Source organism: Ochotona princeps, chromosome 12 (assembly GCF_030435755.1).
Source record: "Ochotona princeps isolate mOchPri1 chromosome 12, mOchPri1.hap1, whole genome shotgun sequence".
Classification (NCBI taxonomy): Eukaryota; Metazoa; Chordata; class Mammalia; order Lagomorpha; family Ochotonidae; genus Ochotona; species Ochotona princeps.
The window spans coordinates 60,189,316-60,333,494 of NC_080843.1; the positions used below are offsets into that span (position 1 = coordinate 60,189,316).

At 44.0% G+C, this 144,179-nt stretch overlaps 1 protein-coding gene, 1 long non-coding RNA gene and 1 other non-coding gene across 7 annotated transcripts; 2 read left to right on the forward strand and 1 right to left on the reverse strand.

Moving 5' to 3' along the window:
- Positions 1-18,430: 18,430 nt before the first annotated feature.
- TRNAN-GUU (transfer RNA asparagine (anticodon GUU)) lies at positions 18,431-18,504 on the forward strand. The gene has a single exon. It is a non-coding gene; the product is annotated as a tRNA-Asn (tRNA).
- Positions 18,505-30,933: 12,429 nt separating this feature from the next.
- Positions 30,934-71,574, reverse strand: USPL1 (ubiquitin specific peptidase like 1). Of its 5 annotated transcripts, none has more exons than XM_058670908.1 (10): positions 71,345-71,482; positions 68,635-68,800; positions 68,011-68,139; positions 61,325-61,955; positions 54,247-54,360; positions 49,586-49,715; positions 42,686-42,811; positions 37,526-37,683; positions 32,115-33,353; positions 30,934-32,030 (listed from the first exon to the last, which is right to left on the reverse strand). In XM_058670908.1, exons 2-10 carry the CDS (start codon positions 68,731-68,733, stop codon positions 31,105-31,107), a joined length of 3,552 nt encoding a protein of 1,183 aa, XP_058526891.1. In that variant the 5' UTR covers positions 68,734-68,800; positions 71,345-71,482; the 3' UTR covers positions 30,934-31,104. The 5 variants fall into 5 exon arrangements, with proteins under 5 accessions (XP_058526891.1, XP_058526890.1, XP_058526888.1 ...); XM_058670907.1 differs by having other exon boundaries at positions 30,934-32,084; XM_058670905.1 differs by having other exon boundaries at positions 30,934-33,353.
- Positions 71,575-71,840: 266 nt separating this feature from the next.
- LOC131481587 (uncharacterized) lies at positions 71,841-105,229 on the forward strand. Its single transcript, XR_009246427.1, has 2 exons — positions 71,841-72,131; positions 105,087-105,229. It is a non-coding gene; the product is annotated as an uncharacterized LOC131481587 (long non-coding RNA).
- Positions 105,230-144,179: the final 38,950 nt, after the last annotated feature.

Consider the following 144,179-nt stretch of genomic DNA (forward strand, 5'->3'; position numbering starts at 1 on the left):
ACTCCACTAGTGGCACATCCAGGGCCATTTTGTACAGTGGGGCAAAGGCTCTAAGACTGAAGAGCTGCTGATTTGCTGAGCTGGGAGCTCACTAAACTCACTACATTGCACTGTCTCACATTGTAAATAATACTGACTTTGACATCTTACAACTCAAAATAGGTCTATGTGGCCTTCAGACCTAATGGCCAGCAGCTTCCAGCAAGATCAGCATCAACAACAACCTAGCTAGTTAGGATACCTGGTGTCTCCCTAATCCTAGGAACTGCTTGAACTGGAAGTGAGAGAAAGGCTGTATAGACAACGGTGTAGCCTCAGCACAGTATCACAGGAGGTGGAGAGTGGTGAGCCAGGAACTGGAGCTATGGAGACCATGGTAGAAGTTTAACATATGGGCCCAGATCTGAAACTCACTGGAGGGAGTGGCACAAATGACTTGAAAAGAAAGAACCATGTACCAACTGCAACTGCAACTGGGTGACACAGCCACAAAGAATATTACTAAAGACTTCCCTACAAAGGGGCAAAACCCTTTGCCAACCTCAGAGTTAACTGAGAAATACATCAAGAAAACGGGCAATACAGAATTCAGAAAACTCATTATAAAGCTTCTTATCAACAATGAGAAGTACATACAGGAGTTCAAGAAATTTTTTTTCTTTAATATTCATTTATTCATTAATTACATTGCATTACATGACACGATTTCATAGGTACTGGGATTCCCCCCCCTTCACCCCAAACCCTTCCCCCATCATGAATTCCTTCACCTTGATGCATAACCACAGCTCAAGTTCCGTTGAGATTCCCTAATTAAAAGTTTACACCATACAGAGTCCAGCATCCCACTTGTCCAGTTCAAGTTCAACGGCCTCTTAGGGAGGCCCTCTCAGGTTTGTAGGCAGAACCAGCAGAGCGTCACCTCGATCAATTAGAAGCTCCAACATATCATCAGCAACAGTCCAGGTATGATGAGGCTGGTGCAGAGTCCACTGATTGACATAGTCCGTCTTAGGGTTTCCCCTTGTCCAGTTTTTCGCTGCAAGCATAAAGCTGAGGTGATTGATTCATCTACTCCATTTTCCATCTTTTTTTGATTAATGCTTTGATTCCTCCATTTTGTTCAGGGGAATCCCCCTAAAAAAAACTTTGAGGCATTCCCAGTCCAGGCTCCTACATGTACTACTAGTAAGCACAGTGCCCGCCACCGTCCATCACTCCGATCAGCTGATGGTTTTAACCCCTGGATTGGTTCTCTTCTGAGCCCCGACCTCTATTGGAACCAATGAGTATCGCATCTCTCACCGGCTCTGCCCATCACACTCTCGTCCATCACCTAAACCAGTGGGAGGAGTGCTGGTCGGGTGTTGCATTCCCTACTAGCACAGGCCATTTCACCTTGGCATTTTGTGTTTTGTACTGTTTTTTTTTTTTTTTTATCGCAACCAAACCCGGCCAGGCCCCCACACAGTTTCAGCACTTGGGCTTGCCAGTGGATGACGTGAACCGACTCAGCCTGGTCTGCCCCAACCCGAGCCAAGTGTATTCCAGTGGGTCACATTCCAAAGCCTCTTCTGGGTTATTTACCTCCATGCTTCTTGCGTTTATTTGTAGAGTCAGTGTCCTGACAGAGGAACTGTTCAGGTTCCTCCCTCCGACTCCTTCATGGTGTCGGGCTTCACGCATTCCAGCAGGTCCTTCGGCCAGCTCCGCTCTTCAATCCATTCTGGTTCCTGCTGTTGAGAGTTTCAGCCCAGCCACGGCTCGTCCATACCCACGCGTATCTCATATATGGCTCAGATGGGGTTGAGGCCTAGCCGAGCCCGTCCAACGTCTATCCTGGTCCTCCGGAGCACCAAACTGTGCTGTGGTCTAATCCGGCATGGTGCGTCAAAGCCAAATTGATATTTGTGCCAAGGGATTACAACTGTGACCCGACCAGAACTCAGCCTCCCTCCAGTTCCTGTGCCCCTTAGTGGTAGGCTCCACGCAGCCAAGGCCTCCACCACGCTCTCCAACCAGGCCTGTTGCCAGCCACTGTTAACTATGCCAGAGGTTGCTCTGGTCAGCCCAGAGCATCCTATAGACTGTCATGCCTCCTGCATAGACTCCACCGGCCCTTCTAAACCGTCCAATAGGGTCAGAGTGTCAGGGGATTGGTCCACGCATGCCTCACACATTCTAGCCCCGAGTATAGTTCTTGAATGCCAGTCAGTGTCATAGTAATGCCTTCTGTGACCCCTCGGCTGATTCCTCATCCTATCAGGTAATGGGGCATCCTGCTGGACAAGCCCGGAATTTTGCCTTTTAAGTGAGCTGATGTTGGCGATCGGCACTATAAAGTGACTACAGGTTCTTCAGAGGAAGATTAAATGCCTTTGAAAAGCTTAAGGACTAATACATATTCTCACAGTACTGTGGGTTCAGCACGGAGCGTCTCATGCAGCATATCAGAGAAAGCAAATTCCAGAACTTCCTGGCCGGGCGGCCAGCAGGCGAAGCCTGGCGCCATATGGCGCACTGGACGCCCGAGAGCCTTGCACCCCATGTACCTGTGCAGGTGGTGGAAAGCTTGGCTGTGTTAGGCTGGAATCGTGGCAGGGACCCTCGCACCCGGGCCGCATGGCGGCCCGGGGCCAAGCTGCTTGGGCCCCCGCCTGGATCGTGCTAGCTCCTCCCCCACTCCAGCCCCTGGCATGGCGGCTCAGAGGCGTTCCCAATCCGCTTCTCAGGGTCCTAGGACAACCTTCCCGCCCCAAACGGAGGCCATCAGACCAGGACCCCGGCAAATCGGAAAGCTGCCCGAGAGCCTTGCACCCCATGTACCTGCGCAGGTGGTGGAAAGCTTGGCTGTGTTAGGCTGGAATCGTGGCAGGGACCCTCGCACCCGGGCCGCATGGCGGCCCGGAGGAGTTCAAGAAATTTAAGGAATATGTCACACAGGAAATAGCAACACTGAAATAAAATCAAGCTGAATTATTGGAAATAAAGGATGTAATAGAGCAAATCAAAAATTCAGTGGAAAGTCTCCATAATAGAATGAAGAAGGCAGAAGAAAGAATCTCAGAATTGAAAGATGTTTCTTGTCACCAGGGGGAAACTAAAAAGCGGGAAGCAGAGCTAGGTCAAGCTAAAAAAAAAAAGTATTCGAGAATTAAGAGACACAATTAGAACGCCACATATGAGAGTTATGTGAGTCCTAGAAAGTACAGAAAGAGAAGCTGGGTTTTAAAATGTATGTAATGAAATAATAAAAGAAATTCTCCCTAATCTGGAGAAAGAATTGGGAAACAACATCCAAGAGGGGCACAGAACTCCCAACAAGGTTGACCAAAAGCGATCTTCACCATGACACATAATAATCAATAGAACATAAGGAAAAGATCCTTCAATATGCATGTGAAAAAATTCAATTGACATATAGAGAAATGGCAATTAAATTCACAGGAGGCCTTTCAGAGGAAACTCTACGGTCAGAAGGGAATGGACCCACATATTCCAGATTCTAAAAGCAAAAAATTGTCAGCCCAGAATAATATACCAGCAAAGCTTTTTTTTGTCTTTAAAAATGAAATAAAATTCTTCCACAGTAAAGAAAAGTTAAAAGAATATACCTCAAAAAAAAAAAAAAAAAGAATATACCTCTTCCATACCTGCCATACAAATGATACTTAAAGATGTTCTCTTGACAGAGAGCAGGAATAGCACCCACCAAAATCAAACGCAAATGTGAGTAACATCCCAGTAAAATAACAACAGAAGACTAAATCAATTAACAAGCCATTGCTAAAGTGACAGGACCAAATTGTCACCTATTTATATTAACCTTGAATGTAAATAGATTAAACTCATCACTCAAACGTCATAGATTAGTAAACTGGATTAAAAAACAAAACCCATCTATTTGTTGCCTACAGGAGACACATCTCACCAACAGAGGTCAGCAGAAACTATATCTCATGGATTTTGATGTTTTGGGGTTTTTTTTTTCTTCATTTTTGACAATCTTTACATGGTTAATTAGGGCACAAAGATTCAAGGGCTATAGGAAAGTGGGTAAGACTATTATTTCCACATTCTCTCTTTTTCTGTATCTGGGGTAGAGGGGAAGATAAAGGGAGAAGCCCTGCCCAGCCTCCCACCCATCCCTGGTGCCTGATGTGGGGCATGCTCTGAGGGTCTTGCTCAAATGGTTTTGATAGTTCAACAGTAATAAATTGCTGCCAATCTTGCCATTCCAAGAACGATGAAGTCAATGCAGAATCCACTGGTTGACACAGTCCATCTTAGAGTCTCCATTTGCCCAGTTTTTCACTGCCAACATATGGCTAGGGTAGTTGATTGATTTGTTCTGTCCTCTGTTTTTTTTCCTCATTAAATTCTTCACTGACTCATAGGTCATACAGCAGCATCATTTTCTTCAAAAAGGTTCTTGATTTTCTTTTTCATTTATTCAGTGACACATTAGTCATTCAACATCATGTTATTTAATTTCATGTGTGGTATATTTCTATTTTTCTTCTTGTTGTTGGTTTTGTTTTGTGGCTTTTCAGTTCAGGGATGTATAGTAACTGTGTAACTGAGACTATCATGTCCAGATGTGAGGATACAATTCAGTATGCATCTCTACTTCCAGATCAAAGATGGACTCCCAATGAAACTGCTAAAATCTATCTTGAAAATAGAATGCTGGACTCTGCCATTGTTCATGCCTGCAATGATGGACTTACAACTGTTCATGAAAAGCTATACTATTGTAATAATATAGGAGAACTCAGTGGGAAGGAAGGGCTTGGGGAGGAAGTAAGGGACATCCCAGGATCTACGGAACTGTATCATAAAACGATGACAATAATAATGATAATAATAGTAATAATAATTTTTTTAAAAAAGTCACACCACATCCAACTACACGTGGGTACTGGGCTTGTTCCATCTGTGCAGGAGTCTAGGCCAGTCCATCCTTTAGCCCTGACTCACAAAAAAAAAAAAAGAGGGTGGGGATAAGTGAGAAAACTGGGAGGGAAGGGAGCAGATGACTCATTTTTCTTTTCAAATGTAGTTTTGGGTTTTCTTAAAAGCTAATTTCATGTTTTGAGTGGTACATAGTATTTGTGCATATTTAAAAGACACAATGGGATGTTTTAAGTCACATATATGATCAAATATATGTATATGTATATCAATATAAATATATGCATATATATTTACAATATATATACAATATATACAATACAATATAAATATATGTATATGTATATCAAATATATGTATATGATCAAATATATGATCAAAGTCACAAATAATGATCAAATCAGGGTAACTAGCACAGCCATCACCTTAACCTGTCATTGTTTCTCAACACTGAGTACATACGGAATCCCCTCTTCCATTAACACACGAATGTCAATCATAGTGCCAAGGAAGGCACAACTTATTCCTTCTACCTGATTGTGACATTGTGCCTATTGGCCAACCTTCCCCATCCCCTTTGCCCCACTACTCTGTCCAGCCTCTGGTGACTACTCTTCCACTCCTAAGTGCTACTAGACTAACCTTTTGAACTTCCATGTACGAGCTCATATAGCATTTGTCTTTCTCTGCTTGGCTTATTTCACTCAACCTAATGTCTTCCAGGTTCACTTACGCTGTAGTAAATGACACACAAGATTTTGTTCTTTTTATGGCTGAATAGTATTCCAATAGTACTCCATTGTGTATGCATGCCACAATTTCTGTATCCAGTGAAGGACAACTGAGTTGATTTCCAGAAAGCCAAGGTTCCTTTAAGAATCCACATGTAAGAGCCAGCATGCGGTGTAGTGAAATATGCTGCTGCTTTCAACACTGGCATCAAATGTCAGACAGCCAATTCTAGTCCCGGCTGCTCTGCTTCCAATCCAGCACCTGCCTAATGTGCCTGGGGAAGCAGTGGGAGACGGCTGGCGAACTTGAGCCACCCACAGCAGCCTGGCCCAGCCCTGGGAAAAGCAGCAGCAGATGGATGAGAGCACTCTTTCTCTCCCACTCTCCAAATCAATACATTAAAAAGTCTTTTAAAAAAAAAAGGTTTTCTTAAACTTCTCTTAGGAAAACCACTTCCTGCCTGGGCCATAACATGAGCCTGTTGGTCCTGCCAGGCTGATTCTGTTCTGTTCCCTTCCTCTGCCTTCAGCACTCCCTTCTCTGGTTCTCTTCCAACCTGACAGGACCTCCCCCAGTTCCTGGAGAGTATTTGACCTTGGCTTGCTCTTGCTCTCTCCTTGTTCCCCTGCTTTTTACTCCTTCTTTTCCAAGACTCTGCCTTATGTCTCCTCTGCCTGGCCTGGCTTCCCAGAGAAGCAGCCAGACAGGACTGACCACGGAAAGAGCAGTGACTTGGGGTAGACTCCTGATGTTTTGCCCTTCCCCTGAGTGGCTCTGGGCAGAAGCTCTCCCCTTGTGGAGAGAGGAAGTAGGGCTTCCTCATCACCTGCTTAGCTCTGCTAAAGACGGATCTCAGAACTCTCCATGGCAGTGGCAAGGACTAATCCACCCCATTCTGACTTGGGAATCTTGGGTAGCTGGCAGAACCTGAGTTATGAAATTGCCTCATGGTTTCCTTAAGTCACTGCTGAAGACTCCAAGGAGATGGGTGCTAAGCCTGTTGCAGGACAGATATGAACAACTTAGGCCAGCACTGGGAAGAGGCAATAGACAATGAAAGCTGCTCCTACAATGTACACTCTTTCAAAACCGTGGCCCTGGAGACAGATGCGAGGCAGATGTGTTCTCTGTGGGAAGAGGAAAACACTGCTGAGTGTGCAACGGGTCTCCCTTTGCATGTTTGCGGTGCTAGTTTCCCTCCTGCCTTCTTTCTCCTAAACTAGCTCCTGACTGAGCCCAGCTCAGGCACACCTGCTCCTCTCAGGCTCTCATCTTTCTCCTGAACAGAAACTGTCCATCAAACTCCCTTGTCCCACCCCAAAAGGCACTGCCTATTCCGCTCCAGGTGGTGTTTCTTTTTTGTTGCTGTTGTTGTTAAATTTCTTTCTTTTTATTGGAAAGGCAGATTTACAGAGAGAAGTTGAGACAAAGATCTTCCACCTACTTATTCATTCCCCAAATGGCTGCAACAACAGAATCTGAGCCAATCTGAAGCCAGGAGCTTTGGTACTCATATAGGAAACCAGGCTGGGATGTGGAAGATCAAGCAATTGAGCCAATGTGCTGGCCCCAGGGTGGTGTTTTCAGTGGATGTAATGCATTCATCTGTTCTCATGCTCTGTGTTAGTCTTGATCCATCCCTGCAGGAAACTCCTTCAGCCCCAGAGTCCTGTAGGAGTAGATGTTGCCATTAACCTTTATCTGGAGGCTGTATGGTTTCCCCTCATCAATCTACACATTGCTTCAGAAGGCACTGTGCACTGTGTCTGTGGCCCTGGCACCTAGGCCACAGACAATTTGTAGTCAAGGATTCCTTTTTCTGTGTTTTATTTGGGTTGATTACACAGGTGGAAGTGTTCACAGTGGGATTATATGTTTATTGGAAGAATAAATCAACAGGGAGACAAATGCACAGCCTCCAAAAGCTATTAGACAAATGCAGATTTGTGTAGGTGGAAGACATACTTTTATGTGTATGAAATCAAGGCACATCAATAAAGATGATAAGATTCTATGCAGGGATGATCATATGAAACAGATATGCCTGTGGCCTGTGCTGGAAGAGGGATGGGCATGCCGTCATCTGCTCTGAGACTTATAGAACACCACTTGGCAACATACAAAAGAAAGGAAGGATGCATATGATCCTTAACCTGGAGGCCACCCTGACCACAGCACCTCTGTCCTCTGCCGCCATGACTTAGTCCTTTCTCTTGCCAGCGTCAGCTCTCACAGCCTCCATGTGCTGTGAGATTCCATCTGCTTATGTCTGTACCCAACCTCACTGCCAGCCCCCATTCTATTCTGGTGGGAAGACTTGGATGACTGCTCTCTGTCTCAACTTCAGTGTCAGCTCATACCCATTCTAGTTCAGGCCCATGTTTTCCTGTCAAGGTCTCATAGGGGAAATATTAGCAACATAAAAGCACCCAGCCCCACAACCACCATCTTTCTCTTGCCAGGAGCAGGTGGAACAAAACCTAAGTCTAGAGATGAGGGATTCCCAATGGGGTCCCCACAGGCTGAGGCCAGTGGTAGCTGTGTGGACTATGTGCCCCTGTGCTGGGCAGTGGGTATCAGGAAGAGCATGAGTTTGGTAGGTAGGAGGATTCAGATCCATTCTTTGTTTTATGTTTGTTTGTTTAAAAAGAGGTTTTCCTATCCCCTGAGTCTCTGCCCCAGTGCCCACACTGTTGGGGTGGAGCGGGGTTATGTTGAAGCAGGAACTTGGAATCCAATCCAGCTTTTTCAAGTGGGTAATAGAAACCCAAGTCCTAGAGCCGTTACCTGTGGCCTCCATGGTGCACATTAGCAGGAAGTAAGATCAAAAGCGGAGCAAACACTTGGACCTAGGCACTCTGCTAAGTGATGCAGGCACACCAAATGGGGTCTTACCACTGAACAAAACTACTAGGTAGGGCAGAGCAGAAGTGACTCCAGCACCCTGTGGTAGTTAAGCCGATACTACCATCCAGGAATGTTTGGGATGATGAATCACCCTGATCTTGTCTCTGTGCAAAAGGTCAGCACCCACCATGATGAGTTCCCCATACTATATGTCACATGAATTCCCAAACTGAGAAGCTGTTGCCTTCTCCCATCCCCTACATTTAAGATACATAAAAGCCCAGTGATGTATACCCTGGGTGGCCATTTCCCTCCACAGGGTCACCTTGCCATGTGGAAATGGTTCCAGGCTGTCTCCCACCAGGGAGCGGTCAGTCAGACTCTCTCCTAACAAAATCCTTAGCCTGAACTAAAAGCCTCTCTCTCATACTCTCACTCACCTCCAAACCTAATAAATACATCCACACATACCTTTTATTGTTTCCTTTTCTAATAACAAATACATATGTGTTTGTATTAATATTAAAAAGTAGATATAAGCAATAAACACCTGTAATCATATCCCTCATTAATTAGTTGATATCAACTTGATGTGGAATCTTTAAGACGACTTCTATGCATGTTTATGAGTGTAAAGGATATGTGTGTGTGTACACATATAGTGCCTGGTCATGATGACAGTATGACTCACTTGGGTACAAGCTCTCCACTGCATCCTATTTGGTTTTGCCAGAGCTCTTTTCCCAAGTTATGAAGCAAAATATGAGCATAGTCTGTAACTTTTTGGTGGCTTTTAAATATTAACATGGACCAGGATTGTGGTGCAGCAGGTAAGCATTGCTGGAATGCTGCTGAAGTCCCTACACTGCTCTACTTCCCATCCAGCTATCTGCTAATGCACCTGAGAAAGCAGCAAAATATAGTCCAAGTGCCTGGGCCCCTCACCCACATGAGAGACTATCATGGAGTTCTGGAAGGAAAGAAGGAAGAGAAGAGAAGAGAAGAGAAGAGAAGAGAAGAGAAGAGAAGAGAAGAGAAGAGAAGAGAAGAGAAGAGAAGAGAAGAGAAGAGAAGAGAAGAGAAGAGAAGGAAAGAAACAGAGATGGTCTCCTTGGGCCCACCTGAGCTGTGGGTGCCATGTCTGTGAGCCCCTGGGGCAGGGGATCATGTGGGGCCTGGATCGCCTGGCCCAGGTCCTTGAACCTGCCTGTGTGTTCGGTGCTGGGGTCTTAATCCCCTGGGGCTGGGGGGCTGGTGGGGTCTAGGTCACTAGGCTTGGGTCCTTGGGCTCACCTATGAGAACTGGTCCTCCTCAGTGGAAAAGAAGGAGTATGGCTAGCCCAGATTCACATAGAGCATATGGCAGCCCATTTGGGAACTCCAGAAGATATCTGTTAGTATAGCAGAGGAAGGAGAACAGAACAGATTGGACAACGACCCCAGCCCAAATATGACAGCAAATATCTGAGCGACTGGAAGCTCTAAGGCAGACTATGCCAGCCAATGGACATTGAAAGTATTCCCTCATCTTTGGATCAGTGAGATCAACAACATTTCAGAACTATCACAACTACCAGGACAGGACCCTCAGAGCAAACACCACATCAAGAGCTTGGGTTGATACTGGGTGGCTGTTCCCCATCCCCAGGTACTGGGCCAGTTGAGAGGCTGGGTGTGGCTTCTCCTCTGGAAAACTTGGAAACAGTTATCACATCCACCTTTCCCTGATTTTCAATCCTTCCCAAACAGACACTTTGATCAATTATGTAAGTATCATTTAAAATAAAAATTGAAAAGACAACCACAGAGATGGATAACCTTTTCTATAATGATATTGGCAAATTCACCCACTCCACTGACATCAATCATTGCTTATAAGACCCAACAGCAGTGGTCAGGCACTAGGACACGTTGACGCTTGATCAGAAACTAGACCTAAGATGCTATGGGACAGGTGCACCTGAAGGAACTATGATGATGAGAGCAGCCCCTCACTGATGCTCAGTGGATGTCATGCTTCCTTTTAGGAGTTGTATTGGCTTTTAACAACTCTCAGACCAGGGTGATGACATTATCATTCCCATTTCACTAGTGATGAAAGGAAGACAGAGAAGCAAGGGCACATGTCCATGTGCACAAGGTTAGAAAGTGAGGTGACAGACTTTGCATATAACCAGGCTCCTGCAGTGCTACCATCCTACCTACTGTGCAAGGCTGCCGGTAAGCTGGTATACATCTTAGACATCACCTTAAAAAAAAAAAGACTAAGCCATAGCCACAGTGAGTGATGAGTTCCTACACTCTGTAATCACAGTCAGATTCACAGACTTGGCACTGCCCTTTGTTCTCCCTTGCTCTCAGCACATGCCACCTACAATGGGTGAATCCCAGTGACTTAGGCTACTTGGTGCTTGCATGAAGTATCATGATCACACTGAAAGCAATGTGTCTGTGGGGATCAACATTGGCCTGGGGATTCCTCAAGTGACACCACCTTGAGCAGGTGTCCTGCTTCTTGAGCCTTGGTTTCCTTACTCATGAAGGAAAAGAAGAGTGCACTGCCTTTGTCGGGCTATTACATGGTTGTCATAGGAATCTATGCAAAAGCACCAGTACTCCGTGAATGGTTCATTGTACAGTGAACAGTGCTACAATGCTCTTGCCAGCTTCAATGCCATAACTGGAGACCTCCACTGGTTCGCTCCCCATATCCCAAACAAAGTCCCAGCTCTGCTGTGACACAGGGTTCTCCACTCTGCTGTTCCATTCAGTCTCTTTTTTGATCTTAGAAAGCCTCACCTTCATTGCTGCTCCATCCCACCCAAATCAAACTCTCATCCCCAATCTTCTCACAATAAATAATGAATTCTTCACAGTTCTGGGGGGTGGGAAGTCCTAGATCAAGGTGTTTTGGGCCTAACTTAATTTCTAGGTTCTAGCTCCTTACCTAAACAGCATTTTAAGCCCATGTACTAACATAGCTTTCAAAGGGATGAAGTATATTCAAAAGGTGAGGAATCCACAGACACATGTGGGCCACATTCAGGGACAGAGTGAGCCAGGCAGGGAAAAGTGACACAGAGCAGTCTCTACCTTCCATCCTCTGAGTCCACATAAAGAGAGAGAGAGCTCATCCATGAGGGATGAGCTCATCCATGGCATGAGCTCTTATGGGATTTGAAATGGGTGTGGTTACACTATATAGTCCAAGGTCCTGAGTTGGGTAAGTACTTCCTTGGGAAGGGGTCATTTGATTGGCAGGTAGGCAGACAGGATTACACAGTGTGGGGGCTGGAGAGTGAGACAGCTACATACCTATCCCAAAGCAAAGGCACCTGCAAATACAGTGTCTGGTGGGTGGGTGCTCACGGCTGCTTCCAGGAGAGTGCCTCTTCCTGAGTGCTCACATGGCACAGGGGATGGAGGGGGAGGTAAGGCTTGCTGGACTCCTTGAGCCCTTCTATAAGAGCACTCATTCTGTCTAAAGGCTCAGAGCTTTCACCACCTAATCACCTCCGAGGGGCCCTGCCTCTCAGCACCATTAGCTCGGGGGATAAAGTTGCAGCATGGATTTTAAAAGCAGAAACCCATTCAGATCCTTCCCATCCTATTGGGCTCTTGCTGGCGTTGGAACCTTGAGCAGTACGTTCCATCATGCTGTGATCCACAGGGAGTAGATGCAAGCTCTGTCCCTGTGGTCCTCAACCCTGAAGCTGCCCCTCTGGGATAGCAGGACTCATATTTTTACCTCAGAACCTTTGACTCTCTTAAAGTACTGAGATTCTCCCTTCCCCTAAAGCTCTTTATGTGGGATACACTCATCAATGCTCACCATGTCAGAAATCAAAACGGAGGATTGAAAAATATACATATACCTCATTTTTAAATTACCATCATAAGCCTAACACCATTGACATAAATTGTGTACATCTATAACACTTAGAAAAAGCATAGTGAGAGGGGCCGGCACCAAGACATAGCAGCCTAACTCCTCTGCCTGAGATTCCAGCATCATATTTGGGCACCAGCTTGAGTCCCATCTGCTCAACTTAGGATCCAACTGCCCCCTCGCAGGCTGGGAAAGCAAAAGAGGATATCTCAAGTCCTTGAACCTCTGCATTGGCTCCTGGCTTTGGATTGGCTCAGCTCTGGCCTTTATAGACATTTGGGGACTGAACCAGTAGATGGAAGATCTCTCTTTCCGCATAACTCTGCCCTTCAAAAAAAAAAATTAAGATGCCTTTCTCAGAACACAAGAGCATTTCAATAAAGAAAAAAATAGTTAGGAAAATAATATTGCTTTACCTTTATGCCAACTGGTTTCACTGGGGAAAAAAAAAAAAGGATTTGGGCCCAGCACAATGGCTCTGTGGCTAAATCCTCACCTTGCATGTAGCTTATTCCATATGGACACCGGTTCATGTCCCAACTGTTCCACTTCCCATCCAGCTCCCTGCTTGTAGCCTAGGAAGGCAGCAGACGATGACCCAGGGCTTTAAGACCCTGCATATGCATGGGAGACCCAGAGGAGGCTCCTGGTTCCTGCCTTCGGATTGGCTCAGCTCTGGCCACTGCAGCCACTTGGTGAATGAACCAGCAGATGCAAGATCTTTCTGTCTCTCTTTCTCTCTGTATGTTTGCCTTTCCAATAAAAATAAAATAAATCTTAGGGAAAAAAACTGATTTTCCTTCCTGCTTTTGCATTTAGTCAGTTTCATTGTCACACCCTCTATCTACAGCCTGAAGAGAAGGCAAATGATGTCTTAGTATTATCACAGCCACTTTAGCCTAGAAGGTTCCCTGAAAGCTCTCAAAGAGGTTCCTGGGGCACAGGTCCACATCTGGAGAACAGTTGTTCTGAAGTCTCTGGAAACACATGGTCCTTTCCAGCTGGTCCAGGGACTTACAGGGATGGGTGGCTGGATGGCAGAATGTCCCTTATAGCCCCAAATGATGATACACAAGGAAGACTGGCCCAGCCCACAGCAGCCAGGTGCCCCATCAAAGGTCAGGAGACTGAGTTAGTTCCTACAAAAGATAACCTGGACTCATGTGCCTTCACCATGGCAGAACTCGGTTAGAAACTTAAAAACCATGTCACATGCATTCAATGTGGATGGTAAAGACAAGTTGCTGACCAAAACAGTGCATCTAAATCTGACTGTGGTTTCACTGGGTTAGCCTTTTAACTACCATGGGCTGTACAGTGGAAATCATGGCACATCCCAGACATTGTCTCCGAAAACAGTGCAGCATTTGTTGAGCCCACAGTGTCCTTCACTTGCTATTTTCAACTTTCCTGGATCCATGGCAGGCTCTCTGTGTGGGACAGCAAGTCTTCTGGGTCCCCATTTCTCTGCAGAAGCAGGAGTGAGGTCCTAGGAGCTTCTCGACCCAAACAGCAAACAGATGGGACTCTGCATATGTGGGTGGAAATGACCAAGGTAATCTCTGTTAAAACAGTTTCCTTGCAGTGTTTTCTGTTTTTTGAACCTCTTCCAGGTCTCCCACATGGGTGCAGGGTCCCAAGGCTTTGGGCCGTCCTTGACTGCTTTCCCAGACCACAACAAGCAGGGAGCTGGATGGGAAGCGGGGCCGCTGGAATTACAACCGGTGCCCATATGGGATCCAGGTGCATGCAAGGCAAGGACTTTAGCCACTAGGCTACCACGCCAGACCCTTATTTGGCCTCTCTTTTCACCCTAATTAATGTTCCCCAGTCCCTCTGCCCCCACCCCTGGCTATAAAAATCTTTCCCTAGTCCTCACTGTGAAGTCTCTCCTGGATTCAGCATTCAGGGCATTTTCTCTACACATTAAATAAATACACCATAGTTATCTATACATTGTCCCTTTAAAAAAAAAACAATTATTTATTTAAAAGGAGAATTACAGAGAGTGAGAATCAGAGCAGAAGAGAGAAAAGCTTCCATCCAATGGTTCACTCCCCAAATGGCAACAGCCAGAACCAGACCAGAATTTCATCCTGGTCTCCCATATTGGTGACAGAGACTCAAGCACTTGAGTCATTTTTTTTCTTCTTCTTTTTCTGTCTGCCCTCCTAGGTACATTAATAGGGAGCTGGACCGGAAGCAGTGTAACCACGACTCAAATCAGCACTCTGATACAGAATGCTTGTGTTGTAACAGGCAGCTCACCTGGTGTTCCACAAAGCCAACCCTTTGATGAATATGTAAATCAAGTAACACTTCTGATGATTATGAATACTGTTTAGTATGCAAAATTTCCAACCTGGGATTCAAAGGCCTGCCTTCTGTGTCACCCATTAGTTTTGTTCAGATTTCACGATACTCCTGAAAACCCTATGTCACCCTCCTTCCCATCACCATTAGGGTGTCCTCGCAAGGGTCTCACTGGACCTATGCCCTTCCAGAGATCTGAACCAGTGGCCCAAAAATGGCTCCCACCTCAGATTGCAAAAGCACTTACCATTGGTCCACAGAGTTGCCACTCACTGCCTTGGCACACTTGGCTGGATTCTCTGCTTCCCTGGTGGAGTAAAGCCACCTGTGGACCAGGAGTGTGTTTTGGAGACCTTTTTTTTTCATAGAGATCGTGAGTGGAAGGGAGCTCCTTAAATTTTACATCTAGCCCAGCTCCTCATTGAATTCTAATCAATGTCTACGGATGTCGATTAAATACTGGATAGTATTTTTTTTTAGTTTTTAAAAAACAAAAACTAAGACTATCCTATTCAAATGAAAGCATTTCATTATAAAAAAAAAAAAAGAAAAGCAGAGTAAAGAGGGTTTTTTTTTAAATTTAATTATTTTTCTTGGAAAGGCAGATCAAACTTATAGAGAGGAGAGACAAGGGTTGTCCATCCGCTGCTTCACTCCCCAAATAAGCTGCAGGAGCTGAGCCAATCTGAAGCCAGGAGCTTCTTCTGGGTCTCCTACAAGGGTGCAGGGTCTCAAAGCTTTGAGCCGTCCTCAACTGCTTTCCCAGGCCACAAGCAGGGAGCTGGCTGGGAAGTAGAGCATCCAGGACATGAACCAGTGCCCTTATAGGATCCTGGTGTTTGCAGGGTGAGGATTAGCTAGTTGACCCATCACACCAGGCCCAGAGTACAGAGGTATATTAAAAACTGTAGATTGTCGGCACTTGGTCTAGCGATTGCCACCCACCTTGGACACCCATGTCCTACATGTCAGTGCTTGTGTTGAATATGTGGCACCTGATGAAGGCTCCAACTTGCTTACTAATATTTGTATTTAACTTCGAAGGAGACTTGGTCCTTTCCAGGTGAGCCCATCCTCTTCACTGCAGAGACACATGACCCAGTTCCTCACAGGAAGGGCTTACCGTCCACAGACGCAAATACACTTTGCTCAGGGGGTGAAAGAGCTGGAGGTGACAGACCAGCACAACAGGGAGGCTCTACATAGCAAACAGCCCTGGGAACTCTCACTAGGAGCATCCTCACCAAGGTCATGCCCCCGACACTGATGCCCAATCCCCAATTCAGGGCTGATGGGACAGAGAACAACCCCCTGGGAGCCTCTGTCTGTAATTCAGGGACACTGACACTACCTTTCCTTCCTGGCCCCACTGAGAGGCTGCTTGATACAAACATTTCAGAAAACAGCGGAAAAGGGTAAAGAACAAATGAAAAACCAATACCCAGAAATAACCACTAACAGTATAAATACACACCACCATGGCGACTCATGGTGTGTATGTAGAAAGCAGGTGTAACTGGGACTCACATACATATTGGCAACCTTCTGTGTGTGGTCAAGGACAAGTGGGGTATCCGGAGTCTAAGCTGTCTCTATCACCCACTGGCTCCATGACTTTGAATACTTGCTCTCACTGCACATGTTCACGCACCTGAAAAACTGTAATAGTATCTGCCACGTAGAGATGTTCTGAGTTTCACTGAGGGGATGTGTCTAACGTATTCTTAATATCACTCAGCTTAAAGATAGAATTATAGGGCCTGCGCTGTGGCACTGAGGGTAAAGCCATTGTCTTCAATGCCAGCATCCCATACAGGCCCAGTTTGTATCCTAGCTGCTCCACTTCCGATCCAGCTCCCTGCTCATGGCCCCCAGAACCCAGGGTGCAGGTAAGTAACCTCTCTAGCGCCCTTACACTTGGAAGCGACACCAGGAAAGGGTACCAGAGGCTCTTGAATTGAAGGTGTGTTTCAGTAGGAAAAGGATGAACCAAGGAAGCAAAAAATATAATGAGATTATAGAGCAAAACTAAAGTTCCATTTCCCATACAATGAAAAGATCTCACTGTGTATTTAAAAGGGAATTATTCCCTCCCCCCAAAAGGGGAGGAGTCATTACTTAAATATTTACCTAGAAAATTCACATAATTCTGAAAAAAAAAAACTGAAAATACATCCAAAATCCCAACACATAAGCATAATTCTAAGTTAAATTATAAAAACAAAGTTGGGAAACATGCTGCATATTTCCAAGGTGGAGGCCACAAATTCCTTCACCACGGCTGGCCCTGTGTCACAGGTGCCACAGCTATAACATTCCCTCAAGATAGCAAACACAAAGGCTCTAGAAGATTCTCAGCACGCATGAGCAGAAGGCCTCTACATCCTAGTGGGAGGACGCCTCCTCCCGGGCCTCCTGCATGTACAGGCCCAACTGTGCAAGTCCTCTCAGCCCCTTCCCTCTTTTCATAGAGGCTGCACAGGCTGCCCTCCTGGGCGGCCAGCTTCTCGCCCTTGGAAGGGTATCTAGTAGTAAAAGAGTTGCTGAAGGGCCCGGGGAAGCTTCTCCATCCTTCCACCTGTGAGGTACCTGGGGCATCTCAAATACCAGCATAGAAAGTAGAACGAGGGACCCAGCGCGATGGCTCAATGACTGAAGGGCCTGGGAAAGCAGAGCAGAAAATGGCCCAAAGCCTTGGGACCCTGCACCCACGCAGACCTGGAAGAAGCTCCTGGCTTCAGATCTGCTCAGCTCCTGTTTTACGGCCACATGAGCAGTGAACCAGTGGATAAAGATCTTCCTCTCTATGTCTCCTCTATGTGAATCTGCCTTTCCAATAAAATAAATACGTCTTTAGAAAGGAAGGAAGGAAGAGGGAGAGAAAAAAAAGAAAAAAGAGAGAAAGCAAGGAATGGTGGCGGTTGGTGACACAGTTTCCAGAGTACGGGGTTTGCAGAGAAGGTTCTGGAAACGTGTGGTCGGCCAGCGTCCTGACTGAACTGGAATTCGTTGAAATATTCTGAAAAGGACAGGGATAGGGGAACCAGCTGAGGAGCAAAAGTAGGGAACGGCGAAGGCCAGTGTGTCGGCGGAGCGGGGTGCCTCAGCAGGCCAGAGCGAGGCGCCCCCCGAGTGCGGTGGACGGGGAACCGCGGGCTGCGGGCCGACTGCCCGGAAGCGCCAGAGCGCCTGCAAGAGCTGTTCCCTCCCTTCTCGGATTCGCGCTTCAGTCCGTACCTTCCTCCTCCTCCGCAGAAGGCGGGCGAGGGGAGGCTCCCTGTCCGGGGGCCTCGGTGAGGTGCCTCCCTTCCCACCCCGCAGGATGGATCATCAGGGGGCCGCAGCCACCTTCCAGCGGTGTCCCTGTGTCCCGACCAGCCAGGAACAACCCAGAAAAACCCCAAAACAAAAGCGCCGCCCGGTGGCTCGCGGCCTCCGCGGGAGCGCGCACGCGGCGCCAGGGCGGGTCACGCCGGGACACCGTGATGTCCGCGGCCCGCAGCAGCTCGGCCCCGAAGGCGGACACCATCGGCCGACCGCCTCCTGCCCAACCCTCGCGTCCCGGTTCCGCCCAAGCCCGGGAAAGGCCCGCCCCCGGCCGGGCGCGTCCAGAGGCTCGGCCGCTTCCGCCGCCTCCTCCGCCCGCGCCAGGGTGGCGACGCCCGGAGTGGCGAGAGGCGCCGCTGCCGGCGCGGCGGAAATGTGTGCACTGTTCAGCAGACCCTGAGCGACGAGGTCTCTGTGGCGCAATCGGTTAGCGCGTTCGGCTGTTAACCGAAAGGTTGGTGGTTCGAGCCCACCCAGGGACGACGATACTTTTCATTTCAAAAAGGTGCGGCGGCCAGCTATGAGATTTTCTTTTCTTTCTTTCTTTTTTTTTTTTTTTTTATGGAAAAGGAATACGACAGGGCCACGGTTCTAGCAGAGAAGGGCACAGCTCTCTGTGCCATTCTCCAGTCCCCAGTATATAGTCATGATGCGGGTTGTCTAGTGATCGCCCATGCGGCTCTGGTGGGCGTTAGCCCTCAGAAACCCGTCCTTTTGCGGGATATGGGCGGCGTTCCTACACGTGCATTTAGGGCCCGCGGGAGAATGACAGACGCCATCCTAATGGCAACTCACAACCCAAATTCCCACTGGCTGATGCACGAATAAACACGTGTGAGAATAAATGAAAAAATGAAAAGCAAATGGAATGATTCATATTGCCTGTCTCAACTCCAGAAGGATGGAGAGCCTTCCAGAGAGCAAAGTGTGCCAAGAGGGCTCATCTGAAAGCATACGAACCTGGAGCATGAAAAGAAACTCTTGATAGCAACTTTTGACTGTGAACTTCAAGCATGGGAGGACACCAATAGCAGCGCTGAGCGGAAGAATTTCCCCTGAAAGTGAAACTCGAGCAGAAATATCTTTTAGAAATAAATGATGCCCAGCTAGGTTCTTGCACCAACTGGTCTGCGTGAGCCACAGATGCTGAACCACAGTGTCTAAAGCCAGGGATCGCTACAGGTGATGGGCTGTGCCAAGCTGAGTCAGAGCAACCACTGGCAGGCTGAACACTGGCTAGGAACAGGCCCAGTTGGGGAGCTAAGGGGAAACCCTAGCTGGGTGGAGGTTCCCACTAAGGGACACACAAGCTGGAATGGGGCTGCGTTCTAGTCAGGATACAGTTGTAGTCTCCCTTGGCACAAGTGTGGACTGGGACAAGACGCACCAGGCCGGGCCAGACTGCAACACCTTCTGGTGTTCTGGAGGACCAGGGTAGATGTGGGATGGACTAGGCTAGGTCTCAACCCCTACTGAGCCATGTATGAGCTATATGTGTGTATGGACGAGCCGTGGCTGGGCTGAAACATCCAACAGCAAGAACCAGAATGGGTTGAAGGTGAGTTAAGAAAAGCCACTGTTCCTGCTAGGACAGGAGGTAAACTGAGTAGGGCTGGCTCATGGACCCACTGGTATGCGCGAAATCTGGCACTCGGAGGGGTTCTGATGGAGGAGCCTGGGCAACTCTTCTGACAGGACACACACCCTGCAAGTAAGCGCAAGAAGCATGACAGGAAACAGCCCAGAAGAGGTCATGGAAAGTGTCCCACTGGCATACATTTGGCATGGGTTGGGGACAGACCAGGCTGAATCAGTTCATGTCATCCACTAGCAAATCCGAACACCGGAACAGAGTGTGGGTCGAGCCAGTACGGTCACGACAAAAGCAGTACACAACACAGAAAGCCAAGGTGAGGTTGCCTGTGAGAGTGGCAGTGATTCATAACTGTTGAGCTATCAAAACCGCTTGAGCAAGACCCTCGGAGCATGCCCCACATCCAGGACCTGGGGTGGGTGGGAGACTGGGTGGGGCTTCTCCCTTAAAATCCCCTTTTACATCAGATATATTAAGGAAACAATACAGAACTAATTGTTTTGCCCATCTTCCTGTAGTGCTTGAACCTTTTTACCCTAATTATGTCAAGATTGTCAATAAATAAATAAATAAATAAATAAATAATTTTTTTTTAAATGTCTGACAGTCTGACTGTTGTGGGGCAGGTGTTGTGTCACAAACCACTGCTGGCAACCCGAGCATTCCCTGTGGGCACCAATTTGAGTCCCAGGTGTTGCATTTGCATTTTTAAAATCCAGCTCCCTGCCAATGGCCTGGGAAAGCAGTGGAAGGTGGCCCCTGCACCTGTCTGTGTGACCTGCATGAACTCCTGCCTTCTGGCTTCAGCCTGGCCCAGCACTGGCCATTGTGGCTATCTGGAGTGATCCAGCACGAAGATGTGTGTGTGTGTGTGTGTGTCTCCCCCGTCTCTGTCTCCCTCCATGTACTCTGCCTTCCAAATAAATAAATTGGAAGGGAGGGAGGGAGGGAAGAAGGAAGGAAGGAAGGGAGGAAAGAAGGAAGGAAGGAAATGAAAAAGAAATAAAATGAAAAGAAGGAAAGAGCAATGTCTACAGTGGCTGAAGCCAGAAGCCAAAACCACCTCTTTGTTAAAACTTGAACATTAAGAGAAAATGGCAGAATTAAAAGTGGAAACAAGAAAACAAACAAAACCAAGAAGCCAAAACCCTCATGTGGGTGGGTGGCAGGGGCACAAGTTCAGGGGCTGCTTTCTGCTGCCTTCCCACGTGTGTTAGCAGGCTGCTGGGTGGGCAGCAGCTGGGACTCCAACCACGTACTGATATGGGGTATTGGTATTTCAGGCCTCACTGTGCCATAATGCAGCTCTAGGCAAAATGCTTTGTATGGGTCTCTGTTAAGAAGTCTCCAATGGCCCTGGTTTGACAGAAGACATGAATGTCTCTGAGGTCATTTCTATGACAGATTCTATACAGAATCAAAGATAATGTCATAGCATCACATTCATTTCTGGCAGGACTGAGTCACGGTGTAGGCTGCTTTGTCTCTGGGATGGATTTAAAGACCTAGAAGAAGGCATAAGGAAGTGGATCATTGGAATGTGTCTTAGGTGCTTTGACAGATGCTGGTGGATTAGTTATCAATTGTCCATTAATACAAAATCCCTTCTGTCGTTTAGGTAGGAGCCCTAGAGGAGGAGACAGAACATGTCACTTGGAATAGTCTTCACTGGGGTCCTGATGACCATCAGAGTGCCAGATTTCCATCAGTGCTACTGGGTAACAGGGACAAACAAGAAAATGAAGGGGGATTAGATCATACAATTGTTCAAGCTCAGTCCAACATTCAAGACGAAGGCCAGAGGATTTGCTCTGAGTGCTTCCTTCCACTAGGAAACTGAGCATGGCTACCTGAGGTGACAGCCTTCTGGGGCGCAGACCCCCTTTCCGTTGTTAATGATGACATTCGTGGTCTAGGCAGTTCCTTCAGGTTCTTAGGATTAGCAACACAAGGGTCTATAGGGTCCACCACTCTGGCTCCAACCTATGTGTTTCTTCATGCATCCCATACCCTTCCACATACCCATCCCACTCCTCCCTCCCCGACCCCCAATGTTATCCCACCCCTGCTGCTTCTGCCTCAGTCTGGTTGAGATGCCCTTCCTCCCTGCAGCCACCACGCACCACTCTGAAGCAGTGAATTGCTGGTCATCTGCAATGGTCTGTGGACTCTTCATCTGTTTTTTGTTGCAGTGACAAAGCACCTGAGGCTGAACCATTTATAAAGGAGAGACTTCTGATGCAAGAATATGCTGCCAGCATCTGCTTGCCTTCTGGGGGGGACCTTGTGACAGAAAGGCGAGCAGGTGCACGGTGAGAGCACAGAAGAAGCAAGAGCACATAGTGACAGGCCATGTCTGGCCCGGTGGCTAAGGTGCTGCTGCGAGTGCCCTCGTTGCACATCTGTAGAGTGCCTGGTTGAGGCCTGGCTCCGCTTCCAATCCAACTTCCTGCTCATGCTGACCCTGGGAGGCAGCATGTACTTGAGTCCCTACTAACCACATGGGAGGCCACATGGGAGACCTGGACGGAGTTCCTGGCTCCTGGCTTCAGCTTGACCCAGCCCTGGCTGGTGCAGGTGTTTAAGTAGTAAACCCGTGTATCTTTGCCTTTCAAATAAAATGAAAATAAGTGAATACTGTAAACCTTCAAAAAAGAGAACAAGTTGAATCACCTTTAGAACTATCCCCACTTTCTTGGGAACAGTGTTCATCTTTTCATGAAAGTAGAGCCCTCATGACCCAAAACACCTGTTGAGGGTTTGGCTACTCCTCCACACTGTTAAGAGTTGGGAACAAGTGTCAGCATGAGTTTGGGTGGGAACAAACTACAGCATACCCCTCGAGAGTGGGGCCAGGGTCTCCACTTCACCTCACCTGCTCACCTCCGACAGGCTGCCACCTAGTTCCTTCCCATACAGAAGCAACCCTTGACATCTAGAGGGCAGTTCCCAGAGGTGGGAATCAGACCAAACACAGAGCATGCAGAAGAGAGTCAGCATGACAACTGTGGGAAAAATGGTCCTCAGCAGCAAAGGAGGCAGCCAGATCAGTCAGGAGATTTTGAAACAACCCTGAAGGATCTAGAGAAGCCCAAAGTGGGGAAAAGGCATTTAAGATCGGGGGGAAAGGAGCATCACCAGGATGCAGGACAAGTGAGCTTAAAGGCAGTGCCCTGGAAACGGCCTGCGCTTGTTGGAAGGGTCTGAAGACACAGGGCCAAGATGAACCTTCACCCTGCAAAGCAAGAGAGTATCTATTAGAGGCGTCTGCCTCTGGACAGAATGGATTCTAATGAAGGTAGTAGGTATAGGAACAAAGGAAATGAAACTTTGAGTTAGGAGGCCATCTGTTCTAAAGCAGAGGTAGTGAGGTTCCCGGCCATAGTGGGTATAGAGAAGGCGGTGTGGGTACGGTTAAAGGGAAGATTGAACAAGACCTGGGATCTAAAACAGGAGAGTCCAGCATAGTACTTATACGCAGAGCCCCGGTGACCCTGATTATTTCATACTGGAAATGTAGAGGGTTCTTCAGAAACCTGGAAATCAGAAAAAAAAAAAAATGATTCAATGTCCCTATGCTCAGCTTACCTTATTTGTGGCCGATTTCCACCATGCAGCTCGTGAACCTAGAACCTAATCCCAGACACAATCTTCATTTTTTAAAGTTAAATTGTAAGTTAAGCTTCAATGCTTTTTTTTTTTTTTTTACATTAGGGACTCCTGGAATGCTGTGGAAATCTGAATGGGAAACTAAAGACTCTCTCATCAAATATGTTTATCAGGAAGTTGTTTGTGATGTCCGAGTCACAGGTGTGGTTGGGATTGGTTTGTCTCTCCCCCGCCCGCCACCCCACAATATCCCTGTGTTGGAAACTTGGTCCCAGTATGGCAATACTAAGAGGTGACAAAGTCTCTAAGAGGGCTTAGCACCAACTAGTTAGGTCCTCAGTGATGCAGCCCTAAAAGGGACTCTCCGTCCCACAAACATTTCCCCTGTAGTGTCATCTGCCATGTTATGATGCCACCAGAGGCCATGCACAGGCTTGGGCTTGCAGCCTCCACAACTTTGACCTAATTTTTTTTTTTTTTTTGCCACAGCAAACAGACCAAGACTTTCAGAAGCATAGTTCTTGGCCCCCAGATTTTGAAACCCCAGACCCAATACAAATTATTAAATGTATATTTTTCTTTGTAAAGGCCATAAAGTATGCTGACATACTTTGTACTAACATACACTCCAAAGTGTTTAGGAAAAAATGACTAAACTGAAGATTCTAGGGTCACACATACACATGAAGCCTGAATTGTCTAATACCACTGACACAAAGAGATACTAGTTTGATTTTTCTTAAGGGATGAGGGGGGTGATACTGGGTAATTAAGTAGGTAGGGAAAATTAGTAATGAAGAATCTGAAACCGACAATAAAGCTGCCTGGAGGTTTTAGCGCTCCATGCTTTATTGTTCCAATCTGGAATGACTGGCTAGGAAGAGCTGTAAAATATGGTTCCTTTCAGGATCACCCTGTAGGAATTTACAGCATCAGCAGATACCAATGTGTTTCTTGTGAATTGCTTTAATGACATCCAGAAAATGGCCATATTTTAAGCTATCCCTCATAGGAATGGAGCCATTTTTCACTTTTTTTATTTTTAGTAAAAACAACAAAAATGATTGTCAACAGTGACTCTACTTATTCCCAAACAAGTAAATCAAACACACACTTCTGAATTAGGGGACTCTCAGCTCCCGTGGTAGTAAACAGACACACGATCTGTGTATGAGAACAATGCTGGTTTACTTTCCTTAACTGGGGACGGGTGTTCAGCCAAGGTGATGCTCACTGGGATGCCGGGATCCCACTTTAGAGTCTGCGGGTTTGAGCCCCAGCTCTGGTTCCTGAGCCACCTTGCTGGCAATTCTGAGTCTGAGATTTAAATGTGGAATTTCTCAATTAATTTAAGTGCAGGGATTCTTTAACACACAAGTTCCATGGCCAAGGGGGCATCAGTTTACAGCCATGAACATTCAGCAGGCCTGATTTACACTGCCTTCCGGCTGAGGGGGCCATTAAAACACCAGGTGACTTTGTGGAGACCCTTGAACCTCCTCAGCAGTTTGGATCATTTCCACTTCACAGCCCCATGGGAAGGAGGGAATAAAGCAAGCTGGTGAAGAGACAACTTTGCCAAGCGATGAGATACCTGCAGTAACTAAACAAAATGCCTTGTTCTTTTAAGATCTCGAGCATTGCACAGGCTTCCTTTTCCTTGTGGCTGCTGCTTCTCTGGGGTGGGCTACCAGTGACTGTGAGTCAGCACCACCCCTCCTGGAAGGAAGGGTGCCCAAGGGGAACTCCTAGGGACTCGGCAGAGGGTTTGGCCTTTTTATAAGCATTACTTGCCCCAGAGCGCAGAAACAGGGGTCACAAAGGAGTTGGTTTCAAAGTCATGTCTTTTACAATGAGTATAAAGCAGATGAGCCTTTTTAACCACACAGGCTCAGGCTCCCTGATTCCATTCTAATCGATCAGGCCTGTGGAAGCCCACAAGCAGGGGGTGACTGTTCTGTGACAGTGGTGCCTACTTAAGTTGCTTCTAGAAACCACTCAGAATCAACTTATTAATTCCACCTTTCTCCAAACCACCAAATTGGCCCTACAGAGAGGGACAGGGAGAACAATCTTCCGTCTGCTGGCTCACTACTCAAGTGATGGATGACGGCCAAGACCGAGTGAGGCTGAAGCCAGAGCTAGGATCTTTATCCAAGTCTCCCATGTGGGCACAGAACCTATGCCATCTGCTGCAGCTTTCCCAAGCATGGTAGCAGAGAGCTAGATGAGAAATGGAGCAGCCAGGGCTCATCTGGGATGCAGGCAGCTAAACCCTCTACACCACGGACTCCTATTTACACTTAAAAAAAGTATTTATTTATTTATTTATTGAAAGAGTTACAGAGAGAAACAAGAAACAGAGAACTCTATTTGCTGGTTCATACTCCAAATGATCATAACATCCAGAAGTGGGCCAGGCTGATGTGAGAAGCTTCATCTAGGTCTCCAATATCAGTGCAGGAGCCATCTTCCAAGCTGCTTTCCCAGTCACATCAGGGAATCAGAAGTGGAGCAGCCAGACACAAACCAGAGCACATATGGGATGCAGCTCTCCCAAGCAGCAGTTTAACCCACTACACCACAACATTGTCCACCCCCACCATTTATGCTTCCTAATTAGTATTCAAAATTAGATCAATAAAAATCTTTCTGACAACCTCACCATACAACAGAAATTGAGTAAGAAATGTGAATGATAGGGCCCGGCGGCGTGGTCTAGCGGCTAAAGTCCTCGCCTTGAAAGCCCCGGGATCCCATATGGGCGCCGGTTCTAATCCCGGCAGCTCCACTTCCCATCCAGCTCCCTGCTTGTGGCCTGGGAAAGCAGTCGAGGACGGCCCAATGCATTGGGACCCTGCATCCGCGTGGGAGACCCGGAAGAGGTTCCAGGTTCCCGGCATCGGATCGGCGCGCATCGGCCCGTTGCGGCTCACTTGGGGAGTGAATCATCGGACGGAAGATCTTCCTCTCTGTCTCTCCTCCTCTCTGTATATCTGGCTGTAATAAAATGAATAAATCTTTAAAAAAAAAAAAAGAAAGAAATGTGAATGATACATTCTGAATGATTAAAGAGTAGTAAGGGTTAGTTAATAAATGGTGTTCACAGTTAAGTTTACTCTGGGGATAAGCAGAAACAACCAAACACTTGTAATCTTAGATATCCGAATACATACTAACTCACTGGGGGAAGTGTCTGCATCCTATATTGGGGTACATGGGTTCAATTCCTGGCTCCAGCTCCCAACTCTAACTTCCTGCTGATGCAGACCAAGAGGCAGCAGCACTGGCTCTAGCAGTTGAGTTCCTGGCACCCACATGGGAGAGTTATGATCCGGACTCCCAGCCATTGCCTGGAAAGCTGCTGTGGGTATTTTGGGAAATAAACAGATAAGTGCTCTGTCTGCCTCTCAAATATTTAAAAATATGTTCCAAATATTAAAGATTCATACACACACAGACACACACACAAAAGGAAAAAAACCCAGAACCTGGTTTCACTAGAAAACATAAATATTTACATATATGTTTTGGCTTGAAACACCCTAGTTAAAACACAGTAACAAAAGGAAGACTAAAATAACATAAAAATTCTATACATCCAAACATTTAAAGTGGTCAATTGGGAACCAATATTGCCAAGTGAGAGAATTTACTATGTTTATGCTTTGAGTGGATGTAAGACCGCAGTTCAACTACTGCAGGCTTGAGGGGAAGGCCCCTTGCTCCCATCTCTGCTTCAAGACACCCAGGCCATAATCTCATCCAACTGGCCGCACCTGTCTGGCCCCCTACGCCTTGCACAGTGCCTTTGGAAACGTTTGAACTGGTTGGACAGGACATTCTGTAGCCTCAGTTTCTTCAACCATCTCTCCCCTGCTTGGTACTAAGTGAAACCTGAGTATCCCGAAGAATGTCCGGTGGCGACCACTTCACTCCCGTCATTCCCTCAGCTGTACTGTTGAACCTTGTTGCTATCTCAACCCCCTGTTCGCTTTTTCTCCTCAGGACTCTGCTAGCTTTGAAGAACTGACCCACCCAATCTGCCTCTTTTGTTGTCATCTCCCAGTAACTGCAGGGATTAATATCAAGACCCTATATGGAGATCTGTGGAACTTCACGTCTCTGCATAAAACGGCACAGTACTTGCATAGTGCACACATGCGCCCACTCAATCATGCCTAGGTTATGTGCAATACCTAAAACAATGTAAATGCTCTGGAAAGAGTTGCTGTCCTGTACTGCTTAGGAAATAGTTCCATGTTCAGTCCTGCAGTTTTCATCCTGAACACTCGCCATCCTTGGTTGGTTCAATCTGAAGGCATGGAGCCCGCAGACAGAAAGGGTTTGGGAGATGTTTCCTGGCTTGCTGCCATCAGGGTATCTGTGCCTTTCACAAAAACTGTGCCTCTTCTCACCCTTCATGGGCTGCATCTCCAAGCTGGGAACACTAGAACAAACACCAGAACAAGGTCTTTTCTTTACAGGGAACCACACTCTCTGGTTTTCCTAATGCCCTCTTTATTCCCCAAAACGTCTATACATTGGCATTAAAGACTCATGCATTTCCAATTCCCAATCATCTCTGTTGTCCTGAGCCCCAGTGTTGAACAACTTACTGGTAAATTATCTCTACTTGAAAATCTAGTAGGATTCCCTCAATTAACATACCCTAAATTGAAATAATCTACCCCCTTCAGATTCTTTCTTTCTAGGTCTGACCCATAGAACAGCACTCACTGGCTCAGACACCACCTGGGAATAATTTTTCACTCCCACTTCTATCCTACATTAACACATTCAGTTAGCTCCATCTTTGAAACGTCAACAGTAACCCAATTACTCCACAAGTAGTGCCCTAGACTGAACCTCTATGGAAACCGTAGACTAGAGCTTCTACTCTGGACATCTGTAGTTACTCTGTGCACTTCAGGGATCCTGTTTAAAGCCCAGACCACAACTGTGTTATCCTTTTGGTTGAACCCTTCCAGTGGTTCCCTGTGTTCAATGTAGACAGACAGCCTTCACAATGATTCACAAAGCCATGTAAGATCTGGTATCTGGCATTTCCGTATTATGGTTTTGTCTTTCAGTATCAAGCTTTTTGCATTTTTGTGATTTCTGTTTAAGTGGCTACAGCCCTGAAAGTGTTTAACACTATCTTTTTTTAAAAAAATCCATTTTTACTTGAGTCAAAGAGACACAAAGATAATCTTCCATTTTTTCCATCTGCTGGTTTACTCCCCTAATAGCTGCAACAACTGAAGCAGGGTTACTTCGAAGCCAGGAGCTTCCTGCAGAGCCTCAAGGACTTGGGTCATTCTCTGCTGCCTTCCCAGGCCATTCAGCACGGAGCTGAATCCAAAGTGGAGCGGCTGGGACATGAAGCAGCGCCTGTGTGTATGCTGGCGCTGCAGGCAGAGACTTTCACACCATGGCCCCGCTCTCTAGCATTCTTAAGCACAAAGCAGTGGTGAGTCCTTTACAGTGTCCCAGCCATTTAATAATGTTATCATTAACAGAACCTCACAAAGGCAGTGTTATTCACAGACCAGCTGACTGTATAGCTAGATGCTTGCAGGAGCCTCACACTGCATTTCCCCTAGGAGCGATGGTTTATAGTTTAGTACTTGCTTAGTGTTCACTGGTGACTTTGTGAAAACTACCAAAAATTACAGGAATTAACTATAATTTCCTCCAAATACTACCTAGCATTCCATACAACAGTACTTTAAAATGTTCATTGTAAATGAAAAAAAAAAAGTTTGTTTTGAAATGAAAGGCTACTGAAATCTTTCCATTCGAGTATTTATCTTGTTTAGGAGGCAAACTCCTACGGGGTATTTCCTTTCAGTTTACTGCCTCGTCTAGGTTCACTGCATTGCTGTGCGCTTAATGTTGTTATATAATATATTACATATATAACAATAAATACTTGTATCATGGAAAACCATTAAGCAAAAGATGGACAGCAATTCCTCAAAGAAACTCAACTGGTCAGCAGTTACCTTGTTAGCAATGATGGAAACCAAAAGCAGCCACGATATTCTTTCCTGGCTTCAATTCTACTGCCTATGCTTGGGAGAGTTCAGGGAAGCCAACCACGCAATCCTGAAAGATGATAATTGTGTATCCTGTGGACCAGCATGGTCATTCCTCTGAACATGTGGGCATGTGCCATAATTTCAGTGAGGATTTCAGCACAATTAATGGTAGCCGTTGCGAAATAGTGCAATTCACCTCAAAATCTAGAAAGATTAGTGGAACAATGGCGATCCATATAATGTTCCATTATGCAATTTTTCTACAGTTCTCAAAAACTGAGATGGAAGAACAAACAATATGTAAAAACAAATCATACACATATGGTCCAATAAGCTCTCATTTTCACTTAAGACTTATATGCATACAATATTTGCAGTAGCTATAATTATCAAGATGAATGTTTAAAATTCTAGTTTTCCTGTATTCTTTCTATTCTTCATACAATAAATATAGATTACTTTTGTAATTTCAAGAAGAGAGGTGTGGGAGTAAACCTGACAGATTATTAAGTACTGGGCTTCTGGGCAAAGTAATGAAAACCTTAAACCTCAGTAAATGTTGCTGCTAACGGCAGTCACTTTAGCAGTGGTGCTGTCTGGAGACCCAACAGGATACGTATGAATCCTGAGATGGAACAGAAACTGGCAGCTCTCTGTGTGACAACGACTCTACTCAATCCCAGCTCTACAATCTCTCCACTGTGTTCAGGGGCTCTTTATCCATGAGATGTGAGGAAAGTTGCTCACACATACAAATACTAGGATTTATTTTTATTGGAAGGCCAGATATAGAGAGAGGAGGAGAGAAAGAGAGGAAGATCTTCCATCCAATGATTCACTCCCCAAGTGAGTGCAATGGCTGGTGCTGTGCCGATCTAAAGCCAGGAGCCAGGAGCCTCTTCCAGGTCTCCTATACAGACGCAGGAATCCAAGGCTTTGGGCCATCCTTGACTGCTTTCCCAGGCCACAAGCAGGGAGCTGGATGGGAGTGGAGCTGCCAGGATTAGAACAAGCACCCAAATGGGATCCCGGCACGTTCAAGGCAAGGTCTTTAGCCACTAGGCCACTGCACCAGGCCCAAATACTGGGATTTAAATCAATCCACATTTCTTTTTTTCTTTTTTTAACATTTCATAAGTAACAGAACCCAACAGACTCATACAGTAAGCCTGGTAAGCTTTGCTTATTTTCCTAAATAGAACTGGTACATGATTTCCCAATTTGTGTGCACAAAAAGAATAAATGTCTTAGGGAAAAAAATTCAGGTTAATACATTATTTTTTGGTGGATCAATACAAACACACTTCATATTGTTAAAGCTCATTTACTGATCACATAACACTCCCCAACATTCTAGCCCTAAGGTTTTCTGGCATCCTGAGGACAGAAAAAGCAGTACCATCTTTACAGCACTCTATCAACAAACAGGCTTAGGCTCTAAGATCACAGAATCAGCAGACAAAACTGTCACACATTCTTACATTGCATTCAACAACTTACATCTGCATAGTGTTTTTCCTGACCCAACATAGCCACAATTTAAAATCTGAAAATATAGTGCACTCAACTGTACAGGTTACCAGAAAACCAAAACACACTTTCCATGTTTAGCATTTTGAGATCCATATCTTTCTGTAAGTAGAAAATGAAACTAACAACGAAAACATATTCCTGATAATTTTAATTTGTAGAAAAAAAAGTTTCCATGCTTCACAGGCAGAACCAAAAGGAAGTCTACATTTTGTTCATGGTTATTATATAAGGCCAGTGTATAGCACACTACCTGAAAGGCTTTTTTGTTAATTGTAAGAATAAATATTAAAAGAATCAAGCATTCAAAAATTCTCAAACAGGCATTCATCAAAATGAGGTAAGTCTAATGTGTCACTGGCTAATGAATTTAATGTTGATGTGGAAAAAAACTCATCCAAAATGTCAGTCTTCACTGGACTCTCAAAGCTTAATGTTTTACTGCAGGCATCACTTGTTGCTAAGTCTGGTTGAGTTTCACACTCATTCTTCCTGTTGGGGCTGCAATAAACATGGTCCTGTTGGAGAAGTGTGTTTTGGGAAGTATCGTTTAAGTCACTAGGTACTGGTGCCGGCATACAGTCATCTCCCAGTTCCAAATATCTGAAGTCAACATCCCCATTGTCCGACAGCTCCGTTGAAACAGTGTTTGTAGGAGATAATATTTCTGCCAAAATTTCTTCCTGAGTTTGACCATTGTAGGATAAAACAGGAGAGTACCCCAATTTATTATCTGCAATATCAATGTTATATTGTAGCTCTTTTAACAAATCATCTAATGTTTCACAGCAATTTGGAGACTCACACTGGGAAATGTGTTCTGAACTTCCTCCTGGAAGTGTTCCATTTTGGGGGGAAGATTTAAGTGCAGCTAATTTCCTCTTTTTGGCCTTCAGTTTTTTAAGAAGTTTTAGTCGAAGTTTATGAATCTGACCTTCAACTGAATCTCCATATTTTGCTGAAGAAAAAGTTTCATTTCCATGAGGACTATGGCTGAACTGAGCTCCATATGAGGTGCTGTCACACTTCTTCAAACCTATGGAGGCAGCACTCAAGCCCCCAGGTGGAGCAGCTACCCTAGCAGGTAAAGGGGCTGTGGTAGGTGGCAGAGAAGCTGGAGCAGCAGCCATGCTGGGTGGAGGACCTGGAGGAGCAGCAGCCATGCTGGGTGGTGAAACCGCTGTGCTAAGGCGTAGAGAATCTGGAGGAGCAGCCTTGGTGGGTGGAGGACCTGGAGGAGCAGCCATGCTGGGTGGTAAAACCGCTGTGCTAAGGGGTAGAGAAGCTTGAGGAGCACCCTTGGCGGATGGAGGACCTGGAGGAGCAGCCATGCTGGGTGGAGGACCTGGAGAAGCAGCCATTCTGGGTGGTGAAACCGCTGTGCTAAGGGGTAGAGAAGCTGGAGGAACGGCCCTGGTGGGTGGTAGAAGAGCAGCTGTGCTGGCTGCAGGAGCCGCTGTGCTAGGTGGAGCAGCAGTAGGCAGCAGACTGGGGACCAGAGGTGGCTTGCCTGCATGCTTCCGGGTTTTCCTGGATCCCTGCTTAGCCTTTTGTTTTCTACCTTTCGCTTTAAAGTTGTCCACACTGTTTGCCCTTGCCACCTCAGGAGGCTGCAAATCAGTGTCTCTATTGTAAGCAGAAACACAGAGTGGCATAAAAGAAACCCCCCTGCTTAACAAGCCTTTAACCCAACTTCCCACAAATGGTTTCTTCTGATTCTCTTTTACAGACTGATTCTGTAATGGCTTCACTATTACAGTTTTGGAATCTGTTGCAGTTTCTTTCGTGTTCAGATTAGATTGACGCTCTGGTTTTGACTGATCAGATTTGGGAGGAAGGAACTGTTTTAACTGAGCATTCTCCACTTCTACTGATTTCTCTGCCTGTGTAAGCGCAGCAGAGTGACTGCCATCCACAGCCTTCGCACCAACAGTGTCTCTTGTACTCAGCTGCACCAATGGCACATTTGTATTTACAACTTGAGATGGACAGCCTGAATCTACAAACTGGTCTTGGACTTGGTTTTCTTTACACGGTTCTGGTACTAAAGAAGTCATTAGTGAGTCTTGTGACTGTAAAGTATTTGTTTTGACAATCCCCGTTTTATCTGCTATAGGCTTATTTTCCAATAGGACAGTTTGAGACTTAACTTGAAAATCAGTGACAGTTTTCTGGTCAGCTTCTTCCGATGTTGAAGGTAAAACCTTGCTGGCAGCCACACTTTTTGGTCCTGGAAGGAAATGATCCCCAGGAGCCACAGCTTCATCTGGTGGACCAGTGTGAGGAGCAACTGATCCACCCGTAGGGTGTGTGACTGGGGCTGTTCCTGCTGGGAAGGCTGCCTGCCTAGGACCCGGTGCTGGAGATGATCGATTGGCACCAAAAGCATTCTCGTCATTAGGCTTCCTAAGGGGAAGGCGGGCAGCTTCTTGATCTGCCAGCTGGGATGTTTTTCTTTCCCAAATAACAATATGTATCTCTGAAGCAGGAACTTCAAATTCCTCGTGTCTCTCGCAACAGAGGCCTTTTAAGTCGTCACATTCCAGCCAACTTCCTGGGGGTTGGGGAAGAGTCAAAGAGGTTACTCTTTCAAACATCACCACCCTAGTTAAGTTTCTTCTATTTTAAATGTTGTCTTGTCCTGATCATCACCCTTCTCATGCTACAGTCCTAATTTGAATGGCAAGAATTAGGGATTAATATATTCAGAAATCTTAAAAATGGAGGCAGCTTTTTGGATAACTGACACTCTCACAAAATAGACACAAAAATCAAGACAGCACTGTGAGCATGATTAACTTCCAGTACTTAGAGTACAGTAACAATCAATTTATCCAACATCATCAAAGAGGTTACGTTGTTTTTTTTTTTTTTTTTAAAGATTTCTTCATTTTATTACAGCCAGATATACAGAGAGGAGGAGAGACAGAGAGGAAGATCTTCCGTCCGATGATTCACTCCCCAAGTGAGCCGCAACGGGCCGGTGCGCGCTGATCCAAAGCCAGGAACCAGGAACCTCTTCCGGGTCTCCCACGCGGGTGCAGTGTCCCAAAGCTTTGGGCCGTCCTCAACTGCTTTCCCAGGCCACAAGCAGGGAGCTGGATGGGAAGTGGAGCTGCCGGGATTAGAACCGGCGCCCATATGGGATCCCGGGGCGTTCAAGGAGAGGACTTTAGCCGCTAGGCCACGCCGCCGGGCCCCAAAGAGGTTACGTTGTTCTGTATTACCCAGATAAATGAAAATTACTACTTTAGTTGCCAACATTTTTTAGTTCTTGGATTACTTCTGAGTGTCTGCTTTCTCATTTGTCAAGTGAGAAAAAAGATGGTGGACGCCAAGGGACACATCCGAAGACCAGGACTAGGTGTGTGAAGAATCCACTATTCCCAGCAGTGCACTCACTACCGGCAGTTATTTTTGACAGATTTCAGTGGAGTGGTAGGAACAGGGGTCATTAAGCATTGGTGAAATGTGAGTGGAGAGTACAAGATGTGACTTCATGTAAACCATTCCTTACAAAAAGAGAAAGCAAAGACACCATGAGGATGGCTACTGTCAAGCAGCACCATCACAAAGCACAATAGTAAGTGTGGTGGGGACAGGCACAAAGTGGAACCTTGTGGTTTGCTGGGGGAATGGAAAACTGAACGCTGCTGTGCAACAGTCTGGTAGTTCCTCCCACAGTTAAACTGAGAACTACCCTGAGACGTGGCCCACCCACTGCAGGTACACACACAGAACTGAAAGCAGGGATTCAGTAACTTGTCCCCTAACATTCAGAGCAGCATTACTCAGCTAGCAGGTGGGACAAACCACATGTTCACCAATGGATGAGTGGGTAATAAGACAAGGAAATCTTTCCAGGCCTTTAAGGAAAAAGAAAACCTGACAAACATTATAACATGGATTCATCTTGAAAATATGTTAACTGAAATAATCCAGGCATAAAATGACAAATATTGTATAGTTTTGTTTTGCATGAAGTACCTAGTGCTGTCAAATTCAAACAGACAAGTAGAATGAATGGTGGTTACCAGGGGGTATGGGTAGAGGGAAGGGGAATTTAAGGAGAATTTGTTCAGATGATGGAAAGCTCTAGAGATCAATGGTGCTAACTACGCAGCATCATGAATGTATCCAATTCTAATAACTGCACACCTAAAAACCTGAATGAATAAGTTTCTCAATAACATCTATGTTTTTATTACTGACTTTACAAAACAACTCATATTTCCCCTTTACATATCAATATCTATAACTCTCTGAAATGTAAGTAGTTAGAAAAAGTAAATTGCCATGGGAATTGCAGCAAACATGTAGCTCTATTCCTAAGAAACACAACATGATTTAAAAGTCATATTAACATCATCCTACTCACTATCGGGCATTTTCTACTCTGAAGTGCATAACGGGCATCTAACCCACTGTATTACTTTGAGGATGAAAAGAGTGTTAGAAGCTTCAGCATAAGTATTAAAAGTGCATTAAATTTCCCTTCCCCTTTTCTTTTACATACACTTTTAACCTTTACCAAAAAAAAAAAGAAAATTTCTAAAAGCTTATATAGAAAACTGCCAGCTCATATACATATAACACATCTGTCCTTCATCTTTTACTGGCCAGAAACATCTTAAGAGTAGAGGAACAAAGAATTCAAGCACAGGCTTCAATGGTCTCCGAGAAGGAACTCACTGTGAGGAAGAGCGAAGTTGAAGACAGGAGAAAAGGATCTACTCGAGAAGCTTCAGGCCAATTTAGTTAGTAAGAGACTGATCGATTTCTGAAGTATCAGCAGTGACTAAGTGTGAACAACCCAACAAGGAAAAATCCCAATAGGGAAAATTTAGAACAAGATGAGGATGCTTATTAAAATACAGATATGATATAAACAGTACATAAATCACACAACAGAAATAAGAACTGTCCAACAGTCAAATAATGAAAAAAAATTGAATAGACTTCTGCTAACCCTCCCACATACACAAACACAAAACCACTAAGTATGTGGTGTATGCAGATGCACACTCACAAATATCCGAAGCCAGAATCTTTATTCTGTACTCAATAAAACTTTGAAGCTTTGGTTGGTCTACATCAGTGGTTCTCTATCACACGTGTACCTGGTAAGCTTTTGAATTATTTGAGGCCAAGCTCCAAAACGGATTGATTTGTTGAGGTTAAAGCCTGAACATTTTTAAACTAACCAATGCTGTTAGGGTTGGGAACCAGGCTGTACCTGAAGCAGACTTTCATTCCCTCTAATGTTAACAGGAAGCTGATTTTGTTTTATGTTATACAGAAATACCTGTGATGCAGGATGATACCTTAAGGTAATAATCATATTCACAATGTAAGTTTCAGTCTACAAAGTTCTCTTGTAGTACAGTATTTTTAGTTATGACTTCAAAGATATTTGAAAGGCCTGCCCCTAATAATACAGTTTTGTACCACCCATTCAAATCATTCCCAGGAGTGCCCAAACAACAGAATGATTAAAGTGAGTCCTCACAGAGCTGTCAAGGGTTGGAGGTGTTTCTGCCCAAGGCAAAGTAAACACTCAAATTTTCCAAAATTCATGGACAATACTTATTACTGAGAATCTTATGTAAGAAAAGGCTTTACTTTCACCGTAGCTATTAGCAAACCAAGCATTTCAGATATTCTGTTTCACAGTGACAAAGGACTATGCTGTCTAATCATCTTAGAAACAAATGTTTGATGTTTTGTTTATGCTAACAACTGCAGAGAAAAATGATGAACTTTCTCTTTAAAATATCTGTGAAATATCTAAAAAATTCTGAAAACTCCAGGTCTGCATTGTGGCTTAGTGGGTTAAGTCGCTATCTCAGATGCAGGACTCCGACGTGGACATCAGTTTGTGTCCTGGTCACTTTCATTCCAGCTCTCTTCTAAAGCCTTGGGAAGGCAACGGAAGACAGCCGGGATGTTTGGATGAAGTTCCTGGCTCCAGCATGGCCCAGCCCTAGCAACTGCAGGTGAACCAATGACAGATCTCGCCCTCTTTAACTCCACCTTTCACATCAAACAGAAAGATCTTTCTTAAAAAATTAGGTAAACGGGCCCGGCAGCGTGGCCTAGCGGCTAAAGTCCTCTCCTTGAACGCCCCGGGATCCCATATGGGCGCCGGTTCTAATCCTGGCAGCTCCACTTCCCATCCAGCTCCCTGCTTGTGGCCTGGGAAAGCAGTTGAGGACGGCCCAATGCATTGGGACACTGTACCCACGTGGGAGACCCGGAAGAGGTTCCAGATTCCCGGCATCGGATTGGCGCGCACCGGCCTGTTGCGGCTCACTTGGGGAGTGAATCATCGGACGGAAGATCTTCCTCTCTGTCTCTCCTCCTCTCTGTATATCTGGCTGTAATGAAATGAATAAATCTTTTAAAAAAAAATTAGGTAAACTTATAATATGCAATTGAAAAATAAAAGTAGGGCACGGCAGCGTGGCCTAGCGGCTAAAGTCCTCGCCTTGAACGCACCAGGATCCCATATGGGCGCCGGTTCTAATCCCGGCAGCTCCACTTCCCATCCAGCTAATTAGATCCCATCCAGATCTAATCGAAAAAAAAGAGAATAAAGGTACTTCAAAAAGTTCATGAGAATTAAGTTTATTTTGCTGTAAAGGCAAGAAAATAGAGCAAAAGGAATTAAAAAAAAAGGCTTAGGTCCATGCCTACTGTTACAAAAGAAAACATTGAAACACTCACCATCAGCATCTAAAATCCATGTAATAAAATGATTATTTGCTTGGTACTGGATTACAGACTTTATTTGATAAAGACATCCTTCCAAATGAAATACATAGCGCTGCAAGTCATTCTGTGGTAAGCCTTCCACGAAGTGCACCATAAATATGGCAGACGCTCTGTGTGGGGGAGAAAGAGAAGCCAAATTCAACACCATGTTCACATACAGGCGGGCTAAAGCAAACTAGTCACACATAACACTTTGAAGGCTAACTGCACTAATTTTTCTTGAGCACCTCCAGATGTGTGCCTTAATTGGAAATGGAGCACTGACTCTAAGAAATGTGTAACACTACACCCGTTCCGAATGCTGTCGGTAACAGCTGGAAGCCATCAGGCAGGAAAGACTCTAGCACAGACCATCCAACAAAAATTGCTCAAGGAGCAATGCTGTTTCAGCTTACAGAAGATTTCTTAACAGCTACTTGGTAGAATCAAAGGAAAAAGCCTGGACCTTTGAATTTTCTATGGTACCAAGCAGCCAAATTAAATTAATTGCTTTTGTTGGGTAGCATATGTAATGCATAAAACAAAGGAAGAATCTGTTATATTCAAATACATATTAATTTGCTTTACTCCTCTTGGCTACTTCGGTAAGTTGGAAAGTCTACCAAACCAAACTTTTCACTGAGAAAGTTTCTAAACAGAGTAGAAAATATAGCATCTTGGCTGATATACTATAAACCTTAAGACATCTATTATTCCAACAAAACGCCTGTTACTATTGCAGTAACGTGCCAAACCAGAAAACAGAACCCAGACAGGCCTCAAAAACCAAATTTAACAAAGCTCTTAGGATTTAAGAAAAATGTTGAATATCCCCTTTTCCAATATTTGAACAGCTGTCAAAACTTACTTATCTTATTAAAATATATTCTGCTGAAATGAACTGGAATCAATGTCCAAAATGAAGATTATTTAGGCTGACAAGAGATAATTTGTAAATTACTCCTTGTCAATCATTCTGACAGAGAATAATCAAGTCCTCAATTTTAAATGCCTATAAAGAGAGAGGTCTGCAGACTGTCTATAGTGCCAGTTTCCATTATTTCCACCATACCTAATTCATCGAATCTGACACGTCACTGTAAAACACACCACCATAAGAAAAACTCAAACCACATGATGTCATTAAATTTGGGATACATTCCCACTGCAGGCTTGTTAAGATGTGAAGTCTATGTCCTTGTGTCAACGACCACAGTTAAGTTAGAGATGTGCCCTCACAGTTCACTTTGTGCCTGAAAGCTAACAAAGTTATTATAAAATCAAATATTTATAATATCCAGTTCTGTTGGCCTCCTATAAAATCTCCTGGATAGTTACTAAAATTATCTCTTCTTGATTCTTAAGATTAGAAAATCATGCTGGTCCACTTCGTGTGAGTTAAACATGGATGATGTTCTGAGACACAGACATTAACATAAGACAATACACTAAGACCATCTGACACTTCTGTACATTCCAAATCTTCTATTCTCTGGCAAATTACTATAACTATCAAGATAAAACTCTGCAGCTTGCACACTTCCTTGGATTTAGCAGACACCAGAACTTTAACTGAATAGAGGCCCCTGGATACAAAGAAATGACTTGTCTGAAACCTCCAAAGCCTGTTTTGAGATCCAGAGAAGTTGAAAATTCAATTTTCTTATCAAGCATGAAAGGGAGGACAATCATCCAAGAATTACATCCCTTTTAAAACATCCTCTTAATTATACCAGCCTCTAATAATCAGTCGACTGGCCACCAAGGTTACAAGAGGGCTGATGTGGAGCAAGATGACAGAGAAGATTCTAACATTTTTGCCACTTTATCCATATAGAGCTCAGCCTTTCAGAATATCCTCTGAACTCCCCTCTCGGCCTTTTGGCTACAATCAAGTGCAGAATGTCCACTTAGCCTTGCTGTCTATTATTTTGTCAAATGCCTGTAGATCCCACTTTCCTTTTCTCTAAGGCTGGGATGCACCTTGTAACTCACAGCACCCAGGTAAGCATTTTGCCAATGGCACATTAAAAGAAACAATACAACATGTAAACATCAGTATCCTGGAGTTAATCAAATAAAGCATTCACCTCTTCCAACGTTCGCTGCTCATTTTCTTCATTGGGAACATTTTTCTATTACAGGCCTTTTGGATATTTATAACAAAATCTATGGGTCACACAAAATTATCAACTTAAAATTAGCTGGTTGTACACATTTACTGAATTTCAAGTCTTGCCTGCAGTTGCCTTTGGCAGGACCAGATCAAATGCTTTTATGGCAGACAGGACATTTCCACACCTGACCAAGAACCTGGTGTCCCTTGGAAGTTACATATCCTATCCGTAATTTCAGCTTGTAGCATTTCAGTCTCTCAAGTGAGGGTAGAACTTCACCTCTATACTCGCACTGAGTTTCATTTTCAGGCTTCTTCCTGTCTCAATGCCTGGAGCGTCAGCCAAAGATGATGCTCAGAGTTCAAAGCAAGTTAGGTTCTGCCTCAACCATGGGAAAACTTCATGGGATGGTTTAAGAGTACTAGAACCCAGAATCAATAAGGGATTTCAAGTAAGATCCACCTGCATTTGACTGAAGTGGACTCTCGGAAAGTAAACAGAAAAAGTACAACGGAACTGTACTAATATTTGCTCCCCAAAAGTAGCAGCAACTTAAGTCGATGGCTCATAAGGGCAGCCATATTTTGTGCTAACAGCTTGGAATACAAGTTTTTGAATTCCATTTCAGCCAAAGGACTATTGCCTATTTAAGAAAATGCAAATTTAATGAGATGAATATATGCACATCTGAACCGCAACAATGCAAGAACTTACACAAAGATATTGTAATTTAAAATTTAGGTGAATTTTACACTAGTTCAATTTACTCTTTTGAACATATGGGAAATGTCAAAATACACATTTTGTTTATAAATCGCTTTTGAATAACAAAGCAAATTTTCCATTGAAACTCTTTTACCTAATATGTACATTTTCAGATTACAGCATGAACCTTTAACATAAGTAAAGTAGCATATTACTGTAATTAAAAGGTGAACATTGCAATGCAACCGCTACCAGATCAAAGCAACACAATGACTGTATCATCGATCTTGGGGCTTGAGAAAAAGCAGTTATGAACAAAACATTCTAAATTCCAGGAAGCCTGAAGCAATCCAACGGCCCAGTGCAGATGACAGACACTGCAGAACCTCTCACCTGTCTCCTCAACTGAGATCCCAAAACCTGCACACCAGAAAGCTAAGAAAGAGCACAGATTTCAATGAAGTAAAACTCTTCCTTTCTACTTTGCCCTCCTATCAGCTGCTGTGACAGCGAAGGACAAAAGAAGCGAGCAGTCAAAAAAGGAAAAAGACAGACACAAGCAACACGGAAGTCAGCAGATTTAAGACCAAGAGGAACAGACAAGTGGTAACTTGGAGAGCAGAAGGGTCCAGGTGGTAACAGCAGTGCTGCGGAGTGAACATGCCAAGGAGAAAAGGTGTTCTGCCCACCTGAGCGCCAGAAGATTGATGTTTACAGATGCTACAGAACATGGGGATGAGGCTAAAAACTAAGGGAGTGATTCAACCTCCCTGAATTAAATGCTGCACTGCTTGGCGCAAGAGGGAAATACAGCTGGATATATAGCAGTACCTCAGTTTATTTTGGTGGTAGGAAAAACAGAAATCCATGCATGGTTTTTTCAAAACACACACTTTCTATGAAATTTTCTGAAGTTCACTTGTTCTCATAGTACCTTAGTACATAATTCCACTTAGTACATAGTACCATAGTACATAATTCAAGTACCTTGCAAGTACTAAGCTAATCAAATGTGTTACCACACCAGAAAGACAAAGATGGGGCCAAACTTTGATGTGAAAAGCCTAGTCTTCCACTATTATTAAGAGAACAGTCCACATAACAGCAGAGCCAACAAATAATTTGTAAATGCCAGAATAAATACAGTGGCTCCTTGGTATGGGGTAGAGAAGTGGGATTGGTATCAGGGCCTTTATTTATTCTCACTTGTGTAGATTTCCAATCTCTAATACAAAATGGTGCAGTATTTGCACAACCCATGCACATCCTCCCATGTATTTTAAATAATCTCTAGATTACTTACAATACTTACTGCAATGTGAAATAATTTTCTATCACGCTTAAGGAAAGTCTTTACATGTTAATGCAGATACAATTTTAAAAAGCATATTTTCAATGCAAAGTGGTAGAATTCACAGATATAAAGAGTTGACTGTACGATCTTAATGTGAATGTCTAAAGCAGAAAGCTGGGGTAAGGGGCAGGACTGTCCCTTTTTTCCTTTTAAACCTTTGGTATTATTAAATGAACAGAGTATCTGTTACTTCAAAGAAAACAACCCTTTAGGAGAGATGCTGAGGGTGTTCTGGCACATTCAAGGGCATCAGAGGTTAATGTCACTGGCTCTTTATTATACCAAATCACACCTCAAAGCATTTCCTTAATGTGGAGTTACAGATAAGTGACAGTGAAAACCAGGGTTAAAGATGATGTGTCTGTGTGTGACAGATTCCCTAACATATGATGACCTGAGAGAAGAGATGGGGCTTTTGGTGATGTTAGAAAAGATAATTCTAACCACCTATTCTACTGAAGAGAAACAACAACAAAAGGCTGGCAAAACAAAGTTAAAACACATTTGCTTTTAGAACAGCATGAGGCTTACGAGATGATGAATTAACAGGCTGATCTGGGAAAAGATGGACATGCAGAAAGATGAGCTGATGGTTCATCTTGGAATCATCTTAGTTCTTCATATTAAAGAACTCTCAGATTCCTAGTGACTTCAGGCACTTGGCAGAGGAGAGAAAAACTGAAGCTTAATACTCCTAAAAGGGGGTGGCCGGGGAGGCCAGGGGGCAGAAGGATCATAGGAGGAAGGAGCCTGACAGCCCCTCAGTGAGCAGTGCTGTGGCATGCCACCGGCATGGGGATGACATTAACAGCTTGATTAACAGGAGCACCTGGTGATCCTGAGTATGTTAACTCAAACTTCTCAAAGGTAGATTAGTCACTTTTTCCAACAACACACATTCAAAAATATACAAGCCACCTTCACTTTGTCTAAAATTGCAAGGAAATATCAACTTACTTTTCTAACACCATTTTCCTTATTTGCAATTTACTGTTGCAATTGTTACAAGGACCAAGATGAGCAGCATTCAGTGGGTGCCACTCAGGGATGACATTTGTAAAAGTGACCAGATTCTTCATACACCTGTGAGAAAAGATGACAACATTTAAATTAATTCATGTTCAGTTCAGTCATATAACTTAGGCCAGCTTCTAAAAATAAAAAGATATTTCCTTCATTTGCATATTGCTATCTCCGTATTTCCGCAAATCACCTATCAACATGGTCATGCTGCTCACTGGCCTGAGCAACGAAGTTCTCTGAAGATGCCTCTGATGGCCCAGTCTCTGAGATGAAGCAGGAAAGTGACAAAGTCACGGTTTTCTTTTTCATATTATTATTATATTTTTGACAATCTTTACAATGTTACTCAGGGTAAGAAGGTACAAGGGCTATAGGGAAGTGGGTAAGACTATTATTTCCCTATTCTTTCGTTCATCTATCTGAGGTAAAAAGGGATTTTAAGGGAGAAGCCCCACCCAGTCTCCCTTAAAATCCCAAGTCCCAGATGTGGGGCATGCTCTGAGATCCTTGCTCAAGTGGTTTTGATAGTTCAACAGTTCTGAATTACTGACAATCTCGCCATTCCAGGCACGATGAGGTTGTTGAAGAATCCACTGATTGACATAGTCCATCATAGAGTCTCTGTTTGCCCAGTATTTTCATTGCCAACATATAACTGAGGTGGTGCATTGACCTGTTCTGTCCTCCATCTTTTCTTGGTTAGGGTTCTGAGTCCACCATTTTGATTGGGGAGATCCTCAAAAGAAATTTTGAGGTGTTCCCAGACCAGATTCTTGTATGTACTAGCAAGTCTAGGGCCCAGCACAGTCCATTGCCTCGATCAGTTGGTTATTCCATTTGCTGTGCTGGTTTTGTTTTCAACCCCGACTTCCACTGGAACCAATGGGTGTTGCAGTCCAGTCTGGTTCCACCCAGCACACGCTCGGCCCTCGCATAAACCAATGGGAGCTGCAGCCCAATCAGAGAGACCCACAATAACCCCCACCAGGCCCGCCCCCTACCCTGGTTTGCCAGTATGTGTAGCAGACTAGTCCAGTCTGCCCCCCATCCCATTTGGCTCTTGTACATGTTGAAGGGTATTGAAGCTTAGTTCCATCTAACCAGCTCAACCATCCAGCCCTCACGGATGTTGAGTGCCTCTCTGTCCAGCCACCCCAGCCCCCGTCCTAGTTTTTTTTGTGTCCTCCCATGGGAGTGGTAACCCAAGAGGGAGGAGCCCACTATTTCCCTCCCAGGTCTCTCTCACTCCCAGATTATGCACTCTCCAAGTGGTTCTGTGGTTAGACTTGACAGTATTACACTTGAATTTGAACTGTGGTAATGCAACAAGGTGGAGGAATCCACCATGGGAGGGGTTTGTAGGAGGGGGGAAGAATCCCAGTGCCTATAAAACTGTGTCACATAATGCAATGTAATCAATTAAAAAAAATCAGGGAAACAAACAAACAAACAAAAAGACTTGACAGTATTAGCCCCCAGTGCCAGCTTCTGCTGCGGCTAAGCCCAAACAACTCTCACCAACTCCAATTTTGTTTGCACCAGCAGGAATAATCCTTCCATCCTGGCTTTCCGCTGATCTGGTCCACATGAGGCACACAGGTGCTGTAGCCCTGCCTAGTCTGGTCTGCCCCCATTCTGGCTCACACTCTCCCGTGGCAGTAGCTGTCCAGCAAGGGAACTACCCCTTACTCCCCTGTCGACTCTGCCACCTCCCTTCCTGGTTCTCACATGTGCTGATTGGGTGCTGCAGTCACATCTGGCACAGGCAACCTCACCTTGGCTTTCTGTGTTGTGTACTGCTTTTGTCGTGACCGTACTGGCTCGACCCACACTCTGTTCCGGCGTTCAGATTTGCCAGTGGATGACATGAACTGATTCAGCTTGGTCTGTCCCCAACCCATGCCAAATGCATGCCAGTGGGACACTTTCCATGACCTCTTCTGGGCTGTTTCCTGTCAAGCTTCTTGCGCTTACTTGCAGGGTGTGTGTCCTGTCAGAAGAGTTGCCCAGGCTCCTCCATCAGAACCCCTCTGAGTGCCAGATTTCGTGCATACCAGGGGGTCCATGAGCCAGCCCTACTCAGTTTACCTCCTGTCCTAGCAGGAACAGTGGCTTTTCTTAACTCGCCTTCAACCCATTCTGGTTCTTGCTGTTAGATGTTTCAGCCCAGCCACGGCTCGTCCATACACACATATAGCTCATACATGGCTCAGTAGGGGTTGAGACCTAGCCTAGTCCGTCCCACATCTACCCTGGTCCTCCAGAACACCAGAAGGTGTTGCAGTCTGGCCCGGCCTGGTGCGTCTTGTCCCAGTCCACACTTGTGCCAAGGGAGACTACAACTGTATCCTGACTAGAACACAGCCCCATTCCAGCTTGTGTGGGAACCTCCACCCAGCTAGGGTTTCCCCTTAACTCCCCAACTGGGCCTGTTCCTAGCCAGTGTTCAGCCTGCCAGTGGTTGCTCTGACTTAGCTTGGCACAGCCCATCACCTGTAGCGATCCCTGGCTTTAGACACTGTGGCTCAGCATCTGTGGCTCACGCAGACCAGTTGGTGCAAGAACCTAGCTGGGCATGTCTTGCGCGTCATTCTGGTTTCTGATTTAACTTGTGGGCTAAGGTTTGCTCAGTACTGCCCGGTGCTCCCATTCCATCGCCTTTTTATACACTGACGAGCAGTTGTAGCTACAAAGTCAGTATTTTCAACAGTTTTACTGGGGTACCACTGATGCTCAGTACCAGGAAATCCTCTGTGACAGGAGGCATCACCGTGGGATATTTTGCCTTCTCACTGGCCACTACTCCTCAGGGGCCAGCCCCAGTTATAACTGATGCATCCAGAAAATTGCCAAAGTCCTTCTCTGGCTGGGGAACAGGAGCTCTTACCTGAGAACCACTGTCTTAATGTTGCCAGATTGATACATGACTTAACCGCTACTCAAACAATTCCATGGGGCTAACATTACTGACACAACCAAAAGTGTTTTCTTTTTTTTAATTGGAAGGTTAGATTTAAAGAGAAACAGACAGAGAAAGATATTCTGTCCACTGATTCACTTCTCAAGTGGCTACAATGGCTGGAGATGAGCTGATCTGAAGCTAGAACTTCTTCAGGATTTCCCACATGGGTGCAGCATCTAAGGATTAGGGCCATCCTTGACTGCTTTCCCAGGCCACAAGCTGGGAGCTGGAAGGGAAGTGGAGCAGCCGGCACACAAAACACTGCGCATATGGGATCCCAAAACATGAAAGACCAGGACTTTAGCCATTAGGCTATCACGCCAGGCCCTTTCTATTTTTCCAATATTTTTTTATTGAAAAGGCAAGTGGAGCAGCGGGACATGAACCAGTACACATATGGGATCCCAGAGTTTGCAAGGGGAGGATTAGCCAGATTGAGCCATTGTGCAGGGCCCCAAAAGTATTTTCAAATATAGAATCAGGCAATTTACCTTTGAAACAATTTAGTTCACTTGAAAATCAGACTGAGGGAGGAGAGACAGAGTGAAATTTTCCAACTGGTAGCTCACTCCCCAAACAGCCACAACGGCTGGAGCTGAGCTGGCCCAAAGCTGGAAGCCAGGTGCTTCTTCTGAGTCTCCCACATGGGTGCAGGTACCCAAGAACCTGGCCATTATCCGCTGCTTTCCCAGTTTCTCAAACAGTGTCCATAAGGAATGCAGGTGGTGGCTTTACGTCACAATGCCAGTTACACTTCAACTTTCTTAATCATAAAAGAAATAGTATCAGCTATGACAGAACTCTGTTTCATAGGTTATACAAGTTCCAAGTTTGAACTTTAGTGAGACTACTTGGCAGCAACTGAAAGGTGATTTCTAAAAATGTACAAAAAGTTCAACAGCATCCTTTACTATAAAAATATTTTCAATGATGAGTGCTTACATTATCATTGCAAAGTTTCTTTTCTTTTCTTTTTTTTTCTTTAGTTTTAAAGTAAGATTTATTAGAAAAGCTGAGAAAGGAGACTGGCCTCTTTATCAGTAGAAAGGGACCAAGGAAGTTGGCAAAGTTTATTTTCTAAACACCGATATATGATCAAAAAGCTGTGAAACAATAAACACTGCCACTGCTGGAGTAGCCTCCATCTCATTTCAGAGCACCTATATGAGTCCTGTGCGCTCCGCTTCGTAACCAGCTTCTTGTAAACGTGCCTACAAAGGTAGAAGATAGCTCAATATTGGTTCCTGCCCCATGCAGGACACTGCGACGGAGATCCTGGGTCTAGCCCCAGCTGTGGTTCACATTTGAAAACCAAACCAGCGGACAGAAGATTTATATTTCTCCCTGTCATTTTGTCTTTCAAATGAGGAGATATAAATCTTTCAAGAGACTGACAGATAGGGAAGGTAAACAAAGTAATTAAAAGTACCAACAAATGCATTAACTGTAATTCTGCTAAATTCTTAGTTTTCAAAGATACCATCTAGGTAAAATCTCCTGTTTTTTAGATTACTGATGAGAGTTTAACTCAAATAACTACCAACATCTCCGAGTACTTGTTACATACAAGGCAGGCATGGGACTAGGCACCAACAGCTCCACGTGGCAAGTGCTATTCTTAGCCCCATTTTGCAGATGCGGAAACTGAGAGGCAAAGTGCATATCCAAAGCAGAATTCAGGGAGTCTGCCTCCTAAGACTGTGTTATTGACTGCTGCCAGAAGATAGTTCCTCATCTAAAATTCCTTATACTGGCACTAAAAATAGCAAAAATATTAATAAAGTAATTTTTTAAAGATTTATTCAGTTTATTACAAAGTCAGATATACAGAGAGCAGGAGAGACAGAGAGGAAGATCTTCCATCCAATGATTCACTCCCCAAGTGAGCCGCAACAGCCGGTGCTGCGCCGATCCGATGCCGGGAACCAGGAACCTCTTCCGGGTCTCCCACGTGGGTGCAGGGTCCCAATGCATTGGGCCGTCCTCGACTGCTTTCCCAGGCCACAAGCAGGGAGCTGGATGGGAAGTGGAGCTGCCGGGATTAGAACTGGCGCCCATATAGGATCCCGGGGCGTTCAAGGCAAGGACTTTAGCCACTAGGCCACGGCGCCGGGCCCTTAATAAAGTAATTTTTAAAAATTTTAAAAATTGCAGGTCAGGTAGGTACTCCTTTACACTAAGTGGAAATGTTTGAAGTTATGACACATTGATTCATTTAATGTCATTTCATTTTAGCTTTTCTTCTAAAACTTTAAGACAAGGCTTGACACAATGGCCTGGTGGCTGGATCCTCACTTTGTGGTTATCAGGATCCCATATGGGAACCAATTCATGTCCTGTCGGCCCTGCTCCCATTAGGCTCCCTGTTAGTGTCCTGGAAGAGCACTGGAGGATGGTCTAAAGCCTTGGGACCCTGCAACCATGTGAGAGATATGGGAAAGGCTCCTGGCTCCAGATCAGCTCAGCTCCAGCCGTGGTGGCCACTTGGAGAGTGAGCCAGTGGACAGAGATCTTTCTCTATGTCTCTCCTTCTCTAAGTAAATCTGCCTTTCCAGTGGAAGTGAATAAATTAAAAAAAAAAAAGTTTAAAACAAAGCATGATTTAAAAAAACAAAGTATCTGTGATTCCCCTTTAAAAAAGAGAAATCAGAAACAGAGACAGAAATTATCCATCAGCAGGTTCACTCTCCAGGTGCATGCACTATGATCACTGCCTCTCAAGGCACACATCAATTAGCAGGAAGATGGATTAGGAGCAGAACAGGGACTCAAACCACGGCACTAGGATATGAAACTTGGGCATCCCAAGAGGCATCCTAACTGCCATGCCAAATTCCCCTGCTAGTAATGTCTCCCCATTGAGCTCTCAGAGCTTTCCCCTCTACAATGCATTTACTACCTCACGATCAAAGACGACACAGAGCAGCCAAAGGGTCAATGTAATGACTGAGTTACCGGCCCTCCATTCTGTGTTCTTCATGTATCACCTCCCTAAATAGTGGACAGCATGGGACAGCATGGGAGCTCCAGAAGAAGCTCCTGGCTTTGGATTGGCTCAGCTCCAGCCACTGTGGTCATTTGGGGAGTTAACCAATAGATGGAAGATCTTTCATTTTTTCCTTCTCTCTGTAAATCTGCTTCTCATATAAAAATAAATAAAAATCTTCAGAAATAAATAAATAAAGACTCTGCTCTGAGGCCTGGTGCGGTGGCTTAGTGGCTAAAGTCCTTGCCTTGAACGTGCCGGGATCCCATATGGGCACTGGTTCTAATCCCGGCAGCCTTGCTTCCCATCCAGCTCCCTGCTTGTGGCCTGAGAAAGCAGTCAAGGATAGCCCAAAGCCTTGGGATCCTGCACCCGTATGTGGGAGACCTGGAGGAAGTTCCTGGCTCCTGGCTTTGGATTGGCTCAACTCTGGCCACTGTGGTCACTTGGGGAATGAATCATTGGATGGAAGATCTTCCTCTCTGTTTATCTGACTTTGTAATAAAATTAAAATCTCTCTAAAAAAAAAGACTCTGCTCGTTAACAGAGGAGTCAACAAAACACAGTTTCAACGGCTTCTGAGAGCAGAGAATGAAGCGGGATAGAGAGTAGAGAGGTGCTACTCCCATGTCTCTACCTCCCTTGGAAGAACTCAAGAAAATTCCCACTAGCAATCCACTTAACCATGGTTTCTGACCCTCCGAATTTCTGGCAGCAAGCAAAGTGCAACTGCTGATGCTCACACTTGTCCCTTTCAACCTTAGTGCTGGAGAGACTTCAGGATGTGATGGGAAACTTGGTCAAGGCAGAGCAGTGCCACAAGTAAAAGCGAGCTGCACTCCTGAGAGACATTTCCAACAGATCAATCTGCTTTAAAATCACTTACCTGTTTTGATACTGGTGTCCACACTGGGCACATGTGAAGTCCCAGGAAAAAGAATATGTGAAGAGCTTTTCAATGTGAGGCTCTAGTTTTAAGAGCAGGGGAAAAGCAAATACAGGACTTTCCATGTCACCTTCAAAAAAGACAGAAAAATCATTGATCATAAGTAACAACTATAAACAGCAAACAAATAATGAGTTGTTGTCTTTTCACTACAGAGTACCACAGAGTAAAGCCATCGTAACTGGGTGGGGCACATACATGAAATCCCTGCAAAAAATGCCCAGCATGATTTGATCATCACCTAGACCAGTTCATTTTTCTCTTGATGTACATTGAGGAAAACCTTCTAGAATAAAAAGTACAAGAGACCCATACCATCTTCTCAGATCTCTCTAGCTTTCCTCAGGGGGAAAAAAAAATGTCAGAACAATACAAGCTCTAGCATTTATTAAAATGAAAGTTACATAACCAGTTGACTACAGACACTAACAAAATATAACCAGCGAAAATGCTAAGACAGTATCAGAATTGCAAAAGGTCCTTACAACAATTTCTATTCCAATTCTCTCCTTTTACATGTGGCAAAGTCATGACACACTGGGTTACGGGACGGGCCTCAACTGCCGGCCTCTTCATCGGCCACTCAACCTTTCCAGCTAACCTCTTCCTATAACAACAATTAAACTACAACAACTACACGCCTAAAAATCTGAATTTTCTTTGTTGTCATTGAAGCAAAAACTGGATAGTGAGTGCTGGCTTCCAGTTCTGAGATATGCAAGTAGGGTAAATGAGAAGATGGATAGTCTCACATTCCTTCTCCTGCTGGTCTCCTCTTTTCTGTCCTCAGCGCGGCTGAGCTGCAGCCTTCCTGGGCTGGCCCTCAAAGTCCATCCTTCCATTCTGCCTGCCACCCTCCCCCACCTTTCAGGACAGAAGATCTACTTTCATGGTCCAGTTTTATCATCAGTCTTGAACAATCACTCCCAGAGTATGGCCCAAACAAGGCAGACAGGAGGTGTGACTGCCTAAGCCAGTCACTTATGGATACAGACCCATGGCTATTTTTGTACAAAAACATAAAAACCATACAAAATATTTTGTATAAACAGAAATACAACTCATCTCCTAGAAATGAAAATGTGCAACACCATATGCATAAAAGGCATGCAGTATAGCACGAGTTTGTAATTAGTCATCATCTTTAAATGCTTACTCTATTGCAACTAAATACTGAAAAAACAAACCATCTACAATTTGTACAACAAATTCTTCAGGTGGGAAATAAAATTCTCAATGAATCAATATTATCATAAAAAAACCCATTGCTAATTGGGTTACATAGTTATAAGTCACTTTAGGTTATTTATATAGCTCCTACATTGGGCAGCTTATCCCTTGATTACAAATTTTATGGACACTAAGCATAAGGCATCTTATTAGAGAACATAAACTAATTTCAACCTTTACAACTTTCTCCCTAAAGTAAGCATGTTTTTGCTTCTACAACTTTAAACCTCTACTCCCAATCTAGATTGTATATTTTCTTAAAATATCCCATTGTCAGGAAGCAAGGCTTTGGTGACTCTTCTTCAATTAGCTATGTGGTTTTCTTGCCAGTTATTCATTAATATCTCCAAGCCACTTTTCCAGCAGGTTTTATTTGGGGTTTTATTTGTAAGCTCTTTATAATATATTCTGAATATTCTATCTTAGCCCACAGGCTTTAAACTTGAATATTTACCAAATTTTTCTTCACCTTATTTAAGGTAAGTAAAATAACTAGTTTAACATTAAGAAAAGTTAGATTATTGCTCACATTTACTCCCAAAGTTTCATAACTCTGCTTTTCACACTGAAGTCTTTAAATATATATATATGTGTATATATATATATACACATATATATTTATTTATAAGCAAGACCCAGTATTGCTATGGTTTTTTCTTATATGCTATGGTTTTTTCTTTCCCCACTTTTGAAAAAACACACACTTTGGGGGAAAAAAACAACAAATATCAAATGGAAGACAACAGTTACCTTTGTAGAGGTAAGGAGGAATTACGGCAGAGCACAAAAGGAGCTTCAAAAGGAATTGTATTTGTAATGTGTTTCCTAAAATTGCAGGGCGGGCAAGCAAACACAATAGTGTGTAGTTTGCAAGATTTATTGACTTATTTAAAAAGGCAGAGTCAACCAGAAACAGAGAAGGAGACATAGTTAGATCTACCACCTGCTGGCTCACTTCCCCAGGCCTGGGCCAGCATCCCCTGCCTCCCAGGGGCATCAGCGGGAAGCTGGACTGGAAGTGGGGCAGCCTGGACCTACTTACCAGGGGCACTCCAATCTGGGATGCCGATGCCAAAAGCAAGAGCCTAACCTATCGCACCACAACACCAGTTCCTACAATGACAATCAAGATGATAAATAACTTGATTTTAAAAGCTCACTCAACATTCAGGGTCTGTTCAGAGTCTACTTCTTTGTATTTTCAAACAAATGTTAATATCTAAAATAACAATGCACAGGTGCTAAGATTTTAAAGTGTTCTCTGAAGATTTCATTAGTCTTGGGCTCCATATCATACCTATCACTGCTAAAGGGGTACAAACCAGAGCGGAATCCTACTGTATTCAAAGAGCTGTATTATTCGCACAAGTTTCAATTATACTGCATCATAACTTAAAAATACCTCATGCACTACACAGAACACCAGTCCCAAGGCAGAACTGCAGCAACAGACGCAATCTTATCCCAAATATAACTACCATGCATGACAGTACAATTCAGATTGGGAGAGAAATCACTAATTTATCCTCAGCTAACTGCACTCAATGAACCTGTTCTCACTCTAGGAATATGACAGAAAATTGTGGTGCCTTTAGGCAAGTCTTTGGGATCTGGCATGCGGCATAACAAATTAAGTCACCACCTGCAACACCAGCATTGCACAGGGCATTAGCTCGAGCCCTGCTGCTCCGCCACCCATTCAGCTTCCTGTAATGTGCCTGGAAAGCAGCAGAGGATGGTCCAAGTGTTTGGGCATGTGTATCCACGTGGGAGATCCAGAAGAAGCTCCTGGCTTCAGCCTGGTTCAGCCCTGTCTAATGCAACCATTTGCAGAGTATGCCAGAGGATCAAAGACCTCTATGTGTGTCTCTCCCACTAACTGCCTTTCAAATACAATAAAAATCAATCTTTCATAAAAAGAAACAATTCACATGTTAAGATGCACAGGGAGGACATGACAGATGACTGAGGCTTGCAGAGAACATCTAGTACCACGGAGAGCAGAACAAAGCAGACGGCTCTCCTGGTCAAGCTTTGACAGCAGGTACGTGGGCGAGTGGAAACTCTAGGGTGGACTGTGTCAGCCAATGGACCTTGGAAGAATTTCTCAGCCTTGGAGCAAAGAAATCAACAGCACCTCAGAGCCACTGAAACTCAGTGCCGTCGGAACATGCTCCACACCGGCGACCCGAGGATGACACTGAGTGTGACCGTCCCACATCCCCAGGCACTAGGCTAGGCTGCTGGGAGAATCCCTCTCCCCTTCTCTCCCTTCTTCCCCCAGAGGAAGAAAAAAATATTGGAAATGATTGTCTCATCCACTTTCCCCCCTCCTCAAACCTTCCGAACCTTATGTAAATATTAGCAAAAACAAAATTTCTACAATTTTAGGTAAAAAATAAATTGAAAGAATGAATAATTCTCATTGCATCAGAGATCCTACCTGATGATAAACTGAAATTGAAACAGTCCTTTGACCTAGAGGAGGCAATGCCAGATATCTAGCATATGAAAATAAGCTTATTATTATTACTGTACAAAGACAGTAGCTTACATATGCAGGAGTAGATGAAAAACAAATTAAAGACAAAGAAGTGCATTAAGAGCTGGCTAACAAAACAGACCCTGCTTCCAACTCCAAGCACAGTATCTGAGCCTGATAAATGTCACTAGGTGAAAACAGAACTGGAAGGCATTAGTATTTCATCAAATTCAACATGCTACTATCATGTAGTATTAATATTAATAATTAATATGAAGACAGAAGAGAAGTAAGACAAAAAGATATTATCAAAAATAAGTCACCTTTTCTAACACTGAAAAAAAAAATTTAGAAAACCTACATGGAGACTAATTCCCAGCACTTTTCACAGACTAGAACTCACTTCAAGAAGAAAAAAATAAAGGTGAGAAAGCATCCCGAAAGGTCATCAGTGTACTTCTAATACCACTGGTAGGGGAAACGGCATGTCTATGGTTGGTTTAGATCAAGATGACCAACTGCACCCACACACAGAACACGTGTGGGAGTTTCCCCAAATCAACGATCACCGCAGTCTCATTCGAGACTCTGACTTAACCTGCCATGAGCCTCTAGCATTGCTATTTATTTTAAAATTCCCTAAGTGCTTCTTAGCACAGAGTATTAAAGAAGCACTCAATGGTGAGACCGTAAGTACTGGCTGGGTTCTAAGAAACGTTTCTCCTCCCAACAGACACCAGCTGTGTGTGGATGAGCTCCGCCCAGCAGTGACTCAACCAGCCAGAGTCCTAGGCCAACCGACTCAGATCCTCTGCCCCTACAATGTGACCATGCCAAGTAACAAAGCAGTGTATTAAGATGCATACCTGTCGTTTACACCATCACTTACCTAATGTGCATTTAAGCAGAGGCTGAAGTCTACTAAAAATTTGATTTCTGACTTCATTCAGACAGGTCTCAATCTGTGCAAGTCTTTCTGAAGGAAGCTTTTTATAATCTCCACCTAAAATATACAGAACATCATCAGTTTCTCATCAATGTGTCTCTCCACAGAAAAATAAAACAACTACACAAACGAAAGTCATCTCAGTTAATAACTTCTGCAAATGGAGCCAAAAAACAACACGACATTTCCTTAATTCTCCTCTATCATAGATCTCCGTAGTAACTATCGCCAGTGCAACATCACTGGCTCACATAGCCCAGGCAAGTCTGAGTGAAGGTCATTCTCATCCAGATAACTCCAGGCCTACAATACAGGTTGAACATCCATTACCCAAAATGTTGGGAACCAATAATGTTTGATTTCAGGTTTTATTTTACTCAAATGTTAAAACATTTGTAACTACAGGGCCTGGGCCTAGCAGCTAAAGTCCTTGCCTTGCACACACCGGGATCCCATATGGGCGCCGGTTCTAATCCCAGCAGCCCCACTTTCCATCCAGATCCCCGCTTGTGGCCAGGGAAAAGCAGTCAAGGATGGCTCAAAGCCTTGGGACCCTGCATCTGCATGAGAGACCCAGAAGAGGATCCTGGATTCAGACTGGCCACTTGGGGAGTAAACCAGCAGATGGAAGATCTCCTCTCTCTCTGCTTCTCTCTGTAAATCTGACTTTCCAGTAAAAATTTTTAAAAAAATTTTTGCTATTATTTGTATATACAAAATGAGATGTCTTTAGGTAGAACCCAAGTCTAAAGTGTAAACCCAAGTTTAATATACCCCGCATGTAATTTTATACAATATTTCTAGTACTAGTAATTTTCCACTTATGGTATCATGTAGAACTTAAAATGTTTTCAATTAGGGAGAGCTTAGAATTACAATTTTCAGATTATGGATGTTCAACCTGGAGATAGCCTTCAGATGTATCATTTAAATCTAACAGAAAAGTTCTGTTTCTTTTTAACTGAATAGAGAAAGAGAGAGCAAGCAAGAATGAGTGAGTATACACATTCCCACACCAGCCCAGCTCCTGTAACTCAGGAGCTGTAACAGTCCAGGCTTCCCATGTGGGTGGCAGAAAACCTAGATCCCCAAGCCACCACATGCTGTTTTCCAAGATGATTAGCAGGAAGCTCAAGTCAGGAGCCAGAGATGGGACTTAAATCTAGACACATTTTTCCTTTCATTTATACTAAAAAGAGAGAGAGAGAGGGAAGAAGGAGAGAAGAGAGAAATTATTAGATCTTCCGTATGTTGGCAACGATAGACAGCGGAGCCCAACCACAATGAGCAGCCTGGATGGAACCTCGGTTTCCCATCTGGGTGGCGAGGACTAAAACACCTGAGCTATCCCAGGAACATTAGCAGGAAGCTGGATGGGGAAGCAGAGCAGCCAGGATGTGAACCAGCACTCTGATCTGGAATGTCTGCATGACAAGACAACAGCTAACCCTGTTGCACCACAAAACCATCCCACAAGCGGCATGTGAACTGCTAAACCAACGGCTCACTCCAAAAGGCAGGTAAATGGTCACCCACGAGGTCATCTCTGGGCAGTTACTATGCATGCTAGAAACCACATCTCATCCTGCATTCAACTCAGTATATCTTTTACTGATATTTATAAGTCTGGTAATGTTTCATTTCCCAAATTAATAGTGTGTTCCTCCCATGTCCTTTTGAGGGGTAGTGGAGGGGCTTTCAGCAGCATCATGGTGTTTATACAATTCAGATCTTTTAAGATTTTCCTTCATTAAAGACTATGGTAGCCAGCTATTACTGTGACTGACACATTTCCCTAATCATTCTCAGTTTGCCAGATATGTCTCTTTTTATTACAAATAGTATAGCAATAAACACCTGTGAGCACATACATGTACGTGTTTGTGATTTCTTCATTAGGGCAGATGTACTCAAAATGGAACTACTGCAAAAATAAATTACCAAGGATAAGCCAATAATTTTGTAGGAAAACCTCCATATGCATTTGACTCCATTTACTCATACAGATAAAGAGAGAGCATTTCACTAAATCGCTCACAAATAATTCATTCATAACTGAATGAGTTGGTGTTTTCACATAGTGGTTAAGTTACCACTTAGGATGCTCCTCCACATCCTCTTCTATCAAGTGCCTGGATTTAGGTGTCCCATCTACTTACACTCCAGCTGATGCATTCCTGGGAGGCAGTAGGTGTTGGCTCAAGTACCTGGGTCCCGGCCACACAGCTGGGAGACCAGGCCTGAGTTCCAGGCCCCTAGTTTCAATCTAATCCAGGCATGGCTTTTAAGGAACTTGGGGAGTAAAGCAGCAGATAGAAGATCAGCTTCTCTGCCTTTCAAATTACATAGATACCTGTGGCCACACTCTGAGTAAGTGTTTCCCTATTGAACACATCTGGATTCCCAGGTAGATAAAGCAACCACACAGTTCTTGCTACTTAACCACAGCAAAATAAAAAACACATTGCAAGGGCCCAGTGTGATGGCCTAGTGGCTAAATCCTCATCTTGCAACCACTGGGATCCCATATGAGCACCAGTTCATGTCCTGTCTTTTCCACTTCCAATCTAGCTCTCTGTTTGTGGCCTGGAAAAGCAGCAGAGGATGGCTCAAAGCCTTTGGACCAGGCACCTGCATGGAACACCCAAAAGAAGCTCTGGTTCCTAGCTTTGGATTGGTTCAGTTCCAGCTGTTGTGGCCACTTGGGGAATGAACTAGAGGAAAGAAGATCTATCTCCCATTCTCTGTGTAAATCTGCTATTCAATAAAATAAATATTAAAAAATTGTAAAGTAATATACCTCAAATACAATCAACCAAATTACAAAAGCTACAATTATTCTGTAAAAGGCTAATATCAGATAAAAACATTAAACAAATTTCAATAATATTGAATTGTTGCTTTTTTTTTTTTAAGATTTTATTTATTTTTAGTTGAAAGGCGGATATACAGAGAGGAGGAGAGACAGAGAGAAAGATCTTCCGTCCGATGATTCACTCCCCAAGTGGCCGCAATGGCTGATACTGCACTGATCCAAAGCGATACTGTGCCTATCCAAAGCCGGGAGCCAGGAGCTCTTCCAGGTTTCCCATGTGGGTGCAGGGTCCCAAGGCTTTGGGCCATCTTTGACTGCTTACCCAGGCCACAAGCAGGGAGCTGGGTGGGAAGCAGGGCCACTGGGATTAGAACCGGCACCCATATGGGATCCCGGTGTGTGCAAGCAAGGACTTTAACCACTACACCACTATGCTATCACGCCGGGCCCTAAATTGTTGCTCTTGATCAACCCTCAAACAGTACTGCAATTCCTTTATGTGAACTGTAATTATTTCTAGAAAACACAATTACAAGAAATAACAAACGCAAAAATGCTGGTAAGAAACTAAAACTGAAGTTGTAAAAAATCATGAATGACACAAAATTCAGTATCAAAACTCAAAATACTTTCTCTAACAAAACCATAACTTTTAAAATATTTACAGTTACAGGTATTAAGTATTCTACATTATATAAATAAAAACTAAATGTTAATTCAACTTGCCTACAAAGCCAATTGGTAATACTCTAAAGCATCATATTTAAATATCCTTCTAGGCTTTAATCAGCAACCAATAGCAAACCAATGGTCAATTGTGTGCAAGCAGCATACAGTATCTATATAAAAGATAACACACCCAATACAGGGGCTTTTTAATATTGATGAAGAAAATGGCTACAATGGCAGAAGAAAGCCCAGTTTAATGTCAATTCTGTCAGAAACAAATATATGCAAAATTCAGTTTAGGAAAAAACCAAAATATTTTAAAAGTTTAATAAAGCGAGGATTCTTTCCTACCAGACAGGAAGATTTATAAAGCTGTGATAATTAAAGTAAGATGAACGCAGGGACTGTCACAGCGACCAAGAGAACACAATTCAGAGTTAGGGTTCAGCTACACACACATACACAAAACGCTAAGACAAGACCCAGGTGGCACGGCAGAGAAACTGGCCAAACGAACAGGGGCAGAAAAATGGGCTATGCAAATATGAAAATTACTGAGTCTTTATCTCACACCATTAACAATATCATTCCAGCTCAATCAAAAATTTCAATTTCAACATGAGAAGGAAAACTTTGTGGTTCTGGAATACATACACGCATATGAGAATGATCTTCTGAGCCTGGCAAAAGGAAAAAACTCTTCTAAAAATCTACAAGAATTACTAACTAAATTCACAGAAGATTCAGCAACAAGGACACACAAAACTCCACATATAAATCAGTAAGTACAGAATGACTCACAGAACAAACAGGGACAAGGCACAAGCAGGTGTTTCATGGAACAGGGAATACCAATTGTCAAAATTCACATGAAGTATTGAGCAGCCACTTCAAATCTAAGAAAGGAAGATCAGGATCACAGACTATCTCATTCCACTCAAATAGCAAAAATTTCAAAGTACAAAAATAACAAAGAGGGGCTATGTGAAGGTATCTTACACAGTGCTAATGGGAATACTGATCGGTACAACCACTTAGAAAACCTGCTGCCATTCTCCCATAAATCTGAACTCAGAGCCTACAATTTGGAACATCTGTTTCTTATTCCTTGTATTTATCAAGGACACTTGCAACATGCCCCATTAGATTTGCTTAAGAATAATCACAGCAGTATTTATAACAACAAAAATTAATTCATCTATTAACAAGTAAATAAATACATTAATTCACAAAATGGAAACATTATAATGCAACGGAAGTCAATGACCCACAACTACAATCTGCTTCACAGATCAAGCTATGCGTAAAGATGAGTTTTTTGTACTGCCGTGAAGACGTTTCTTAGGCCAATGGCACTCCACATCAGAGTGCTTGGGTTTCAGTCCAGCTAAGATTCTAGCTTCTTCATGTGCATCCTGGGAGGCTGCAGGAGATGCCTCAAGTACCTGAGTTCTTGCCACCCAAAGGGGAGACACAAATTGAATTCTGTAGGCTCCTGTCCTTCAGCCAAACCCAGGCTCAGCTGTTGTGGGCATTGGGAGTGAACCAGACAATGGAAGCTTTCAAACCAAAGGGAGGGGGGGAAAAAGGAAAAAAAATCAAAAAGGGTCTCAGATGACATTCTGAACACCATTTTTTATTGATTAAACAGGATCTGTTCCCAGACCTAGTGTTAGCAATTAACAAAGTAATGCTAATGGTTGACAGTTTAGAGTGAAGGCTTAATCTTTGGGAAGCAACTGGATTAGATAAGGCCGCCAGCCATGAGTCCCACCACTGAAATCACAATGGCTCTGGGGACACCATGCTCCCTGTGCCTCTGCGCCTCCTGGCTCATCCAGGGACCCTCCATCAGGTGTCAGCTTCATGGGCTGTACAACACTGCCTTGTCAATCTCAAAGCTGTGAGCCAAAATAAACTTGCTCCTCCCCAAGAAGTTCAAGAATTTTAAAATAATGAAAAGTTATTACATATTCTAATAAAGCTCAAGACCAAGTAAATTAGGCAATGTAGTTTTGCTGGACACACAAAAAAATTAGAAGTAATGATACATTCCACGATAGTGATCGCCTTTAAGTGAAGATAGAGGATGGGACTGCAATAACAAGTTCGTTCTTGGGTTGGCATGTGGGTTCATGAACAATGTATTTTATGGAAAATAAAACAAAAAAATATATCCCTCATTGTAAGGAAATTTTGGAGAGTGTGGAAACATGGGCAATACTTGTTCACTTTAGCTTTTCAGCAGATTTTTAAAAAAGATTCATTCTATTACTTACAAGGCAAAATGAAAGACAAAGAGGGCAGAGGAGAGATCTTCACTTCAGTCGTTAAACAACCACAGTGGTCAGATCTAAGCCAAGAGCCTGGAATTCTATCCAGATCTCCTATCCGAGGGACAGGGGCCGAAATCCTTGGGCCATCTTCTGCTTTCCTAGCGCAGCAACAGTAAACTGGATGGGAACTGGAGCAAATGGGATTCAAACTGGTGCTCTGAGATGCCAACATCCCAGCTTAATCCACTGCGCTGCAATCTCAGCACATTTCAGTAGTTTTAAACTTCAGACTTTACTTTGATATACTCATTGACCCTATTACTCTGCCATCCAAGTGTTGACAACAAACCACAGTGACAATAAATCACCTCCGTTTGCCTTCCCCCTCTCCCTCAGGACAGGAACCACCAGACAGTTCACCTAGACAACTAACTATGATCACATCAAGAGCTGTCACAAGTCTGAGGACACCTGAGGGGCTGGCTCCAAAAGCATACATTATGTTGTGAATCAAGACCCTGCCCATCTCCCCTCTGGAATCTGTGCCCTATTTGTAGCCTTGGCAGAAAACATTTTGTTGTAGTTTTTGACCAACTCAACTGTTCCTATCAATTAGGGATCCTGTATCTCAGCTACTTGAATAAGCCCTTTATTCTTTTTGTTCTTTCTAAAGGTTTTATTTTCTGAAAGTCAGAGTTATAGAGAGAGAGGGTTGGACAGACACATCTTCCATCCTCTGGTTCAATTCCTAGATGGCCGTTAACACAGGGGCTAGGCCAGACAAAAGCCAGGAGTTTTTCCCCAGGTTTTCCACATGGGTGGCAAGGGTCCAAACACTCGGGCTATTATCCACTGCTTTTTCCAGGCCATTATTAGCAGGGAGCCAGACCAGAAGTGAAGCAGCCAGGACTTGAACCACTGTCCTTATGGGATGCCGAAGTCCCAGATGGAGGCAGTGGCAGCTTTACCCGCACGCCATAACTGTGGCCCCACACTTTATTCTTAGATGGAGCTTCCTTCTTTCACCTTGGGTTTTTCTCAGATCAACAAGGCAATACATGAACAGCTGACACTCAGACACTAAGACTCAATCACAGTCTTTCCTCTTTATAGTGGAGAGTGTGTAGTGGACATTCATAATAAATCTGGTATTATCCCAAGCTGCATGACACAATCCCTGACTGCTAGCATCTTTTCTAGATACTGGGAGAAATTCAACATCTTTAAAAGTTAAACAGAAATAACACATTGGGATACCAACCTTTAAGTCCATCCAACTGAGTGTCATACAGAAGCTTATTTGCTTGATTATATTTTGTAAACAAATGCCAGAAAACAGAATCCTCCTTAGGACACAGTTCAGTCACAGCGTTCTTTAATCCTTCCAAGTGCACCAAGGCTGAAAGGATACAGTCCAACCAGCAGAGAGCATGAGCATTTTTCCACTGGACATACAAAGTCCGGCCAAATGATACACACTCGCTTTCTAATGGCATTTCCAGTGGAGATGTGCCGCCTTCATTCTGAGGGGAAGTTTGTCTACTTGCAGAGACATCGACTGCAGCAGGCTCTTCAGCAGCCATACCAACACTACCAGCTTCCAAAATCTCATTCTGCGCCAAGGAATGAGCTGTGCCATCTGGATGCTGACAAGTATTGTCCCCAGAACATTGTGGTGAGGTTTCATCACACAGTTCTCTGTTAGGTCTGCTGTCCAATGTCTGTCCATCATCAATATGATGTCTAGTCTTTTTGGAATCTGTTAAAACAGGTGAATCGGTACAGCTGGTTTCCAAGAGCTTCCTTTTGTGAACCTTATTTGGAGTGCGACAATCTTCTGAATCCGGGGAAATTAAATTATTAAGTGACCTGGAGCCCAAAGGATAGATGCACTAGAAAAAAAAAGTAAAATGATTTAAAAAAAAAAAAAAAAAAGGAAAAATCCAAAGAAGCTCAAGTTTACTTAACAATTTCTGTCATGATAATTTTAGCACCAATTTGACATGAGAAGACATATTAACTGAGATCTGAAGGAACTAGGCAAAACTATTAAAACCTTGGCCCTCCCAAGAGTAATTACTCCTAGAAAATCTGAACAATCAGAATTGTGATCTAGCACAAACAGGAAAATATGCAGAAATCTGAAGTAAATGTTAAAATAAAAAATTAAAAAAATTATATGATGAGTGTTATGCTTTGGGAACAAACACACTGTACAATTTTAAGAAATTCTTCACTTTTTTAAAAAAAATTAAAAACTCATCAAGTAATTCCTATACTTCTTAAATTGTAACACTGAGTATTATTCTACCTGAACATACTGTCACTTTGTTTCCTTACTGCTTTATGTCAAACTGGCTGACCTTTAATGATTTCCTCAAATCCCACTACGTATTAATACAATTTCAGCCAAATATGAAAAATATAAATCACTAAAACAAAGAATTTACCCCTAAGATTGAAAAGTATCACAATATGTGCCATCACTTAAAATACGCCTGCTCTTATATAACCATGGTGAACCGGTGAACCGCTACATTGGTGGCCATCAAGGAACTTAAGAGCCGTATCTCCTGGGTAATTCATGCCTGCAGTCAGCCCTATAGCACACACGACTAGCTCTGTGGAGACTTTAGCAAGCACTGGGGCTCTGGCCTTGTCCTCTTGGAACCTCCTTTGGGAACCTTCCTTAGTACCAACCATCACAACATGAGGAGCCAAATCAGATTTACGAATGACCCTCATGGGAAAGAACTGAGACTCTGGCTGACTGCCTGAGCGGAAAGCCCAGCCAGCCTACACCATCTCCCCTTCACGCAGACATCTCAGATGTTCCAGCCAAAGTGGTAGAAAACAACGCGCTGCCAAGTCAACCCATAAAATCTTGAGAAATAATAAATGAAGCTGTGATATTAGTTATACAACTATGTTTTGAGGTGATTTACTTTATAGCACACATAGCTGAAATGTACTAAATGCTACACAGGTACTTCTGCACAATATCATATTTCTGACAAAATTCCTTAGTATAAAGTGGACTCATTTTGTATTTTTTCATTACCAACGACCTGTAGAGTCATTATCTATAATCTGTCAACTTTCTATGGTGGGACTATTATTTCCTAAATCCTACCATATGTCAGAAAACTGAGAACACTACTAAAAACAATAGCAATAGCTGTGAATTCAGTTACAAATATGTATATATTAACTCCAAAACTGGAAGCAGGACCACTAAGAAATTTCTGCACAATGGTGTTCACTGTAACATTATTCAATAATGCTAGGTGCAAACCAAAAGCTAGGTGCAACCCAAACGTCAGACAGAGAAACGGAAAAGAAAATGTATGTATATCACATACAGTGCAGTATTGCTCAGCCTATATATGAAGCCAGAGAAACCAGCCACAGAAGACAAAACTACAGGATTTCAATTCTATAAGGTACTTACAGTAGTCAATTCAGAGAAACAAAAAGTAGAAAGTGTGGTTGCCAAAGGCTGGGAGAAGTACAAGTTGCTGCTTAATGGGTATTAATTTTATTTGCTTGATGGGAAAGTTTTAAAGTCTGTAGCACACCAAAGAAGTATATTCTACACTCCTAACCTGTACACTTAAGCCTGACCAAGATGATACATTTTGTTAAGAGGTTTTAACCACAATTTTTTAAAAAAAAGTTGTAACATTTTTTAATCTTTCATTTTTTAAAAAAGAACTTTCTCAAAACCAAAATTTTTCACCACTGCCAAGCCATCAAGTTTATGGTATACATTATCCTGCCCGTGCCCAAACTTAACTCAGGGACACCCAGGCTGCATCCCCGAACACCCATTCTCTATGACTGTCTCCGCTTAGCATCATTTATGTTACGCTTGTGAAACTAAATTATCAATTGTTCTTGCTCAGATATTTTCACTTCATATATTAAAAACTTCAATTATCTCTTAATAGCTATCTTTAGTTTCTATTTACAGTGAATATGTGCCATTTTAGTAAAACTAGAAAAGCTTTTAACTTGTCTTGAAAAAAGCCACTGGAAGATACAGAGCATGACTTTTAAATTCAGAACAACTATCTATTACTTAACATATAATGCTAAAATGACAACAAAAACTAACACTTTTTTTCATTGATTTTTGGAATTTTAAATTTTTGCTTTTTAAGAAAAAAGGAAAATATACCTTGTGGTTACCTGGAAAGTCTTGCCAGAGACAAATTATAAACACATACCACTTGGCCCTTATTTGCCCCTCTCCATTGGTTAAAACCATGCTGTCACTCATTTACTCTCAACAACAAAAAAACCTTCTGCTTAAATCTACGTATCTCAACTCTCACTTCCACTCACTCCAGTTAAGTGTTTATCACTACTGCTGTAACTAAATTATTTTCTTCAAAGTCTCTGGCAACTCCCACAACATTCAAGGCAAGGGTCAATTCAGTCTTGACATTCCTTAAGCTCAGCTGCATCTGACAGTAAATGACACCTTCCTCCCTTCTTTAACTTCTAGAACATACTCTCAATTTTACTCCTGTCTCATTGTCCACATCCACTCAGACTGCTGTGGTTTCAATTCAATTCTCCAAACTCTAATACTGGAGTGTTCCAGAACTGGGGATGTGAAAATACTGATCATTCTACATTAACTCACCTGTTCTTATCGTTCCACTTACTCCACACTTATGACTACCAATTTTTTATCTCCAATCTCAAAGTCTCCACCTATTGGCAGGCCCACAAATCCAACTGCTTACTCCACAGACTCAGAGATGTCAGGTTTAAAGCTTGTCCTAACCTGAGCTTCGCGTCAAACCTTGCTCACAGCTCAGCAACTGGCACCTGTATTCTTCCAACAGGGTCAAAAATCCTGGAATCATCATTGATTCTTCTGCCCACCCTGTATGCCAGTTTTTCAGCGAATCATACTGGTTTTAGTGGTTCTTGTATCGAAGGTTGTACACCTGAAAATTCAACCAAACACCATGCACTATGCCTGAGGCCTATGATGATAGCACCAGCACTGAAACTCGTATAGCCTTTTCCTTCATCATTATTCCCTAAATCATACGGTATAACCACTATTTATGTAGCACTTACACTATATTAGCTATTAAAAGCAATCAAGAGCATGGCATGACAACCTAGTGGAAAAATCTTCACCTTGCATGTACCAGGATCCCATATGGGCACTGACTCATGTCCTGGCTGTTCCCTTCCCATTCATTCCCTGCTTGTAGGCTGGGAAAAGCAGTGGAGGACGGCCCAAACCCTGGGGGCCCTGCGCCCATTTGGAAGACCCAAAAGACACTGCTAGCTTCACATCCACTTGGCTCCCACCATTGCGGCTGTTTGTGGAGTGAACCAGCAGACAGAAGATCTGTCTTCCCTCTCTCCAAATCTATTTTTCCAATTAAAAAGAAGAATCAGGAGATGGCTTAAAATATATAAAGAAAATGCATAGGTTCTATGCGAACCCTATGCCACTTGATAAAAATGACTTTGAGCATACCTTGTATAAAATAAGGGCCCTCCTGAAACCAATTCACCACAAATCCTGAGGCTCAAGTGAATAAACAGAATCCAACAGTAACCCGTCACCTCTGCTATCACCTTTCTCATGAACAACAGCAATCATCTGTCAACCAGTCTGAATGGAGAAAACTATTCTCCTTTCTGTTCTACACCCTCACACTTGCAGCACACTTTTGTGACCAACTCTGAATGACAGCGGAGGAGTAATTCTCCACACCAAGTAACACTCCAGTGGACACCAACTGGAAGGCTAATTCAATTCATTTCTGATGCTATCAACCTGGACCCAGAACACGTACTTCAAAAGCCAATCACAAGTATCAGCCACTCATACTTCAACTAACTAGCTGCAAACTGGCCTTCTGATGATGCCTTCTTGGGTTCTACATGTATTAACTTGCCAGGATGGCTCACAGAATTCAAGGAAACATCTGTTTACTGGCTTAGTCTATAGCATACTGTAAAGCAAGGAAGGTGAACCTTTCTTTTCACCGAGTCATACACTTGTTTATAATTTTATTCATTATCCATACAAAATTACCAACTTGAAAATTAGCCTTCCACAGATCTATTGAATTTCAAGTGCTACACACAGGTTGTCTTGCAAGGACCAAATAATGTTACATCTTGGACTTTCCTGCTATTTAAGAAAGACAGTGATGATGGGATGTTCAAGAGAAGACTTGGGTCAGTGACATGACGCTTCCATGCCTGCTGGATAAACCTCTTCCCAACACCTCTAGCAGCCTATTAACTCACCAAATGTTCAAGTTTTGAAGAAGCTTTCAAAAACTTCTCGGGAGTTGTCAGTACTGTACACACGCAATCCTGCTGTCCCATACTGGAGTACTAGTATGACTCCTGGCTACTCCACTTTTAACTGGGAAGACAGTGGAAAAAGCCCAAGTGCTCGAATCCATGCCACCCTTGTGTTAGATCAGGCTAGATTTGAGCTCCCGGCATAGGCCTGAGCCAGTCCTGGCTGTTTCATCCATTCAGAGTAAACTGGTGGATGGAGGATGGATCCACTTCTCTCTTCCCCCACCCCCAAGCCTCTCACTCTTTGCTTTTCAAAAAATTAAGTAAACCAGGCCTGGCAACGTGGCCTAGCGGCTAAAGTCCTCGCCTTGAACGCACCCGGAATCCTATATGGGCGCCAGTTCTAATCCCGGCTGTTCCACTTCCCATCCAGCTCCCTGCTTGTGGCCTGGGAAAGCAGTCGAGGATGGCCCAAAGCTTTGGGACCCTGCACCCACGTGGGAGACCTGGAAGAGGTTCCTGGTTCCCGGCATCGGATCGGCGCAGCACCAGCTGTTGTGGACACTTGGGGAGTGAATCATCGGACGGAAGATCTTCCTCTCTGTTCTCCTCCTCTCTGTATATCTGACTTGTAATAAAAATAAATAAATCTTTAAAAAAAAAATTAGGTAAACCTAAAAAAAATTTTTTTAAATAAATTATTCCTAATTCTAACTCCCTAATGATCTGGCACAGTTGGCCCAAAATGATCAGTTTGAAAAATAAAACACACAGTTGGTAGTAGATTACAGAAGGACATTGTGACCCTAGAAGATCAGCAAGCACAGGATTACAACTGACTGGATAATATTTGTATGGGAACAACTGAATGGACGCCATTTGTATGACTGATTGGATATCCTTTGTATGAAAAGAGTGAGTGGGTGCCATTCATATAACTAAATGGATATCATTTGTATGAGAACACTTGGTGGAATATACAAAACAAAAAGAGTTCCAAACAAGAGTATAGAAACAGTTGATGAGTTTTGTTGATAAGCTCAATACCTGCTCTCTTATCCCATATGACCTTCAATCTATAAAGTCTGATGCCACTAATAAACTTTTGGCTATTGACCACCAGTCAGTAGTCCACGTGTGTTGTTATCATCTCCGAGCACTGACTGAGTTGTTCACCTCAGGACAGCGACAGTAAATATTTTTATCAGGTATAATTTGAAAAACACCAATACCAGACATGTTCATAAGTAGAAAACAGAAATTTCTTTAAAGGATTGATTTTTTTTGATAAAGCAGGGTGACAGAGATCTTCCATCTTCCACTCCCCAAATTGCCACAACATCTCAGTCTGGGCCAGGAGAGCGTCAGGAGCCAGGAACTCTAGCAGGGTTTCTCACATGGGGGACAGAGGCCCAAACACTTGAGCCATCCTCTCTTGCCTTCCAAGGCACATCAGCAGGAAGCTGCACTGGAAGCAGAGCAGCTGGGCTGCAAACCAAGACTCTGATATGGGATGACCAACACCACAGGCGGTCCACTGTGCCTCAAGGCCAACTCTAGAATCAATGAGTAAAATGTAAACAATGAAGACAAAAAAAAAAAAAAAAAAAAGGCAAAAAGCAAAACCTTACACTCTATGCAAGATTAATACTTTACCTGCAAATCTTCACACAAAAAGATAGACTCTTGAAAACTAATTCGGTAAATCTTCAAGGCTTTTATTTTTCCCTTCTCTTTACAAGCAGGACAATAACCATCTGATGAAATGTTTGATGGATTATAATTCTAAAAGAGAAAGAAAGCAAATTAAAATATAGATATTTCTTTAAGAAGTTAAATTGAAAGGCAACCAGAGAAAAATCAACAATTTTCAGCTAGAAATGTCCTGGCAAGATACTTAAATATGGTAAGTAAAATGATTGCACATAATGCTTTAAATACAGCTACTATTCCAAAACGAATATGCTAGTTTTAAATTTCAGGTGTTATGAATCACATCAATTTCATTTCGAAGATAAAGGTAACATCAATTGCCAGGGGAAAATTATGTTCCATATTTTCAAACAGTAATCTATCAAATATATATTTTATTTCTATTTTCACATAGCATTGAAAGAGAGGTAAACACATTATAACAATCTTTCGCCATTTTGTAAGATTTCCGTGGAAGACAAATTTTCTTAGAATCTAATCCATAAAATGAAAACTAAATTTAATCTCAAAAATAGAAGAGTGGAAAAAAAACAACTTTGCACTGAGGCAAAAAATAAGTTCACTAACTTTTCCCAAATACCCCACCATGTGGAGTGAAGATATCCCTATATCAGCCCCTGGTCCAATCATTGGCAAACCATTTCCAATCTTCGGAGAATCCATCATTCCGAGTCATTGGCTAATTCATGTCACGTGAGACATGTCAATACCACTAAGGATTTTTCAATGATCCCTGGAAAAAAAAAAGTCAATACACAATTAAATAAAAATCCTGTTTACTCTCAAAATGAGCTAAACTCTAAGATACATACGTACACATATAAAGTACATTGTGAGAGCTCTTTATCCTAAGACAAACACATTCTACAGTTGTGATCTTGAAACAACAAAAATTCATACACTAATTTAAAAAGTTAGCAACTGGGGGTGGGGGGTGGCAAAGGCTAAATTAAACAAAAAGTTGTGGCAGCAGCAAACTGCTATTTACAGCAAACTGTATTTGCTAGGGTTTGAAAACCTACGTTTTTTTTTTTAAACAGCCCATGCACAATTTACAAGAAATACGCCTACATCACAGTAGAAACCCAGTCACTGTGTTGTTACTTAACAGGGACAAAAGCACCAAGAAACCACACCTATACATTCATTCCCTCTATTTTCAAACAGAAAAAAATACTTTGCCAGTTGAGAAGTTACTTTTTAAGAATCATCAGTGAAATATTATCCTGTATTATTTGTAAGCAATCTGTATCAGAAAGAACAAAAACAACACTGCTCTAGCCCCAGTTACCTATGGGACAAGCTTGTTCTGAGCCTAACTTGGACCTAGCGCCACTCGTCACTCAGAATAACGGAAACTATGACAGTGAAGTGATAGCAGTGAACTATGACAGCCAAGGAGGAAAGAGGCAACAGAAAGCAGTTTAAACCTGGATTTAAAACACAGCAAAGCCAGGTGCAGGAGACCTGCGAGGTGAATGACCACTAGCACAACTACTGTGAAGTGACTTCAAGCCAGTGTACTCATCTGTGATTCTACTCCCACCTCCTGCGAATCAGTGGTTTACAAGCTGCACACACCTCTCCAGCCAAGGAATCATTTAAAAAGAAAAAGAAAAAGCCTCTGAAAGTGCCGGTGAATCTCTTTCCTATTCTTCCTATTCCTGAAGTAATCATAGGCAGGGTTTCCCATTTGCCGCACTAGACCTACTGAACTGGACCATTCTTTGGTGTGAGGGGCTGTCCTGTGGCATCACTGACGCATCCGCATAAACGCGACAACCCAAAACCTCACCAGACATGCCAATGTCTCCTGGGAGACAAAAAAGAAAAAAAAAATCACCCTACGGAGAAACACTGATGTTAACTGTTCTTTTTAGGCTCCTCACAGACAACACCAGCTTGAATACTCTTGCCAGTTTCTACTCACAATCTCTCTACAAAAGAAAACCGTGGAGGAAACGAATTGCTAGGGTTCCACAAAGGTTCAAAGTATGGGCTTTGGAACCTTCAAAGAGGAGTCCAGAAATCTATCTGTAAAACTGGTTGTTCAAAGAATTATGAGTGTTAAGTCAAGCCAGACACTTAACACAATATATTATGGCAGTTCTTTGTTTAATCTTCACCTTGAACAAAGTGGTTCTGATCAAACTCTGCTTTTGCATGAGGAATCTGGGAAACTTTCTCAGATGCACCGTTAAAGAGAGCTTTCAAGTCAGCTCTATCGATTCCATTGCCAAACATGCCAACGGGAAAAGCTGGGGCAGGATTCCTGAATACAAAGAATCCCCTTGTCGCTGGAAACCTTCACTTAAAAAACGACCAGATACAGACGCTCCAGGTCTTCCTTCAAATGTAATAGTTTCTTAAGATACAAAATCCTACGGTGCGTGTGGCAACCTACTCTCCCCCTCCCTAACTGCCTCCACCTTCATGGCCTCAAATACAGCCGGCTCCTCCCCCCTTCCACAGTAGAAAGTTTGCGCTTTCTCTTTCACATTTCTCTGGTAGTGAAAGTCACCAAATTCTCTAGACGGTTCTCCACCAACAACTCAAAACGCCTTTCTCTCCTTCCATTCCAACCCCGCTCTTTACCGCTGTCAAGTCGGTGCTTCCGTATATCAACAAAGCCCCTCCATGGCTGCTTATAAAGCCGTCCCAGCAGCTCAATGTGACCTAACCGTGCTACTGTGACATAAACGCTCCACGTGCTGACAACCAGCCCAGCTTCCCAGGGTTGCCTTTCTCTCTGCTCCACTTCACAAACCTCAGCATCCAACACAGCCTTCGCAGAACTCGTCGGAGAGACCCGGTTGCAAATTACCAAACTGCAGGACAGTGAGTGAGACCAACCCCCATGACACCCTCGGCCCAGAGACTCGCGGCGGGCGGGCAGTTAACCCTAATAAGGCAGCCCTGCCTGCAATCCGGCTGTAGGAACGGGCAGGGGGTCTTAGATCCGAAGGCGAGACCACACCAGATAAACAGGTGACCTGCGGCGCCCCGCACCGTCCGAGACCAGAACCCGACCCAGGTTGTTTCCAAACTCGCCTGGGGTAGTCTGAGACGCCCACCTCCGCGCTCCCTGGGGCACGGAAACTCACTCTGGTTTCTCTTCAGTATTTACCTCTCTGAGCCCCAAACGGACGTGAAACTCTCTAACTCCATTGCTTCATCAGGATTTCAAACCGTGGTCCCAGCCCAGCCTCCATCATCCCCGTTCACTCCCTGTCCCCGAGTCCGACAGCGAAACGGAACCATCCTACCGCTCCCGTACCTGTGCCGGGCACGCCCCTAGTTCGTTCCGGGACGGTGCGCACTCCCGTTCCAGCCTTGAGCTTCCCCCGACCGGACGGCAACGTCCAACCCGCGTTCCTGGGACCGCTACTGCCCCGACTGCGCCGCCGCTAGGAAACAGCTTCCGGCTTCGCGTCCGTCGCCCAAGAAGGTCCCCCTTCCTGCAGCGCGCGCACGCGGGCTCTGAAAGCAAGCCGCGTGGCGGGGAAGGCTAGCGCGAGAGCACTTCCGGCCGGCCGGGCGCAGTTCCCGCGGCGGCGAGCAGAGGGGGCGGGGCCGGGAGCGGCCGAGCCCGGCCTGTGGGAGGGGCGGGAGGGAGGAGGCGACATTTCTGGAAACTGCTGGAAAAAACGCTCGAGCGGCGGAGGTGACGCCGGCGGCCAGGGGGGGTGGGGCGTGATTAAAACTAGTGCGCGGCCGGCTGCGGAGGGATTACGCTGAGGGGCGGGTCGCCAGGGGTTCCGTGGGGTCGGGAGCCCGCTGCGCTGAGGGGACCTGGGATTGGGCTGAGGTCGGGAAGGCGGAGCTGCCATGGAGCCTGTGTGGGCCTCGGCCGCTGTGCCGCGCCGGACACCCCCGGCCCGGCTGCCCCGTCCTCACGGGGGGAAGCGCCGGGCGGCCTCGGAGAGCTGTGCACAAAGGGTCACCCACACACGGAGCCGCCCCTCTCTGTCTCCCTCCCTAACCCCCTCCTTGGAGGCCCGGAGCTTGGCTACGGCGATTCTGGGGTGTCTGTCCTCCTTTGCTCCCTCCCAGATCTTCTCACGGTAAGGGCAGTAGGCAGAGCGCTGGGCCCCTGCCCTCCATGCCCGCTCCTCGGCCCGCCCTGCCCGGTGTCACTTCCCGGAGCCGGGCGGGGATGGCGGTGGCTCCTCGTGGAGCGGATGAGATTAAGCTCTGCCTTCGTAGGAAGGTCATGTGGTTTAGGGGACATCGTGACCGCGTGTGCTATTTCTGAGCCTGCATTCACAGTCTTGGGGGGCAGCCTGTTCCGCAAGCCCTTTCGGTCGACGGGTTCTGTCCTCCCCTAAGAATCTGGTTTCTTTCTGGTAGTGTCTGTACAGAGTAATCACGACTGGCATTTTGCAGCGTGGCTGGATTTTTTTTTTTGGTGGTGGTTTTTCTGTCGTCTCAAATGATGATTTTCTTTTTGAAAAGGTGCTCTAGAGGCGTTAGAATCCACATAGTAAGAAATTCTGAAGTAAAATGGGGTGTTAAGTGTTCACTACTTTGGAAATGCAAATGGCCAAGACATCAGCAAGGAGTTTGTCAGGTTTTTTCCTCCAAGCAAAAATAGGCTGGTTTTTTTTTTTTTATTAATTTTGTAGTTGTATCAGTAGTATTTGTTGAGAGATCTCGCCAAGTTTATTCTTTTTTTTATGGTAGAAATTTGAGAAAGTATCATTTCCTCCTGAATAGAAACCAAAACGAAGAGATTTTTTTTTCTTGCTCATCATTGCTATTTTCAACTAGAGTTGATAGAATATTATTTTTGTAATGCTTGGTAAATGTTAACTCATAAATTGTGGTTCAGTTAGAATATAGCTAAAAGTGTGAGGTTGCAAAATAGCATCACCAAACTAAAGCATATCAAAATCCAAATAGTCATCCACGAAGTTGATTTGACCTTTTAAAGCGAATTTGTTTTTTTGGTTTTTGGGTTGTTTTCGGCCAGGAAAAAAAAAGTGTAATAGTGATGGGGGTATGGGCAGATGGAGGCGGAGTGGAACGTAGGCGTGGTGGAGAATGCGGAGGGATTTTAGTGTGTGCCGAGTTTTCCCCCTTTTAAACCATACACAGTGTGGACTTGGAGATCAGAAGAGAATGACTGGAAAACTTGGGTTGTGTGAAAGAGTAATCGCAAATGGCTTCTGCTGTCCCCTTGTGTTGGAATTCCTCACTCCTGTGCACGTCTCCCAGCTAGTAGGATTATTGCCTCCAGCCCCTTGGCAGCTACATGGTACATGGTTCCTTTGCCTATTTCTGTTTCTAAGCTCACAAGATTTAATCATAGACAGCTTTTTAGAAAATAACTACTGAACAACTATAGGGTTCAGTACTGTACAAGTAGGATTTTTTTTAATTTCCCTTTTTCTTCATTTTTCTCTTCTCACATTGTAAGCTTTTGCAACCTCTGATAGGTTGAATTGTATAACCACCAAACAAGTCCTCTTCCCAAACCTTGAATACGGAAGTGGTCTGTTACAACTGTAGGTTTTGGTTTCAGGAAAAAAGCAAAACCAGTGGAAGTGACTAACCTTGCTTCCTAGCAACTGAACAGGCTTTGGTTCTTTATCTAAATCTGACAGTCAGAAAGCTCTGAAAGCCACAGTCTTAGGCTTTGAGACAAAATGTGACCAGGACTAGTGAGAAGTCTGTTATTTGATAGGTTTTGCAGGAGCAGTATGAGTATGTTTGCTCTCAGCCACTGGTATGTGGAGTGTTATGCAATGGTTTATGGAGCTTATAAAATTTTTTTAATTCCAATAAATTCTTACTCCTAAAATGCCTATAATGTTTGGATATTAGTTAAGGAATTATAAAATTCAGTAGAATAATTTTGGCAATGTGCTAGGTATTAGTATGTTTAAAAAATAACAAGATATCTTCTTGGCCTCAAGTAAATTCACATGAGTTATGACAGAAAAAAATATTTATCCTACTGTGTAAGTGCAGTTATGTAGATATCCGCAACCTGTTTGTAAATATAGCCATTTAGTCATATAAATAAGAAATTGCCACAGCAATTACGACTCATAATAATCACCCAGACTTACTGGGCTCTGTTTCGCCTACGTCAAGTGAAAAGGCCGTAATAGAGGAGAGTTATGGATAGATACTAGGCTTTGATCTGCTGTTTGACGTTGTACAAGTTGCCTGGATTTCATGGCCGTGGTTCACAGAGGTAAGAAGTGAGACATGTGGAATATGTGAATTTCCTAAGAAAGGTCTCCTGTAGTTTCAGATACTCAGTCTGAAAGCTGTCGTTTTGTAAAAATGCCCTTGCCAGGGTGGACATTAAGCACAGTGGTTAAGACACTGGTTGGAATGTGCGTGTCCCACGTCTGAGGGCCTATCAGGTCCCAGCTCCGCATCTGGTCCTCACTTTCTGTCAACATGCACCTGCTGGGGATGGCACAAGTGTGGTTTTGGGAGAAGTCCCTGCCTCCATTTTGAGTTTGGTGTCCTGCCTTCCACCTGAGCCAGCCCAGATGTTATTGGCATCTGGGGAGTGTACCAGAAGATGAGGCATCTCTCTCCATGTCTGCCATGTTTCTATGCCTTTCAGATTAGTAAATTTTAAAAATGCTTGTCAAGGACATGATCCCATTGATCGTAAGTGACTGTTTTTCTGATCTAAATTAGCCATCTTGTTTTGGGTATGGCCTGACCTTCCACACCTGCCCCTCAGAGAAGTAACCAAAGCTGTATCTTGACTATTTAAGGGAAAAAAAATTATACAACAATTAAGTTAGTACTACATGGTACATTTTTGTTTTGTGTACAGAAACGGTATCGTGCATACATTTTATACATTGTTCTTTTAGAAAATTATTTTACGTAACTTGCTTCATTTTTAGACCTGCATGATGTATTGGATAACGTGTTATTTCATCATCCTTCTCCTTTTGAACATTGAGTTTAAGAATTTTTTTTTTATTAAAAGTAGTCGTGTTCAGTGAATAATAGTAATTGTGAATGTGTTCTTGTCCTAAAGAGTGGCATTCCGTTTACTTTGACTTCTGTGTTCTTGCACCGTTGTAATACTTACATCACAAAACAGTGGGGTGACTCCCTGTTGCTTCTTTAGTAATGTGCCTGGAGGAGGCAGACAGTGGCTCAAGCACATGAGTCCTTGTATGCCATATGGTAGATTCAGACAGAGTTCCTGGCTATTCCTGCGTTTGGGGTGTGGACCAGCAGATAAATGTCTGTCTCTAAATCTAAGAATAAATATATATGAGACGTATAGCCTGAATAACTGTTTGTCTAAGCCCTAGACAAAGCAGGCAGACTATGTTTAGGAGCTTTTTCCTAAACAAATCATCTTACACATTTTTTAACATTAGAATTTTGCAGCAGAGAAAGATCTACAGAGAGGCCTGTGAGAACTAAGGCCTGCTGTAACTGTAGCAGTTCATGTTCATTCTGGGTTGTGAGCTTAAGTTAGTGCTTTTTTTTTTTTTTTTAAATTAAATTTATTCATTGATTACATTGTGTTGTAATTACATAGAATCTGGGATTCCCCCCCCACCCTCCCCCCATGGTGGGTTCCTCCACCTTGTTGCATAACCATAGTTCAAGTTCAGTTGAAATTCCCTCTTTGCAAGTATATGCCAAGCATAGAGTCCAACATCTTATAGTCCAGTCAAGTCCAACTACTTATTGGGTAGACCCTCTCTGGTCTGAGGGCAGAGACAGCAGAGTATCATCCCGGTCAAATAAAAGCACTAACATACCATCTGCAATAATTAACATCGTTATGGAATTAATTGACATGGTATTGAGCAGTCAACATGTTAAAAATAAATGCAATTTCAAAACCACTTTCGGTGACCCCCCCATTCACAGTTCAATTTTAGTTTATATACGCCATATGACATAACATCCATAACATAAAATATTATGTTTAACATCATATCATCTTTTTTTTGTGCAATTTTTTTATTATTATTAATTTCATTGCATAATGTGACACATTTGTTTTTATGCACTGGAATTCCCCCCACCCCTCCCCAAACCCTCCCCCCACCCCCACGGTGGATTACTCCACCTTGTTGCATTTCCGTAGTTCAAATTCAGTTGACATTCTTTCATTGGAGGTTTTGACCAATCATAAAGTCCAGCATCTTATTGTCTTGGTAAGTTTTCTTGGTGAGACCATCTCTGGTCTGAAGGTAGAACCAACAGAGTATCATCCCAATCAAGTAAAAAACCCAACATAATATTTACAACCATTTACAACATTATGGCATTAATTGACATGGTATTGATTAACCAATGTTACTAGAGAAACGCATGTTCTCGGCCACAACCTGTCATAACAGGTAACTCATAGACAGCAGACTGGAGTCAGCATTAGACAATAGCAAAACTACAAAGACCTGTGGAGGGAATCAGGAGCAATCCTAACAACCTCTTAACAGGAGGTCATACGCATAGAGCAGGAGGGGACCCCAGAGTGGAGCAGGGGGAAAGGAGGAGGCTTTTATCCCAACCCTCAGGACTCCCAAAGCCTCACCAAGGACTATCAGTACGACCACCGAGGACTACATCCCTACTGCCAAGGAGACTACGGGGGAAAAGGAGTGCCTTCAGAGGCCAAGAACTCTGAGGTCACCCACTCCCATTTGGATCTACAATGTGGGATGGAAGAAGCCCAATTCCTCCTTTGAAGGATCCAGGGTCATCGGAACGACAACCAGGATCCCTGAGCGGTCCGCAGAAACAGAAGAACAGTAAACTTCCATCGGAACTAGGGAGAGGAGCTTTCTCTGGCCCTTGCCTGCTTCCAACTTTGGGTCCCCACCCTCTTTTGTAAGGACCATCAGGATTGCTCCAGAAACCCCTCACAACAAACAAACATGAACAAACAAATTAGAATAGATAGACAGAGAACAACTAGGAAAGTTTAGAAACAGACAGGAAGCGGCCAGCTGGGATGCACTTATAACTCACTGGGTGGTACACAAAGATCAGTTACTCCTCTCTGGGGTGTTGAGGATTTCTCTGCACACCCCTCCCAAAACCGTTCACCTAAACTGTTGACATTTGTCCTGTTAAAGTTATAGAGTTAGACTACCCGAAAAACAACCAGGTTCAGCAAAATCATGCTTCAATGCTATAAAATGCTAAATACTAACATTGAAATAGACAAGAGACAGCTGAATAGCAATATATAGCCATTCTAAGGTATATAGAACATGGTTAAATATAAACCAAAATTGAAATGTCCATGAGGAAGTTAGTGCTTTTTAAAGTTTTTACCGTGCATATATAACTTTTTGTGTATGATGCAGTTCCCCTTGTATTCTTGGTTGGCAGTAAGAAAACAGGCTGGGCAGGTGTTGAACCTAGTGGTTGAAGATACCCAGCTTCCCCATCAGAGTACTTGCGTTCAATACCTGATGGATTCCTGGTTCCCGATTCCAGCCTCCTGCCAATACAGACCTAGTACTTGGGCGGGTTCCTGCCACCTGCATGAGATACCTGGATTGAATTCCTGGTTCCTGCCTTTGGCCTTGTCTCAGCCTGTCCTGGGAGCTTTTGGGAAGTGAATCAGTAGACAGAAGCCCTCTGGATCTCTGCCTCCCAAATGAATAAAAATTGAAAACTAGACCTAAAAGAAGTGAGCAATTTTCCCAAATTTGCATAATCAAGTTACAGACCTGGGCTAATGCCTTCCTCCTGTGGCAACGGCTCTTTGCAGTAGATTGCCCCCTTGAACTTGAGCGGATAGCTCCAGGAGATGTGAGAGTGCATAGTAGTCAGGGACTGCTTTGTGTATATTTTCTGTTTAGACAACCTAGGAATTCAGAAAGCAGCAGTGTGTTCTTCCGGTGACAAAATAACATTCTATAAGCACTTGTTGAAGTAATCATACAACATGCTGATTAGCAATCAGGAGGTCTCCAAATCAAAAAATTAAGCTCATATAGAGTGACACTCTTTCCTAATTGGGACGTAGTTGTCACTTCAAGATGAATACCAGTCATAAGAACTAAAAGAAGGAAAAAAACTAGAAGAAATTTGGGATTATTTGGAAATGAATACTTACATTCCCCAGGGTATGTGCCATCGTCTAATTAAATCAGAGGATGTAAAGCAGTTTGCCACCAGGAAAAGAAGTGATGACAGAAATGGTAGCAAAAGAATTGAGGTGTCGAAGGCTAGGCATGCATTGGAGTTACTGAAGCTAACATTGGAGTATGTGGCCTCACCCCCTTGGGGCCAGAACACCCTCCTGGCAGTGCTGTTCCCCTCATTTCTGTATAACTGGCTCTTGCTTTGTGTCCTGTGTATCCGCTTAAACATCTCTTGTAAAGCTTTCCTTGCTATCTGAAGAGCCCTCTCTCCTCCTCCTCCTCTACCCTAATTCTGTATTACTTCCCATTGCTTGTTTTCCTTATAGTAGTTCTATGGGTGTGTCTTGTATGTATGTTTTCTACATGTATATATTTTATTTCCTCTCTTGCTAGATTTGAGAGAAGGCAGAGACTGCATCTTTTCTTACCATCATACTTACAGTGCCCTGCTACATATGAAGATCTTTGTTGATGTATGACAATCTTGAGTATTCAATTGATGTGGCCAGTCAAACCTGTAAAATGCAGTGTTTTCAATGGCCTACTTCCTTTATGTTTTCATGTTTGTTAGCTTGAATGTACAGATAAAATACTCTTCTGTAGAAAAATACTTGTCAGCAAGCTTTTATTAAGTGTGCAAGACATTGTGCTAAGTGCAGAGGGAATACAAAGGTGAATAATGCATAGCTCTTATCCCTAAAGAGAAATAGAAACATTTGTAAACAAGCAGCTTTCCTACAAGGCTGAGTGAGGCGAGTGCTTACCAGTTGCTGTGTAAGCAGGTTCTGCAGGATCAGTGCAAGAAAACTTAAGGAACGGCCTCATGGAGTTGAATTTTTACTTGGGGCTGGCAGAAAAAAAAAAAATTCATTGATTTGAAAGCCAGAGAGCAGGGGAGATAAACCTTCCATCCATGCATTCAGCCCTCAAATGGCTGAAAAATGGCCAGACCTGGGCCAGACCAGGAGCTCCATCTGAGCCTCCCACATGGTGGCAGAGGCCATCTCCCACTGCTTTCCCAGACACATTGGCAGGGACATGGATCAGGAGCAGAGCAGCCACCATGTAGCCAGCAGCCACTAGTTTTGTGTTTTGAAAGTGGGTTTTAGGTTAGTGGTGATCTTTTAAGATCCCATTCTCTGCATCACTAAGTGTGAACTGCTTTGGGAAAGTCTGATGTAACTTTTAAATTTACTTTTGCTTTCCTGCCATTGTTCTCTTAAGGTGCTGTGGACTGTCTCTTCCCACTCCCACTTCAAAAGAAAAAAAAAAAGGAATATCCATTAGATTCACAAACCTTACCACAACTGGGCCACTTACTAATCCTAGTTCTACCACTTTCCATTTTTGTTACTTCAAGCAGAATATTCGGTTTCTGTGTGGCTCAATGTCTTTACAAAATGAAAATATCTACTAATTTCACTTCTGTTTTTAACTAGTTTTGTGACCTCAGGCAAATTGTCTCAGCTCTCCAAGCCTCATGCAGTTATCTTAAGTAAGTTACTATGTAAAATGGTGTCCACAGTTCAGCCCTGATAGCTGAGCACTCACCCTCTGTCACCACCTCCACACTCTGCCTGTCCTTGAACTTCGCCTGAAGTTTTGGGTGCCATCACCTTTCTTTAGTGCTAGCAGGTAGGAGTTGTTGCACTCCTCATGTTTGCCACCGGTGCTTGAGTAGGTACTGGCAGTGTGTGCGAGCTGCTGTTGAAGGGCCAGCACCATAGACACTGCTGGGCCGCCTGGGTCCAACTGCCCACTGAGCTTCTGATCCAGATTTTTGCTAGCACACACCCTGGGAAGCAGCGGGTAATGACTCAAGTTTCTGTATCCCTGCCTTCCATATGGGAGACATGGATGGAGTTCCTGATCCTGGTTTTGACCTCTGCCCAACCTAGCTGTTTCCAGCATTTGGGGAATAAACCACCAAATGAGAGGTCTCTTTTGATCTCCCTGCCTTTCACAGAGAGAAATACAACATTTTAGAGGTGACCTGCATCACTGTGTTGTGTTCTGAGGGTTGCACGGCCCGCCTGGTCTTCAGCAAGAGAGACCTTCACAGGTCTGTGATCATCTCATGAGCTGGGACTCACGGGGGGAGGCCTTCTCGGATGCTGGCTTAACCAATTATATTACATGTTGGCTTGATTTCATATTTCACAGAGCAAGGAGTTCAATAATGTTTAACAGTTCAATAAAATTATTAAATGTTAATGATACTTTTTGAAATAATTAAATTTATATATATATGATTATATAGTTGCCCAGATAGAGAATTGTTGGGGAGAATACGTCCACAGCACAGTTTCTGCTGCTTGCCCCGCTTTCCCGTCTAGCTGAGCATGTAAACCAGTGGTTCTGTAGTATGATCAAGGACTGCTGTCAGAGCTCTTCCAGATAGTCTGAAAGCTCGGGCCAATTGACTATAAAGTGATAATAGTTACACTTTTGGCTTATGAAGTCTGATTTCTTGTTCTGATCTATTCAGATGAGACTGTTATTGCAGTGGTGATCAGAATAAGGTGGACTGATGGCTGGAAAACGATGTAAGGGAGAACTTGAAATGTTCACTGAACAGGGTATGTGATCCATTGGGTCTCTCTTTACAACTTTTCAACATAATAAAAGAATTTAAAGATTACAGTAGGTATTTTAAGGTAAACTCACAGTGCCTAAATATTCTTTGGAGTTCTAACCATAAGTATTTGTTGGATCTGTTTGCGTATTAAGTTGCATAAAGCACCTACAAGCAAATGATGAGTTAGTATAATTTGCTTTCCCATCTGAATGTAAGCCGTCAAGAGAATATAGAGCGTGCCAGCACAGACCCACTTCATTTAGATGTGAGAATTTCTATTCAAGTAGACAAATCTGACAGCAGCTCTCAGCATCAAGTAATAGGAGGCACTATTTTGCTAATCAGGAAAGAAATTCCAAGAAATTCATTTTACTTTCCAAATGTAATTTGTCATGACTGATCAATAAAGTGATGTTTGGTTTGGGTACTGATTAGCTTTAGAATGAACTCTCCCATGAAGTCTTAGGATAAGTGAGAAGTGGTGTACTTCTGAGCCAATAATAATAGTAATAATAGGTAGTAATAGTTCAATGAAAAACAAAAAACCCCATCTTGGGATAAATCTAAGATTTTTCGTTCTAAGTGAAAGGGCAGAAAAGCTGAGAAATGTTAACTTTTAGAATATTTTGCCAGGAAGTACAAGTAGATTCACTACTCCCAAAAATTCTTCCGAGGGTTGGCCTGCAACACCGCTTGATAAGCTCACATACCATAGCAGAGTGCCTGGTTTTGAGGCCCAGCTTCCTTTTGGTGTGCACCCGAGGAGGCAGCAAGTGATAGCTTCAGTAGCTGGGATCCGGTCACCCACATAGAAGACCCAGATTAAGTTTTTGGCTGCCAAGTTCAGCCTGGCCCATCCCCAAGCTGGTGTGGATATTTGGAAATTGAGCTAATGGGTGGGCGATCGCTTTGCGTCAACACTGAGTTGTTTGTAGCTTTCACATTTGAGGAAAAATATGTGGCATTTGTCTTTCTGTGTCTGGCTTTACTTAGCATGATGTCACCCAATGTACAAGTAGGAATACCATGCTATACTCAGTCCATTGACAACCAGAACAGTGTACAGGCTGCCACTAGTTACCAAGACTCCCAGGTTGTTTCCAGGCCAACAGCTATGAGCTTGAGACTCGTGTATCCATGTGCCTCTATGACACATTTACATGTGCCCAACAGGCATTTCAAATTTGCATGTGCCAAATTGAATGCTTCAGTACCATCATGCACGTCTGCTCACCCCTAGACAAATGAGGCCCTGATCCTGTACCTGCTGCCTTTCTTACCTTGCTAATCTTTCTTACCTCAAAATAAGGAATTTCCATCTTCTGTTTGCTGGAGCAAGAGACTCTGGTGCCAACTTCTTAGCCTTTTTTACCTCCGTATCTAACATTTACTCTCTCAACAGATATGACCAGTCCTACATTTTTAAAAAGATTTATATTTATATATATATTTATTTATATATTTATTTATTTATTTAGAACAGTTACAGAGAAAGAGCGAGATGACCACAGAAGCCAGCACTGGGTCAGGCAGAAGCCAAGAGCTTCTTTCAAGCTTCCCATGAGTGGCCCAAGCATGTGGACCATGTTCTGCTGCTTTCCCAGGTGCATTAACAGAGAGCTAGAAGTGGAGCAGCTGGGACTTATATCAGCACCCATATAGGATACCCACATTGCAGGCAGTGGCTTTACCTGCTACACCTCTGTGCTGGCCCCAGCGAACCTTCTAAAATATATTTAGAAGCTAAACCGTGTAGCAACTCTCACCTCCACTGTCTTAATCCAGACTGCTTTCTGTCACAGGTCATCTCGAGTTTCTCAGTCTCAGCATTGTTGACATTTGTGGCCTATGGTGTTGGGGAAAAAGGCTGACCTCCTCTGCATTGGGCATTGTATAATGGTCAGCGGCTTCCTGAGCCTCTGCCTACTTCATGCAAGCAGCAGCTCAGCCACTGTCGTCATCAGCCAAAATGTCACCAGATGTTGCCGAAGCATTCCTGGGAGGCACAGTTGCCCACAGTTGGGAACCACTGGATTATCCCAATATCCTCTTGCTCTCTGCTCCTTTGGTTGTCTCCCCACAGTTTATTTTCCATCCAACAGCCAGTGCATCACATAAAAGCATCATTCCTTTGCACAAAACTTTGGACCAGTTTCCCATCTCTTCAGGGTCAAATCTGTGAGTACTTACATAGCCCTTCCCCACCAATACTTTTTTATTTAATTTTTTTTGTGATAACAGTTTCATAGGTTAAGAGATTTCCCATTTTCCCCTCCCCTCACACTCCCCATGTATTATTACAATATATAGGACCTACAAGAAGTCACAAATCCATCATTCTGCTTTAAGTGTGTCATGACATTGTAGGTATAGACAGTGGGAGAAAGTCCAGCATCTGGTTGTCAAATTGTCTTTAACCATTTCATTGGGAATCCATCCTTTATTCGGGAGTAGAGAGATGCATACTCCACTAATATCTTCAGTTCTCGGTATGCTAGTTTCCATCAACAGTTTATGTATATACATGTTTACCTATATATCTATTGATCTTACATTTTACATGAAGATTTGCCTTATGTCATAGAGAACGAATAATATTTGTCCTTTGGGGATTGGCTTTTTTCACTGAGCTTAACAGTCTAGTTCCCCACTAACATTTTCTTCCTCTCTGCTTGTCAGATAAAAAATGAAAGTAGAATTTAAAAATTTGCAAATAAGTAAGTAAACAAAGCTCAATTCCAGTGATTTGACCACAGATGCACTTCTCCCCGGATGAGCCAGAGAACCAGATATGGGTTTTGGTCACCCCTGTCAGCAAGCTACAGAGTGTTAATTTACTCACCGGTTTCCTCACCTATAAGATGGGATTAATGCTGCCATTACAGAATGATGTTTAGGATTGAGTGGAAAGATTTCAGAAACACCTAGTAAAAGTGATTCTCAACAGGCATGCATAACCCTTGATTTTGCCTTAGCATGTTTCTTCATTAGAAAAAGTGTTTTTGTGTGTGCTATTTATCTCATTATCTTTAAACTAAACTTGAATGACCTAGACTGGAATTCCTGTTAAAGGAGACAGTGATTAAGATTCCAGGAGCTGAGCAGTAATAAAGAAAATTCCAATTTGATTGAATTAGTTGTTTGGAGACTGTGCTCTGAGCCGTTCCACCTTGAAGTGTCAGCGGCCAATGATCAGGTAATAGATGAGCTTACACGTTCAGGGGACTTCGCATGCTGGCAAGCCAGTGAGGACGGGCTTCTGGGGCTTCGCTTTGCGGTCGTTCCACCAGGCGGGCAGCCCAGGCAGACTGTCAGATGACTCGTGGAAGCTTGTACACAATTTAGAGAGTCTGGTTTCTGCAGGCGGCGGGGAGGGGCCACTTGAAATGAATTGAATTACTCATGCTCTATGATTCCATTTGCACATGTGCCATTTAGATGAGCATGGGTGCAGCTCCTACGCTGTGCTGCAAATTCAGGTTTGGGCCTCTTGTCGGCCGAGTTGGGCTCTGCCCAGAGTGTACCTGTTTGTTGATGTCTTGACTCCCAGGACCTCAGAATCCAGGACCTTAAAGAGACAAATGCAAGAGAGCCATTTAGAGTGGTTGAGAAGAGGAAATGTGCACACACGGGAAAGGTAGTTAAAACACAGAGCCAACCATGGAGGACATTTCAAGAAGACTGGAAGCTAAGGAGAGTGCGCTTGGGGAAAGCAGCCCTCCCCACATGGTGATTTGGGCCTTTTAGCCTCCAGAACTTTGGATAGATAGGATCCCATTGTGCCAGCCCTCCAGTCTAGAATGTTCTCTTTGGTATCCCTAGCAAACTTAATTCAGGGCCTATTTCTCACCCTTACACAGGGTGTTAAATGTTTATTTTCAAAACCCAAACCCTTTGTCAAAAGCAAATGGAGAATGCATTATAAAAGAGCCCTTTTCTCATGAAGTAACAATACTGAGCTACTCAACCTGGTATTTGAAATAATTATGTTAGAGGAATCTTCTTTTTGCTACCACAGCCATGATCTCTTTCCTTTTCCTATCATCTTCCGTTCTATCCCAGTAAAACAAGCAAGTATATCTGGAGACAGCTCTGCTATTTTTGGGTGCAGTCCCTGATTTACCAGACTTTAGTCATTTTTCTAAGTAGCAGGAGAATCTTCATGTTTTTCTGTTGTCATTTCATGAAAACCACGTGAGCAGACCAGCTGAAGGGAAAAACCTTAGCGCTTACTGAGCACCTGCTTTGTGCTAGGCACAGCATTCTCCAACTTACATAAAACACCCCCTTTAGTGAGAAGATAGCAGTAGCCTGAATGCTGATTAGCCCTGCCAATATCTGATCTTAGTACCTGGGAGTTAACACCAGTTATTGGAATCTGCAGTCGCAAACCGTTTGGTGAACTGTGAAAGCAGCATATCCCAGGGCTGCGAATATGTTAGCATAAGCCTGGAAACAGTGACTAATTTTCATGTGCCTGCCCCCTTCTTCAAAGAGAGGCACTGAAGGAAAAAATGGGAGAAGTGGCTGACTTCTGAACTATTCCATAATAATTCTGAGGAAGAGACAGCTACACTCAGGACATGGGTCACGTTTCTGGATTGGTATATCCCATCTAATAGCTAAAAGACTGAAATTGTTTCCTGGGGCTTGGAATGGCTATAGAAAAAGCAGCCGCAAGGGAAAAAGATGCTAATTAAGCCTACTCATTGCCAATCAGGCTCTGAGTCAAATGTGGACCAGACTGGTTTCTGTAGGTCCCTTGGGCATGTTTTTAAAGACTTGTAAAACACATGTAATGACAAAGACGTTTTACGATGCAGAGCTGAAAGATTTCACTGTCTGACGCTGGGATGTGAAAGTTTGCTACTCTTTGCATATAGTTAACAGAGAGTTTGTATTCTAAGTTGGAAGACCAGTGGCATGCTGTGGACTCTGGAATGCCTGTGGACTCTGGAATGCCTGTTTCAGAACTTCTAGAAGGTCAAGGGCTCCTCTCTGCCCTGCATTAGTCTGTGAAGGCTTCGTGAACCTCAGAAATCTGGTCCAGCACAGTCTCAAAGGACAGCCCACCAGAATCCTCTGTGGGCAGGGTTGGTTCTTTCCAGGGACTGTCCCGTGCTTCTCCCTGACCTGTGATGCGTTGTTGGCCATCTCTGATGCAGCACCAGGAGTGCTGTTTTCATCTTCACATGGTGTTCTCTGTGTGTCTCCAGATTTCCCCCTAAGGACACTGGTCATGTTGGACAAGGACCACCTTATTACCTGCTTTCAAACAAGCTTGCCTTGACAAGCGCCAAATACTTTAGACGATTGGGGCAATGTGAAGTTAAAATATAAGTTCACTTTAGCACAAAAAAATGTGAAGTTCATTTATTTCTTTCATCACAGGCATTTTATGCCATTTTTGAGGAACCCCTGTATGCAGGGATACCAGAATGGTTCTTCACATGGTGAACTTAATCTTTTAATTCTATTTTCCATGAGCTTTTTGAAGCAACTTTATGTTGAAGGTTAGCACTCCAGCATCTTTTGAGAGAGAGAGAGAATTCAACCCATCGCATCTCCCAAGCCTTTGTGTCACAGCTGATGCACCAAGCAAGAGGAAGTAAGTCAGTCAAATACTTTTTTTTTAGCTAATCTTGGAACAGAGCCAGTATTAAAGTACAGGTGCACTGCTAGTCCAGTGTTTGTTCATCTACATCTACACACATTACACAATAAAGCACAATTGATTGTAGTGTAATGAGGTTCAAATCAGGTATTTGTATTCATTGTATCATTCCAGTTCTCTTTTATATGCCTCCCATTAATCATAAAGGAATAATAAATTATACATGGGTCAGAATTAATCTATCATTTCCATTACTGAAATAAGCTTATCATACAACAATGTTAGTTTAAAGCCATCTTTGTCTACCCAATTCAGAAACAAATGTATTCAAGGCATGTGTGTGTTTGAGAGTATCTAAGCATTGAAATACCTCACTGTGAGTGTAGGAAGGCTAAGCTTGCCATGATATGGATCTGCACACGACCTCTCTGTACAGTGTTGATGAAAAGTGACACAGCCGCAAGTCTCAGATGCTTGGAGTCTCCCCAGCTTTGTACTTTAACAAATCACTTTTCCTTTTCTTTTTATTTTTAAATATTGTTTACATAGTTGAGAGGGATGAATGCCCATATGCATCTCCAGTAAGAGTGTGGAGGGTCAAGGTATGGAAGAGGTATGTAGGACAAATATTTCAGTTTTTTTCTCCTGTGTCCTCAGGAGTGGAAGGAGAGGAGGCCACTTCTTACTGTCAAACTATATCAGTACCTGGGCATAGGGGCTGGTCATTTGATGAAGCCTTAGACTGGGGAAGAGTGTTGAGTGGCTTTCATAGTTCTGAGAAGTTACCGGTTTAGTTGTTCTAGGATCAAGAGACTATTTCCAAGCTCTGTTTACTGACCAAGTCAACTTCAGTGCATCCACAGGCCCAGAAACACATTGCAAAACTTGGCTAGGAAAGTGGTCCAACCTGTTCTGCTTTCCATCCTCTGACAAGGTTCTTGTCGTCTGTGATGAGCTGGCTATTGTGTCCCCACTGTGCATCTGGGCATGCTGTTCCCTGCACAGGCATCAGCAACTGAGGCCTAGACCCAACATTTGCACGCCATGGTCAGACCACATACACTGATTTTTCTTGTGCCTGAGGTTTTAGTTCAGTGATCTAGTTGGGGAAGTCCCCCAGAATCCTTGCCTGAGGCGACCTCAGACCTGACTCTTGGATACGCCAACCAGTGTAGGATCAGGTTCTGTCCATCACCTGTACCAGGTAGATGAAGTTTGACTATCATTCACATCATTGTAACACCCGCCCCAGACTAAATAGAGTTAACCTATGAAACCAGTGGACCACTAGGTAAATCACAGTACATGATGTCAGAGACTGAACCTGATGTCATGGCTTTCTGTCTTGCATGTCACTCTCGGATCACTCTTGGGCAGTCATCTATAATGTCATGAGGACACTCCTGCAGCTCTGGGGGAGGGTCCATGTGATAAGAAAGTCAGGCTTCCTACCGACAAGCAGCAGTTGCTGGCTGACTTGTGAGCAAGTCACCCGGAGATGAGGCTTCCAGCCCGCATCTAGTCCTCAGCCCACCACAGCCCCAGCTGACTTCTGGTCTTCAGCTGAGCCAGGGCTACCCTGTTAAGTCACTCCTGGATTCCTGACTGTAGAAATGTTATGAAAAAGTAAATGATTATTTTGCAAAGGCACTACATTCTGGCAGAAATATGTTCTGCTGCAGTAGACAATAATACAACCTTTGTTGATTCTTGTTTTCAGATCATTGTTTGAATGTTTGTCTTGCACTTGATTTTTATCTACTCATGAGTGGAGTTTCATGTCCTAACTCATTCTTGTAGACAGTATTTCTTATGCCAAATGTGCGTAGTTTGGATCATGGCTAGAACATCTGGGTTATCACTGTCCACTCCTCATACTTCTGTGTGGAAGAAAACAAATCACCTCTACCATTTTATTTTAAACTGAATATGATCATGTGAGTTTCCTGAAAACAAGTTTAATATTTGAAACATGCAAGGGAAACAAAACTGCAACTATTGATAATGAGGCTTTACCTTTTTTGTAAAGATTTTTAAATTTATTTTTATTGAAAAGTCAGATATACAGAGAGGAGGAGAGACAGAGGAAGCTCGTCTGGGGCCGCCGGGATTAGAACTGACGCCCACATGGGATCCTGGTGCATGCAAGGCAGGGACCCAAGCCTCTAGGCTACCACGCCAGGCCCAAGGCTTGGCCTTTTAACAAGAATCTGGAGAAAGGCAGTGGAACCAGAAAAACTATGAAAGGAGCTGGGAGTCTGGAAAACTCACCAGATAAAGAAGACTGTTTGCTTGCTTTCTTCTATTCTGTATTTGATGATAATTTCAAACGCATGGATAAGCTTAAAACAATACAAATAGCACCCGCATGCCTTTTATGGCCCTTGAGGTTTCGTGTCGTTTAATTTCTTGCTTGGGCTCAGCTGGTGTATATTGCTGCCCACTGTAGTATATAGGCATATCAACATTGAATTCCTGAGAATTACAGTTAACAACATCAGTAAGCTTAACATCAGTCCTTTACTGCTTATCCAGTTGTACAAGTGATCCAATAATGTCTTCTGTGCCATCTCCTGCCCTTCCTGTAACAGGGTCCAGGGTAGGGTTATGCTTAGCTCTGTGTCTTTAGAACATTCCCAGAGCCTTTATGACATTGCTGTTTTTGAAAATTTAGCTTCAAGTTATACATTCTATAATACACCTTTTAAAATGTCCTAAGAGGGCCTGGCGCAAAAGTGTAGTGTTTAAAGTCCTCGCCTTGCATGCGCTGGGATCCCATATGGGCGCCGGTTCTAATCCCGGCATCCCCACTTCCCATCCAGCTCCCTGCTTGTGACCTGGGAAAGCAATGGAGGGCGGCCCAAAGCCTTGGGACCCTGCATCCGTGTGGGAGATGCGGAAGAGCTCCTGGCTCCTGGCTTCAGATAAGCTCAGCTCCGGCCGTTGCAGCCACTTGGGGAGTGAACCATCGGACAGAAGATCTTCTCTGTCTCTCCTCCTCTTTGTATATCTGCCTTTCCAATAAAAATAAATAAACAAATAATGTCCTAAGAAGCAAAAACAGTGCTATCCAAAAGGTCAATTTAAAACAAAATTTAGATCAAACAAAATGTAGAGGAATCATTAAAAGTCAAAGTGGAGGGCCCGGCGGCGTGGCCTAGCGGCTAAAGTCCTCGCCTTGAAAGCCCCGGGATCCCATATGGGCGCCGGTTCTAATCCCAGCAGCTCTACTTCCCATCCAGCTCCCTGCTTGTGGCCTGGGAAAGCAGTCGAGGACGGCCCAAAGGTTTGGGACCCTGCACCCGCATGGGAGACCCAGAAGAGGTTCCAGGTTCCCGGCATCGGATCAGCGCGCACCGGCCTGTTGCGGCTCACTTGGGGAGTGAATCATCGGACGGAAGATCTTCCTCTGTCTCTCCTGCTCTCTGTATATCTGACTTTGTAATAAAATAAATAAATCTTTGAAAAAAAAAAGTCAAAGTGGAAAACCAAAATATGTTGTAGCATCAACTCCCTAGAAGATATCTACAGTAAAATGGTTTTTTAGCCTTACAGTTGTCAGCTGAAAAGCTGTATTAAAAAGAAAAAAAAAAAAATCTAGAAATGTCTGGACATCTAGGTGACCTTAGCTGAGTTTATTTCGTTTTGACATGAACTTTACTCCCCAGAGAGGGGAAGATTTTCTTCCCACTCCTGACTTTTTTCAGCAAACATTAAATTCCTATTATCTGCCAGAACTGGGGTGGATCCTGGGAATACAAAGGAGCATGTAACGCAGACTCAGTGTTCCAGGCAGGGCAGGGGGCACTTCTTGTGGGGACAGGCTGCAGGGGCAGGCCCCAGCACCCCAACTGCCCCAAGAGGGACACCCTGGCGCACATCCATTTGCAAGCAAGCTTCCCTTGCAAGTGCTTGGCATTTTCACCTGTTCTGATGCATTAAAAATTACTTAAGCCATATTGACCGGTTTGTTATAGGCAGTTCCTTGCAAACAGCTAGGGGATAAACAAGATTATTTCTCTTAATACTGGTATTTTTCAACTGTTGAACTTGTTTTTGCATTATATGAAATGCCCCAGGGATTCCTTTTTAAAATAACACTAAATTTAAAATTTTGTTTCTGTTCATTTACACATCATTCCTGACAGTATGAGATGACTTTGGTATGGTCAAGGAAAATAGAATTAAATTTGTTTTGATGCAAAAATGGTTTTGAAATTTGTGGGTGCTTTTACTATCATGTATATTTTCATGTTCATTCTGTATTTCCATCTTTCATGGTCTTCACTTTTTATTCTTCACCTTCTGAAGACTCCTCATATGCATGAATGTTTAGTTTTTGTTCTTTGGTTTGGTTTCATTTGGTTTGATTTGGTTTTATACTGTGCCAGCACTGTGGTGTAATAGGTTAAGCCTCCAGTTGTAGTGGCAGCATCTCATGGGCGTTGGTTCAAGTCCGTTGTTCTGCTTGCCATCCAGCTCCCAGCTAATGTGCATTGGAAAGCAGTGGAGGATGCCCAAGTGCTCAGGCCCCTCACTCACGTGGGAGACCTGGATTAAGCTCCAAGCTCCTGGCTTCAGATTAGCCTAGCTCCAGCCACTGCAGCCATTTGAGGAGTGACCAGTGAATGCAAGATCTTTGTCTCTCCTTTTCTCTCTGTAAATATGCCTTTCAAATAAAAATGAATCTTTTTCTAAAAAATAGTTGTTTTGCACTAAATTGGTTTGTTTTTTAGTTTCATTTTTCACGAACTATTTGAAATACCCCTCATGTCATAGATAGATGATAAATATTATTTTAAGGGAAATGTATTTTCAAGTCTGAAGAATTTGCATGTGCTCTTGCTGTGATCATAGTTAGGGCTTCGTTCTGGACTCTCTCCATGCAGCAAGACTATAAGCCATTCATCTTGTCTGGAGACTTACATATTCTCAGCCACTCAGCTTTGTGAGTCTGGATTCTGTAGGGAAATGCCATTACATACGGGCTGCCAAAAATACTACGAGTTAAGCCTGAGCTGCTGAAGCTGCCATGATTGATAGTCAGAGCATCACTACAGATTCATTCCTGCTTCTCTGCAGAACGTTAGAAGGATGCCTATGGCTGTGCTCTGTAGAAGTTACATTGCCTGAGGAGGTGGATTGTTTTCACGTCCTTCTCAATATAAGACTAAACATTTATCTAAATTCCATCTTGTATATACCCTAAATTATGTAACTAAATAAAAGCTATGCTTTTATATTGTCAGAAATATGACCTTAAAGTACCAGAGTTTGGTATATTAGTAGTTAAGAAACTTCCAATCAGCCCAGCACAATGTCTCAGTTGGCTAATCCTCCCCCTGCAAGTGCTAGGATCTCACATAAGCATTGGTTCGTGTCCCAGCTGTTCCACTTCCCGACCAGATCCCTGCTTGTTGCCTGGGAAAGTGGTAAAGGATGGCCCAAGTCCACCTTTGGGAGACTTGGAGGAGGTTCCTGGCTTCAGGTCAGCTCAGTCAGTTCCAGCCATTGCAGACACTTGGGGAGTGAGTCAGCAGACAGAAGATCTTTCTGTCTCTCCTTCTCTTTGTAAATATACCTTTCCAATAAAAACAAATGAATCTTTTAAAAAAAAAATGGCTAGCAGGACCAGCATTGTAGCATATCAGGATAAGCTGCCTCCTGTGACACTGGCATCCCAAAGAAATGCAAGTTCAAATCCTAGCTGCTCCATTTTCCAGTCCAGATTCCTGCCGACGGGCCTGGGAGAACAGCAGAAGGTGGCCAGAACACTTGGGCCCCTACGCCCATCTAGGAGACCTGGGTGAAGTTCTAAGCTTCTGGCCTTGTCCTGGCCTAGTCCTGGCTGTTTGGATGTGAACCAGCAGATGGAAAGGCTCTGTGTGTTTCTCTTTTCTGCCTTTCCAGTAAATACATGAGAAAAAGCTACGTGGGACACGTAGATGCCGTATGAGAGTGCCTTGGTTTGAGTCCTGATGCATTTTTCTGCTAGTATGCACCATATGCACCATGAGAGGCAGATAATGGCTCTAGTGGTTGGGTCTGTGCCACCTGTTGGGAAACCTAGATTGTATTCCCAGTTTCTAGCATCAACCTGGACCAGTCCTGGCTGTTACAGACTTTTGAAAGAGTGAACCAGGAGATGGAAGATCTCCCTATGTCTCTGTGTTTCTCTGGCTTTCAAATCAATGAATAGTTTAACATTTTTTTTGTTTTGAACAAGAAGCGTAACAGGAGCTCGTATAATACAGTGCTTTAAGCTGCCACTTGCAAGACCCATATCACACATGAGGTTGTTTGAGTCCTGACTGCTCTACTTTGAATCCAGCTTCCTGCTAATGCTCCTGGAGGGAAACAAACGGTGGCCCAAGTCTTTGCATCCATGGCACCACAAGGCTCACACAGATGGGATTCCTGGCCCCTTGGTTTGGCCTGACTCAGACCTGCTGTTAAAGCCATTTGAGGGAATGGAGCAGTGATAGAAGCTTTGTCCTCCCCCCTCTCTCATTTTGTCTCTCTTTCAAAATAAATATGTCCTATTTTTTTTTAACGTGACTTTGGCACCTATATAATAAATGATTTCAAGATCTATGAGTCTAAGAGAAGAAGAAATCTGTTGGGTTTTTTTATGACTGAATATGAGTCTTTGTCTCTGTGTTAGCAACTGTTGATCAAAGTATTAGTAACTACATGTCTTCATCAAAATAATTATCTTACATGCCCTTCCAAGGAAGTTAATCATTGATACTTCCATGCAAATTGAGAGAAAGAAAATACAGATTCCCAGGAAGTTGTATGTGGTTTGTGAATACAGTTAATCATTCACACTGCTCTCATGGTTGGACTGCCCACAGTAAAACAATGTGGTGGAGCTCTGAATCTGAAAATGACATGCAGGTTGTCTGGGGGTTGCTTCTTATTACATAGTTAACATCTAATAAAGTCAACTGGATTGTCTTCAGTTTAGAATTCCCTGTTGCTTTTGTACAGGGCCAAGAGAGCAGAATGCTGTGTGTTAAACCCCTGAACACAGTTAATACACAAACTTGTCCATACTTTTCCTTCAACATCCAAACTGGTTGGCTATCGGGAATCTCACATGATTCAACCTGAAGCAGGTCTCTCCGGAGCAAGGCCTTTGCCTGCCTCCCTGAGGAGCTGATGTGCCTCGGTCCATCTTTGCCAGTGCATGTTCAGTCTGCAATAAATGTGTCCTTTGCAGCACTTTGGAGTTGATGAGCAGCAAGAATCTATTGCTCATAGTTCTATAGGCTGGCAAGTCCACCATCAAAGCGCCAGCAGATTCAGTGTCTGCTGAGAGCTCTTGGCTTCCAAGACGGCACCAAGAAGGAAGAGCCACGCAGGCTCTCCCTAGACCTGTGTTTTAATTAGCGTGTGACCCTTGATCTTCATGCCCTACCAGCATTGAACTCACCATTGCCTGTTCACATCTGACCTTCACACCCAAGGGCTGCAAGTCCAGTATGAGGGCCACTACCTAGCCTGTGCATGACTGTCTAAATTCAAGTTTAAATTAATTATAATTAAAGTTGAAGTTCAGTGTCATAGGTGCACTAAGCCCATTTCCAGTACTCAATCACCATGTGGCACTAGCAGTTCCTGACCGGACAGTGTAGGGGTAGAGCATGCCCAGACTTGTGGAAAGTCTGGATGGTGCTGTCTTAGAGCCTTCTGTTTTATCTTGCTGGGCCTTAGTTTGCTCGTGTGTGAAATATGAATGGTCAACTAGGCATTCAGCTGTATGCTGACAGGTTAGATATACAAGGGTACTTCAGAAACTTCATGGGAAAGTGGAATTAAAAGATGAGCTGTTTTGGAGGGAAAAAAAATGAAATTGAGGCATTGGTTTTATGTGTGTATGTGTGGCATGTATTTTTCCTTGAACTTCTTGAAGTGTCCTCATACATAATGAGAAAAAACCCATAAAAATAGTGAGTTGTATGGCTTATTTTTTTTCTCCTTCCACTTTAAGTAACTTTTATTAAGTCAATAAACATCTAGGGTCAAGTATTGGCACAGTTATTAAACTACTGTTTGAAACGCTTGCCTGCCATGTTGAGTCCTAACTGTTCTCCACTCCAGCTTTCTGCTGACATGACCCTGCAAGGCACCGGATGACTCAAGCACTGGAGTCCCTACTGCCCACGGGGGAGACCTGGACCGATTTAAGCTCTGGGCTCCAGTTTTGGCCTGGACCAACTCCAACTGTCACAGCTTTATTCTTTCTCTCAAATGAATAATAAATGCTTTTTCAAAATAAATTTCTAGACAACCTCCTCAATTCTTTAAACAAAAAAAGGAACTGGACTCTACAGTGAAGAAATTTGGGGGCTAGAGGACTCAACTCTTTTAACTTGAGGAAATCCCAGCTGGTGTGCTTACCACACTTGTACTTCTTTGCTGATACGAGCAACCCCGCGCACAGCCATGCACTCCACATTCACTCTTGGACATCGGCTGCCATCATCCTAATCCAAATCCTTCCCATGGCACAGGCTTCTTGTCTACTTTCCTGAATCCTAAAACTTCTCCCTGCTCTCATCCATCTTCCATACCAGATTCACCAATCTTTGTTACTCCCTTGGCAATTTTTCTCCCTCTTCTGTTCGCCATGTCATTGTACCTCTTTGCCTTGACTTTAAGATTTTCCGTGGCTTGGCTGTACCTTAAAAGTCAGAGCTTGTAACCCAACTTGTTACACCACAGTGGCAAATCTTGTTGGTGTCTCATTAATATGTGGTGCTCACCTCTGAGCCCCGCCCCCATTCCTGTGTTGTACCCGCCTAGGAACTCTCTCTCCTGTCTACACCATCCAACCGCTGATCCTACAAGACCCAACCCAGGTCTCATCTCCTTCACTAAACTTGTCTGGTTAGTTTTTCAGAATCTTCTTACACCTCCTTCATAATGTATAAATTATATGTTGTATCTTCTTGAGCATGTATATAATTATACAATGTCTTTCTGTGTTATTACATAGTTTTAACATTGTCTGTTATTTTCTGTTTCCTAATTTGTTAGATATTAAACTCTATATTTCTTCATTTTCCAGTGCTGTACACAAGATCAATCTTTAATAAAGCATTACATAATATTTATGAGAAATAGAATGGGACACATGCATGACAGCATATGATAGTAATTTTCTTAGGATTTTTGTTTCACTCTAAGCAAGTGGTGGTCTCACTGGTTTGTTTATTTTGCAGCTTGGAGAATGACCTCTCATTCTCATTGCCTCTTTGCTAGAGATTACTCATCGTTTACTGAGCTTATAGAAAGAATGTTGTCCTTGCAATTTTTTGTTTTTTTGGGAAAGTCAGACATACAGAGAGGAGGAGAGGTGGAGGGGAAGATCTTTTGTCCACTGATTCACTCCCCAAGTGGCCACGATGGCTGGAGCTGAGCCAATCTGAAGCCAGGAGCCAGAAGTTTCTTCCAGGTCTCCCACATGGATGCAGGGTCCCAAGGTTTGGAGCCATTCTCCACAGCTTTCCCAGGCCACAAGCAGGGAGCTGGATTGGAAGCAGGGCTGCCAGAATTAGAACCAGCGCCCATATGGGATCCTGTTGTATGCTAGGCAAGGACTTTAGCCGCTAGGCTACTGTGCTGGGCCCTGTCCTTGGCTTTCATAGCCCCATCATTATCAGTGTGTTCCTTAAAAACATCTCTGTTAGTATTTTTTCTAGACTCTTCCTTTCAGGATCAAAGGAAATCTCATTATTTTTCATAATGATGGAGTAGTGTTAGAGTTGATATTATTATAGCACCTACAAGAAGAGTTGTCACTTTTCTCAGCTACATAGGCACCACAACCTTCATAGTGAACATTGTAATGAATTATGTTCAGAGACGCAAAAGATATGCCTACAACCCAAAGAACAATCTAGAAGATATCAAACTTAGTTATTTAATAATTAGTGTCAGTTTTGCTTAATGATGTCCACTCATTTCATTCATACACAGCATATGAGAAATTTAGAACACTGAGTATTTCTGTTATAAAACTTAATTTGGATGGCAAACTTCTTAGTAATAGGATGTGCATTTTATGGCTATTTTTGTGCAGTAAATGCAGTGTTACCAGACAAATGGTAAACTTTTCATGACTTCTCTTTACAATACTGAGGAAAGTATCTCTGTTTTTACCAGTAAAGAATCTGAGGTTTAGGGCCCGGTGCGATAGTGTAGTGGTTAAGTCCCTCACCTTGCATGCAACAGGATCCCATATGGGCACCGGTTCTAATCCCGGTGGCCCTGCTTCCCATCCAGCTCCCTGCTTGAGGCCTGGGAAGACAGTCGAGGAAGACCCAAAGCCTTGGGACCCTGCACCCACATGGGAGACCCAGAAGAGCTCCTGGCTCCTGGCTTCGGATTGGCTCAGCTCCAGCCGTTGTGGTCACTTGAGGAGTGAACCATTGGACGGAAGATCTTCCTCCCTGTCTCTCCTCCTCTCTGTATATCAGCCTTTCCAATAAAAGTAAATAAATCTTTAAAAAGAAAAAGAATCTGAGGTTTAAAGTAGTTCATTTTCCCCCAAGTCTGCCAGCCCATAAACTAGATACAAAAAATATGGAAATGTGGGATTCACTCTGTTCATTTAATGCTATCATTGTGGTAATCATGTTTCATTTTTACTTATTTGAGAGGCAGAAATGAGAGTTTCCTTGCCCCAGTCCTGTCCTAAACACTTGCTACAGACACAGATGAGCCAAGGGCAAAGCCAGGAGCCAGAATCTGTTTTTCTCTCTTTGAGGTTTATTTATCCATTTATTTGTTTACTTGAAAGGCAGAGTGGCAAAGACAGAAACAGAGCTCTTCAATGTGCTGGTTTACTCCCTGAATGGCTGCAGTGCAGCAGGGTTAGACCCAGACCCAAGTCAGGATCCTGGAACTCCACCTTACTCGCCTGCTTGGGTGCACGGGCCCAGTCACTTCATCCATGTTCTCCTGCTTTCCCAGGTGCATTAGTAGGAAGCCGGATAGGAAGCAGAGCTGCCAAAATTCAAACTGGAGTCCATAGGGATATGGATGATGTAGATGTGAGCTTAACTCACTGCAGCACAGCATTGGCCCCTTGGAGCCATGATCTCAATCCAGATTTCCCCGTGGGCGGCAGGATCCCAGTTATCTGACCCATCATTGCTGCTTTCCAGAATCTGCGTTCTCAAGAAGCTGAAGTTAGAAAACAGAGTTGGTATCAAGCTCAGGCACGTCAGATGTGGGTCACAGGGGGCTTTAACTGGCGATTTCAAGTAACAGACTAAACGGTCACCCTCCTTTAGAGTAATTTTGAACTATAATGATGCTAGTACGGCTCTCACTGGTGAGTGTGAGAGCTGGGACTTGGGGTATACCAGACTGGGAAGAGTTACAAAATCCATTAGCCTGCATGTGGGCTGGGTTGGGGGAGAGCCAGGCTGGGCTGAGTGCTGATGGGCTGCAGCTCCCAGCTCATTCTCTGAGCATGAGTACCAGAACTGGCGTTGGGCCTGTCTGGACAAGCCATGGTACTCGCTGGCATGAGTGTGGGCTGGATAGTGGAATTGCTCAGGTTGAACTAGGTTGAAGCACCCATTGATGTGTATAAAAGCTGAATGGGATGCGGGACAAACTTGACCAGTCTGCTACATACACTGTCACATACAGGAGCAGAGGCTGGGGGAAAGCCTGGTGGGAATTACTGGAGGTCACTCCGAATAGGCTGCAGTTCCTACTGGTGTTCATGAGGGCCGAGTGTGTGGTGGGCAGGGCTGGGCTGGGCCAGGCCGCAGCATCAATTGGTTGCATATGAAATAGGACTAGGGATAAAACTGACTGGGTTACTGCAGCCACCAGTTTGTGTGTAGACTAATGTGGGTAACAGACTGAACCAAATCCCACATAGACTAGCACACACAGGAATCATGTCTGAGGTCATCTCTGGTGAGGTTTCTTGGGGACCCTGCACACCCAACTGGACCGTTGGACTCAGAACTCCAACCATAGGGAAAATCACAGGATCTGTTAACTGACAGTGGATAGCATATGTCAGAAACGGGTCATCAGGTTTACTGAGGCCTGTGCAGTGGTTGACTTTTCCAGATGTACATGAGGGACATGACAACCAGTTCATTGAGGCCTGCAGAGGATGTCTAATAGCATGGAGGGCAGAACAAAATGAACAGCTCTCCTGGCCAGGATTTGACAGCGAGTATCTGGCTGAGTGGAGACTTTAGGGTGGAATATTTCAGCAGATTGACCTTGGAAGGATTTCCTCAACCTTGGAGCAACAAGGTCAGCAACATCTCAGAACTGTTGAAACCGCTTATTATCCTTAGAACATGCTCCACATGGGAGACTGGGATGACATCAGGTGGCCATCCCCCAGCCCGGGTACTGATGGCAGTTGGACTGCTGAGAGCGGTCCTCTCCCCTACTCTCCCCGCTTTCCCCAGATACAGGAAGAAAAACGGGATTGGAAACATTTGTCTTACCCACTTTCCCTCATTCCTTGATCCTCTCACCCTAATCGGTGGCATGCATCCTTCTCAACTATGTAGACATTATCAAAAATTTTAACAATTATTATATTTTTAAAAGAGTTTGGCTAGTGCCTTGTGGACCAATGACATAACCAGTAATCATCACAGCTAAGTGGGCCTTGTGCCTGTTCTTCAGCTTGTCAGAGCAGCTATATGTTTATTTGTGCAATGGGGAACGTATAATCACTTTAAAGTTACTGTTTGGTATAATTGATGACCATATGAGAAAAAAGCAATCTCAGTGGACCCTGGAAAACATATTTTTTTAAAGATTTATTTATTTTTATTGGAAAGGCAGATTTTTACCAAGAGAAGGAGAGACAGAGAGGAAGATCTTTCGTCTGATGATTCACTCCACAGATGGCCACAGTGGCCAGAGCTGAGCCAGTCTGAAGCCAAGAGTCAGGAGCTTCTTTCAGGTCTCCTGTGTGGGTACAGGGTCCCAAGACTTTAGACCATCCTCCAGTACTTTTCCAGACTGCAGGCAGGGAACTGAACGGAAAGTGGAGCAGCCAGACAGTGAACCGGGATGCTGCATTTGGAGGTGGAGGATTAGCTAATTAGCCAACGCACAGGTCTCCCATGTGGGTGCAGGGTCACAAGACTTTGGGTCATCCTTTTCTGCTTTCCCAGGCCACAAACAGGGAGCTGGAAGGGATGTGGAGCACCGGTACTGGAACAGGCGCCCGTTTGGGATCCAGTCGCATGCAAGGTGAGGGTTATTAGCCAAATGACCCATTGCTCTACCCCCATCTGCCTCTTTTCTTTGGCTTTTTGATTTTTATTGGAAAGGCAGATTTACAGAGAAGGATTTGAATGGCAGAGGCACCAGAAATAGGTGACAAGCATGTAAATAGGGTGATTACAAGATGGCTTGTTTGATTTGAAATACTATTTTACAAGGAAATAATCCTAAATGCAGCCCAAGAGAGGACTGGTTTTTACCCAAGGAAGTCCAGGAAAGAAAGGGAACTAGGTCCAGTCACTGTTAATGCTCTCGCCTAGCAGACAGTAGAAAAATGGCAAGATGGGTTATCTGAAAAGTTGAGAATATTTCAAGGAGCGGATTATCAGTCACTATCATATCCTCCCGGGAGACTGGGCGTGAGAACTGGAAGTGTTCCGCCAGCTCTGGCAGTGTGAAAGTCACCGATGCCTTCAGTGGAGGCAGCTGTGGTGGAAGAGGCCCGAGAACAAATGCCAGACTGGAGCTGTGGCCAAGTGGGTCAGGAGGAAGCTGGCTATTCTGAGGAGCAGTGCTGTCCCCCAGAAAAGGAGGAAAGCTGAGGGCTGCAGACCAAATTCACGGAGTAGTATTGAAAAGAACATATTTGTACAGCAATGAGAATGAGCGAACTGTCTTAAGCCTAAAGATGTAAGAGCTTTGTGATGTTAAAAGAGGTGTTTGTACTTTAAACTCCCTGCAGAATTGGTTGTATATTTTTCTTTACACTGGATTTAAAGTTTGAGCCAAGCGCTGCTTCTTATTCATGAAAAGTAATCGGATATATTCTATCTAGGGGTGAACACATGTTGGTTGAGAAACTTCTGTTACACTGTGGGCATTTCTGGAAGCTGTCAGGTAATAATTGGAAAATGCCTGCAAAACATCAATATTTAATTACATTTCAAATTCTATGTGTTTTGAAAAAATGAAATATGTAGGTAAAATGTGTCATAGCTAGTCAGTAAAAAAAAATTTTTGGTAACGTTTGTATGTCTTTATTTGAAAAGCAGAGAGAAAGAGAAAATGTTACACCCACAAGTTAACTCCCCAAAGGTCCACATGAGCAGGGACTGAGCCAGACCAAAGCCAGGGGCTCAAACTCCTTCCAGATCTCTCTTGTGGGTAGCAGAAAACTCAAGCATTTGACTTCTCATCTGAGAGGAAGACCTGGGATTCAAACCTGGCACCATGATGTGGAATGTGGATACCCCAGTGGGGCAGCTTACCCCATGGCACCACAACACCTGCGTCTATAATCACAGTGTTTATGAAGTGCCTGCTGTGTTTAGGTGCTAATGCAGGAGTGGAAGTGTCTGCCCTCAAGGAAGTTTTACATTTAGATGTGCAGAGACAGCAAGCTCATTCTAAGGTAATTGGTGTGAGCTAAAAAGTCTTATGAAAGGGGTTGCTGTGATGGCTTAGCCAGCTCATCCTCCACCTCCAAACGTTGCATATGGGTTGCCAATAGGTGTCCTGGATGTTCCACTTCCCATCCAGCTCCCTGGTTGTGACCTGGGAAAGCAGTGTTAGATGACCCAAAGCCTTGGGACCCTGCACCTATGTGGAAGACCCAGAAGAAGTTCCTGACTCGTGGTTTGGGATTGGCTCAGCTGCGGCTGTTGCAGCTATTTGGGGAGTGAACCAGTGGATGGAAGATCCTTCTGTCGTTCTGTCTGTAAGTCTGTTTTTTCAATGAAATATAAATCTTAAATAAGTCTTATAAAAATAAAAAAAATGAGATAAGGTAATATACATACTAGGACAATAGTAGGACAACTGCTTTTGTTTAATAATGAGGAAAAACCTTCTGATAGCCCAAGTGTTGAGGCACAGCAAGTTAAGCTGCCACTTTGGTTGCCCACATTCCATATCAGAGTGCTTGGGTTCAAAGCCCAGCCACTGTGCTTCCAATCCAGCTTCATGCTAGTCATTCTGGGAGGCAGCAGAGGATGGCTCAGACTTGGGTCCCTGCCACGGGTGTGGGAGACCCAGGTGGACTCCTGTGCTCCTGGTTTCGTCCTGTGCTGGCATTGGGGAATAAACCAGGGAATGGAATCTCATCTCCTGCCACTCTTGCTTTTTCAAGTAAGATAAAGTAACAAATACATATATATATTTTTAGAAATAAAGCCTTCTGAGGTAGCTTTTCAGTTAAAATAGAATAGCTTGTAAGTCTGAGATTCATGTCATGCAAATGTCCTGAGGTGGGGTTTTGTTGGGCTGGTAACCAGAGGGTATTGTGGCAGCAGTGGGGAGTCCTCAAGAGACGGAATGGTAGCAGACGTCCAGTGGGGGGGAACCTGGTTAGGATGAGGAAGTTGGATTTGCCTTTTCTTTTTCCTTAATGGGAATTCATAGAAAGTTTTTAATGAAGATGGGGGTGTGTTTAGATTTATGCTTCAGAGCACCGGTCTGGATGCTGTGTTGACTAGAAGCAGGAAGACCCACTGGAGGCAACCGTGATAGTCCAAGCGAGAGACAGACATAGGTGAGGCTGAAATAGCAGTTGGCATGGCGTGGCGTGGAAGATTCTATTCAAGCCATCTTTAGGAGAGAGTTTGTGATAAGGTGTGATGATGGGTAAGTGGTATGAGGAAGGAGGATCCTTAGACTCAACAGAAATGTTTAGTAAATATGGTTCCTGTCTGGTGCCATATTAGAGAACAAGTATGCGAATTGATTTCAGCAAATATACCCCTTTGTGCTTGGACACTTTGTTCATCACTTCTTTCCATTTTTGTGGAGTTTTTCTTACTCCACCCAAATAATAGCATAAAATTCATTTTTATTTTAACCTAAGTAAAAAGTATGTTCTTGTTTAAGTAATTTTAACGGTTCTAGTGGCAAACCAGGCCAAGTCGTACCAGTTCCTATAAAGCATGGGAACTGTTCTGTCTGCATTCTTGTGTGTATTCTTGTTTGAGTGCCCAGCTCCAGGCAGACAGAAACAAACACAAAGAAGTTTCCTTAGGCAGTGCTGCGGTATCACGGGTTAGGTCACTTCTTGAGAAGTGCATGTTCCATATCTAAGTGCCTTGTTCAAGACTTAGCCACTTCACGCGTCCAGTCCAGCTAACTGTTAGTACACATGGAAGGCAGTGGATCATGGCCCAGGGGCTGAGACCTGGCCAACCCCCGGCTGTTGCAGGCACTCTCTCTGTGTACAGTTGAATAAATAACATACTTTTAAACAGAATAAAGCATCCTTCATGCTGGACTCACGCTTGTCTCATTGATATCTTCTTCTGCTACCTCCCTAGTGTTGGCTTCAGCTTTGATGCCTGTCTGTTCACCGTCAACCTCTATTTTGAGGTGCAGTTCATTTGGCCTTCCTTGGCATGTTCTGGCTATTCTGTGGAAAAGTCCTAAAACACTGCCTCTCCAAGTCCTGGGAGACTTACTTCTCTGATCCCTGCCCACAGAGAGATGCACCTGGAACAGCCTAGTTAGAGGTGGCATGTAAGAGGACTTCAGAAAGTTCATGGAAATTGGAACCAAAAGTGTGTTTTGTCGGGCGCTGGCGTTGTGGCACAGAAAGTCAAGCTGCCCACCCCCTGTAATGCCAGCATCCCATATAATTGCTGATCCAAGTCCCAGCCACTGCATTTCCTGTTCAGCTCCCTAATAATAGGCCAGGGAAGGCAGAGGAAGATGGCTCAAGTACTTTGTTCCCTGCCATTCAAGTGGACCAGCTGGATGGAGTTCCTGACTTAAGCCTAGCTTAGTCCTGGCCACCACAACCATTTGTGGAGTGAAGTAATGGATGGAAGATTTTCTTCCTCTCGCTTTTATGTGTGTGTCTCTAACTCTGCCTTTCAAATAAATAAATCATTTTTTTTTTAAAGTGTGTTTTATTGGCAAAAACATTTTGAAAAAAAAAGTATTGCTTTTTGTCATAATATACATTTTTCATGAATTTCTGTAAGATCCGATCCCACCTATGCAAAGATTTCCAAAACAGTTTGCCCCAAAATGCAATTATCTTTGAATTTCATTTTCCATGAAATATTTGAGGGATTATATCTAACTGAGCCCATGGTCACATGTTAACATGGTCTCAACGCTTCTGTCTGCTGAAACTTCTGACTTTGCCTGCAGGTGTCTCCCTCCTCGAGGAGTTAGAGTGGCCTCTATCAAAGCCAGAGCCCGGGTTAGGAACCTCCATTTCCATTACAGATTTTCAGCCCTGACACCTGTTTTTCTTAACTTGTAATACATGTATGGGGTGCTGCTCTTAACCAGCAGTGTAAAATAACTGTCCTCTTCGAAAATCAGTAAACTTTCTGCAAGGGGTCAGATGATAAATATGTTAGTCTGTAAGTCATGTGGCCCCTGCCACAATTGCCCCACTCTGCTGTTGTAGTGTGAGAGCAGCCATGGACCAGTAGAAAGAATTATGTTCTAATAAAACTTTGTTTTCAAAAAACAGGAGCTGGTAGACTGATCCCTTGTTCTACCATTTGTTAGGCAAACTCTTACTAGTTAGGTATCATCAAAAGCAGGGAGCAGTGTTACTTACATAGCATGATTCGAAAGGGCCATTATATTTACATTACTGCTCAAAGTAATCTCCATTGCAAGGTTCACTTCCTGGATCGGATTCCCTCTTTTAATATATGAATATGTTAATTTTAATATGCATGTTTACGTTTGTTTCTATGTACCGGAGAGATAGCAAACAGCTGTTGCCTGTCTTGTCTACAGTAGAGATGCTGAAGCAGAAGCAAGCCCTCCTGTGGGTGGTAAAAGACCCTCAGGGAGGCTTAGCTACATGGGAAATATGGACAGTAGATAAAGATACTTCTATTGGGCAAAACATAATTTAAAAAATTGGAAAGAACATTTCTGTTCTCTTTTTGCCTCTGTGTGCACCATTCTAGTCTCTAATTGTAATCAGACAGTAGTTAGTAAACATCAAGCATTCTCTCCTGAGAATATATTTCTACCAGAAAAAAAAATGTAACAGAAATGGTTGATACCTACATTACTACAGAGCTAGTCCGGTTCCCTGGCATATAGGCGAGTCTCAATTTATGGCTGAATTAATGCCTCCCATTAAAAACCAATAAATGGTCATTATTGTATATATTCACCCTCTTGTGAATTCAATTAACATGAGTCACTGGGTGAACTGGTAAACTGAAACCCAAGGTGATCCCAGACAGTCTATGATATCCAGTGATTTTAACGTGATTATTGCAGACTAGCTCTTTCTTTCTCAAACTGCCACCTCCAGTGCTTTGAATGAAGTAAGTAAATGCAGTTGATTTGTGGAAGGAAAACAAATTGAAAGCCAGTCTTAGGGCTCAAACTAGGAAGGTAATTGCTAGTCAATAAAGCAAAGTTTAATAATTCTTTGGGAATACCTACCAAGTGTATGGCTTCTGATGTTGTGCTAAGACAATATCATAATGAAGACTTTATGAACATGTAGTTTTTTTTATATTTGCAGATGAAAACTTGAGTCTCAGAGAAAAGAAGTCATCTGTTGAGAGAAGCCCCATTTTCTTACTGTGTGAAACTCCAAGTGTAAGAGACTGACAGTGTAATGTGTTGTTTCTTGTTTTCTGTGTCATATAAAAGGTTGTATAGTCACTTGATTTTTGTTTTTTTGGTTTTTTTGCTTTTCCTTCCAGCTGAGTCACTTGATGAACATGACTTTGTGAGTAGGTATTCATTCCTTTTAAATGGGCATCACTTAAAAATGCTTAATCTAAGCTGTGGGCAATGACCTTCTTCCCAGTTAAGTATCATCTGTCAAATTCAATGTGTTTGACAATAGCAGAGAACTCACATTGAACTCTTTTTGTTATTTAAGAAATTATTTTTCATTTATTTGAAAAGCAAGAATTTCCTTTTGGTCTCCCATGTGAATTCAAAGACCCAAGGATGTGGGCCATCTTCCACTGCTTTCCCAGGTACATTCAGCGGAGCTGGATCAGAAGTAGAGGATCCGAGTCAAACCAGTCCTCGCCGAGCCCACATTTCACATTTCAACTCAGAACACACATAGACTTATGTGTAACTGAATAAAGAAAATTGTCACCTGATGTTTTCTATTATTCTCTCTCTTTTTTTTATTTATTTTTTTTATTGGGCCTTGGTCCTGCAGTTTGAAAGTAGCAATCTAGGGCCTGGCACTGTAGCCTAGTAGCTAAAGTCCTTGCCTTGGGATCCCATATGGCGCCAGTTCATGTCCTGGCAGCCCCACTTCCCATCCAGCTCCCTGCTTGTGTCCTGGGAAAGCAGTTGAGGATGCTCCAAGGCTTTGGGACTCTGTACCTGCGTGGGAGACCTGGTAGAGGCTCCTGGTTTCTGACTTCAGATCAGCTCAGCTCCAGCCATTGTGACCGCTTGGGGAGTGAACCAACAGATGGAAGATTTTCCTCTCTGTGTCTCTCCTCCTTTCTGCATATCTGACTTTCCAATAAAAAAATAAATAAATCTTTTCTAAAAAAAGAAAGTAGCAATCAAAAGTGGTTCTGCATAATGAGCATTCTTGATGTGACATTGCAACATGTGCTAGGCTAGAGGTTCTTTAGATATTCTAGGCACTAATTTATTTTAAATTAGTTAAATTTATTTTAACTGTAGACATACTATTTGCTTACTGTGTCCTGGACACAGTTCTTGGTCTCAGGGTGTAGGAAGAGGAGTATAATTCAGTCCTCACCATTGAGCTCAAATGAGGAAAAACAAAATTGCAATAATTTGTAGTAAGTTCTGTGATGTTAGCATCTATGGTGTGTTTTGGGCACAGGAAGGAGTGAGCAACTGATTGTCCCAGTAGATGTGTGTGAAAGGCTTGATAAAGGAGCAGTTTAGGAAGTAGGTTACAGAAAATACATAGAAAAGAATGGCATTTCTGGCAGAGGTATCTGCAAGTATGAATGCAGGGAGGTTTGGAAGTGTGGAACTTAGGCATTGTTATAGATGCCTCACATAGTTCAAGTTGAGAAGTGTAGAAGGAAGTGAGGCAGAGAGTAAAGTGAAGTATCTGTGCACTTTGTTAAGGCAAGTGGACTTGATTTTGTACAATGAGAGCCCGAAGAGTTTCTGAATCCAGGACGTGTAAGATGGTACAGGTACAGTCTTTGTGCCTCAACAGACCATTCTGTCAGCTCTTTAAAGGATGGTGTGGAGAAAAGAGATCAGAGGTAGGAAGTCCGTTGCGTTGCTTCAGATGGGAAATGAGAACTTGAGCTAAGCCAGCGGTGGTGGGCATGGATAATGACCCGGATCCCAGCATGCTGTTCCCTTGGGTTTGTAACACATTCACTGACATGACAAATTGCAGATGGCCAATACCAAAAAGAGTAAGAAATGACCTCTGATCTTGAAGAACATTCAGTCTGCTTAGAAAGACACCCACACAGGTCACTTCACTGTTGCCATGGCTAAGTGCCATGAGAAAGGCTTGCAAAGTCTGAATCAAGAGCCAAGACAGAGTCTCATAACCCAGACCGAGAGGTCTGTCAAGGATTCCTGGGAACGAGACTCCTGAGTAGAGAGTGATAGAGTGAATAGCTGCTGGCCAGTCCAGGCAGAGAGCAGAGTAAATCACATACAAGGTTGTGTGACAGCGGGAACTAAGAGTTCAGTATTGGGGCAGTCGTATAGGGCTGAAGAACGATGTTATTGAAATATAGACTAGGAGTGGAAAGTTCAGAAGATTTCCTGTAGTGGAAATTCATAGAACTTCTAAGTCGTGGTAGGGAACTTGGATTTCTATCCTGTTGATCATGAAAGCCTTCTAAACCATGAGAGTGACGGGGCAGCTTTGTGGTTTCAATAATTTACTCTGATCATGTAGGCAGTCAAAATAATTAACTTGGCTGAATGCTTCTCGTGTGATGAGAACTCCTATGAGCATTTTGCATGTAGCACCTTATTGCAACAGCTCTACTACTAGCCTGAGCCTCATTTTAGAGAGAGGTTGCTGACACACACAGAGGTTAAATAACTTGCTCAAGTTTACACAGCCCAGGGCAGAGCAGGGTTGCAACCCTCAGGCATCTGACTACAACCCACAGTGATTTCCTGCAGACATAAGAAATGCCTAGCCCACCGGTGTGTAAGACCTACAAAATCATTTGGTCTCACCCTGCCAAGGCAAACACAGGCAGGACTTGAAATTTAATAAATCTGCCATTTGCGACAAAGTGGTCCCAACTAGAGACCATTATGCTCAGTGAAATAAGCCAATCCCAAAAGGATAAATAACATGTTCACTCTGATATAGGGAAACCTTTATGCAAGATACAAGATCAATAGATACATAGGTAAACATGCACATACATATATTCATCTAAAGAAAGTATACATTAGAGGCTATCATTCCCAATGAAACTGTTAAATGTATCTTGACAATAGGATGCAAGACTTCCTACCATTGTCTGTATCTGTAACGTAAGAATACACTTAAATAGCAGAACGATGGACTTGTGACTGTTGTTGAAGGACTATACTGTTGTGGTGTACAGTGGGAGGAGGGGAAATAAAAAAGGAAAAGGGAAATCCCTGAGCCTATGGAACTGTATCATTAAAAATAGTTTAAAAAAAAAAAAGAAATTCAGTGAATCTATTGTAGGTTAATTGTTAAGTTGTAGAGAGGTGAGGTGGCCAGCCTAGAGGGAAGAGCTTACAGGATGCACTCTTCTGGGTGCAGCAGCAGTAGAGAGAAGGCAGATGTATTAATCTTCCAGGGCTCCCTGAACAGATCACCACAGTCCTGGCAGGGCTTTAAACAACAGATACTTATATGTTCTCACAGTCCTGGAAGCTGAAAGTCCAAAGTGAGGGCACTGTCAGGTTTGGGTCCTGGTGACCACTCACTTCCTGGCCATCACACAGAAAGCTGAAGGGGCCAGCAGCAGTTCCAGCGAGCAGCCTGTAATTCCAGTTCGTTGGAAAGCACTCAGAGTAGTTGGTACTGATGATGCTAAGAGAGGTGATGGTGTACATTGATGGCAGCCAGAGCCACAGATTGGGTCAGATCACCCAGGGAGCTGGAGGGGGGAGGGGGAGTGAAAAAAGACAATACTGCCAAGATGGCAAAAATATTTACAAGACAAGATGTAGGGCAGCCAAGGGAGACTTAGGAACTAGGAGACCGTTACCCCTGCACTTGAAGGAAGAGAGCATTTCAAGCAATAGGGAATCCACGGTACTCCACAGCCTCTGGTGTGTCAGCTCTGTGATCTTAGCTCAGGAAAAGGAGCATTTGTGGGCTCATAGCCTTCTATTGGCTATGAGAGATTGGAGAGACAATTCTATAATCCTCTCGTTTTACAAACCAGGAAACCGAAGCACAGCAAAGCTTTGTGATTTGTGCCTTTCCTGGTAAACAGCACTAGTATTTAGGCCTCCCAGGCCTTGTGAATTCAATTCAGTGCTGTTTATGGTATAATAAATAAAATCCACTGTTGTGGGGTTTGAAAACTGGATCTAAGTTGTTTTAAAAAAAATACACTAAGTGGAGAAAGAAGCAGCAGAATTTGTTTTGTGCATGCATTTTGTAAGTGAAGTCATGTATACAATATCTAAAACTTTGTTCAAGAACAGAGAACAATAGTGTTGGTGTGGGATAGTGATAAAAAAATTGACCAGTGGTTGAAGGCTTGGAGACAGGGATTCTGTGGTGACTGTATTTGGAGTAGGAATGACACATTGGTATGTTATTATATTCTTGTCACCTATTATGCCCTGGACATACATTTTTAAAAGGTAGACTGATTGATTTACTTATTTGAAAGAGAAAATAAGAGACAGAAAACCCTTGCATCTGCTGATCCATTCCCTAAGTGACAGCAGCAGCTCAGACTGGATCAAGCTGAAGTCAGGAGCCTGGAACTTCTGGGTCTCCCACCTGGGTAGCAGGGGCCCAAGCACTTGGGCCATCTTCTCTTGCTTTCCCAGGTCACAAGCAGAAAGCTGGGTGGCAAGTGGAGCTGCCAGGATATGAACTGGTACCCGTATGGAGTCCCAGTGATTGCAAGATGAAAATTTAGCCAATTGAGCTATTACACCAGGCCCCCAAGGCTGAAATCTTATCCCCAGAAGTCTTTCATGAAAACTTGGATTCACAGTGTTACAGTGGTTGAGGTGCTCCATGGATTGGGGACCCAATCACATTCCTCTTTAAAATATATATGTGTGTGTGTGTGTGTGTGTGTGTGTGTATCTATATATACACTGGTTCACTCCCCAAATCGCTATAATGGGCAGAGCTGAGCCAATCCAAAGCCAGAAGCTTCTTCCAGGTCTCCCACACAGGGGAAGGTCCCAAGGCTTTGGGTTGTCCTCCACTGCTTCCCCAGGCCATAGTTGTGGTCCCATTTTTGAACATAGCTCAGTGAAATTAGTAGATTCTCACCGGATGTCCATTAAATGAATGTATTTCTGTGGAAAGTAACAGGAAAAAATGTTGACTGGGTTTAATTGTCATTGTAGGCGATTCATTTGGCAAGTGTAGATTGAGTGTCAGCTGTGTGGAGACATCACACTGGCTTGAGAAACACACAATTAATAAGGCAAGCGTTACCACCCGGGGTTGAGGATTGAGTGGCTGGGAAAGGGAAGAGAAAAACTTGTAAACAACTTGGTAAAAGTGGAGCAATAAGAGAACCACGAATTCAGCTGTGAAGTAGCAGTGCTGCCATAGAAATACCCACTCACTGAATGCAGTCATGCTGTTGGAGAAATGAGAAATGCTGGGAAAACTCAGAGGGAAAACTGTCCCAGCCGGAGGTGAGGCGTTGTGGAAGTTTCTGCAGTGGAAGTGGCTTTTGAGTTGTACTTGGAAGACTATCTCCCTGGCACCTTGGGCATCTCCAATCCATTGTGTCCATTTAATCATTATTTTTCCTCCCACACAGCCAGCCAACAGCTGCATACTTCAGAGTCTCAAGCCATATTTTTACTTGTTTCTTCTTCATTTTTATTTTACTTGAGAGGCAGGTCAGAAATCATTCATTTGCTGTTCATTCCTACAAATACACTGGATAGCCAAGCTAGACAAAGCTAAAGCCAGGAGCTTGGAACTCAGTGCTGGCTTCCCACATGGGAGCCAGTTATCACCTCCCAGGATGTGTGTTGGCAGGAAGCTGGAATCAGAAGTGGAGCTGGAACTCAGTCCCAGGCACATGTAAGGAACGTGGGTGTCCCAGTTCGCACCTTAGCCACCGTGCTGCGTGTTCACTCCTGAACATGGTTAGTGTGCTCGCCATTCACCTCTGGATACCTGCTTCTGGGAAGCACCAGAGTCACTTGACTATCTTTTCTTCCAATTTGCGTTTGGTCACTGCAGTTCTATGAAGCTTTGAATAGTTAGCAGGGTTTTTGTTTTTTTGTTTAAAAAAAACAGCTGGTATGTTTTGTATATGGTCAAAAAAAACTTACTCAAAATATTTGAGTACATTAGTTTGCTGATCACATATTTTAGATTGTTAAAATTATACAGAAGTGTAGCCTTGTTTTGGAGGTTAATCCTCCACCTCCAAGCGCCAGGATCCCTTATGGGCGATGATTCATGTCCTAGGTGCTCTAATTCTTGTCCAGCTCCCTGCTTATGGCCTGGGAAAGCAGTAGAGGACAACCCAAAGCCTTGGGACCCTGCACCTGCATGGGAGAGCTGGAAGAAGCTTCTGGCTCCTGGCTTTGGATTGGCTCAACTCTGGCCATTATGACCATTTGGGGAGTGAACCAGTGAATGGAAAATTTTCTCTGTCTCTCCTCTCTGTAGATCTGCCTTTCCGATAAAAATAGATAAATCCTTTAAAAAATACAGTTAGGGTTTTTTGAAAGTACAAAAAATCATAGAGGACATACAGAGAAGCTGTACATTGATTAAAGTATTTTTATTTTAATTATTTTTTAATTACTTGAAGAACAAAGAAGGAAACAAAGAGGAGATGCCCTATCTGCTCCATGGTTTTCCATGTGCCCACAATAACCGGGGCTGGCCCAAGCTAAAGCCAGGAGCTGTAACTGAATGCAGGTCTCCCTTGAAGCGTGGCAGGAACCTAACTGCATTAGCCATCCCCTGCTCCCCCCCAGGGTGTGTGTTAGCAGGAACCTGGAGTCAGGAGCTGTGCCAGGGCTGAACCCAGACACTCCTCTGTGGGATCCAGGCATCCCAGGCAGCAACTCAATGCCCTCCCCAATATTTTTAATTTTAAATATATCTAAGCATGTTTTTATTTTCATTTTTCCTTGCGTCTGCAGAATCCTATAGTTGGATCCCTGCCATCTACTCTCTGGCCAATAGTTTATTTCTGATGGGGTGTGGAGAAGCCTACATTGCAGTGTAATACGGAATGGACTGTGCCTTGCAAAGAGGCCTTCTTAGACATGCAGACCCCACGCCATTCCCCTAATGAACGCTGCCTTCTGGGTTCTCTAGCCCCAAGTCAAGTGGAAGTTACAATTCAAATCAAACTATTCTGGAAAGGTTCCCGTGCTGTTCACTCAGGCACTGCTTAAAGGAAGGATTTGCAAAATACTGAAAGCCAAACTGCCCGCCTGTGGTTTCCTTAGCTCCCGAGCTACCAGCCACTCAAGTCTTGAGAGCAAGCTAGTCGAGCCAGCCCGGTCCTTATGACCCTGGGAGGCCTTGGTGCTTTGCTCATGAAACTGCCCGACCTGGCACAAATTCAGGAAGCAAAACTGCTTTCTCTCTCTCTTAATCCAGAATTTTACTTAATACCTACCAGCCCTGGTTCTTCAGATTGGTCTCAGGAGTTAAGGAAAACAGAAGTGTGTAAATATGTGTTTCATTCACTTTCTGCCTAAGCCATACGTTTTCCCTTCTGATATGTTGCTCTGATAAAATGCTGAAAAAATTGTTTTTAAGAAGTAACAGGAAAGAATTAAAGGAAATCTCTATTAATAAGCAGAGTTGCATTAAAATAGTCTTACCATGATTGAATTCTAATTTTGCCTTTGCTAGAATAATGCTGATTAGATGATTTACTTAATTTTAAAGTTTTCATAACAAACAGCCCATATCATCAAGTGAAGGATTTGCATTTAGAATTGCCAATAGAAAATGTGCATTGGCTCAACTGACTAATCCTCTACCTCCAAGTACTAGAATCCCATTTGGACACTGGTTTGTGTTCCGGCTGCTCCACTTCCCATCCAGCTCCGTGCTTGTGGCCTGGGAAAGTAGTCCAGGACAGCCCAAAGCCTTGGGACCCTGCACCTGCATGGGAGACCTGGAAGAAGCTCCTGGTTCCTGGCTTCAGATTGGCTCAGCTCCAGTCATTGTGGCCGCTTGGGGAGTGAATCATTGAACAAAAGATTTTTTCCTTCCATCTCTCCTCCTCTCTATATATCTGACTTTACAATTTAAAAAAAAAAATAAGGGCCCGGCAGCGTGGCCTAGCGGCTAAAGTCCTCGCATTGAAAGCCCCAGGATCCCATATGGGTGCCGGTTCTAATCCCGGCAGCTCCACTTCCCATCCAGCTCCCTGCTTGTGGCCTGGGAAAGCAGTTGAGGATGGCCCAATGCATTGGGACCCTGCACCCGCGTGGAAGACCCAGAAGAGGTTCCTGGTTCCCGGCCTTGATCGGCGCGCATCGGCCCGTTGCGGCTCACTTGGGGAGTGAAACATCGGATGGAAGATCTTCCTCTCTGTCTCTCCTCCTCTGTGTATATCTGGCTGTAAGAAAATGAATAAATCTTAAAAAAAATAAATAAATAAGTCTTTAAAAGAAAATGTAACTGAAAGGTACCTTTTAACCAAGATAGACATTCATCACTAAGACTCCCTTGCATTCTGTTGCATTTGTTTTATGACACGAGGAGAACACAAAGGATTTCCTAATGTGTGTGTTTCTAACAGTACCCCTGATCCTTATACCCAGGGATAGTCCTGCCTCTGCCGGGAATTGTTTGCCACTTGATGACATCACACTCATCCTTCTAAGTCCCTTGTTTAAAGTTAAGCTTACTCTCTCATCATAAAATCACAAAACTAGACGTGAAGCTATTCCCTCCCAAGCAATGCTTGCCATTCAGGATATTTGTGGAAAATGGTATGATGATGCATCAGCATTTTGGTGCAAAGTAATGTTGGAAGGGCGGGCGTTGGGCACAGCTGCTAAGGGCATCCTGTTCTAAGCTGGCTTCTGTCCCAGCTCTGTTCCCCATTCTAGCTTCCTCCTGATGCCCACCCTGGGAGGCAGTGGGTGATGGCTCGAGTTCTGGGGTGGCCCAGCCAGCCACGTGAGAGACCTGGATTGAGTTTCCAGTGCCAGACTTCAGCCTGGCCCAGTCCTGGTCACTTCAGGCATTTGAAAAATCAATCAGCAGATGAGAGAGCGAGCGAGCTTGCCATCTTTATTTCTGTCTCTTTCTCTATCAAATAAATACATTTTGAATAAATAATGACAAAAAGCTTATAGAAATACACCTTGTGGAAGAACTATGCATGAATGTCAACTTTTTTTACAATCAAATAAGCTAACCTTTTCATTTTATTTTTCCCTGAACTGTGTAAAATCCACTTGTAGATGCAGCTTTGGTGAAGCATCAGGTGTGGTTTCAGGTACGATTTCAGTGGCCCACCCAGCTAGGGTTATCCTGCACTTAACTCACTGAAGGCAGATGCAGGCACAGTTTCCCATTACATTATTCAAAATATTCATATATCCATATATATATATATCTTTCAATAACACTATTGGAATGTAAATATGAAACTATTATTACTAAACCATAAAAAACAGTAAAAGGTAATACTTGCAAAATTCCTATACTCCATTCATCTTTACTTCTCTTGAGCTATTTTTATGCTTTGCTTAGACACTCCTACTTTCCCCTAAACTTGAACAGATTGAACAAATGTTTTTTATTAACCTGCTTGTGACTTCAAAGCCCCCAGGCCCTGGGCCAACTCTTAATAGTAGAGTTTTATTCTGAAACTAAATCATCCATAAAAGAACTCTGTCATTTTTTTTTTTTTTTTGGCCCATCTTGGAGGAAATACTTTCCCACAGTTTCATTATTTCTTTAAGTCATCATACTTCCTATGTTATTTTTTGCCTATAGAATAAAATAATGATGGACATCAGAAATCTCCTTATGATTGTGCACCTATAGTGAGGGTGAGGTTCTTCTTCCCACCTCAAGGCACTTCCAGTCTGCTAAGCTCTGATTCTTGAATGATTTATAATGAAAAGACACATTCATTCATAAGCCTAATTTTGGACAGGAGTAGTTTTAAAGGCCCTAGAATACTATTTTCTGAGAATCTATTTATATATAAAAACCTTACAAGAACATGAAAATGAAAGCACTTTAGGTAATGAAGAATTGCCTCTATTTAACAAGGGCGGGTAGAGAGTCATAGAGTTAGAAATCCCCCAGAAAATAAGCACTAGGTAGCCATCCTCTCTATGGAAGATGGCTCTTGTCCATCTAATGGTGACTTCACAGAGGGTCTGGCACCATGGCACACACACGCTCTCAGCAAGTATGCACTTAATTAAAGAATTAAAGCTATTAATAATCAGGAGATTAACTTTCTTTGATAAGAAGTAACAAAATCTCCACTTTTATTTTCATTGTCCCTCAATGTCGTAAGCAGAATGTTTAACAACAGTGAAGATGAAAGCCACCCAGAAAATGAGCAGAACATCGCGTAGAAAGAGCAAGATTTATGGAGGCCCAATTACATGAAGGATGTGTGAGGAGAACCCCATGCATCTGTGTGTGGATGCAAATTGATTAACTTAAGCACTTCCTTAAATTGTTTGCAGAGAGCTCCAGTGATCATAAAATAAAATGCAGAAGTTCAACATGGAAAAAAGTTCCCGCAGACTGTTAACTGACAACTTGGTTTTGCATTGAAAGGCTTCTGGCCATACCTCACACTTTTCAATAAGATCTGGAAGTTCACAAGTTTGACTTGCTTCTCTCAAGAAGGAGACATTGAATCATCTGTTGCTTGCCTTGTTAGTGGACTTGGTTAGGCAGAATGGCCACTTCCAGGCAAGACCCCAGACTTCTTTTTTCCTCCCACTCGCTCCGTTGGTGAGTTGTGAGTCACCAAAATAGCACCCCATGCTGCACATACACAGCACAGTAGGGACCTGTCCCCAGGGAAGCCAGTGAGTCCCTCCCAGTCTTCTCCTGCCTCCTCCCTTCTCTCTTGTGTCAAGCCCAGGTGCCTACACCCTTACTGGCAAGGTTCAGAAAGGATGCATGACAGCTGACTGGCAACCCAAGGGTAACCAAACCTGCCGAGAGGAAGTGCATGAGCTGTGGCCTCCTTACCCAAGAGTGGATGCATGGAAAGAATATTAGCTTGGGCATGGTGTCTTCCACCTCCTTTTTTAGTTTTTTCTCTTCCTTCCTACTCCATAGTCTTCCACTCCTTGGTGTATCTTGCTTTCTAGTCTTTTTTTTTTTTTTCCTCTTGCAAGGACATGATAGCAAAGGGCAAACAGCAAGTCAGAGTGGGGCCCAAGGGAACCAAACTCACCAAACTCGGAGTGGCTCCAGGCCTGGCTCTGCTCCTGCATACATATGTCACCCCAGACAAGTGAGGCACTTAGTGACTCTGTCTTAGTGTTCTTATCTGGGAATGGGGAGCGTGCCCACGTGCTCAGAATACTGTCAAAACTCAGTGAGGCATTAGCTAGAAGGGACTTCGTGCATTCTCCAGCGTGTAGAAATGCATACGGAATAGCTGGAAATTCGAAGGGGCTATTCTTATTCACAGGGAGACTTAAGCATTTACTCTACATGGTAGTATGTTATTTCTCCCAGGAAAAATCTGTTAGAGCCTCTAATAACCTCTAGTAAAGGAATTCAGAATATTACATAGTTGATAGGAAGTGGTCATGTTTTAAAGGAGCCTATCTTAGCATACAAAAGCAGTAAAAAGTATTTCACTTCCTATTTTAGGACAAAAATTATTGAAATCCTCAATGCATGCTTTTTAAATAATACATATTTTCATGTATTATGAACTTTTTGAAGACTCCCAGTATGGATGAATGCTCCATACACTTAATCTTTTAATTCTATTTTCCACAAACTTCTCTTTTAAAAAATATGTTTCTTTGTAAGGCAGAATGACAGAAGGAGAAACAGAGAAAGGGATGTTGCATTAGCTGGCTCACTTCCCAGATGACCATGACAGCTGGGGTTGGGCCAGGCCAGTGCCAGGAGCCTGAAACTCCTGGAGCTCCCACATGGGTTCAGGAGCCTGAGCACTTGGGCTAGCTTCTACTGCTTTCTGAGGCTTGTTGGATCCACTTTTCGGTCAGAAGTGGAGCAGGTATGGGATGCTAGCACCAAAATAAGTGGCATAACCCACCATGCCACAATACCAGCTGCCACATGCTTTTCAAAGCCCCTTCCACATGCTTTGCAGGAACTTGCCTGTTCTGTTTTAATAACTGAACTGCAGGTTTTCATCGATCTTTTTTTGCTACTTAAGACTTGACCATTTCATTGTATGAACCAATTTTACCTTTTAATGCCATATATTAGATTAATACCACCATAAATTACCTACAAGATTGGTGACTTAAAACATAAATATTAGGCACAGCGTGGTAGCCTAGCGGCTAAAGTCCTTGCCTTGCATGCACTGGGATCCCATATGGATGCCAATTCTAATCCATGCAGCCCCACTTCCCATCCAGCTCTCTGCTTGTGGCCTGGGAAAGCAGTCGAGGACAGCCCAAAGCCTTGGGACCCTGCACCCACGTGGGAGACCCAGAGAAGTTCCTGGCTCCTGGCTTCAGATTGGCGCAGCACCGGCCGTTGCAGCCACTTGTGGAGTGAATCAGAGGACAGAAGATCTTCTCTGTCTCTCCTCCTCTCTGTATATATGAATTTCCAACAAAAACAAATAAAATATTTAAAAAATAATAAAATAACGGGATCCCATATGGGTGCCAGTTTGGGTCCCAGCGGCACTGTTTCCATCCAGGTCTTTGTTTGTGGGTTGGGAAAGCAGTTGCGGACAGCCTAAGGCCTTGGGACCTTGCACCCATGTGGGAGACCTAGAAGAGGCTTCTGGCTGCTGGCTTTGGATCAACTCAGCTCAGCTTTGGCTGTTGCGATCACTTGAGTGAATCGTCAGATGGAAGATCTTCCTCTCTGTTTCTCCTCCTCTCCATATATCTAACTTTCCAATAAAAAAAATAATAATCACCTTTAAATATATGATAAAATACAACAACAGATGCTAATTCTTGAGCCTGGTGTGGTGACTCAGTGGCTAACTCGGCACCTTGTATGCACTGGGATTCCATATGGGTGCTGATTCATATCCCAGCTGCTCTACTTCCCATCCATTTCCTTGTTTGTGACCTGGGAAGACAGTGGAAGATGGCCCAAGGCCTTGGAACCCTGCAACCGTGTGGGAGACCTGGAAGAAGCTCCTGGCTCCTGGCTTTGGATTGTTTCAACTCCAGCCATTGTGGCCACTTGGCGAGTGAACCAGCTCATGGAACATCTTTCCCTCTGTATCTTCTTCTCTCTGTAAATCTGTCTTTCCAATTTAAAAAAAAATCTTTTTAAAAAGAAATTAATTCTTCATGGTCTTAGAGGCCAGAGTCTAAAACCATGATACCTGCCAGTCAGCTGCTCCTGGGGCAGGTTCCACTGTCTCTCCTAGCATGACCTTGGCTTACAGCTGCATCAGTCCATGCGGCCTCCCTCTTGAAACCACCTCCAGGAGTCTGTCTGAGATTTTCTTTGTCCTATAAGGACAATTGTCATTAAGCTTGTGGCCCACTCTAAATCCTGGCTAATCTCAAATTGGGTTCTGTAACTTAATCACATCTGCAGTGACCATTTCTAAGCAAGGTCACGTTCATGAATTCCAGGGTTAGGACATGGACATAGCTTTTCCCCTGTAGTAGAGGACAGGGTGGACAGAGCACCCGTCAGTCCACTATGTGTGATCCATAAGGAAGAAGGAGAGTCGGGAGAGTGGGAGGATGGACCAGGAAAGGAGGCCGTCCTTCGACAATTCCACACAATAGGAAAGCTAGAACGTTCCTACTGCTACAATGGGACCACTAGGGTGAACTTTCTAGATGCAGTTAAATCCACCCAGTGGGTGAGTTGTCATCTTCAGCCCCAGGAACACAGCTGTTGGGATTTGTTGTCTTTTTCAGGTGTGTCAGTGTTGTTTAGTCCCTGTAGCCTGCTGATTGCAGTATGTTCAGGTAGGGAACTAGAAGCACCTTAGTGTGGTGTAGGCCTGGGAGCCATGTTGGACTGTTGTAAAAAAACAGCTGTAACAATTTCAACCACTGCCAGCTCCTTTGAGCCCTTTCCGTCACCTTATCACCCCTCTCTTTCAGCCTGCCTGTATAGAATTAAGAGTTGGGTTGGGGCTGGCACTGTGGTGTGCAGGCTAATCCTCAGACTGAAGCACTGGCATCTCATATGGAGTCCACTTCCAGTCCAGCTCCCTGCTTATGGATTGGGAAAGCAGCAGAGGATGGATCAAAACCTTGGGCCCCTGTACCCACGTTTTTGCCTTACAGTGGCAAAAGTGAATAATGCAACAGAAAAGTCAGAAACACTGACTCTGTCCCTTAACAGAAAGTCTGTCCCCTCCTGCTATGCTGCAGGGTTTGATTTTTAAAATGCTTGTTTTAAAAACAGATGTAAAAAAAACAGATTTTAAAATAGCTTTTACATTTGTTTGAAAGGCAAAAGAAGGGGAAGAGAGAGAGAAAGAAATTTTCCATCTGTTGGTTCACTCCCCCAATGCCTGCATCAGCCAGGGCTCACCAGGCAGAAGCCAGGAGCCTGGAATTCCATCCAGGTATTCTGTGTGGGTACAGGGCCCCCAACACTTGAGCCTTTGTGTGCAACCTTCCCAGGTGTAACAATGAGAAGCTGAGTCAGAAGCTGAGCAGCTAAGACTTGAACCAGGCACTCTGATGCAGGCTGTAAGCAACCCAATATGCTGTTCCACAACACTCACCCCCCAAAATGCTATTTTGGTTTTTGCTGTTGTTTTTCTTTAAAGATTTATTCGTTTGTTTATTCAAAAAGCAGAGTTCATTCCTCAGATGTCTAAAGTGATCCGGACTGGGCCTGCCCAAAAGCAGGAGCTTCTTGCCTGGGTTCCAACATGGGTGCAGGGCCCCAGCACCTGGGCCATCTTCTGCTGCTTTCCTAGGCCATTAGAGAAAGCTGGATTGGAAATGGAGCAGGCAGAACAACACTGTCCCCCAAATGCTGGGTTTTAAATCTTACTATGTTTAGGGCCCGGCAGCGTGGCCTAGCGGCTAAAGTCCTCGCCTTGAATGCACCAGGATCCCATGTGGGTGCCGATTCTGGTCCTGGCAGCTCCACTTCCCATCTGGCCCCCTGCTTGTGGCCTGGGAAAGTAGTCGAGGATGACCCAAAGCCTTGGGACCCTGCACCCACGTGGGAGACCCGGAAGAGGTTCCAGGTTCCCGGCTTTGGATCGGCGCAGCACCAGCCATTGCGGTCACTTGGGGAGTGAATCATCAGATGGAGGATCTTCCTCTCTCTCCTCCTCCTCTCTGTATATCTGACTTTCCAATAAAAATAAATAGATCCTTAAAAATAAATAAATAAATAAATAAATAAATCTTATTATGTTTATTACTTGAGTGTGTCTCTGAAACTGTAGTTTGATCAGAGGAAAGCAGAGACTATGTCAACTGTTCAAGGTGGATGGGCAACATTGCAGCACAGTAAGATAAGCTGCCACCTGTGAACCCAGCATCCCAAGTGAATGCCGGTTCAAGTACCAGCTGCTCTATTTCTGATCCAGCTTCCTGTTGATGCACTTGGGAAAGCAGCAGAGGATAGCCCCAAGTGTGTGGGCCCCTGCACTCACACGGGAGACCAGGTGAAGTTCCTGGACCTGGAATGAGCATAGACCAGTCCCAGCCAGTACAACCATTTGAGGAATGAAGCAGAAGAAAGATGATTTCTCTTTTTGTCTTCTGCCTTTCAAAATAAATAAATAAATCTTTAAACAGTTGAGATGAAATCCTAATTTGTCAGGATTTAAGGCAATCTTACCAATGAAAGGTGATCTCAGGCCATTTGGGGGCATGTATTTTGGATTCTAAAAGATTACCATGGCGTGACAGATCTGCCTGGGAGTCTTGTTTCCCTGTGCTATCCCTGCTTCTCCCAGCTTCTTGCTTTTGTAAGCCCTTTCAGAGTTCCCAAGTTGGAACAGTTTCTGTGGTAATACACTAGACAGGAGCTGTGATGGAGAAAGTAGATAGTGAGACAGTGGTTAGCCAAGGGTTTGGGTTGTTAATAAGGGCTGTCTCTTTTGGTCACAGGACCCAAAAGTATTTGGAAGGGCCAAACTTGAGTGATCTAATATAAATTCGAGTGTGGAAGTTAGTCACACATGAATTAAGATGTAAGCTCTGTTGATTATTTTGTGGATTTTTTAAAAATATTTCTATTTATTTGAAAGAGTGAAAGAGGAAAATCTTTCCTCTGCTGATTCCACACCCCAACTGGCCACAACAGCCAGGGCGGGGCCAGGCTCAACCCAGGAGCCAAGAAATCCATCCAGGTTTCCCATGTGGGTGGAGGAAACACAAGGAATTGAGCCATTTTCACTGCCCGAAGAGTGTGCACAGGCAGGAAGAAGGACTGAGAGCAAAGGCAGGACTCAATCCCAAGTACTCCAGTATGGGATGTGTGCGACCGTAGTGACAGCTTAGCACACTGTACCACGATGCCCTCCCATTTTGTGATTTCTCTATAACTTAGATGACTTTTCACAGGCTTAATAGTAAAATAAATATGAGAGATCATCTTTTACCAAGGGTACACTGTAGTATCCAACAAGAACCACAAACTCCTGCTAATCACAACCGTCATTGTTTTAGATTGGTACATTAGGAGGCCAGGGTGCTTTATGCTTTAGCAAATATTCCCAGTGTGCATTGGCAGGAAGTGGGAAACAGGAGCAGAGCCAGTGTCCGAACTTAGGCCCCGCACCCTTATAAAGCCACGTTGAGTGCTGTGCCAGATGCCCTCCCCATGAGTACAGATTGCTAGTTCATCAGCTTCCTGATTTTGCCTCCGGTTCCTGTCACTGGAAGGCATTTTAGAGGACAGTGGTTTACAACATGTGGCCAATGTGATAAAGTGCAGTCCTTAGAGGGATAAAAGTACATGTTTAAAAAGATGGCTGAGTGTGCGATAACGTTGCCACTGCTGACCACAAGGACAGCCTCCGCAGGGGGTTCCACAGGTGCTGGGGTTGGAATGTTTGTCCACCAGACTCACTGGAGGAGTTTGGTTTCCAGAGTCTTATGTGAAGGATCCCAAGAGGGAGAGAACCCAACTTGATTACAGTGTCTAGAGGCAGGGCCTTCAAGAAGTGATCAGATGGAAGTAGGTTGTAGGTTGCTTACAGCAGCTTTATAAGGAGTGAGGGAAACCACACACACACACACACACACACACACACACACACACACACACACGGAGAGAGATGCCCACCATGATGTGATGCAGCCGGAGTGACCCATGCCAAAGCCCATGACATACCATTTGGACTAGGAACTTCCAAACTGTGAACCAACATAAATCTCTTTTTCTGTATAAAGTAGCCTTCATCCATGTTTTGTTACAGTCACAAAAATCTGACTAATAGGCTTTCTATGGTAGATAGGATTGCTGTTTGTTAGCATAAACCGACTAAAATTTACAATCGTTAGGACTGTGTTAAAGATAAACAGATCCCTGTATGCACAACACAATGGTTGGTGTCTTAAGCACAGACTCTCTCTAGTCATTTATCACTTTTTCCCTTTGAGGATTTATCACCTTAATAAAATTGATCCAGTGGGGGGGGCGGGAAATGTGAATTGGATTTGCTTTCGCAGCTGCAATGCTTTGACCACAAGGCCTCGGAAGCTACCAAGGTAAATTCTTTATTGAATAGTAAAATGGGTTTTCCAGTTAACATTTTCATTTTTACTGTCTTGTGAAGGAAACCACACACGCAATAGAGCAAAAAGCCAGCACATACAAGCGTAAGCAAGCTGAGCTGGCTGCACCAAGTCCTTAAAGCACCGCTCAGCAGTGAAACATCTCTATCCTCAATTGATCAGTCTTATCTGTTTCCCCATAGAATACCAGGGCAAAGGCACACCTGCCAGGAAGCTCCGAGGTTGCTTCAGCTAGCATTTGTACATAGAACTACAAGGAGAAAAAATGATCCTATCCACCACTGACACACGTGATGATGATGAATCCTGTGAAAGAACATTCTAACAATAGCCAGGTATTATTGTTATTGTTGTTGTTGTTGTTGTTATTGTTGTTGTTATTATTATTATTGGCTGGGCCATAAAGGAGGGCGCCCTACTAGATATCAAATTTGTGAAGCTAGGCCTTTAGCACCAGCATCATAGTGCCTGGATTGCAGTCCCAGCTCTGGCACCCAGCTCCAGCATCCCGCCAAGGCAGACTCTGGGAAGCAGTTATGGTTCCGATGCCTGGCTTGCTGCTAGCCATGTGACAGATACGGATTGAGTTCCAGCTCCTCATTTTGACCTCAGCCCAGCCCTGACTCTTGCTGGCATTTAGGGAGTGAACCAGTACGGGAGCTTACTCTGCTGGGTCTCTGCCTCTCAAATAAATAATTAAAATAACAATAATAATAATAATAGCTGGTCCCTGTTTTTAAGTGACAGATGATTGTATTTGAATGTAAAATTAAGCATCTTTTTAAAATTGGTTTGAATCTTCCTCTCTTTAAATAGAGAAGCTCTCTACCCCCATCCCAATGACAAAAGTGATTTTGACCTTGAAGATCTCCCTTGATCTAGTAAAACTTGCCTAAGTCCTTGCCCTGCTACTGCTGGAAGAGTGGACTCCCTGCTGTTAGGGGTAGGGAGAGCCCTGAGCACTGTGCGCTCAGGCCCACACCTGCCCCTCCGCCCAGTGGGTGGAGGTGCCTGCCGGGTCCTGCCCCTGCTTGGCCTTGTTCTGCTTCCTGGAACTACTCTCCTGTGGTTTACTGATCCTGTCCCTTCTATAAGGCATAGTAACTACAGTTCTTTTGGAACACACTAGTTTAGATTCCAAAATAGCAAACTAGGAACTCTTTCCCGGATTGCTAGTTAACAAGGTCAAAACCTGTCATGACAGTCATCCGTCCCCCAGCAAGCTGAGGACAGTTCTGTGGTAGTTGAATGTTTTGGCCGTGTCCTGACCTCAGCATCTCCAAAAATAGGATCCTGGAGTCTCTCCATAGCCCTCTTACTGCGTTTTCATTTTCACTATCAGAAATGGATAATTGACACTCTGTGAAATCATTCTTGAGAAATATTTTTTGTAATTCCATAAATTTCTTTTTTTTTTTAAAAGATTTTATTATTATTATTGGAAAGCCGGATATACAGAGAGGAGGAGAGACAGAGAGGAAGATCTTCCATCCGATGTTTCACTCCCCAAGTGAGCCGCAATGGGCCGGTACGCGTCAATCCGATGCCGGGAACCAGGAACCTCTTCCAGGTCTCCCACTCGGGTGCAGGGTCCCAATGCTTTGGGCCGTCCTCGACTGCTTTCCCAGGCCACAAGCAGTGAGCTGGATGGGAAGTGGAGCTGCCGGGATTAGAACCGGCGCCCATATGGGATCCCGGGGCTTTCAAGGCGAGGACTTTAGCCGCTAGGCCACGCCGCCGGGCCCCATAAATTTCTTTTTAAGAAGAGTTTCTCAAGCTCAGCACAATGACTCAATTGACTAATCCTCCCTCTCAAGCTCTCGGGATCCCTATGGGCATTAGTTCATGTGCTGGCTGCTCCACTTCCTATCCGGCTCCCTGCTTGTGGCCTGGGAAAGCAGTCAAGGATGGTCCAAAGCTTTGGGACCCTGCACCTGCGTGAGAGACCTGGTGGAAGCTCCTGGCTTCAGATCAGCTCAACTGTGGGCATTGTGGCCACTTGGGGAATGAACCAGAAGATCTTTGTCTTGCCTTCTCCCTCTAAATCTGCCTTTCCACTAAAAATAAATTATTTAAAACAAAAAATAAAAAATAGATTCTCAGATGCAAGAGAACATTTGTATAATGTATAAACTTGTAAGTATATATTTGATAAACTGCTATATAAAAATATTTTATAGTGGTTATTTATAATTTTATATGTAATTCTTTATAAGAGTGTTTTCCCAAATAAAAGTCAATTTGTAGTGACAATGAATGTTTAGAGCTAGAACTCCATCTGAGTCTTCTCCATAGGAGGGCAGGGGCCCAACGGCTTAACCCATCGTGCTGCCTCCAGGATGCGCTTTAACAGGAAGCTGGAGCTGAAGCACTCTGAAATGGGATGCACATATCCCAAGCGGCAGTTTCCTCCACTGCACCACAGCACTCGGCATCCGTGGTTTGATGCCAGGCTATACAGTCGCCTTCCACTTCAGAGCTCCAGAGCAGGAAGTCTCTACTGACCATTCCTTTGTTGTGAAATACCTAACTTCTGTTGCCTTGTCTGGTTCCTGAATGTCTTGGGTTTCTCCTACTTTCTTTGGCAGGTGTTTCTAGTCTTCTATAAACTGTTGCCATCCTCCTTGAAGCAAGTTGGTTATCGGAATTCGGTGTGAATTACCCATCCCGCCATGTGGCCCTGGCTCTAGCCTCCCTCACAGTAAATTGTTTACATCTTCAACCCTTACCTCTTGTTCCTGGAGACTCTGACTTGAAGGCAGGTCTGATTTATGAACTCCCATCTCTACTGGCTTAAGTGTCTCCTCTTTCATTGCCCCAACACTTGCTTTCAAAAGGAGACCATGGCGCTAGAATTTCCTGAGGCTCCTGCTTAACACTTAGAACCTTACCCTTATAGGAATGTGTACTTTCCTTTTTTAAGAGTTATTTATTTTTTATTGGAAGGCAGATATACAGAGAGGAGGAGAGACAGAAAGGAATATCTTCCATGAGCTGGTGGTTCAATCCTCAAGTGGCCACAATGGCTGGAGCTAAGCCAATACGAAGCCAAGACCCCAGAGTTTTCTCTGAGGTTCTCATGCAGGTCCAGAATCCCAAGACTTTGGGCCATCCTCAACTGCTATCCCAAGCCACAAGCAGGGGACTGGATGGGAAGCGGGGGCCTCAAGATTAGACCTGGGGTCCATATAGGATCCCGGCATGCTCAAGACAAGGACCCCAGCCACTAGGCTATCATGCCGGGCCCAAGGAATTGGTACTTTCTTCCTATTCTATTTCTGGGAAAGCAATGAACTTCCACTTCTGACTCCTGTCGCTGATCAACTTTCCAGGAATGTGTTTTCACTTCCTCTGTGGATGCTGGCTTTGCTCACAAGTGATTTCATCCAATGTTACATCTTTATAATCCTGGAAAAAAACAATACCTGAACCCTACCTGTCATTCTAGTTACTGACCTAGGCCTTCTGCCCTTCAAATGGAAGCTTCTAGAACGGGTAGCCTATAATTGCTTATCCCCATCCCCCCATGTCTGTTGGGTTGCTCAGTTTGCTGCAATTAGCTTCTTTCTGTTCCCTGATGGAATAGTTCTTGCTAAGGCTCCACATCTGCCAAAACCAAAGGCTCTTTTCTTTCTCATCCTTATCTCTGCCTGTGTGACGTTAGGCACTGCTGACAGTACTCTGTACTCCTACCCCCTTTGTAGGGACTTTTTGCTTTCCCAGTTTATATGATTCTCACTTTATACTGCTACTTCTGTCTTTCTAGGTTTTTTGTTTTGTTTTTTTCCTCCTTTGCAGACTTTTCAGAAACTCCTCATTTTGCATTTTATTCATTCAACTAATATTTTTTGAAACAGTTCCTGGCTCTACAGTGGCAAATAGAATAGAACCTCTCAGCCCACAGACTTTTACCAGATACAAAGAGAGGCAATCCCATAATTGCACAAATAACTGCAAATAATTACAAACTCCAGTAAGCATGCCACGAAAACCATCATTAGGGGTCTAACCTGGTGTTTTTGAGTAGCACCTGACACCAGAAGCAGGAAGAAGATGTGTGCAGCCCACTAATGTACTGTCTTTTTTTTTTTTTTTAGTATGAGATTTTGGTGAATGAATCCATATTCATCTTAGTCATACTCTTAATGATTTAATAATTGTCAGTCACATCCCCTCTCACAATCTGCTCTTTCCAAGCAGAGATATTTTTAGCCTGTTCATATACCGCCTCTGTTAGTGGTTCTGAAGAGACTCGGGCTGCCGTGCACCGTTGTGGTTGTGAATCTTCTGCACTTGGCTTGTGCCTGATTTCAGCAGCAGCTGGAACACAGCACTCCAGGTGCCCATCTTTGTGAAGCTGAGTTCCATTCACTGTGGCTATCTCCATGTAGACCACACGTGTTAGAGTAGACAGCCTGCTACAAGCTCTTCTGTGAGCTTTCTGCTCATGTCTGCCATTTTGTTGGAGAGGGATGGACAGAGGAAAGAGGTGGTTTGAGTCTACGCTCCATCCTTTCATGGTTGTGACAGGTTATTTCAAGTACCCGCTTTCAGGAAAGCCATGCTAGTAAGCCAGCATGGAAGTCCAGGGCAGTCTGAGATTGGGCACTTCGCTGGGCACAGTAATCCATTGTCTTGGACAGGACCATTGTCAGCGGCAAGGAAGCAATTCTCCCACAGTGCACTTCCCTAGACAGTCTGGAAGCACACAAAGCAAATGGTCTTGGAGTGACCTGAGGCAGTGGGCCTAAACTGGGCATGACTTTCCTCTTTGCCTCCGCAGTATATTTGGAAATGTTTGGGAACGTTGTTCATTCTCATACCTGGGTGAATGGATGGAGACCAGGGTTACGGCTAAACATCATACAATGCACCTGACAGCCCCCTGTATTCTGAGAGTATTATTGGGAGGAGTAACTATTGAGCAATTGTAGTCTAAGAAGTCATGCAAAAGTAATACTTTAGTGACTTCACACTTACAGATAGATGCAATAAACAGATTCACCTGTTTCTAGAGACGTTCTCAAAACTTATTTTTAATTTTTCCCAATTTTATTTATTTATTTATTTTAAGTCTTCTGTCCCCTGCTTTACTCCTCTGCATGTCCCCACCACCAGGGACTGAGCCAGGCTGAAGCAAGGAACCCGAACTCCATCACGGGTCTCCCACATGGTAGACAGACTCAAATACTTGGGCCACCTGCTTGCTGCTTCATAGAGTGCACATTAGCAGGAAACTGGATCAGAAGCAAAGTAGCCAGAACTTGAGCCAGGCTCTTCTTTAGGGAATTGCAGGCACCTATGACACCAAATGCCTAGATCAGTGTTTTGAATTTTTAAAAAATAACCATAAGGCTTGGCAATTTGGCTCAGTGGCTAAATCCTCATCTTGCAAATGCTGGCATCCCCTGTGGGTGCCAGTTCATGTTCCAGCTGATCTGTTTCCCATCCAGCTCCCCACTTGTGGCCTGGGAAAGCAGTAGAAAATGACCCAAAGCCTTGGGAACCTGCACCTGCATGGAGACGTGTTAGAAGCACCTGGCTTCTGACTTCAGATGGCTCAACTGCAGCCATTGCAACCACTTGGGGAATGAACTAGCGGACAGAAGATCTGTTTCTCTGTAAATCTGCGTTTCCTATAAAAATAAATAAAATCTATAAGTAAATAAATAACTGTAGCTTCAGAGTTCACTGGGGAAATATTTGGAGCATTCGTTTCAGCACATATTGAGCACTTTCTGCCAGCCCTGTGCCAGGATTAACCTTCACTGTGTTTGGTTCCTGCCCCCAGGAGGTTGTAGTCCATCCTGAATGGATGCTCAAAGTTTAGCATGCAGTGAGCTCACTTGAAGGCTTAGGAAAATTCCTTGCTGGGCTCCGCCCCCAGGGTTTGGATTCAGTTGGTCAGGGGTGGGGCCCAAGGATTTGCATTTCTAACAAGTTCCCAAGTGCTGCCAAAGAACCTTGTCTCTGAATCACACTTGAAAACCATTGTTCTAGGAAATAAAGAAAACTCCTGTGGTTTTGAGGATCAACACTTGCAAATGTTCATGAGGTCCTTGAAAGATGAGATTGTGTGTTAGAATGTCTATGGAAAAAGGATAATTTCACAACCCGCGGCTTCTCACGGAGCCCAGCCATTTCATTTCATTTTTTTTCCTCTAAAGCCAGCAAGTCTGAAGGTTTCTTCCTCTTAAAATGTTTATCTCTTGTTTCTTCAGATGAACTATGTGTTCATTTCAATGATTTTTTTTATGCTGCTGAGATCTTGGTGCACATGATTTTAAAATCCACAGTTTTGACTAATTGAGGTGCAAGATACAGACACTCATTCTTGAAATTTACTACTGTTGGCTTCTGCCAAGAAACTAGAAATAATTCTACCACATTACCAAATTATACAAAGCAGAGTGCCTAGGTTATGATTTTATTTATTTTTTGCTGTTGCCTTTTACAATTAAAGATGCAGTCAGGCCATCATGGTGGCAAGTGCGTTGGGGCAGCAAGGGTTCAATCCATAGCGTGCCCTCACCTGGCAGAGCCCCTGGTGCCCTGTCTGCCTGGCGAGGCTCTGAGGGAGACAGGAAAGCCACAGCAGCAACGCCCCTTCTTGTTCTCTCCTTTATCCCTTTTCTTGTCAGCAGCTTTGGCATAGGCTAGGGTTTGGGAAGTTGTAGGATGCTAATTTAAGTATGTATGTCATTGCAGTTTTAGCCTGGCTCCTTTTCAGGCATACACAAGACATGCCAGACATGTGAAAGCTGGAGGGAGTTGCGCACAGGAATCTCGGGGGCACCCAGATGACCTGCTGCCAGCCGCCAAGATGCCCAGCTGGACAGCCCGGGATTCAAGTCCTCCTTTCCCAGCGTCCCCAGCTCTTTATAAAGGCATAGTGTATGTAGGAGAGGACTTTAAAAAATTAGTGAAATTTTAATTAACGGAATTAAGATGTAAGTTTATTTTTATGCCAAAAAATATCTGAAATTCATGCCAATGCATAGTGCTCAAAAAGTTCATGGAAAATATACATAATGAAGAAACTAGGCATGGATTTACAAAATTCTTGCACCAAAAAAGGTTTGTCTTTTATTATTTTTCTTTATTCATTTAATTATTTGACAGGCAGAGAGGCAGACAGATGCAGAGATACATCAGTTTCCTCCCCAACAGCCAGGTCTGCATCAGGCTAGAGACAGAAGCCAAGAATGCAGACCAGGCCACCAGTATCAGACCAGCGCTGTGACTTCTTGCCCTCCCAAGGGTGCATGTTAGCTGGGAGCTAGCATCAGGGCAGAGGCTGGACTTGAACTTAGGGACTCAGATATGTGATTGGGCATTCCAAGCAGCAGCATCTTCTTCTTCTTTTTTTAATATTTATTTTATTTTTATTGGAAAATCAGATATACAGAGAGCAGAGAGACAGAAAGGAAGATCTTGCCTCTGATGGTTCACTCCCCAAATGACTGCAATGACCAGAGCTGTGCTGATCCAAAGCCAGGAGCCCAGGTCCTCTTCTGGGTCTCCCATACGCGGGTGCAGGGTCCCAAGGCTTTGGGCTGTCCTCAACTGCTATCCCAGGTCACAAGCAGGGAGCTGGATGGGAAGAAGAGCTGCTAGGATTAGAACTGGCACCCATATGGGATTCTGGCGCATGCAAGGCGAGGACTTTAGCCGCTAGGCCACCACGCAGTGGCCCCCCAAGTAGCGTCTTTAAGTTGTGCAGCAAACACTCACCCCTAAAATTTCTTACTTCTGTTTTTCCACCAACTTCCTAGAGCTATCTGCATATGACTCTCTAGGACAGATATAGTTGACAAGTACAAGGAGGTGAAGTTGGACCCTATTCAAGGCAGAAGAGTCGACTTAACAGTGAGCACTGTCATGATCAATGAAAACATTTGTCCTGTGGTGGAGATACTCTGCCAACTGTAACAGTTTTGCAAAAGTTAGCTTCAGTTGGAATGAAGCATTAGCGGAACAGGTTAGATGATGCCCACAGATCCTTTATACTGCAAGATGAATCAGTGTCAACATTCGCTGAAGCCCAGAGTTCAGCATGGTGGCACCACAGATAATGCCAGCATTCCACATGAGTGCTGGTTCCAGTCCTGGCTGCTCCACTTCTGATCCAGCTGCCTGCCAATGCACCTGGGAGTAGCAGCAGAAGATATTCCACATGCGTGGAGCCCTGCCACCCACATGGCTGCCGTGAATGGAGTTCTTAGTTCTTGGCTTCAGCCCGACCCAACCCTCGTTATTGTAATCATTTGGGACAGTGAACCAGCAGAGGGAGGCTCTGTCTCTTTCTCTCTCTCTCTCTCTGTCACTCTGTCTTTCAAACAAATGAGACAAATTGAAATTCTTTGAAAGACCTGAATCGGCAGGCCCAGTGTGGTAGCCTAGTGGCTAAACCCTTGCCTTGCATGCACTGGGATCCCATATGGGTGCCGGTTTATGTCTCAGCTGCTCTACTTTTGTTCCAGCTCCCTGCTTGTGGCCTGGGAAAAGCAGTAGTGGATGCCCCAAAGCTTTGGAACCCTGTACCTGTGTGGGAGACCTGGAAGAAGCTCCTCGCTTCTGATTGCTTCAGCTCTGACCATTGCAGCCCCTCGGTGAGTGAGCCACCAGATGGAAGATCTTTCTCTGACTCTCCTTCTCTCTATAAAATCTGACTTTCCAATAAAATAAATAAATATTTAAACAATAACAACAAAAGGACTGAATCAGCAACAGTCTAAGATTGTAGAAACAAAAATCAGTAGAACACAGATAAGGAGAGAGTGCAGGTTGGGCAGGACTGGTACAGAGGTGTGAAGCCTGGTCCTGGCCCTCCGGAGGCCTGCTCCTGAATTGAGACCCGATAAGCACATGTGCCCATCAACAAACGTACAAAGTAGGAGGACACTTCAACAAGTACCTGGAAAATGCAGATTAAAAAAAAAAACTAGGCGTCATTTAAAATTTTTTTTTGCCCCCAAACAAACTTATTTTTATATATTGGAGTTTTTTTCACCAATTTAATATATACTAGCATGCTTGTCAGCCTTGGCACTGGTGTTGAGAACTACTGCAGTTTTGCATAGGGTTAAATTCTTGGCAGATTTATTTATACCAATATGCAGCACCAGGAAAATTTTTCTTGGAATGATGGAAAACTTTTTTCCATTAGAACACTGCTGATAATTAAAAAAAAAAAAAAAAAAGAGGAAGAAAGAAAGAAAGAAAGAAGGAAAGAAAAGAAAGAAAGAAAGGAAGGAAGAAAGAAAGAAAGAAACATGAAGGGAGGAAACCTAAAATACAGGGAACTCAGCACAAATTTTATTAATCTGCAAAAACATATTATACAGTTATTACTCTGTTATTTATGTACGAGGTAGTCTAAACTGCCTCTTGGAACAACCACATTCCATTTCCTAGTGTCTGGGATCAAGTCCTGCCTCGGCTTCCCATACAGCTTCCTTGGAAAGGCAGCAAGTGATAGCTGAAGTACTTGGGATACTGCTACCCTCATGGGAGACCAATATGGGTTCCCAGGCTTCTGGCTCCAGCCTGGCACAGCCCAGCTGTTAAAGGCATTTGGGAATAAACCAACAAATGGAAGATCTTACCCTGTCTCTCTCCCTTCTTCATCTCCTCCCTCTCTCCTACTCTCCCTCATTCCCTCTCCCTCTGTCATCCTGCCTCTCAAATAAATAAATATTAATATATTAATATTTATCAACTAAATGGTAAGTATCAATAATTAAAATATTAATTACTATTAAAATATTTGATGTTTGAAAACATTAGTATACAAAATACTTTGTTAATGTTTAAGTAAATGAATTTCAGTGTTTTAAAAATCAAATAGATTGTTTTCCTGTATCTTCACTTTGATGACATGCTGATGTTTGCTGCTTGTTGACACTCATAGAAACTCCAGCATCTGCTTCTTCCAAGTTTTCTAACACTTCTCCCATTAAGAAAGTCAAATTTTTTCCTTAGAATAATACTCATCTTCCACTAAGTACATAAGCAATGTATAATACCTTGTGAGATGCATGCAGAACAATATTTCAAGGGTAATAAACTTATGATGTTCCTGTCTATCAAGATACAAATTTTTGAATACAGGCTTCCGGCATGCAACCCAGTGTTCCACGTGGAGACCCAAGTACTTGCACCATCACCACTGTGTCCCAGCGTGTGCCTTAGCAGGAAGCAGCCAGGACCCTAACCCACACTCTGATACAGAATGAAAGCGTGGCAAACCATGGCTTCTACCTGTAGCACTAATACTAGCCCACAAAAACTACTTTTGAGTTCTCCAAACCTGGAAAATCCTGGAAGATTTACATAGCGAAGTAGAGACAGAGACAAAGATCTGTCCGCTAATTCACTTCGCAAGTAGCTGTAGTAGCTGGAGCTGAGTCATCTGAAGCCAGAAGCCAGGAACTTCTTCTGGGTCTGCCACATGTGGTGCAGGGTTCCCAGGCTTTGAGTCATCCTCTGCTGCCTTTTCCGGCCACAGGGAGGGAGCTGGAAGGGAAGCAGAGCAGCCAGGACATGAAGCAGTACCCATATGGGATGCCAGCACATACATGGCAAGGATTTAGCCACTGAGCCATCGTGCTGGGTCCAGAACAGCATATTCCTACGAAACCTTGGTATCTAAACTAGTTTTCTTAAGTTCTCTTCCAAGGATTGAGAATTTCTTGCTGAAATGCACATTGAATATTCTTACAGGATGAATTCTATCTCTAAATTTAGGGTTATTTTTGGTGGATCTTTTAATTTTAAAATTTATTTTCATTTTATTTGGAGGACTGAGAGAAAAGAGCGAGAGCTCTAGATTCACTCCCCACTGACAAAATCCCAGGCTGAGTGAGCCTGGCCAAAGCCAGGGGCGTGGATTTCAATCTGAGTCTTCCACTCGGGCTGCTGGAACCTGCTGCCTCTCAGGGTGAGTATTAGCAGGAAGCTGGGTCAGAAGTAGAATCAACACTTGAATACAGGCGAGCCTCCTATGGGATGCCAATTAGCATTTTAATCACTGCACCAAACACTTACACGTAGGATGACTATCCTTAAAAATAATTGTAAGCATTGTTTATGGCATGTGCCTGTGTATTCATTGAAGCATTGCTTTCTAAGAAAAGCAGCCAGGCCCAGCACGATAGCCTAATGGTTAAGGTCCTCACCTGGAAGCACCAGGATCCCATAGGGGCGCTGGTTCTAATCCCAGCAGCTCCACTTCCCATCCAGCTCTCTGCTTGTGGCCTGGTAACGCAGTCGAGGATGGCGCAGAGCAATGGGACCCTGCACCTGCATGGGAGACCTGGAGAAAGTTTCTGGCTCCCGGCTTCGGATCGGCGCAGCACTGGCCGTTGTAGCCACTTGGACAGTGAATTATTGGACGGAAGATCTTCCTCTCTGTCTCTCCTCCTCTCTGTATATCTGTCTTTCCAATAAAAGAAATAAATCTTAAAAAAAAAAAAAAAAGAAAGAAAGAAAGAAAAAGAAAAGCAGCCAACTGAAATGAACCAGTACAAAAAAGGAACGTAGGTAGAGCAATGAAGCTGGCCCTCCAGGAAGAAACGACCTGACCCTAGATCACAAAGTTCTTTCTGTGCCGTCTCTTGTCACTGTTTCTACGTGAAGAGCCACAGTGCAATGCTGGGCTTTGCTTTTGTTTCTCTCTGTAGATCAGTGTTTTGTGCACTTACATCCAAGTGGCAAATTACAGCTACTTCACAGAGCCCCTTGGTATATTTTTTTTAGAGCTAGATCCATAGGGGAGTTTTACCCGCCTACTCTTGATTTCAGGTTCCATTTCCTAAGAGAAGACATCTTGTTGTAGTTCAGTTAGGCATGGCCAGACGAGGAGGAGCAGAAGTCACCTAGTAAAAATGTGAGCTCATGACACATATCCATAGCACATGCTAGTAACAGGTAGGGAGAGAGTGGCTCCTAAACCAAGACAGATAGCCAGCATGGTTAATTTATAATTAAGCATTACTATAGGAATTGACAGTGTGTGTGTGTGTGTGTGTGTGTGTGTGTGTGTGTGTGTGTGTGTAGAGAAAAAGAGCAAGAGGGAACGAAATTTTCTAATTTCCACAGTCCTACAAAGTAATAGAGCCTGAGAGAAGTTCTCTGCCCAAGGTCGTGATACTGAATAACCACATTTGGATTCAAATTCAATTCTGTCTGACTCTCAGGCCCATGTTCATTTTACTTAACATCACTGTTGTAGTCTATACTATCCTGAAACCAAACCTGTAGCAGATGCTTGCATTCAGGTCATTTGTCTGGGAATGTGACCCCAAGACGGTAGGAAAAAAAAAAAGGAAAAACCATCGCTCAGTTCCTTTGCACAATGTGAGCCAGCTGAGTATCTGTTACTTGATCCTGTGTGGGCTTCTGCAGAAGCTTGTATAAAATGGGCACCCTGGGATCAAAATGGGGGAAGCATCTTCCTGTCCACTCCTGGCCCTTTCTGGAGAAGGATGACCCTCCAGGTCTTCACAGCCCTCCACCCCACTGCCAGACTGTGTGGGCCTGAATACTCAGTGGTTCTCATGAGATCCTATGTCACAGCACCTGTGTGGCCCTGAAACTAGCAGTGAGAGTTAGACAGTCCAGGTCCGGGCAAGATCTGTCATCTATGGTACACAACTAGAAGATATTTACACAGGCCTGGGCACCATAAAGGAGTCTGGGAGAAAAAAAAAAGGTGAAGTTGAGAGTACATAAAATATTGCCCTGAAGGTTTGAGCTCACACTCTCCAGTTACAATGAGAGTGGAATGACAATCTTGAATGGTTCCATTCACTCATTTATGCGTTCAGCTAGCACAAGGTAATATGTATGACCCGTCAGAGGAATTGAAATGAATGTGGTAGCATTTCAGAAACCACAGAAAAGGAAATAGACAAAAGGGTAATGTGTGATGAGGGCTTCAGTAAGATATGCAAGAGGTATGAAGTGCCCAGGAGAGACAGACACCTGATGATGCGCTGGGGGGGGGGGGGGGCTGAGAGGGAGGCAAGTATTTGCAGGGAGTGGGAAGCAAAACCCAGCTGCAGAGAAGTGTGAATGTCAGGTGTAACTCCACATTAAGTTTTAATATTTTAATACTAAGCTTCCCAACTCTGTTCATTCTATTGTGGTTATATAAAAGAAATGTGCTGTTTTGGGGAGACATATATGAAAGAACTGAAACCTGAAGTGTCATAATGTCTGCAGTTTAGCCTCAAATGACTGAGCAAAGTGAATATATGGAATATATGTGGTCATGGGGAAGGAGTGAGTTAGCATCAGTGTGGGAAAACGCTCACCCCCTTGGGGAGGGGAGATGTCATCTCATGGTATCCACCAGGATTAGGTTCCAGGGCCCTCCATAGATGCTGAAAGCTGGAAATGCTCCAATACCTTATCTTAAATGTCGTTTGTGCCGATAACCTACGCACATCCTCCTGAGCACTTTAAATCACCTCTGGATGGCTTGGAATACCTAATTAGATGCAGTGTTGTCTAAATCGTTACACTCTATTGTTTGGAGGAATAGTAACCAGAACAGTTCATATATGGTCGATATAGCTGGTGTAGATGTGATTCATCTTTTTCAAGTACTTTTTTTTAATCTGTGATTTGGTGAGTTCATGGATGCGGAACCCCTGGATAGAACCTTCCAGAACTTTGACAAAATTTGTGGAAAAAAGGTTGTTTAGAGGCCATGAGCAGAAATTGGGGTCAAATTGAGGAGAAACTGTCTAGGCTGAGCTTGTGACAAGGGCATCAGGATACTTGGAGCTTCTCAGAATGGCAGTTGAACGGGGATGACAGCAGAGAAGGCAGTGGGCGCGAGCCACGCAAGCGAGTATGGGCAGCTTCTTGAAGGCCAGGGTGACCGTCCAGAGTTTCATGCAGCCTTGACTTTTCAGGTGATCACATAAGTAGCAATTGAACAAGGCTGGGTCAGGGAGGAGCAAAACTATGACACACAGATTTGTTTCTATGTGGTACAAAGGAAAATTGTGCCAATCAAGCAGAAAACACAACTGTGCAACCACAGAGGGCGGAGGGATGGGCAGCTGCAGCCATCAGTCACACACTGCACGCTGCTCTCCTGGGACTCCTGTCTTGGTGCAGTTTGCAGTGATGCATCTTTTAAATCCAAAAGAAGGTTTGTGGTGAGTAAGCTTGGTTGCAAAACTTCTTTAGCCATGAATTAATAAATTAAAGGGATTGTTTATACCTTAAATATTTAGTTATTTCCTCTTTTTTGTTTTGTGTTTTGTTTGAAAGACAGCGTTAACACAACTCTTCTGTCTGCTGCTTCACTCCCTAAATAGTTGCAATGACTGAGGTTGGGCCAGACTGAAGCCAGGAACCCGAGCTCCACCTCTATCTCCTACATGGGTGCAGGGTACGAGGACTTGGATCATCTTCTGCTATTTTCCCAGGCACATTAGCAGGAAAAGAACTGGAGTCCATGCAGGTGTTGTAAGCATCAAGTTAACCCACTGTACCACAACACTGACCCCTTAGGTCACCTTTTACTCACCATATCTAGGACTCCTTACACTGTAATAGGTACTTGGTTAATTTTTTTTTGTTTCCTTGTGTATGTCAGTCAGCTTTTCCTCACTGCAGCTGGAATGCCTGCGGGGAGTTACTCGAGGAGGAGGCAGAGTCTGGGAACCCTGCAGTCCAAGCCCCTTGTGCCCCGATGAGGGCAGTGCAGAGGACGGGTCACTTGGGGATCCAAGAAACATGAGCTGGGGAGCCACATGTGTTTGGGGGGGTCTCTCCTTCAAAAACCACCTTGAGTCATTGACCTTGGGGGTCCCACCCTATCCAGTCACTTCTCAGGGCCTTTGCTTCCAAACACCAAAACTGGATTATGTAGTTTGCACCCCCATTAACCGTTGACGTAAGTCTGGGGAATAAAGCCCTAACACATGGGTGTTTGGTGTTTAGGAGACACTCAAACTGATATCCCAAACTGCAACACTACACACAAATTGTGATGGTAGATGGTAAAATGCTTTCTTCAGCTGCTGCTGCTGTTCAGGTGGGGGGAAAGCTGTATATTTTCTTAATGTTTTTCCCCAGAGAGCTAAGCATTCGGTGAACATCTGTATCCTAAAACCTGGTGTACACAACACTCGAAAATGAGCAATTGTCAGGGTGCTGCCACCTCAAGTACTTTCATTTTTTAAAGATCAGCTGGATGTATTTAGAATAAGTTTTTCTCCCACTAACTAGTTAGTTGTCTCTGTTTAGAATGTACAAGTATTTCTACTTAAGAAGTAGAAGTGAATTCAAAGCTGGAAACATGAATTCAAAGAGACTGCCAAGTAGGAGACCGTACTTCATATGACACGAATTCTCAGATGCAAATATCTCCTCTTGGAGGCAGTGTTCAGGAAAGTGTGCACCTGACGCTACCCTCACCCAGCACATGGCAGACCCTCAGTAGAGGTGGCCTGGAGGTCTTATCAGAGGACCCCTGGATACAGGGAAAGTCCATTGCAGGGAGGTCAGCTGAGCCAAAGTAAGTAAATGTGGGATGGGCATTGTCATGGCGGCTAAGACATTAGCTTGGTGCCCGCATGCTGCACTGGAGTATCCTGGTTCTAGTCTTGGCTGTGCTTCCAGTTCCTGCTTCCTGCTGATGAGCACCCTGGGAAGCCACAGGTGAAACCTGCCACCCACTTGGGAGCCCTGGATTGAGCTCTTGGCTGCTGGGTCCTAGTTTTAGCCTGGTCTGGCCTGGACTGGTATGGGCATTTAGGGAGTGAATAAGTGAATAGGAATCTCTCTTTCTCTCTCAAAATACAAACAACTTTTTTAAAATGGCAGATGGGGCTGCCATTATGGTGTAGTAATTAAGCCACCACCTGCAACACTGGTGTCCCACATAAATGAGCTGGTTCATGTCCCAGCTACTCCACTTTCTTTTTTTTTTTTTTTTTTTTTGGTTTAATAATCTTACTTAGTTGATTAGGGTACAAAGGGTCAAGGGCTACAGGAAAGTGGGTAATACCATTGTGTCCACACTAATATCATCATATTTCCCCTTGTATCTGGGGTCAGGGGAGAAACAAAGGGAAAAGCCCCACCCAGCCTCCCACCCATCCCAGGTCCCCAACGGGAGGCACACTCCGAGGGTCCTGCTCAAGCAGTTTTGATAGTTCAACAGTTCTGAATTGCTGCCAATCTCGCCGTTCCAATTGCGATGAAACCTATTCAGAATCCACTGGCTGACATAGTCTCTTCATGGTTGGGGTTCTGAGATCAGCAGTTCAGTTGGAGGAGTCTCCAAATAAACTTCGTCTGAGATGATTCCAAACCTGATTCTTGTGTATGTTTGCCAGTACAGGGTCCGGCACCGTCCGGCACCACAATCAGCTTATGCACATGCTGTTCATTGCAATTGCTGGGTCAGTTCTGTTTCCAGCCCTGTCTTCCACGTGAACTGATGGGTGTTGCAGTCCAGCTCGATCCTACCCACTTCATACTCGGTCCTCACACAAGCCAGTGGGAGCTGCAGTCTAGTTGGGGTGACTCTCCATAACCCCCACCAGACTAACCCCCTACCCAGTTCCCATGCATGGCACTATGTACCGCAGACTTGTTCAGTCTGTCCCACATCCCATTTAGCTCTCATACTTGTCAATGGGCATTGAAGCCTAGTTCAACCCAACCAACCTAGCATCCAGCCCACACACATACTGGCAAGTGCCTTTCTGTCTAGCCACCCCTGCCCCTGTCCTGGTTTTCATGCTCTCCAGTGGGAGTGGTAACCCCGAGGGAGGTGCCCACTATCTCCCTCCTAGGCCACTCCCACTCCCAGATTGTGCACTTTCCAGGTGGCTCCGGCATTTAACTTGACAGAATTAGCCCCCAGTGCCAGCCTCTGCCATGTGATGCTGCAGCAAAGCCCAATCAACCCTCACCCACTGTAATTTTTGCTTGCACCAGTTGGAACAGTCAGCCCAATCTGGCCCTTCCCTAATCTAGCTCACATGAGGCCCACAGGTGTTGTAGCCCTGCCTGGTGTGGTCCCAGCTACTCCACTTTCAATCCAGCTTCTTGTTCAGGTTGCTGAGAAAGTGGCAGCAGAGCAACTGGGACATGAACCAGCACTCTGGTGTGAGGATGCCAACCTCACAAGCAGCGGATGAACAGGCTGCACCACAAGGCCGACCCCTGTTCATTGTGTGACTGATACATAATAATTGTCTGTATTTACAGGGTATAGTGTGATAGTTCGGTGCACGACTGTGATGTATAATGCTCATATCCTCACACCAGGGCCATATCCGTCCCCTCAAACATTGATCCTTGTTCTGTGTTGAGTACATTCAGAAGCCTCACTGCCAGCTATTTTGAAATCCTCAGTTAATTGTTGCCAGATGCTGACGTCCTGCTGTGCTATGGCGTGTGAGTCCTTCTATCCACCTGCATCCCTATACCTCTTCACAGCCCTTGTCAGGCTCACAGGCTCTGATAATTAGTGCCTGTTACTGAGATCGGCCAAATCCAGGCATACTACCCTGACCTGGCCACATGGTTCTTGCTTCTTCTTTCACAAAGATAGCAAGAGAGAAAGCAGCCAGAAGGGTCACGATGTCCCTGTATTCCCTCTCAAGGACACTGCTAATAGGGCTGCTTCCAGCTCCATACACACTGCCCTTGGCCATCCGAGGCCAGCACTTCCAAGGCAGTGTGATTCATGTGGTCTCTGGGGCAGGTAAGAGAAATCACTGCGTAGCATCCAAGCCAGCTCTGGGAGCACCTGCGTCCAGGGACACTTTCATGTGTCCCCTGGGGTAGACGCCGCAGGTCCTGAGATACTTCTTATTGCAGCTGTGTAGAAATACTGAAGCTAGGAAGCACCATTCCAGGCAGAGATTTCAGAGTTTTGCAAGCAGCACTCGTCATTTATCATTTGAGGAGAAGGCACACAGAGCTTGATGGATCAGTCACTGTTTATTATTAATGAAATATCCTGCTCAGATGAAAGGGGAAAAAATATGAGAACTGTCAAAGAGTTTCCCACAACAGGGGCTTCTACCAACATTTAAAAACCTGACATGGGTGAGCATTTAACCTGGCGGTTAAAGTGCTCTCATGCCACATTGGAGCACCTGGATTCTACAGCCAGCTCTGGCTCCCGATTCGAGCTTCCTGCTAGTGTAGACCCTGAGAAGGCAGCAGGTGAAAGCTTAGGTGGTTGGGTTCCCATCAGTGGCGTGGAAGACCTGGATTTGGTTCCTGACTTTGACTCTAACTGCATGGACATCTGAAGAGTGAACCAGGGAACGCAAGTGCTCTCTCTGTCTAGTGTTCTCTGTCCATCTCTTTGCCTGTCAAAGAAATGTATATATATTTTTAAAAGCTAAAACACTGGCATTGCTATTACAAATACTCCTAGGAAAACACCATTAGATAAAAATGCAACAAATGATACCAAACTTTCTACTGTAGAATGAGAGTTTTTATTTTCTCCTAAACCTAGTAATTTACTCATACTTTTATGAAAGAAAGAAAGAAAGAAAGAAAGAAAGAAAGAAAGAAAGAGAAAGAGAAAGAGAAAGAGAAAGAGGAAGAGGAAGAGGAAGAGGAAGAGGAAAGAAAGGCCACAGTCCTGTTTGTAAAGACCCTTTCCCCATGGCGTTAAGATATGTGTTGCTGGAATGCACACGACTGATTTACAGCAATAAGTGTCTGTTCTCACACTCAAGGACTTTAACTTGACCAAAGTTTAGCTTCTATAGATGGGATAGGCTCAGGTGTGTGGCTCTACTTCAGTCTGTGGGCAAATTGAAGTAACTTTGTTAAGTAAACTTTGGCTGAAAATGTCTTACAACAATATAGTAATTGCCCTTAGCCATTATCTACAGGCTGTTTTGGTTTTTCATTTGTTTGTTTGTTTTACTTATTTAAGAGACAGACAAAAGTCCCATCCAATGCATCACTCTTCAAGTGCTGGCAGTGACCAGGATTGGACTAGGTCAATGCTGGAAGCCAGAAACTCTAGCCAGGTCTCACATGTTGGTGGCAGAGACCCAAACACCTAAGGCTCGCCTGCTACCTCCAGGGTCCACACTAGTAGGAAGCTAAAATTAGGAGCCAGCACAGGTACCCCGACAGGGGACACAGGCACCTTTCTTCCCTTCCCTTCCCTTCCCTTCCCTTCCCTTCCCTTCCCTTCCCTTCCCTTCCCTTCCCTTCCCTTCCCTTCCCTTCCCTTCTTCTTTCAGGATTTTACTTATTTTTATTGAAAAGATAGACTTAAAGAGAAAAAGGAAAGGCAAACAGAAAGATCTTCCATCCTCTGGCTCACTGCCCAAGTGGCTGCAACAGCCAGAGCTGAGCCAATCCAAAGCCAGGAGTCAGGAGCCCCCTCTGGGTCTCCCACATGGATGCAGGGTCCAAGGCTTTGGACGGCCCTCTACTACTTTCCCAGGCCACAAGCAGGGAGCTGGATGGGAAGTGGAGTGCCTATTTGGGATCTCAGTGCTTGAAAGGGGATGGATTAGCCAACTGAGTCATTGCACCAGGCCCTTGTTTGTTTTGGGTTTTTTTTTTTTCTTTAAAGAAGTGAAGAATCTACATGAGGAGTATATGAATGGTCACTGTTCGTTCATTTGGAAATACGTTAAGACTTAGAGCTCCCATCAGCTAGTTGAGTCTTCAGAGGCCCACACAGGCCAGATGCAGGAACTGGGAACTCAGTCCAGTTCTGTTGGGTGGCAGGAATCCACTAAAGCCTTCACAGATGCCTTGCAGGTCTGCATTAGCAGGAAGCTGGAGTCAGGGTTCAAACTCAGATACTGCAGTGTGGGATGGAAGTGTTTTAACTACAAGTCTGAGTGTCTGTCCCACACAGCTGGTGATTACATGGGCGATTGTGGCCACAGACCAGATGATAATACAGCTATTGGCTAGAGGCTTTTGTTTGGGTTTACAATTTGATATTAGGAAGAAATCTTGCATCCCTGGAGAAATGATCGTATGTATGATTTTTCTGTGATAATAAGATTCTGTAATTGACCACATTTCCCCTTTGGCCATTTTTAAATTAAAATATAAACCACAAATATTTTACTGTCTTAAGCATTTTTAAGTGCATAATTCAATAAGTATACTCATTGTGCAAAGAGCACCAGAAGTTTTGCATTTTGAAACTTTATGCCCATTAAACAACTTACCATTCCACCAGCCCCTGGGAACTGCGCTTTCTTTTCCGTGTCTATAAATTGGACCAGACAACTCTTATAATTGGGTTCATAAAGAAATTGTGGGGGCCTGGCGGCGCGGCCTAGCGGCTAAAGTCCTCGCCTTCAAAGCCCTGGGATCCCATATGGGCGCCGGTTCTAATCCCGACAGCTCCACTTCCCATCCAGCTCCCTGCTTGTAGCCTGGGAAAGCAGTTGAGGACGACCCAAAGCCTTGGGACCCTGCACCCGCGTGGGAGTCCCGGAAGAGGTTCCAGGTTCCCGGCTTCAGATCGGCGCGCATCGGCCCGTTGCGGCTCACTTGGGGAGTAAATCATCGGATGGAAGATCTTCCTCTCTGTATATCTGACTGCAATGAAATAAATAAATCTTTTTAATAAAAAGAAAAAAAAAAGAAATTGTGTTTGTAACTATTTTCACTTAGCGTAGTGTCCTTGAAGTACGTTCACGTTGGAACTTTTGAGAGGATTCCCTTCCTTTTCAAGGATGAGTAATACTCCGTTGTGTATATATGCCACTTTTAAAAAAAGATTTATTTATTTTTATTGGAAAGACAGATGTACAGAGAGGAGGAGAGACAGCAAGGAAGATCTTCTGTCCAGTGATTCACTCCCCAAGTGACTGCAATGGCCAGTGCTGCGCCGATCCAAAGCCAGGAGCCAGAAACTTCTTTCCGGATCTCCCATGCAGGTACAGGATCCCAATGCTCTGGGCCATCCTCGGCTGCTTTCCCAGGCCACAAGCAGGGAGCTGGATGGGAAGTGGAGCTTCTGGGATTAGAACCGGCGCCCATATGGGATCCGAGAGCACACCCAAGGCGAGGACCTTAACCGGTACTCTATCGCACCAGGCCCTATATATGCCACTTTTAAAAAGATTTATTTATTATTGTTTGTAAAGCAGATTTACAGAGAGAGAAGGAAAGACAGAGACAAGAGAAAGATCTTCATCTGCTAGTCCACTCCCCTAAATGGCTGGCTGCAAGTGCCAGAGCTGGGCCTGTCTGAAGCCAGGAACCAGGAACTTCTTCCAGGTCTCCCACACTGGTGCAGGGGCCCAAGAACTTGGGCCATCTTTTGTTGCTTTCCCAGGCTTTTCCATCAGGGAGCTGGATTAGAAATGGAACAACTGAATTTCGAACTGGTGCTGATATGGGATGACGGCACTGCAGGCAGAGGTTTAATAGTCTAAGCCCTGTCATGGACAGTATATGCAACAATGGATATTTGGGTTGCTTCTGCCTTTTATCTAATGTGGGTAATGCTGTCACTATCATGAGTGTGCAGGTATCTTCTTGAGAGATGCCTTCATTTCTTCAGGGAATGTAACTAAGAGTGGAATTGCTGAATCAGGTTTCATTGTTT

What these genes read in the sequence shown, in the direction of transcription:
- USPL1 (XM_058670905.1), bottom strand. Translation starts at nt 68,733, where the DNA reads ATGATGGATTCTCCGAAGATTGGAAATGGTTTGCCAATGATTGGACCA. An exon ending in TCAGTTGGATGGACTTAAAG is followed by an intron (nt 54,361 to 61,324) that starts GTTGGTATCCCA and finishes TGTATATTTTAG; the next exon opens with GTGGAGATTATAAAAAGCTT. An exon ending in GGACACCAGTATCAAAACAG is followed by an intron (nt 42,812 to 49,585) that starts GTAAGTGATTTT and finishes CTTTTCTCACAG; the next exon opens with GTGTATGAAGAATCTGGTCA.